This window comes from Peromyscus eremicus, chromosome 10, assembly GCF_949786415.1.
Source record: "Peromyscus eremicus chromosome 10, PerEre_H2_v1, whole genome shotgun sequence".
NCBI lineage: Eukaryota > Metazoa > Chordata > Mammalia > Rodentia > Cricetidae > Peromyscus > Peromyscus eremicus.
The window spans coordinates 77,168,615-77,312,793 of NC_081426.1; the positions used below are offsets into that span (position 1 = coordinate 77,168,615).

A 144,179-nucleotide genomic window follows, 5' to 3' on the forward strand; every position below is an offset into this window, starting at 1 on the left:
CAAAACCAACCAGCTAGAGCGCTTTACCTGCCTGACTTACAGGAATGGCAGTTCACAGAGTTTAATTTCGAACCCTGTGAAGGCAACAATCACTGTGTATATGATCATACTGGCCTTGCACATAAATAACTTCAAGATTTTCCTGGTGGTGTCACAGGGGAAATGTCATGCAATGTCCTATGTTTGTATCATCTTTAAGTATCTGTTCATTCAAAGTGACTACAGAAAACCATAAATGATGAAAATGCCAAACTTTATCTTACAGGTAGTACATAAAATTTAGAGATTGTGTAAAAGAGGAAATGCAAAGAAAACTGCCTACAAAGATATGCTGCAAAAAACAAAACATTGCTGAAATATGGAACACTTTTCTTATATTGAAAAATATGTTAACGTTAGCAAAATGGATTCTGATTATGGACACGTCTGATGTTAGAATGAAATTTCACTAATTCTATGGTCAATGAAGGACTGTATTAATCTAGGATTGGGTATAAAGAACAACAATTTGTAATCACTAGTTCAGAACAAAACTCATCCACCATCAGGCATTTAACAGCTTACAGAAACTTGGGAGGAATGATAAAACCGTGTATTGGGGGAAAGGGGAGTGGGGAACCATGCTCACAGACACAGTGTGGAATTAAGCCACTGTTTCTACAATCATGAAGCAAATTGAAAAATTAGGAACCTGATAATAATGTCAGTCTCTAGGAACATATAGGCAATGCAATCAGGAAGTCACCACAATTACAAAACTGCCACCTCACGGAAGCCTACACAAGTAGCACACCAGTGAACAGCAAGACTGCTTATTGCTTCTGAGTTCATGCCACATCACACCTGACATGATGCACAGCAGAACAACTGATGTCGCCTGGCTAAATTGTCAACGTCCACGAAACTAGAGATCACATGGTGGACCATCCCATCACATTACCATGGAAAAGTCGGATGCTTATATGTCATTCTTGCCTTTTCTTTGGTGAGAAAAACCAAAGACAGCATAAGAATTAATTCTGCTTCTCTTCTTCCTTGCCAATAATATTGATTCTTCCCAATCCTACTTGGAAAACTTTCTGAAAAATGCAGAGGGTTTTTTTTTAACCTTTTTTACTTCTCCAGTAAAGAATGGCCCTTTAGGAAGGGTTGAAATGGATGTGAAACATCAATCTGCTTTGCTTTCTCCAGCAATGCCAACTAAATGATCTTAAAAGAAAAATATAGACTCGAATTTTATATATATTGAGTTTGCAATGGTAGAATGAATTTTAAACAAATTGGACTAACAATATGATCATTACTCTATCCCCAAAGTATCTATTATTCTGAATTCCTAGTTTCTGTTAAAGCTAGCAGTAGCTTGTGATTGGCTTAATTTGGGAACTGGTGGTCTCTATATATTGGCCTCTGTTAGTGTGAGAAAACAACTTAATGGGGGAAGGGTTGACTTTGCTCCTGGTTTCAGAAGTCTCAGTCCACTATGACATGGGAGAGGGGATATGGCACAGCAGAACACATACCACAGAAGCCAGAGAGCAGAGAGAAAGCATGCCTAGCTCACTAGCCCTCCCCTTTCCCCCCTCTTATTCCTTCTGGGCCCCCGGTGTGTGGAATGGTACCACCTACTTTCAAAGGGAATCTTTCCTTCTCGTTAATCTTTTCTGTAAATGTTCTCAGACCTATCCAGAATTGTCCTTTGCTAATTTAGGTGCTCAACAATCAGTGTCAATCAAGATTTACAACTTCAGATGAATGTGGTGGTGTATACCTTTGGTCCCAGCAGAGGCGGGCAGATTTCTGTGAGTTCCAGGCCAATTAAGCTACACAGTGAGATACTGTCTTAAAAGGGGAGAGGGGAGAGGGAGATTGATAATCTCCCAAACTATTTCCATATATATGTATGTATGTATGTATGTATGTATATGTATATATGTGTGTATATGTATGTGTGTGTATATATATATATATAGTTACATTATAAAAATACTGTGAAAATATAACAGGAAAAGCTCTTACCAGCTAAAAGTAATTCTTTATACAGTACTGAAAATGCTAAGTCTAGCAAATTAAATTATTAAACAGTGCTTCTAGTATAACTTCAGTAGTAGTGGTTTTATACCATTCTTTTCTGACCCAAATACTTCTGGAAATCATGTTCTGAAAGGCTCATTATGTCAATAATTCTTGGGTAAAGGGGGAGGGAAGAAATCCCATATGAGTGCCTATGGATATTGGAGATTATATTACTAGAATTTTCATTTTCTCTACTGAAAACACTTTTATCCTACTAGCATCAATAAAAACTGATTGGAAATAAGACTGTGACTAATAACTCATTCATGTATTCCACCTTGTTATTAAATTTAAAGCTGTTTATTCCAGTTATGTGTTGTAAACATAGTATGTATGTACATGTACCTGGGGGGGGTGTTTCAAGACAAGGTTTCTCTGAGTAACTCTGGTTGTCCTGGAATTCATTTGCTGACCAAGCTGATCTGAACTCAGCAATTCGCCTGCTTCTGCCTCCTGAGTGCTGGATTTCAAGGCATGTGTCACCACGCCTGGCAACAGAATTATATTCAATGTCAATATCTTTTAAATCTATCAGAATGAATTGTGAGGCACATGGTAGTAAATTAATAAATAATAAAGGCCAGAAACTAAGAAGTGCTGGATGAGGACTGGATATTTCTATTCAGATTTGCTGGCTTAAGCAGTACTAATAAGTAGATAATAAAGTAAATATTCACAGTAACAGAAAGATTTCACCAGGCTGTTGACAGATGAGTAAGACATTACCAAATAGATAACAGAAAGGACATGTGAGCACACATTACAGGTAGCTGTGAGAAGAAAGACCAAAGGGCTTTGAGACATCTAGGAACAAGAGTAATGACTACCGCAGAAGGGACTTGTTTGTAAAAGGCTTTAGTTGGATATGTTGCTAGTGCCACAAATACTTAGGGTTCGATAAAAGTTGAAAGAAATCTCAAAAGCAGTGAGGATCTATTATACAAATGTTAAAGGTGGAAGTGACTTCACCCGTTTGTATTTCATGTGAGTGAGTAGAGAAAAATAATGGGGACTGGTCTGTACATTTGATCTATCTGTAATATAGGATTTCTACTTCAATAGTGCCAGGGCACAGTGGTGTTGGGATTGCTGACAGGCCTAACTGGCTGATTAATGTTTAAGACAAATTAAACATTCAGATAATGTTAAACTTTTGAGTTCTGTAACAGTTGGGGACGATGGTTGTAGGAGACATCATTGGTTCTTGGTACATTAAGGATTAATTTTAGTCCCAAATCAATAGACCAAAAGAACCTCATTGATTGATGAACTAGGTTTTATTTTGTGTTTGCCTTTTTAAAAGGTAAAAAAGACATAGGTAAGCAGATGTTTGCTTAACAGAAATATTTCTGTCTAGGCCAGCTGAGATGGCTCAGGGGGTTAAAGAACCTGCTGCCAAGTCTAAGGCCTTGAATTCATTCACTCCTTGAGCCCCTCATTGTAAAAGGGAGAACCAATTGCCCTCTGCTCTCCACACAAGCATCGTGGCATGTGCACACTTAAACCTGAGTGTGAGCTCACACACATGCGCACACACTAAGTAAATGTCAAAAAATAGTTCTTTCTGTATTTTTCTGGAGGCCTTCTTTTTCTCTCCTATAAAACTCTACAGCCATGACTAGGCATGGTAGCACAAACCTTCATCCCAGCACTTTGGGAGCAGAAGCAAGTGGATCTCTGTGAATTTGAGACCAGCCTGGTCTACAGAGTAAAATTTCAGACCAGCCATGGCTACAAAATGAGATCCTGTTTTAAAACAAAAAACAAAAACTCTCTATAGATCCTATAGATTTGAGATATATAGATATATATATATATATATCCGCTAGAATCAATACAAGAATATTCAATGAAGTATTTTTCAATGAATACAGTTTATTTAAGTCACATATTTTAGAAATAAAGACAGCAATAAACCATAATAAAAGCTGAGAAAGTCGAATGTGTCCTTGGTGTCTCTAAAGCCCACAATGCCTGCACCTGTTCCTTTCATCCTTAGGAGATGATAATCTGCTGTTTATTTTGCTACCACGAATCTAAGCACATGAAGCTTGAAACGAGGTTGCCTTTTAAAAGTTGGTCTGTGCCTAATCTTTCTTACTTCACTGAAAGCAAAGGGGAGAAAGTGTGTGTGTGTGTGTGTGTGTGTGTGTGTGTGTGTGTGTGTGTGTGTGTGTCCTGTTGGTGGAAGGGTTGGTGGTTAAAAGCAAGTTGGGACTTCCTCTTTGAACAGTTGCCTTTCCTCTCACAAAACGGAGATTTCATTTTGTCTGAGGCTGGATAGAATTGAAAGCGAACCAAACACCAAAGCCACGGGCATGATGGCTAAGAAGCCCCCAAAACCAGCGCCCCGCAGGATCTTCCAGGAGAGGTTAAAGATCACTGCTCTACCCCTGTACTTTGAAGGGTTTTTATTAGTCAAACGGTCTGATTACCAGGTAAGTCTGTAGATGAGAACTTTAAACCTGAAAGTTTTCACTTAACATAAAACTTACTTCTTAACATTGCAATGTGATGAGGCTTCCTTGTCTCTGTTTGGGTTATACCCTCTTCCTTGAGTGAGAAGAATGACTCTAATTTTGAATAGCTTAAATACAACGCACAGCATATATGTGTGTGTGTGTGTGTGTGTGTGTGTGTACATATATACATATATATGCATGTATAATAAGTTCTCTAATATTTATCCATAATAGGAAAACTCAATGAAATTTCCAAAGGATTCTTCCAAACATCACATAAGATTTTGGTTTTCAAGATAATTTTTTTTAATGATTTCTCAGCAATTAACTACTATGTTTCAGTGGTGATGAACTACATAAAGAGAAGATGACTTTAGGATGACTAATGACGCACTCCTACTCTCAGTCATACTGAAATGAATGGTAAACTTTGATAAAATTGTGAAAATTTGATATTTATTTCATATTGCTTCATTTCACATTCTGAAAATACTGTTCAGGATACTGGCTTTAAAAGAGAGGATTTAGGGTGGTATTATGAATAGTAAATACACTAACTTTGTTTTTTAAAATGTACCTTTACTCTAAGAAAACTCACAAAGTATTCTACATATTTTTAAATGTAAAATTTTAAATTATAGTTATCAAAAAGTATTGCTTTTAAAGTTGTAAGTGTGGACAACGTAAGATTAATTAGAGAAATGAACATGAAATTATGTTACTGAAAAGTAAAGAAGCCCTTGGTGTAGGTAAAATATTATGAAATGTTAATATTGGCTAAAGCTAGCAAAGTTTAAATGGTTACAGAAATAACAATAAGTGTTCAATTGATGATAAGTCAAGGCCTTAGAGAATTCATTAACATCCATGGAAAAATTATGAATGTGAAAATACTATAACAGTATATTCATATTGTGTATACACATGGTAAAGACATTTGCCATTTGATTGCAACTCTTGTAGGTGGTAAACATTTGTCAGTGAATTTGCAAGCTATTTTGGAATTTTTGCTATTGTTGGTGTTATTGATCATACACAGTTTAGCTACATGGTTTTACTTCACCAAAAATGGGGAACAGCTGAAAGTCAATTTCTAGTTGGTAATTTAAATTTGGCCATTCACTGACTGTCTTTCCAGAGTGTCTCTAATAATTGTGTCTGATACCAAGATCTTTCAGATGTTTAAACAAGGCATGTGTGGGTATGGTTAGCAGAAAAAAAATCCACAATTTTAGACTATCAGTAAACTTGATGGTTTTTCCACATAAAACTTGTAACCTTGTGAAAACTACTCCATCATCTCCCCTAGACTCAGTTTATTCAACTTCAAAGAAAAAAAAAGGATACTACTTGCCTAGCATAATATATTATTATTTGCATTGTATTCTTTATTATTTCTGGTATAAGTAAGTATGGTACTGAATCCATTTGTTTTTCAAGCAGCATTGTACACCTTTTATACAACAAACATGAGAAGAGGCTTAGCTTAGTAATAGTTATGATTTCTTATCTAACTCCTACTCTGGTTTTTCTTAGAAAGCATGCTTTAAAACAGAATGAACTATAATCAACTATTTCTCATAAGAGCTGGGGATATAGCTAAGTGGCAGGGCACTTATCTAAGATGTATCAGGCCCTGAGTTCAATTGGAGTACAGAAATATAAATAATTGTGAAGTGTATACATGAGAAAACTAATTTGTTTACCAGTTTGAATTTATAGCCAAGTTCCTTTCCCTTGTGTAGTAAGTGGAAGAGGAACTAGAGAATGGCAACAATGTCAACGTACATGGTGGTTTCAAAGATGAAAATGATAACTATATAGAACACCAACTTCACACTTAAGATTAGATTCATTTTCTTCTGATTTACTTATTTGTTGGCTAACATACTGAAGTCAGTTTGAGGTCTATAAATGAAATTGCTCAAAGGGACACCGTAATGCTCACAAACGTAAATATAGAAGCCATGAGAGGAACACTAAAGGAAATAAGTGGGATTTCCCCACAACTGGCAGCAAATGCCAGGGAGCATTGAGAAGCAAGCTGAGCAGAGAAGGTTACTGACCAGTCAGCTGTGGAGCTAGCTCATGGTGTAAATGACTTGGAGAGGCTATGCGGAACGCTGAGTCCCTGCTGAAAACAAATCCAGAAGACTAAACTAGAGAAAACTAGGTTTAAGAATAAGGTGTTCAATAAAGAAATTACAGGAAAAGAGGTTCTTATTACAAGGTTTTCATTTTAGTTTAGTTTTATTCTTCTCTCATACATTACATTCAACCCACAGTTTCCCCTCCCTTGTCTCTCCACCCCACCTCCCTGTTCCACCAGATCCACACCCCCTCTGTTTCCCCTCAGTAAAGAGCAGGCCTCCCACTGACCTCAAACAAACGCAGCATAACAAGCCTCAGAAAGACCAGGCACATACCATCACATCAAGGAGAAAAAGAGTACCACAAGCAGTTGTTGCAAGCTTTTTAACAGATCACTTTAAAAAGAAAGTAGACTGCCTCACCCCCAGGAATAATGCACCTATGCTTATTTTATTACAATTCTAGAAGGACCCGGAATTTCAGGTCAATAATCTATGAAAAGTATCTTTCAAGGGGAAAGGTATGGGAAGATTTACTTGAACTGTAGCATTAGGATTTTGGATTGACTAAGAAGACGTACTCAATAATTAAAACACAATCAAATACAAAATGCATCACACTTTTTATAAATCAGAACTGGAACTTTAAACATAAGAAAGTTCAGGTACTAGCCCAATGTTCTTTCCATCTGTGATGTACACAGCTTTAAAGAATGTAATATGTCCTCTTAGCCTGAACATGATGATGTGATCATCATAATGTATCAAAGTGTCACTTCTTTGATGGCCCTCACATTTATGAAGCTTTTAGTATTACTTCAATTGTGTCCTGAAATACATTTCTTTATACCAGAAAACTTCAAAATTTTATGATAACATGCCCCTTCCAGAAAAACATTTGGAACATAGATATTCTCTATGACAATATGAACATATGTACCCCCTTTACAAATATTCTATGTAAATTGTTGAATATATGCAAAAGGAATTAAGAAGAAATACATTAATATAAGTAGATATTTGTGGCATGAATCTTAAAAGTTCTTATTAATAAAATCAAACCCGGGGCCAGTTGTTGGGGTGAAATGCTGGATGGTCAGAGAGACAGAACAAGCCACAGCTATCTCACCTTGCCAATTCCTCAGCTGGTCCTGTTTCCTCAGACTGGAAGCCTCTGAGTCCTCATCCAGAATGGGTCTCAGCTGAACTGTGTTGCTCCAAAGCCTGAAAGCTTAACCAGCCAAATGCTTAACCAGCCAAATGCTTAACCAGCCAAATGCTTTTAGTTTCTGGTCCTCACGCCTTATAAACCTTTCTGCTTTCTACCACCACTCCCTGGGATTAAAGGCTGCTTTCTGGGATTAAAGGTGTGAGTCATCATGCCTGGCTGTTTACAATGCAGCCTTGAACTCACAGAGATCCAGAGGGATTTCTGTCTCTGGAATGCTAGGATTAAAAGCGTGTGCTAACATTTTCTAGCCTAAGTATCTTGTGGCTTTTCTGTTCTCTGACCCTAGATAAGTTTATTAGGGTACACAATATTTTGGGGAACACAATACCACCACAGATATTCTCTAAGTTTCCCAATGGATACTCTTGCACGTTTTGGGTATGTGCACCTCATTTTGGAGAAGCATTATATAACATCTTCAGCTATCCAAATGCCTTGTTGTTAGGAAAAAGAGGAGCATTTTGTTGGGGGAGAAGGATAGAGAGAAACTTAAATGGAAATTCCAATGGATTGTATTATAACCTATCTTGTTTAGTTACATTACCGAGAAAAAATTCTGTGGAGACAAGAGATTGGTCAACGTTTATAAAGTGTACAATTCTTTTAAGTGTAATCTGTCTCCTCCTTCGTAAAATGGATGATTAATCTTTTGTAAATGAATTTGTGGAACAAATGGAGGATATGACAGTGGATATATTTTATTGAGGTTTGACTGTGGAGGATATTATGCAAGGGTCTTAATGTCTTGTCACTCCAGTTGTTAAAACAGCTCTTTTGGATAGAAAGTTTGTGCATCTCACAGATAGATATCTGTGGCTCATGGAAGTTTTGTTGACAATTCCTCATCAGCTAAAAAGTATGGATTTTATTGTGAGGCATGTGACAAAATGTTGCCTCTCAAACTCAAGTTCTAATTCCATTTGACAGTAGCTTCCAGATATTACAGATGCCGTTTTAGGTAGACATTTCATCATGAACTCAACAATAAGCTTAGCAGACTTTCACAATCTTTGAGTATAATGAGACAATGACCTTAAATTCTAACTACAAAGTAATCGGTGGTTACGAAGCAAGGGATAAATTAGAAATCTCACTTCAGCACCTCTAGTCCAGAGATTTAATACAGATTAAAATGCAAGAAACTATGTGCTAAATGCATTCCATCCAGAGATATGGCCATCAAAAGTAATTTTGAAAATATTCAAACATCTATACAAATAAAAATACATATCTAGAAAGAGACTAATTGTTTAGTATTAGTCAAGTTATACTGAGATCCGTGTGGTCTTACCAGAAACTAATTCGGGTTTCTGACTTTCTCTCTACATACTAAACAGAAGCTACCTCTGTCTTTGGGTTTGTGACTGTGGCTGAAGCTCATGGGTCGTACTGCTATTTCCAACCTTATTTTTCCTCCAACAACATTTGTACTCAAGTCAGTGCCTTTATATTTGGTTCGTATTCTATCCAATAACTTCTCCTTAATTGTGTCTATCAATTTATAGGATTGCTCACCCTTTAACTCCTGTTTATGCCCTGGCGAATTCTACCCAATTAATACCATTCTGTGGTGTTGGGCCATCTCTGTAATTTTTCTCAGGAGCACAAATAGACACTCACAAGTGCATACTGAGGAATCTTGATAATCTTTGTCTTTTTAAAATGATGCTAGCCTTTTTTTTTTCTTCTGAAGGCCAGTTAGGAAAATGAACAGAGTGATAGAGCGACTTCTAGTGTTTTCTCCAAGACTATCTTGGGTTAGACTTGATTTTAGAGGCTCCTTATCTGTTAAGCATCACTAATGGTTATGTTCCCTAAACGATGCACCTACATTTCAACTGCTTGTATAGCACTCTCTCTCATTGCTGTCCTAGGTCCAAAACACAGAATAGCTTTGACCTATTCCCTTCATTACAGAGGCTTACTGAAAACTCCCCCCAGCGCCCCCAAAAAGAGTATGGTAAACCAAATAAGCCAGATCCTCAGACATAACTCTTTTTGATAATTCATTGCAGGTCAAGTCTGTGTTAGTTCAGTCTTTTTCAACAGTGTCAAAGACTACTCAGTACCAACAGTTTTACATAACTCCCAACTGATTGAGGGGCCAGTCTATATTAACAACTCCTGAAGTGAAATTTCTCCCTGAAGTTTCTAAAACATCTACCAATGTAAGAAAGTAACTTATGGACCCAAGAGATGGCTCAGTGGCAAAGGGCACTTGCCATCAAGACTGCTTAACCTAGTTTGAGTCAAAAACCCACATGGTAGGAGGGAATGGACTCCATCCACCAAGTTGTCCTCTGACCCCAACACAAGCTCTATGGTATATACGTGCATACACACACACACACACACACACACACACACACACACACACACACTAAAGAAAGAAAGAAGGAAGGAGATGTTTTATAATTAAAAAGGGTACGTTCAGGAGTGATTTTGTACAGGAATGACAATTTATTTGATTATTCTGTTCTTTAAGATAACCTGTCCTTCTCATCCACAGTTTCATTGGAATATACCTACTTAGGCATATCTTTAAACCATATCATCATTCTCTCAGATGACAATATAAATCACTAAATTTAAAAAAAAAAAAAAAAAAAAAAGCATTACTGGCTGGAGAGATGGCTCGGTGGTTAAGAGCGCCCCTCACTGGACCCACATGGCTCATAACTGTTACTCCAGTTCTGGGGATCTGATGTTCTCTTCTGGCATTGAAGCACCAAACACATAGGAGGTACAAAGACACACATGTGGGCAAAACACCCATACATATACTATTTGTTTATTTTGGTTTTTATTTGATTGTTAGTTTGTTTTTGTGACAAGATCTCTTTGTGTAGCCCTGATTGTCCTGGAACTCACTCAGTAGACCATGCAGGCCTGAAATTCAGAGATCCACCTGCCTCTGCCTCCAGAATGCTGCCATTAAAGACATGCAACACCACCACTTGGCAACATATATACAATTTTCAAAAGCTTTACACGGGTAATGAAAAATGCAAAGTATCTGTCCACACTGTGAATATCAAAGCAATGTGTTGTTTTGTTGTTGTTCAAGTGGTGAAGACTTGGTAACATTTGCTACATTCCAGCTCCTATGTCCTTTTATGCGTTATTATCACACCAAATCTTCAACAGCTCTATGAAGTAAGAGTAACTATCTACTTCTATGCTCTATCTCCAAACAGTGAAATGTCACACAGCATACACAATGATAACTGTTAGTTGGTGGTTCTAAAAATATTCACAAACACCGGGTGGTCGTGGAGCACACCTTTAATCCCAGCACTCAGGAGGCAGAAGCAGGTAGCTCTCTATGAGTTCAAAGCCAGCCTGATCACCAGAGTGAGTTCCAAGCCAGCCAGGACTACATAGAGAAACCCTGTCTTGAAAAGCAAAAAACAAAACCAAACAAAATTCACAAACCAATATGTCATCACTGCTATCTATCTCCAAAATAAACAAATCACTATGTGTGGAGCCAGACCAACCCAAGACTTTCTTGGAGGTTCTGATTCAAGAAAAAAAAAGAACTTTAATTCTGTGTCCTTGTCTAGGAATGGACTTGGCAAAATTGGTCTAGGGCTGGAGTCCATGCCTCAGAGGAGTCAACGTTGTAGTTTCTGGGGACACGACTCTTCCCTGTTGGCTGTGGTTATCAGTGTTTAGGCATCTGTGTCTAAGGTATCCCATAGTCTCTTTGCCAACATTGTCTAATTTAGCTCTCTGCTGGCCTTGGCCATTTTCCCTGTACAAATAATATATAAGATGCCATAGTTTTTAATAAACTTGCTTGGCATACGTCATCAGCTCATGCATGACCTCCTGGTTCCAGCTACTGCTTTTGTCTCCTTTACTTCTTATCTGCTCCATTTCTCATCCCCCGTCTTCCCTCTTTACACCTTGCCATGTAGGACCCTTATTTCTGCTGGTTTGCATCATCCCTGTATGAAGTTCCACGAGCGGCCATCCCACTCTCTTCCCCCAACTTTAAATGTTTATGATCTTCCTCTGTGATTTTTCTTCTCCTAAGTTTAAAACCAGACAGGCCCAGGAATTACATAACTAAGGATCTTACTTACTTTTATTACTGATAAAGTCTACCAATGTGTGGGTTTGGTAGTAGGCCTAGGGAGCTAACAATCCATTCTAGAGTGAGCTACCTTGAGTCACTGACTCAGCCTGAAAACCTAAGCCTACACTTCTTTTTTTTTTAATTTTATAATTTTATTTTATTTTACAATATAATTTAATTCTACATATCAGCCACGGATTCCCTTGTTCTCCCCCCTCCCGCCCGCCTCCCCTTACCCCCAGCCCAGCCCCTATTCCCATCTCCTCCAGGGCAAAGACTCCCCCGAGGACAGAGATCAACCAGGTAGACTCAGTCCAGGCAGGTCCAGTCCCCTCCTCCCAGGCTGAGCCAAGCGACCCTGCATAAGCCCCAGGTTTCAAACAGCCAACTTAAGCACTGAGCACACTTCTTAAAGCGCCTTTGCTACCTGGCAGGAAATGGAGCAGAACACCCACTATCTCCAAGGAGCCAAGGCTGAGAGAGGACCGGAAGGGGTGAGCTAAGCATCCTGCCTCCCAACCTCACCCGTTTGATATTCAGTCCTACTCAGTCCAGAGATCAGTCATTCTGGAAGCGTTCATTAGTGAAGACTAAATGGAGGAGCATAAAAAAGTGGCAAGGCCAAAAAATGGCTATTGTCATGACAAGAAACATGGTGTCCTCTATGAACAGGAGGAAAGACATTTCTGATGGGGTCAGAATTAAGGTTTGTTTGCTTACTAATCTACTTGACTCTAAGATGCGTCAGCCATTGGCACACATGGGGCCTTTAGATTTCAGGAACCTCTCCCTCTGTTTTGTAATCACCTTTTTGGAAGGATCTTTTGACTGACCCCTTAGTTGCATCCATAGGCCGATTACAGGTTGTAGTCAGCTCTCAGTTGTGGGTTCACTGGAGTGGAAAGATCACCTACCGTGGGCAAAGTACCTCATCCCAAGTTCCAACTCTATGATTGGGGTAGATTGCTGTAGTAATACTATCATTTTATTTAAACTTGACCATATGTACATACCACTGAGATATAACTTTTATCTTTTTTCCCCACAAATAAGGTGAATCTATTTCTCTACCTTTTGAATTTTGACCATGTCATGTAATGTGCCTAGGTAAATATGACAAATGCAGAAATTATATTAATAATATGCTTGTTAAGGATAGAGAGGTGGCTCAGTGGTTAAGAGGATTTACTACTCTTGCAGAGGAACTGGAATCGGTTCCTAGCATCCACATGGTAGCTCACAACCACCTTTCACTCCAGATCCAGGAGATCAGACCCTCTTCTGGCCTCTGTGGACTCCTGAACACATGACATAAACTCATTAGGTGTGATTTCAAGCGCATGCACAGAGAGAGAGAGAGAGAGAGAGAGAGAGAGAGAGAGAGAGAGAGAGAGAGAGAGAGAGAAAGAGAATTTAAAAATGAACAAGTATGTTTGCACATTGGGCCTTACTCTCTCTTATAGAAAATGCTTTGGATGTTTTGTTTTTGCAATTTAATTTTAATTATGTGTATGTGTGGGTATGCTCAACATGAATCCTGGAAACTGAGTCATGTCTTCTAGAAGAACAATAGCATTTTTTGTTGTTGTTGTTGTTGTTTTCTAGATAGGGTTTCTCATGTAGCCATGGCTGTCCTGGAACTCACTCTGTAGACCAGGCTGGCCTCAAACTCAGAGATCTGCTTACCTCTGTCTCTGGAGTGCTGGGATTAAAAGCATGTGCCATCATCCAGCCAGTAAGCATTCTTACCCACTGTACTTCTCTCAAGCCCATTTTCTTAATGTTTATGAAAATATTTGAATGAAGTTTGGGCATGGTATAGTTGGGAGACAGAGGCAGGTAGATCTCTGTGAGTGCAAGACCAGCCTGCAGCATGGTCTGTGTAGTGAGTCCCAGGACAGCAGTAGCTACATAGTAGGCCTTGTCTCAAAAAAAAAAAAAAAAAAAATGAATGAAGCCTCGGCTAACTGAAATGGGACTCTGACTAGGTTATTCAAATTTTTTTACATTTAGAACGTTATGTGTATAGAACTCATGGTAATGTGAATGTGTTAATAATTAAATATTCACTTCATGGATGAAATTCTGTCTTCAAACTTCAACTATGATGCATTAAATCTTTTTTATCATCAATTTTTTATATTACTTGATCTATGTAAAAAATAAATACTGCTCCACAAGCCCACACTGAAAGTCACACTCTCTGCTAAGTGCTTTAACTGTTTTTACTCACTCATGCAGTCCTTTCATCTGTTCTAGAAGGCAGGTGCGTCCATGGCCTAAGGTAACCTCTTAAGTGACCCTGTCACTCATTTGAACTTCCGCTAGAATTGAATAAAAAGTCTTAAGTTAATGATAAGAATTGCACAAGTCAAACATTATACTAAAATAAACTTGAAAAGGATTTAATCAAGAATTAACTGCAGGGCTGAAGAAATGACTCAGTGGTTAAGCACACTAGCTGTTTTTCCAGAGGACTTGGTTCAATTCCCAGAACCCAAATGGTATGGTTCACAACTGTCTATAAGACAACTTCCAGGGGGTTAAGGATGCCAGACACACATATGATGCTAATAAAATACATGCAGGGGTGAAAATGCTCATACATATAAAATAAAATAAATATATCTAATTTTTTTTTATTTTTTTGGTTTTTTGAGACAGGGTTTCTCTGTGTAGCTTTGCTCCTTTCCTGGAACTCACTCTGTAGCCCAGGCTGGCCTTGAACTCACAGAGATCCACCTGGCTCTGCCTCCTGAGTGCTGGGATTAAAGGCATATATCTAATTTTTTTTTTAAAGTATCAACTGCAAAATAAAGCATTAAAATGTGGATGAACTTTGTTTAAGAATGCCATATCATGATAACATGTATGGTAATGTAAAAGAATTGAGGGTCAAAAGATTCGGTGGATAGCCAGGTGCGATGGTGCACACCTTTAATCCCAAAACTCGGGAGGCAGAGGCGGGCAGACCTCTGTGAGTTCAACGCCAACATGGTCTCCATAACAAGTTCCAGTCCAGCCAGAGATTTTTAGTAAGACCTTGCCTTAGAAAAAAGAAAGAAAAGAAAAGAAAGGAAAGGAAGAAAGGGTATGTGTGTCTGTGTGTCTGTGTGTGTGTGTGTGTCTGTGTGTCTGTGTGTGTGTGTAAGTGGGTCAGTGGTTAAGAGTACTTCCTGCTCTTCCAAAGGACCTGGGTTCAGTACCAAGCGCCCATATCAGGCAGTTTACAACCTCCTATAACTCTAGTTCCCATGGATTCATCATCCTCTTCTGGCCTCCTTTGTCTCTGCTCACAAGTGCTCTCAGGAGCACACACACACACACACACACACACACACACACACACACACCAAGTAAATAAATAACTTTTAATATTAGGCAAAATGTGAAGGATAAAGAATAACTATATAGTATACAATTACAAAAGATAAAACAGAAAATTAAAAAGTTGAATATGCACTTACAAAATGATGTTTGTGATTTCTTTCCCACAGGAGTACAAACACTATTGGACAGAGTTGAGAGGAACCACACTCTTCTTTTATACCGACAAAAAAAGTACAATAGTGAGTAGCTTGACATGTTTACCTGGTTCAGCTTTTCAATGGACCATTGGTGTGTAATCTATTATCCATTTTTTCCTATCACCCCAAAATAAAGGTGTTAAAAAAATGTAACTCTGAGGGGTCTACCAATTACGATGGGATCGGGGTGACAATTCCCTAAACAACTCAGAAGGTATTAACTCATATTTTTAACTTTTTGTTCTTATTTTCCTGACCTAGATAATAAAAAGTTACCTTAAAAGTAGAAATTTTAGATTCTTGGGCATAAACTGCTTAATGCAAATGATAACTCCCATTTCTTGTAATCTTAGCACACTAGGGAATGCATCCATTATCTGAAAGGAACAAGATGATTCCCATAGCATCAGAAAATATGATGTAGCAATTTAATTTTCCTAGACAAAACATACCCTCTAATAGCAGACTCCTAAGAGCTATAGTGTGAGAAAAATGATAAAGTGATTCTTCAATTAATTCTTTGCAGACTAAGCTTTTTAGTGTATATTCCAACTTTCTAGTGGCACCAGGAAAGCAAAACCCCTGGCCTAAACGTGTGTGATTTACAGTAACCAAGTTCACTTATTACTTCAAGAGGCAGTGCAACGTGGTGATTGAGATCCTGGTATGCCCAGAAAGATTGCCTAGTTTTTTAATGCTGGCCCTGTCCTTGTTAACTGGGATCTTGAGATAATTACCTAACCTCTCTGTGACTCCTTGCATAAAAAGGGACATGGTAGAAAAACAGATGACATCTCAAATTGGGCAGTTCAAAGAATGTTTAATTAAGTTCTTATAAATATTCAAAGCAGTGGGCAGAATAGAAAGAAGTCACAAACAGTGCTCTGAAGCTAAAAATAGAGCTGTATCACCACATGAAAGGAAAGAGTGGGAGGGTTTGTACTTAAGGGAAGCATGACGTTTGATTGAGGGAGCAGCTAGACAGGGTGATAAACATTATCCTCACTCTGACCTCCTGCTGAAGGTCCCCAATGGTCCAACTCAACATGAAGTCAAACAGTATGGCAAACTCTGATGTCATTTACATCCTCCTGGTGCAGGGTTGGGAGGACAAAGATACAACTGAATCTGTGGGAGCAAATAACAAAGAAGCACACAGGACCTCTCCAATACTCCCATTTTTCAAATCTCTGTATTTAGGATGAAATTCATAGTCATCTATCTCATAAGGCTATAAAAATAATCAAATGAGATGGGACATAAAAGGACTTCAGTCAGTAGACTGCACACAGTAAGCACTCAGATTGTTTACATATATGTATATTTGCTTTCTGGTTTTTATCATTATGTCTGGTTTTTGATCAAGGCCTTCTGTGAAGGCTGTCCGCTTAACTCATGATCCTCCTGCCTCAGTCTCCTGAGTGCTGAGATTGCAAGCATGCACACCACTGGCCACCACTTCATCCCTATTTATAAATGGAAACTGTCAAGTTTAAGGATTAAGAAATTGTGCACAATCATACTTACCTGGCAGGGTTGATACCATCATCAAGAAGGTGGTTTTCCAAGGGGAAGCCTTCTCCATTTTTTTCGAGATTTGCTAATCCCTGAAATTTCCCCAAATGTGCCAAATGTGGGGAATTGACTGCGTAATGTGTTAGTAGAATACTGAGTTCACATTTTCCCCTAAAATAATTTGATACACACACACACACACACACACACACACACACACACACACTTATGAAATGATACAAGATTATACAGCTAGTAAAGGGGGGTAACCCAGGTGTGGCTTGTGAGCTGGTGGTCTTTTTTAGGGCACTGTGTCACAAAGAGGTCACAACAAAAGACTGTCAAGTTGTCCACCTACCAATTTTGTTAAAAGAGGATGAAAACTTTTGAGGAAGTTTTTTTGGGGATACTCTCAGTAGAAACAGTGGGAGGACCAGCTGAGAACTTCAGGCATTTGTATGGCCCACAGCATGGAACAACTTAAAGCTGCTTTTACATATCTTAAAAAAAAAAAAAAAAAAAAAAGGGTAAGAGGAAGCCACATCAATAGGTCACTGAATTTGTTTAGTGCTTTTCTGGAGAAAAGAGTTCAGGACCAATGGACAGGAAATACCTAGAAAAAAAATGGGACTCAGTACAAGGAACACTTAGCAAGGCTGTTTCAGAAGTGTGAGTTCACTGTTTTTACAGATGCTCAACTGAGGCTTGAGCATAACACAGGGAGCAGACCCAAACATCTGGGCTAGACAGATGACCTTTAAGGCTCTTTACAGCCTACAATCAAAACTAGAAGATATGACTTCCCTTTCTGTAATTGGTGTATCGGTTAAAGCAGAACTCACTGAGTCTGATCCACCTGAGTCCACCATACACAGATGTGTTTAATTTCTGGTTTTGTACCCTTATGTTTATCCTTCTATTTTAAATTTTTCTTTGTTCTTTGAAAATAAATAGGAAAAACGAAGCTTAGCCTCAACCTCATCAATATGGAAATTGCTCTGGAAAACTATTTGTCTGTTTTTATGCCCTACATTATCCAGGAAAGTTAAAAGAGATGCATAAGATATTATACTAGCACAGCTGAGAAAAACTAAAGGGAGAAAAAAAGAAGTGAAGAATGGGCTAATTTGTCAAAAAAAAAAAAAAACAACTAAAAAACAAACCATAAAACCCCTATCACATGAGGTCTTTCTAATAGTAGAGGACAATGTTGGCCTGTTGTATACAGAGCAATTGCTCAAAATGTTTTTGTTGCACCTGAAAATCAGAAATTTCTTAATAGTTACTTATAGCCTGTGGTGTTTGATGAATGTGATGAAGGGTGACTTTCTAAAATAAAGTTTACATATAAAAATAGGTATATAAACTCATAAACATAACTTGTGTAAAGATGTACAGCACTCATTTGAGAAAATATTTAATATTGTTTACTATAACTTTTTTATATAACAATAATTCTTTTTTTGTATAGACATTTGATTCGATATGTATGAGTACAATGCTTTACTTGATTTTTGTTAAACAGTTCCTTTGATGAATTAGACATTTTGTTTTGAAAAAGTATTTTGCAACAACCATCACCCATGGACAAGGAAGCAACTTTAGATATAATGGACTAATGAAATTTCATCTGGGTTATTAACATTTTTTTCTATTATTTTCTATAGTTTAGACAGAAGGCCAGAAAGTCAGTAGACCTTGAGGTAAATTTGACCTATGACTTGATTTTATATGTTACCTGAACAAATCATTTTATCTTTATTTTTTTTTTTACATTTTCAAAAATCTATAAAGAGAAAGCAAAAACAGAAAAATATGTAATGGAGAATTATACACACCCAGGGTATTTATTATTAGAAGGGCTGCCTTTGGGAAAAGCAACAAGCCAATAACATACACATTCATTTTTAAATGGTTTACTAATTTCCATAGTGTAAACACTCCTGTCATGACTGATCCAGCCTATCAAGGTTGAATGATAGCCTGGAGTATGAAGAAATGCAGAGCAGCACTGTTGCATGGTATTTATGCCACACAGAATAAAGACGTAAATAATGTTGAGGGCGTAGACAGTAAAATATTGCAATATAATTAGAAAATAATGAAACTTGAATTTTGACTATATTATAAATTTTATTTTAATGTAATAGTTTATTTACTGGTATGTTAATATAATTAAGTTTTAGTAATAATTATGTTAACCAAATGCAAAATTCTCAAAAATTTAAAATTGTCTTTGCAGATTTGTATGGGTCAAGTCCAGCACACCACCACAAAACACATTTTCACATACTTTTTGGGGAAACCAGGTTATCATGCAAAGTGCAAATATGTTTAAAGACTATTATTTCCCTTCATGCTAGAACAAATTTATCTTACCCAGGAAGTAACTTAACTTAACTATGCTTTCCTTTATCTTTGCAGTATGTTGGCAAGTTAGACATAATAGACCTTGTATGCCTTACTGACCAAAATTCACCTGAAAAGAGTTGTGCAAAATTCACTCTTGTTTTGCCTAAAGAGGAAGTGCAACTGAAGGTGAGTGAAAAGTGGCAATTTGTAGAGTGTAAAGCTTATAATAGCCTTTACCTTTTAACATCCTGTGGTTGGAATGAAGAGGAATTAGGGGGGGGAGGCAAGTCTTAATACTACGCTAGTATTGCCTGCCCTTTGCCAAGGACTACCGTGTTCTGAGTTACATTTTAGAAGAGCACATTCACTTGTTTAGTATCTAAGCACAATGAAACCTTAGACATCTGTCCTCTGACGACGTCAAGCATCCCACCTGGTGTTTGTCAAGGTTGTCCCTGAATCAGCCTAGAGAGCTAAGAAAAATTGCCTAACAATGACACTCATAACACAGAGAACAACTTGGAGTTGGTAAAGACAATATTGGAGAGGTTCCTAGGAAGTTGCTGGTTGACATTGAGCATCGCGGTGTTTAGAACGAATCTGCATTTAAGCAAGCTCTCTGTAGAGCTCTTGGACACAGAGGTGAAGACTAAGTCGGCAGAGTGAGGAGGCAGGCAGAGTGAGGAGGCAGGCAGAGTGAGGAGTAAGATATCTGCTGAGGCAGACATTCGCTACGTTATGCACTAGCTGTGTATCACAGGCCAGTCACTTAACCTCTTTTGTTTCTTGAATTATAATAAGTAAGTCTTTGCTCAAATGTAAACCTCTCACTGTGGCCCACCTGGAACATGTCATCAAAATTGTAACCTTGTCTACCTAGCCTGTTGTGGTCCAATTGAGGATGACTCCATGGGCTCCTGTTTGAATGCTTGGTCCCTAGTTGGTGAACTTCCTGAAAAGGATAGAACAATTAGGAGATGTGGCCTGGTTGGAGGAGGTGTGTCACTGAGGGTGGGCCTTGATTTCAAAAGTCCACACCAGGGCCAGGCCCAATCCTCCCCACCACCCCCTGTCTGTCTGCTTCCCGCTGTGATGGTCATAATCCCTCTTAACCTGTAAGTGAATCCCCAGTTAAATGCTTTCTCTTTTATAAAAGTTGCCCTGGTCATGATGTCTCTACAATAACAGAACAGTAACTAAGACAGCTGCCCTTTCAGCCCATTATCAGTTTGTCTTACTTCTACACTTTATTTTTTCTGTTTGTTTCCTTCCAACAATATCAAATGCACTATTACTTATTTATTCTTCCATGCTGTATTTCTTTCTTTTCTCTTTCTTTCTTTCTTTCTTTCTTTCTTTCTTTCTTTCTTTCTTTCTTTCTTTCCTTTCTTTCTTTCTTTCTTTCTTTCTTTCTTTCTTTCTTTCTTTCTTTCTTCCTTCTCCCTTCCTTCCTTTCTTTCTTTCTTTCTTTCTTTCTTTCTTTTTTTTTTTTCTGAGACAGGATTTCTCTGTGTAACAGCCCTGGCTGTCCTGGAACTCACATGTAGACCAGGTTGACCTCGAACTCAGAGATCTTCCTGTCTCTGTCTCCCTAGTGCGGGGATTAAAGGCATGCACCAACATTGCCCAGCCCTTGCTATATTTCAAACTCCACAAGAACAAGGATCTTCATTTTGTTCCCAATACCTACACTTAACAATACACAACTTTTATCTTTTAATTGAACTGATGCATAAAATGACATTAAAATTATATTTTGCTGAATTACCTTAAAGGTTGTCAAAGGACAAAAACCACTTCATATAAAGGTCTTAAATTAGTTTTATAGTCTACTCAAGAACCGAGTGTGTTTTATTCTATAGAATAAAATATTACAGTTGGCTGAAAAGAAGAAATTTATTTCATAGACAGAGAACGCTAAAACAAATTTAAAACCAGTAATAAAAGTAATTGCTCATTTCAAACGTTTCCATGGTAGGCAGAAATAGAAGGACAAATGATAGAAAAATAACTAATTGATTGTCAACAGGTTACTTCAGGTTACTTTTTTTTTGGAAATAAAGGGGACAAATTGAAACTGGTCTCTATGGGAAATGTGGCTGTTATGTTTCTTTCCTGATTTCTCAAGAAGGCCAGATAACAATTTAGTTTTGCTTTAGTGGTGTGGAACATTAGCACAAGTGGCTCCATTTTTATTTCTAGTGTGGACCGTGCAGGACCTCAGTGCAGAAACCTAGAAACAATAGCCACCTATACTATTTCTTAGACACAATTGAGCAGGTAATACCTGTGAAGCGCTTAGCACAGCAGCTAGCACTGTAAGTGCGCAAAAGAAATTGGCTGGTATTATTATTATTAGCAATCAAAGCAGTAGCCTTTGAAGATAAGAACTGGATTTTTTTTACATTGGTTTCCCCAAATTTCAAGCAAGCCAATGGAGAGAGTAGGCATTAAGTCACATATTGTAGAAGTAAATTCACTAACATTTCATTTTTTAAGTTAAGCATAAATTTGTACAATTGTACTTGTTTAGTAAGCAAATAATTTAAAGGTATATATTTCAGTTTTGTTTAAAAAGTTTTCTACATGTGCATATGGTTTTTGTGTGTAAATGCATGTACATGTGTGCCATAGTGCATGTGTTGCACAGTGAGTGTGTGGAGGCTCAAGGACAGTCTTGAGTCCTCATCTTCTGCCTTATTTGTGACCGGGTCTCTTTGTTGTCCAATGTTGGGCAATGCCAGGTTAGCTGGAGAGAGCTTCTAGAGATTCTCCTCTTCCTACCTCCTATCTTGCCATAGGCACACTTCCATTATGTGTCTCACTGTGCCCAACTTTATGTGACTTCCGGGGATTTGAACTCAGGTCTCAACACTTGGGTAGCAAGTGCTTTAATTCATTGAGCCACCCCACCCCCAATCATTTCTACTTCTGTTTAATTAAAAAAAGGTGGGACTGAAAGATTTCATGATAAACATGTTAATAATTCTAAGCAAAAGGAAAGTGAATTATTATTTCTCCTTGCAGCTGATTTTATGTAGATTAAACTTTTCAAATGTTCTTATTTAACAAAGTGCCCGAACAGAAGAATATGCATTTTTTGCCAGTCTTACTAGTTTTTTTCTCTTTTTTGCATCTATATGTGTGTGGTATATGTGCATGTGTGCACGTTTATTTGGATGTGCGTGGGTATACATGTGTGTGTAGGTGCACATGCATATGTGTATACGGGGTAGCCAGAAGTTAACAGCATGTATTTTCTCATTCACTTCCATCTTACACACTGAGACAACACCTCTCACATGGACCTGTAGCATCCCAATTTGGCTAACCCAGCTAGCCAGCTTGCTCTAGAGATCCTCTGACTTTACCTCTCTGGCACAGAGATTACAGTTGGGCTGCCATGCCCACTTGTCATTTTACTTGGGTTCCAGAGGTCCAAACTCTGGTCTTCACACTTGGGTGACATACGCTTCCCCCAAAGAGCCATCTCCTTCGCCTGCAACCTTGTGAGCTTTTCATGGTGCACCTACCTTGTCCTATCATCATGTGAAGTTCTTGTTACTTAAAGTTAGTACAGATCAGTCACTAATTATGTATTTTCTGCTTTGCTTTTGTTTCCATCTTTAGACAGAAAACACAGAAAGTGGGGAAGAATGGAGGGGCTTCATTCTTACAGTAACAGAGGTAAGAAGGTCATCCCTTTCTTTTGTTGAACAAGGTCTCAATAGCCCAAGCTGGCCTCAAACTTATGATATGCCTGTCTCAACCTCCCGAGAGATGAGATTACCACGGTGAGTCACCATTCCCAGCAGAAGATCATTTCAACCTGTTGATTCATTTATTTACTAAATAGTTGCTATCATCACTACCATTACGGACATTAAAGTGTCTGAGTATATAGGAACTAGAAAAGGCAGGTAGAAATCCATGCTTTTGATTCTGAACATTACATTTTTATCAGGTGGGTTGAGAAGCTAAAGACACCGAATAAACACACAAGTCCATTTCATCTTGAGATAACCGTTCTGAAGTGATGCAGGTGAGCAGGGATGAGGAAGAACTACTGTTGTCATTTTATCTTTTTGGCTGTAAGCCTTAGGCTTCACGGCTAAGCCCTACCATCTTACCTTTTTAACATGGAGGTGCTTTGTATATACTGACATTTGTCATTTTCATAGTTTTATTATAAAATAATCTCCAACAATTTTCTCTTAAATTTATAAAATGCTGTGCTGCACTGGTTTTGTGAATGAAATAGACAACATGAAAGAAAGAACCCATCCAAATGAAAATTCACCTTTAAACACTTACTGCGTTCGTCTTAAAACAAAAGGATGCTTATCTGCTCAATGGCAGCATCTTACCAGAGGCAAATAGTCAGACCCATTGCTTAGAGTCAACTACTGGGGCAAGATAAAGTACCATTAATTTGAATAAAGCCACAGCAGGAACTGTCTTCAAAACATGAGATGCTTTGATAACCAGCACCTTGTTCTTTAAAACTTTTCGAGAAAATGAAAAGTTTCCAGGTTGGGCTCAAATGCCTGTTCCACCCAAGTGAGTTTCTGAATAAAGTCTTTGCAGTCATAAAAATAAGCTGGACTCTTTACCAAGACATTGGGTGCTGATTCTTCATATCACCCTTTTACAGGTAAAATGGGTGCAGGGTCAACAGCCAGATAGGGTGACCCTCTGAGGCTTGAAAGGAGACTTTTAAACAGGTGAAGGACATACTCGTGGGGTTGGAGAAGAGACTGTTAGAATTGTGCTTCTTTCTACCTCTGTTACAGAAAGGTCCCACAGGCTGCCACTGAGTGTCTATAAGTACTCCAAGGGCATGTGGCTGGCATAACACTGAACCCACTGGAAAAGTCTTGGCACCCTTTTGTGATGGCACCCCTTTGTGATACATGAATACTACTTGAAGTTTTGGCCATTTCATTTATATTTTTCCGTGATTAAAGACAGAAAGCAATGATTTTTAATTCAAACATTGGCATAGGATATAAAATGCATTTCATAGGAATTTTCAAATTAAGATACTTGGTCTATTATTTTATACTCTATAAACATTTGGGACACAGTATCCAATCACTGCATGTGAATAAATCATTTGTAAAAATATTCCACTGTATGGACTATTCCTCCAAGAACATAATGAGGCACTAGACTGGGGTATGCAAACAATTCAGTAGGACATATTTGGGGGACTCAATCAAAAACACACTTCTAGAAAAGGTAGTCCCAACAAAACTAACTACCGTGTAATATTTTTAGACCTTTATTAGAAGTGTACAAGTATCAGAGACTTCAGGAGACAGAGAGGTGACCTCATTCCTGAATCACAATAGCCTGACTAGTAATGGTGCTCTGGACTTTCATCTTTCTGAGCATATTTTCAGTTTTGTTATTGTTGTTTTTGTTATAAAGTGCAAATAACAATATCTGCCTTGTAGGATTGTTGTACTTTTGATAACATTTCTATAGTGATTGAGATGCATACAATTGAAAATTCATGAGAAATAGCTAAAAAAGAAATATTAAAATAAAATAAGGGGTAATTATTTTACTAGTTCCTCCTCATTGTTTTATTTATTTTGCTTTGGTTATTTGTTAGAATAATGGGATATGAACCTTTTTGGTTGTGCATCCCTATCAGTGAATCATCTAAATTTCATGCGTACAGATACACACAAATACAAACAACAACATGAATTAATGAAATATTAGCTAAGCATGAGACTGGGGTGAAGCTTTACTGGGTAAACTCCTTGCTTGCAACCATAAGAACCTAAGTGGGGATCCCCAGCGCTCACATAAAAGCCAGCATCTGTAACTCCAGTGATGAGCAGGAAAACATAGGTGGATCCCTGGGGTTGCTGGACAGTTAATCTAGTCACACTATACAAGTAATACTACTACTAATGTGGAGTACAATAGAGAAAGACATCTGATGCTGACCCAGGCCTTCTCATATGTGTTTATGAGCAAGCCCACTTCCCTACACATGCATACACATGCACACAAAACACACACACACACACACACACACACACACACACACAGAGAGAGAGAGAGAGAGACAGAGAGAGCTAAGTGTCCTTGTTTTCTTCCCACACTCTCATGGATTCTCTTGTTTATCTCCTGATGAGTACACACTCTCCTCTGGTGGTCGAATTATAACCCAACATGGCTGCCCCAAATACAGTCCAGCTAATGTCACATTTAGAAAAATACTGCATCATACTTCCCCAGAAAGCACAGGTTGTTCCCAACTAAATTTGAGATGTGAATATGACTACATATGGATAATTAAATTCAAAACTCATTTCTAGAAAAGGTAAACAACAAAACTAATATGTAGAGAAGTATCAAAATGCTAAAATAGGGGGCCCCCAGGTGGGGGATTGGGATCCATCACTGGTACATGGGCGGGCTTATTGGAGCCCAATGCCTAGGCTGTGACACCTTGCACTGCCTTGGTGCAGGGGGGAGGGGCTTGGACCTGCCTCAGCTGACCCTGGGGCAGGCTCTGCTGACTCCCCATGGGAGACCTTGACTTGGGAAATGTGGGGATGAGGGGTGGGTTGGGGGGAGAGTGGGGGTAGGAAGAGGGTAGAGGGGGCAGATCTGTGGTTGGTATGTGAAGTGAACAGAAAATTTTTTAATAGAAAAAAAGACAACAATGTAAACCTGCTGATCCTATGCTCATTTCAAACCCATGTTGATAACAATATATCTCCCTGGAGCTCCTAAGCATTTTGGGCATTGCTAATCTAGTGAGTTAGAATAAGAAATGAAAGATTGGTTGCTACTTAGCTATCAGTAAAAAGCATATGTATTTTGCCATGAGACCAAATCAAAACAGAAGACTTCAGCCAGTCATGGTGGTGGTGCACATCTTTAATCCCAGCACCTGGGAAGCAGAGGCAGCTAGATCTCTGTAAGTTTGAGATCAAACTGGTGTACAGAGTGAGTTCTAGGACAGTCAGGGCTACACAGAGAGACCCTACCACAACAAACAAGAAACAAACAAGAAACAAAACAGAAGACTTCTTAGAAGAAGGCTCTACACTGCCTGCCGGTTCTAGTTGATAGAGGGGCAGTTCTAGGATGTCGACATTAGATTGAAATCTTCTATCTACTCTTCTCTCCATTAATTTCTGACAAGTCACTAAAACTCCTTAGGGCCAACAAGCTCGTCTTTACTGAAGCCAGAAGGCTACTTAGCTGTGGTTGTAGTTTGTCTGCTGTTCCGATTTCAGTTGTCGGTTCCTCAACACGTGTCGCTTCTACCTGGGCAAGTGATTAGACTACACGAAGTCTTAGAGAGAGAGAAGAAAAGAAGGCTTGAGACAGAACAGCTGCCAATTATACCTGCAGAGAAAGAGAAGGAGTCAGTACAAGACGATGTGGATGCACCGAACCCTATGCCAGCGTAAGTGCATGATTACCTCATTTATTCATTTAGTTAAGACGGATTTCTAATTAGCAGGTAGCATGACCCGCTTGAACTTGCTACACAAGGGATACCAAATATCTTGGGGATAAATCGTATGTCTCTGAGCACCTAACACATTTCCTCTTCTATGTCAAGATCAGCATCACGCACCTTTGAACTAACCCTTACCACAGAGGAAATCCCCTTCTACCCACACATCTAGACTAAATATATATCTTTCCGAAGCTCAAACCTGAATTTAAACTGCTATGAAAAAGGAAGGAAAAGGTGTGTGTGTGTGTGTGTGTGTGTGTGTGTGTGTGTGTGTGTGTCCATAATTGGATTATTTATCATCATTAATACCAAATCTTTTAAAAATCTTAGAATATTGTACTCAGTTGTTTGATCAGTGAGCATTGAACTTGACCTCTGAGGAAAGCCTTGTGTAAAGTGTTCAAAATAGTAATGATACAGCATCTGGATTCTGAAGCATCCCACATGTGTCTTCTTCATTGTTGAAAATATGATAGGCCTTTTCCTCTGGAAATCTTGGTGCTCTTGTCATTAAAGCGTGTCCTGACTCCATCTCTGACATTAGGTTCTGATGTACAATTTATCTGTCCTAAAGCCACCGGGACCTGCTAATCAATGCTGCTAGCTCAAACTTGACAAGTGATCAATTCATAGAATAAAAATCACATAGACTGCTTTTTTTTTCTTTTTTCCCAATACAAGAAGCAATGTGTTTATTACAGACAAATAAAGAGAAGATTAAAACTAAGTCTTGTCACAACACTTGATGATATTTACCACTAACATTTTGGATGTATCATATACTCCATGAAGTTTGTACATGGCTATTATATTTCACTAAATATAACATGTATTATAAAAACAGGAAGTGCTTAATTTCTTAATTTTGTGTCTAAAAATACTACTGGTGCCATTGTAACACAAATTATAACCCAAGAGTGGTGGGAAGCCTTTAATTCTGGTGCTCAAGAGGCAAGTGCTGGTGGGTCTCTGAGTTCGAGGCTAGCCTGGTCTACAGAGCGAGTTCCAGAATATCTGGGTCTATAAGGCTATACAGAGAAACCCTGTCTCAAAATACCAAATGAACAAACAAACGAATAAAACCCCACAAACTACAAAATATACCAGATGTAGTCAGTTCAGCTATAGTCTTAATGTCAGTGGTTTAAAGCAGAGCCCCACTAACTAGATGTGGTACCTCACACCTTTAATCCCAGCACTGGGAGAAAAAGGCAGGTGGATTTCTGAGGTTAAGGCTAACATAGTTTGTTTATATGGTGAGTTTCAGGCCATCCAGGGCTACAAATCGAGGGCCTATCTCAAAACAAATAAACAGATTAATAACAAAAATAGACCCTCAGTCTTGGGACATTTTGGAGTCCTGAAAGAAAAGCATTGGAACACGAATTGCTAAATGGTCTTATTAATAAAAAAAAGAAAGAAAGAAAAGAAAAGAAAAAACAACAACAACAACAACTCGGAGCCAGATATTGGGGTGAAAGCTGAAAGATCAGAGAAGCAGAACAAGCCAGCCGTGTTCTTGCCTCTACAAAATCCTCAGCCAGAGAGAGACTTCCTGTTTACTCACGCCTTATATACCTTTCTGTGCTCTGCCACCTTCCTTCCTTCCTAATGCTGAGATTAAAGGCATGTGTGCCACCACGCCTGGCTCTGTTCCCAGTGTGGCCTTGCACTCACAGAGATCCGGATGGATCTCTGCTTCCCGAATGCTAGGATTAAAGGCGTGTGCTACCACTGCCTGACCTCTATGTTTAATATAGTGGCTGGCTTTGTCCTCTGATCCCCAGGCAAGCTTTATTGTGGTACACAACATACCACCACAAAGCACCAACAAATTAATCTTAGCCCCTGTTGTGAATTAAGACTGGGGATATGCTATTAGTTGTCATAGGTTTTCAACAGTGATCATGGTTATGCATGGATTAGTAGATTGCTTTTCATGTTCTCTTTGTTTAAAAGATAACTCTGTATCTCTCAAGGTGTTTAGGTAGCATTATTTTCAAGTAATGATATTCATCAGTTTAAAAAAGAACTTTTTTTTAATCTCACATCTGTAGATGTTTTTATGCAGTTTCCCGGAAAGAAGCAACTGAGATGCTGGAGAAGAATCCTTCTTTGGGAAATATGATCCTGAGACCTGGCAGTGACAGTAAAAACTTCTCCATCACTATCCGGCAGGAGATAGAGTATGTTCAATTAATCTGGCTATCATACTATTAAGAGCATGGTATTCCAGTCAGTACCTGTTATGCTGTCTGTTAGAGCTTCAAATATAAACATAAGCATGAGAAGCAGTGTGACATAAGCAAGTCTCTCTCCTTAGTGGTAATAAAGAGAACAGGTCTGGGATTGCTATTGTTTAATCTACAGTGTTCACAAAGGCAACTCAGTTAACTGATGTTTAAGCAGAGACTCAGAGGGAGTGAGAAACCAAACCATGTCAGCATGTGGGGAAGAGCATTCCAGGCAGCAAGTGTCCGTGCCCAGAAGCAGAACACCTCTCTTGTTCAGGAAACAGAAAGTGCCTGCATACTTTACCTATAAAAAGGCCTACTGAGGAGCCTCCTGCTAAAGTTTATACATATTTGTAAAATGGTTTATGTTTGATAAAGCCAGTAATACTTAGATGTAAGTGTCAGGGCAGAAGAGCTAGCTCCTCAGGGGAGTGCTTACTTTGCAAGTGTGAGAACCAGAGTTCAATCTCCAGAATATATGGGGGGGGGGAGGGAAGAAAGAAGGAAGGAAGGAAGGAAGGAAGGAAGGAAGGAAGGAAAATGATGACATATGCTTGTAATTCCAGCAGTGGGAGGTGGAGACAGGTAGATGCTTGGGGCTCACTAACCTACTTGGCAAGCTGCAGGCCAGTTAGAAACCTTGTCTGAAAAAGAAGGTTGAGGGTACATCTAAGGTTGACCTCAGGAGTCCACAAGTAAGTGCACACATGTACATGGGTAGTCACACACAAATATACACACAAAATAATTTCATACATAATTAGAGTTGCTGGACCTTCTAAGGCCATTCCAACTTTCAGAGTCTATAAAAATCTCTGCATTTTTAACAGAGATTCTGGTTTAGGTAACACTGTCACAACTGACAATATAATTTAAAATACAGAAGCTTCTGTCCTACATTTAAATACTCAATAAGTGACTATGTCCTATCGAAAACATAAATGGAACACTGATTTTTCTGAATCTACTATTCTTTGTTAGGATCATATTCTATTTATTCACCATAATGTATCTACCAATAAATATACCAATTTATTTCATAAATAGCTGCCATTCTAAATAGATTGAATATGAAGACATTAACAGTGGATAAACAGGTAGAAAGTAAATATATTTTAGAGAAAAAATTAAAACCATGGCAGTATGGCTCAATTACTATTATAAGCCATGGCCCCAAAGCTTCATTTGCTTGCCAGTTAATATAAATAAACCCTTGTCTTCCTAGAGTGGCCATAAACCGGTAACAAGAATGTTAGGTGAGAAATTAGATCCTGGTGCTCCCAAATATGCATTGGTATCTCTGTGTATTTTTTATATTTTTCCACTGTGAATAATTGTCAATCTTCTTGTGGATTCCTTATGTTTCCTACTTATTATATACTAGCATTTATTTAGCTTATAGCATATGCTATAATGACATATGCTTTTACAAGCTAAACAGCAGCAACACATTTTCAACTCCATTGGAATATAATAAAATATTATATATTTTTAATTTACAATTTATTTGATTAATAATTTAATCAGGGGTCTCAAAAGAAGTACAGGTTATAGCTGCCAGTGAATATATTTTTTGGCCAACACAGGTCTTTTTTTTTTTGAGATTATAAATAATCACAACATTCTCCCTTACCTTTTATCCCTCCAAATCCTCCCATATAATCTTCTCTATTCTCCTTCAAATTCAAAGCCTCTTTTTTCACTAATTGTTATTGCATGCATATAAATATATATGTTCCTAAAGATAACATATAAGTATAACATAGATGTTTCTAATTGTTATTGCATGCATATACAATATATTCCTAAATATAATCTGCTCAATCTGTATAATGTTACTTGCATGTATGTTTTCAAGGTTGACCATTTGGCACAGGACAACCAAATGGTGTGCTCTTCCCTTGGGGAGACCACTTCTCCCACTCAAAGATTTCCTCAGGTGCCTATAACTCTCTGTGGTTGAGGCCTACTGGGTTTATCCCCTGATACACTTTGGAATGTTCATTGGTGTTGTCCTTTTTCAGCTCAAGCTTGGACAGTCCTGAACCCTGGAAAAGCACTCACTCCAGATACAAAGCAGAAAATTCCACCCTGCTCTCAGGGTTTAACATCTTCTAGTTAATATGTCACTTGATTTTTAAAGATAACTATCTGCAAGAGGATTAGAATTGTGCCTTGCTAATAGAGTAGAGCTTAGTGTAAAGTTTTTGGCAGGAATCTGGACTATTAAGAAACACCTGTGTTTCCCACAAAACAAGCTCATATTCTTTCAGGGAGGTTTCAGGAGAAATGCTCAGCCATGCAAGTTGATGAGTGAGTCCGGTAAACACAAACTGGGAAGGACAAACTGGTTTACAAAGCAGAACTTGAAAGTGATTTTCCCCCATGTGCTTACAGATCAGCTGTAGGAAGGAAGGCTGCCCTTGGGAGTAAACAGAGCTTGCCTGTGCCAAATCATCAGGTGATTCCTCTCAGAGCAGAGCATCATCTATCTTTAATCAGCTCAGTGGCACATGAACTCATAAGACAGAAAGCTATTTTTACAACAAACCTCACACTTTTTTAAAAAATTTTTCCTTGAAGTAGTTCTGACAACTAGGTGCCATGCTGGCATTATAGTCAAGTAAGTCATTATTAGCTAAGGAGGAAGTAGAAAACTTTTATCCCAAATTCATCCTTTTTTAAAACTTGAGATCAGGAACTAAGAAAACATATTTAGAACCTCATTTCAACTCATGCTTTTCTTTTCCTTTAAAGACTAGCTTCTCTTTTTCTGTCTTAGTTTAGGTTGACTTGTAATTCTCCTGGCTCAGCTTCTGAACTGCTGGTATCACAGGTGTGAGCCACCACATCTCATTTTACGTACTCTATTTTTGATATCACAACCAAAAATGCTTTAAACAGCTAATTTTATCCATTTTGTCTTTTACTTTGCAAAGCAAAACAAAACAAAAATTGGAAGAAAAGTACTGTCTACAAGGAGAGACAAAGCCTATGAGACTTCAGGGCCATTGTTTTTCTGCATCACCTTTGACTTCAAAACTTAGTCCCATTACCCAAAAGTCCTAAGGGCTTCTACTGACCTCTGTCTGCCTTTATCTCACACTTTCCCCATGAATTGAGTATATGAAGTGACGGCTACTACCAACAAATGTTGTCCCATTATATGATACCCTTTGTATACCTTGTGTTGAGTGCTACAGACATTTCCTACAGGCACAAAGAATAATTGAGACAAATAGTATTTCCATGCTTTATAAACTAGATTGGCAGAAAACAATACTATCTACATAATAAATGTAGATAAAATAAGTATAATTCAGTGAGTGCTTAAATATGTCAAGGACTGTACTAAGGGCTTTGAGAGTATTGGCCCACAATAGCCCTAAGAGGTAAACCTTTACCATCTCCATTATGTAGACTGAAAACACACACACGCACTCTCTCTCTCTCTCTCTCTCTCTCTCTCTCTCTCTCTCTCTCTCTCTCTCTCTCTCACACACACACACACACACACACACACACACACACACGGTGGGAGGGATGTTTCACACACACTCACACACATGGTGGGGGGATATTTAGAGATCACATATGACAGAAACAGAATTTAAGCCAACGGTCCTAGCAATCTCCCAAAGTCATTTAATATCAGGATACAGGAATTCTAATTGAAAGTGAAGAGCATTTTCAACAGTAACTTTCTGGTTACAAAGATCTTTTCCTGGTTGGGTAACAATACGGCCAGAGCCAACCATTTTAAACAGGCACATGTAAAACATGTTCTGTCCAGAGACTCTTTCCCTGCCAGTCTGTAACTAATTCATGACATTTTATTGTTAAGGAATATTTCTTATGAAGGGAGAAGCTTGGCAAAGGTTTATCCCCTATTTTGAAAGTAGGCCATTGCGATTAAAGATTTGCTTTCCAATGTGGTAACCAGTAGAGTGGAGATTTGGATGTAATGACAGATGAGGAGAATCACCAAATAGGACACTGTCATACAGTTTAGCCCTCATGGAATATGAACTAGAAGTGGGAAAGTTGTGGTTCTAAAAGGAAGGTGAAAAGGCCTTGTAGACAAGTTAAACCTGATGAATACTTTTCCTTAGCTTCTAAATATGAGGCTAATATTGAATTAGTTTGCCATTCTGATAAATGACACCATAATACATGTTGTTAACTTGTCACCATTAGAAAAAGTTTGAGTTAAACACCATTGCCATGTGAACCAAATGAGTTCAAGACAATCATGCTACTATCCAAAAGTAACTGCCATGGACATTGACTTCTGTCCTCATCGCAGGTTCTTAGCTCACAGCAGATAGCATTAGGAGATGAACTCCGAATATTGTTAAATCTGGCTTTATAAATAAGTGCTGTGTTTATAATGTTGGAATACAGTGATGGAATACAATGTGATTTCTTGTTCTGAAGCAGTTCATAACAAAATCTTACCACTTGGGGTGGTAACAATTTAGTGTGTTATCTATCTAAAGAGGAAGGCCTGAAGATGCCCCTGCCCTATTTGCATTCCCATCCACTCACCTGTTACAGAGCACCCAACATCTTTCCTGCCTTTAAGACATCCACAATGTTAGCAGCAATGTTGGATAGCATCTGAACTAACACAGTGACAGCTGTAAGGGCTATTTGGTGGTATTAGTGATGAGTGGAGTATAAAGCTGTTTGCTTTCAATAATTCTTTTTACTTTTCTTTTACTAGAGAGGGTACATCATTTAACTTATAAATCCCCACAGAAGATTTCTTTTATTCCTTTTAGTTTGGGTTTATTTTATTTTATTTCAGTTTTAGGGAGTGGACATTACACATGTTAGAGAAGTGCTGAACCACTGAGCTACCGTCCTACCCTTTCATAATATTTTGTAGGTCTACTTTATAGGTTACTGACTGAGAGAGTTTTAGTTTTTATTTTTATCTATTCTTTTCTCATTTATCAGTGTGGTGACTCAGATTTCATATGCCTCTCATTTTTTTCCATTTGCCTCGAAGAGATATAGTAATCCCAATGGAAAAAAAAATCAGGATGCTCTACCCTAAACTATAGTTGTAGATGTACAGGTTTACTACACAGGGCACATTCTATACTCATTAAGTTTGCAATAACTCAACTATATAATTAAAGTGAGGTCAACCCTGTATTTCATTTTAGAATGCCAAGAATCAAGCACTACAAAGTGATGAGCACTGGAAAAAACTACACCATCGAACTGGAAAAGCCCGTACGTAGCCATCTCTTTGTTGTTGATAAACTTTTTTCCTGTTGCCTTTCAAATCTACCTTTATAGAATCCAGAGAAAAGTGGGAAAACAGAAGTCTTCTTCAGGAAGAGACACAGTGATTGATTGTAAAAGGGAGATAGGCAACTCTAGGTAAGACAGGAAGGGTGAGAGCCTTGAAAGAACAGGCAGGTGAGATTGACTGGAAGATAACCTTCATCTAAAAGTGGTTTTCCCTTTACTTTCTCTGCAAATGATTACTCAGTATGATTGTTTCAGAGAAAGAAAAATGTTTTTATGAAGTGTCTGTATAATATCCTCTATTTACAAATATTCAAATGAACCTTTATCTGAAGGGAAGCAATCTAGTGTCTTGTCCTCTAATATCTACCATACCGAAGTCCAACAATGCCCTCTTAAGACCAGTGTACTAGAAGGCCTGGTTTCTTGTCTTCAACCCCTCCTCAAGCTCAGTTATTATATCATGGAGCCAATGATAAGCAATGTCATCCTCCAGCACAATGTCTGGCACACAGCTAGGTAATTTACATATGCAATTTAATCTTTTCTATTTTCATGAGGTAAATATTGTTATGCCTATTATACAGGGGAGTAAAGTGGCATTTATACTCGTCTCAGCCATTGAAAATGTGGTGATGTGGCCTGTATTTCTTTAAAATTAGCTTCTCATTCCTTTGCCTCTCCAGGCACATTGTATAGCAATGTCTAGGTAGAATTTCTCATGCTTTGACTATAAGTCTCAGAGAGACACTGATTCATACAGCTCACTTCAGTCAAGGATGTCTCCAGAACTTCTCAGATCCACGTCTATGGATCCAGCTATGTATCTCAGCCAATTGGAAACTCCAGATCTTCTTGCCTCTGTCTCCCAAGTGCTGGGGCAATAGGTATGCACTAACCAGGCCTGGCTCCAACTGAACTTTGTAAGCAAAGTTCTACTGAAGGAAGCACAGGACTAGGTTTCTGAAGGAGTATCCATAAAACTAAATGGCCAGAAGTGGTTCCAGTGAGGCACAATGTAACTAGTGCACCTTTGTAAGTGGAGACCTGGACTCCTTGTGGTTAGCCTCTACACTCCACAGTAGAAGGAAAATGGACAACCTGGATAGTTCTGTCAACTTTCAAACTCCTCTGTTACCCAGCCCTTCAACCAGATTGCATAATTTATAACCAGACATGTCTAATTGCTTCTGTGGGATTTTCCTATTCTCATTTACTTCCTCCATACCCAAATCCCTAGTTCTAGCACCATCTGTGGGAGGTCAGCTTCCACCTTTTAAAGGGTTCTTATGAGGAGGAGAGAGGAATAAGAAATGTTTTAGATAGAAAGATAACGGAGAGAAGACAGACAGAAACACTAGATAGCTTCAGGAGGACCTGGATCAAGATCCACTGGCCCCTCCTGTCTCTTCAAAAGGGCTTTTCATAAAAATGCCAAAGGATGGGGCAAAAGACCTCCCCTTGCTAGATCAAAGCATACTGCACAGCCAAGTGTAGACCCTTCCAAACACCTGGTGACCATGCCCATGATCAAATCATCCTCTTATGCAGCCCTGCTGGGTAAAGCAAGCTCAGACTCTTAGACCTTGAGTAAGTTCTCAATAGGAAACCTCTCTGGGTCTCTACAGCTCCCCTTTCTTAATATAATAAAGGGCCTCTCAGACCCCTCAGACAGTGTCTTGCCTTAGGTCATTTTTCTTCCATAGTCAACCTTACCTGTCCTTGTGATACACTTTCCATCAAGCATACTCTATCTTAGGTTGGAAGCTAGCAAGAAGAATATTGCCCATTCCTGACTATCAGCCTCTGGCAGCGGGAAATACAGAGCTTAACTCAGCTCTGACTCAGGTACCTGCTAAGAGCTTGCAAATAATTGAAACAACCACAGCAGTCCCTAGGACTGCCACACTCCCCAGTAAAGGAGTAAAGGATGGTAAAGATAGAATGTCTTTTTTAAAAATATTTTTTATTTAAAAATTTTTCTTTCCTTTTACACATCAATCCCTGTTTCTCCTCCCTCCCCTTCTCCTGATCCCCCCACCTACCCGCATCCCATTCCCATCCCCTCCTCATAGAAGGTAAGGCCTCCCTTAGATAGTCAACACAGACTGTCATACCAAATTGGGGGTGGACCTAGCCTCTCCCCCGTGCATCAAGGCTGAGTAAGGCATTGCATCATTTTGAATGGATCTAAGATAGCTATAACAGCCTTAGCTGTGCCAAGCCCTTTTAAAAATCAATAAACTCCGGCTGGAGAGATGGCTCAGAGGTTAAGAGCACTGCTTGCTCTTCCAAAGGTCCTGAGTTCAATTCCCAGCAACCCCATGGTGGCTCACAACCATCTGTAATGAGATCTGGTGCCCTCTTCTGGCCTGCAGGGATATGTGCAGACAGAACACTGTATACATAATAAATAAATAAAATCTTTTAAAAAAATCAATAAACTCTTGATGCAAACATCAAATAAATCAATTAATTCCTGATGCAACTGCATCAAACTCAAAGACTCTTTTAGCTTCATCAAACCATGATTCATTAATATCAACAGATTAACATAATTCTAGTATGTATGTAAATACATATTTACAACTAGCATGAATATTTCTATACATATTTACATTTCTTACAAACTTATATTCAAAAGCAAACTCTCTATAGGACCACTTTGCAAACTTTAGCAAACATCTAAACGAGATCTCTTAACAGAACTATTTACATTTTCTTCCAACAAGACAGAGGGTACATGAATCATGAGTCACCACAGTTAAAATTGTAGGTGAACTCAAAACTGCTTCATTTCTGAAGTTTGCAAAAGCTCAGAAAAGTCAGTTCTAATTACTGTCTTAAAGTTCTCCCGCAAGTTTGAAATTCGAGCCTAATTTATCAGTGGTCAGTGGCTATAGAGTCTTTGTATCCAGCTGCCTTGAGCCCGGGATTTGGTGAGTGCTGCCGCTAGGGGACTGGAACACTCAGGATGAAAATGCCCCCCCCCAGCCACCTTCCCTACCAGGCCCTCCCAGCCATTCTGGAACCAGTGGGAGTGCTCTCAGCAGCAGAGAGTCACCAGCCACGGGGCAGTCCCTTTACCCAAATTCATTGCAGTTCCCCTGATTGCAACAATTCAACTAAGTTCAAACAAATGGCTCTGAAGTTTCACTCTCAGCCACAGAGGCACTTTCAGTTAGCTTTCCCTAGGCAAAACCTGCTGCAGGGCAAAAGCTGCCAGCTAGCTGGGGAAGAGTCCTTTCAAAAGAGACTTTCTTACAGACAGCAAACAGAAACTGCATGGCTTTAGCTGATAGCTCTGTTCAGGCTTTTACAATCCCAGTCCTTAGGCCCAAGTGCTCTCAACTGCCTCTCACCCCAGGGGCTCAAGTTTCCTCCCACTGCTATGAGTCGGGGCTCTGAAGCAGCCCTGGCTCTGGGAGGAAACCTAGCCACTATGAGCTGTGGCTTCACTCACACTATATTACCGTGGGCATCTGGCCGTTCAATTATGGGGAGCATTTGAAAGCCTTATACCTCTTTCCCTCTGCTAGATGCCTCCTGAATGCTGGCTTGGAGAGGAGACACAGCACTAGCAGCAAGGGTTTGCCACGTTCAGGGAGGTTTTTGTGCCAGGGCAATTATGGGCAGCTTTTTCATTCTGATAGATGACCCCCCCTCAGTTGAGTCATTTCTGCCCCTACAGAAGGAAGAGAGACTTGGGAAGGAGAGACCTGAAGAGCTTCCAGTTGTTGAGAAAGAGAAATTATTAAGTTTTTCAAGCCCTTTAGTTCCTTCCTTGTCTCATCCCAAGATTTCTGTTCCTTAAACTTGGCTTCATGGCTAAGAGAGAACTAACCCCGATTGAACAATGTTGTACAAGTGTTCTCATCTAGTGGCAGTTCTAGTGGAGTGGAGAGTTTTATTCCCCCCATGTCCACCTCAGGGAATACCCCCCCCCCCCCCCGCCGCCACTCAGGGCTTAGCTCTAAGCCATCTCAAATTAATGCCCACAGGCCAAAAGCTTTCACTGGAATTTTTTCCAGTCCATGTTCCACATAATATTTTTGCATTTCAATTCCAATTCTCCCCCAGGAGTCTGCACCTAGAGTCCCATGGTCAGAGAAATAAGGACACAGTTCCTCTACAAACTCCAAGAACCTCTGTACTTGTTGCTGTTCTACCTTTCTACAAGTGAATATTCAAACATCTGCTTACTATTTCCTACTCTAAGTTTTTTCCTACACAATGTTCCTATAACTAAGCCTTATATTTTTTTCCTAACTTAATAGATAGAAATTAAGAGAGAAAGAAAGAAACCCAGGCAGAGAGAGATACTTGCTGAAGCCTAATTTTTCTATAGAGAGATTTTGCTCTCAAAGAATAAAATACCACCACCTAACCTTTTCATAATTCATAACCAGACATGTCCAGCTGCTTCTGTGGTACTCCTCTCCCCACTTACTTCCTCTGCACTTAAGTCCTTAGTTCTGGAACCATCTGTGGGAGGCCAGCTTCCACCTTTTAAAGGGTTCCTATGAGGAGGAGAGAGGAATAAGAAATATTTTAGATAGAAAGATAGCAGAGAAGAGACAGACAGAAGCACAGGATAACTTCAGGAGGACCTGGATCAAAATCCACTGGCCTCTTCTGTCTCTTCAAAGGGGCTTTTTCTAACAATGCCAAAGGGAGGGGCAAAAGATCTCCCCCTTGCAAGATCAAAGCACAACACACAGTCAAGTGTAGATTCTTCCAAACACCAGGTAACCACACTCATGGTCAAATCATCCCCTTATGCAGCCCTGCTGGGTAAAGCAAGCTTAGATTCTTGGACCCTGAGTAAGTTCTTACTAGGAAATCTCTGTGGGTTTCTACATTATAGAAGGTTCTTATAATAAACATTTTGAAGGCTAGCAAATCTTAGGAAGGAGGAAACATTTAGTTATGGAGCTGCCACTTTTTCTTGTTTGCCTATTGCAGTTCCAATTTCAGGAAGGGATAAATTAGCCTAAATTGAGTCATTTTTCTGTTTTAATTGTGGGGAGGTAAAGTACCTAAATATTGTTCTTCAGACTGTACCCAATGCTAAGGGGGCACTTCCTCGCCAAAGAATGGCCACATAGTCCTTAAAAGGGAGAAAAAAAAAAAACAGGCATGGCTAAGAAAATCATGGCTGTTCAGCAAGTTATTAAAGTATGATGCCTACCTGACCTGAGTTTCTGGAGGTCAGGAAATACACAACAATCCCCACTAAACTGCATCTCTTGTTTATTTTTAGTCAGGCACTGAACCATCTCTCACTTTCCTTTACACAGGTAACACTGCCAAACCTTTTCAGCGTCATTGATTATTTTGTGAAGGAGACTCGAGGGAATTTGAGACCATTTATATATTCAACTGATGACAATCTTGGTATGTCCTTCACTTTACTGCTACATCAAACAAAACAAAACACCACACATGCCAAGGTACAAACTAAACTTTTAAAATTTAAAGCTCCTCACTTGGCAATCATCTTTGTCAGAGTCTGGGGGGTGGGGCAGGGGAGAGAAGCATCTCCTTCCAGATAGTCTATGAGGTATGCATTGTGATTATTAACATCATTCCATCATTCTATTTGACTTTATCAAACAAGTTCAGGGACAATAGAAAAGCAAAACAATATAGACTCATAGGTAGCAAATAGGAAATGTAACCGGATGAGCCCACAACAGTATCAGATGCTTGAGGCTGGATAGAATGCATGAGAGTAAGCAAAGGCTGTGGGGATTAGCCCCTTGGTATGTAGCTAGAGTTTTCCTGGTCCTGTCTGGCCCACGGTCAGGACAAATCTCTCTCACCCACCAGTCCCGCAGCCACTCAGACCCAACCAAGTAAACACACAGAGACTTATATATTATTTACAAACTGTATGGCCATGGCAGGCTTCTTGCTAACTGTTCTTATATCTTAAATCAACCAATTTCTATTAATCTATAAGTTGCCACTTGGCTTGTGGCTTACCGGTATCTTTACATGTTTCTTGTCATGGCAGCGGCTGGCAGCGTCTCCTCACTCAGCCTTCCTGTTCCCAGAATTCTCTTCTCTGCTTGTCCTGCCTATACTTCCAGCCTGGCTACTGGCCAATCAGCATTTTATTTATTCAGAGCAATATCCACAGCAGTAAATGGCCTTGATATAGTGCTATTCTGCTCTGAAGGTAAAGAAATCATATGGCAAGGTCATAGGAGTGAGGAGGTGATGAGGAGCTACTGACAAAAACTGTAGTTGGGTCCAGCTTCAAAATTGGTGTGCTCCTTTTCCATAAATGAAGAACTTTGAAACAGTGGTAGGTAGTAGTCCATTAACCTGAGCAATGGGACCTGTGTCAACAGTATAGTTCACATGTTCATTAAATTGACTCCATTTGCATTCTAGTTTCTGCAGGCTAGCCTCGATCATCTTGCCCTGTTCTATCCAACAGTCTACATGTGGTCACTGGGTCTCCAGCTAGTTTGGGTTTCATTCAGAACAGTTTCTTTTCCTATATGTTATAAAGGAAAACTACTTTGTCTACCTGCACCAGGGGCATATCTGCAAAGTCTCACTAATTGAAACAACAGCAGGTTTAAAAGTCTAAGTTCTTAAAATATAACTGTTTGTCTTTGGATGCTACATTACAATACAAAAAAAAAATACAAGAGCTCAGAGTCTGCAGGAGCTTTAGGAAGTGATCAAATGCAATCTTGGTCTCTGTAGGGTTCTCTGTGCACTCAGCAGAGAAAGTGTCTCTAAGATGTGGTCACACAGATTGCTTGGCAAGTTCTGTTATAATGTTCACTGACTCTTGAAGCAGCACAGTTCACTGGGTTCTTGTTCTAAAAAATTCTTCCCTGAGTCTGAAACATCACTTCATATGAATCTAATTTCAGGCTTTGAAATACCGTTAAAATTACCACATCATTTCCTCTTAGTGTTTCTACCTGCTCTTTGACTTACTGGTTCCTGCAACCCTCTTTCCTCTTATCTCTAACCTTCTCTGTGTGTTGTCTAGCTTCTGAAAACTTCTCATAACCCATGACCCAAAGCATAGGCATGTAACTGCACACATTACTTTGCCTGGTGTGTATGCAGGAAAACATACCTACTAGGGTCCGTGAGAGAAAGAGTTCTTAAAATAACATCTCTCCAAACTCTTAGGATTTCTTAAAATAAAATCTGGAGTGTGTAGAAATCCGTTGTAACTCTCCTCATCCCTGGATATAATTCTATCAGTTATTTATTCAACCCTGTATAATAAACCACCTCCACAGTGGTTAAATCAACAACTATTTTATTGGTTCGTTGTCCTATGAGTCAGAAAATTGTATTGGATTCAGTTGGGCAGTTTTTCTAGTATCACTTTGTCACTCACATAGGCTCCAGCGTGATGGAAAACTGAGGCTGATCTTGTCGTCCCCTCCTAGGTGCTTGTGTTACAGGATTGTACCACCACACCTGGCTTCTTGGGACTTTTCTATAGGATTCGTGGTATGACAGACAGTGTTAACTTTAATTCATGTTTCCCAATATGCATACACTGTATTTTTTCCTTACTGTATTGGCTGGAGTATCCAAAACCTCCTTTCTTTGCTCCCAGCTTTTTGGAAAAAGTTTCCTCTTTCACTCCTAAGTATGAGAGTACATTTATTCATTTTTTGTCTAATTCAGAATGAAGGAAGTTTCCTTAACAATTACTACTTGTTTATTCAGATATTGTAGGTAGAAATTTGTGACTTGTTTTTCTGTTATATATGTTCACATATATAGTTTTTCCTTAGTTGGTTCATATGATGAATTACACAGAGTTTTAAATGTTACATTAAACCTACTTGATTATTATATATTTTTTTAAGTGTTAGATTTGCCTAATATGCCAAAATGTACTTGCTTACAAGAAATACTTTGTTTTTGTTGAGTGACTTTACTTCTAATATTTTACTGTCTAAGCTTCAGTATGGTTTTCATTCCATCTTAGATTCAGGAGCTTTGTTTAGGCTGGAGAATATAGCTCAGAGGAAGACCCTGCATGTGACCTCTAGTGCTCTCCCCCAAGTTAAAAACAAATGTAGCTGCTTTAAAGTCCATGTGATAATTCCATTTGGTTGCTTCCTTATTGGCATGTTATTTTTTTTCTGGAGAATTAGAGGACTGGCTACATTTCTCTAGCTTCTTGTGTATCAAAAAATTTCCAACTGTCTTTCTTTTCTTTCTTTCTCCCTCTCTTTCTTTCTCTTGGGTTTTTGAGACAGGGTTTCTCTATGTAATAGCCCTGGCTGTCCTTGAACTCACTTTGTAGACCTAGCTAGCCTTGAACTTAATATCTACCTTCCCCTGCCTCCCGAGTGCTGGAATTAAAGGCATGCACCACCATACCCGGATCAATTTTCTCACTTTTTACCAAGTAATTTGGGGTTCCATTTGGGCATTTTGAGTGTTATTGCCATGGGTCTTTGGGTCTTTCTCCAGCCTCTGCAGCACTTGTTTCAAGCAGGCAATCATTCTGTCTAGGGTGAAGCAGCTCTCCCAACTGCTGTGGGAATAAACTCCAAGTCAGTTACGTTTGTTTGAATGCTTTGGGTTTATACACCTCAAGATCTTGTCCTAGGACAATGGCCCATACTGCAGCTTAGTTCTTAGAGCTTTTGATGCATCGCATTGTCAGCTACCATTCATCAGCTGAAAGACATTTAGTTTGTTTCCTAGCTATAGTGATCAGAGCAACAATGACATGGCTAAGCAACTATCTGTGGAATGGGATAGCCGGGTCATGTGGTAGATTTAGTTTTAGCTTTTTGAGTAATCCAAATACACTGATTTCCAGAGTGGTGGAACTAATTTGTAATCTCACCAATAGTGAATGAGGGATCCCCTTACCTTACAATCCTCCCCAGCAATTACTATCAATTGTCGATCTTAGCCATCTGACTGGGAGAAGATAAAATTTCAAAGTAGTTATAATTTGCAACTCTAATTGCTAAGGGTATTGAAAACCCTTTGAGATAATTCTTAACCATTTTTTTTTCCTTTGGAGGACTTTCTGTTCAGACCCATGGACCATTTTTCAATCGGGTCATTTGTCTTCTTGACTTTTAAGTTCTTTATGTATTCTGCATGTTAATCCTCTCTCCGATGTATATATAGCTGGCAAAGGTTCTCTCCCACTCTGTGGGCTTCCTTTTCATGGCTGTCCTTTTGCCATACAGAAACCGTTTAGTTTTAAGAGGTTCCATTTGTCAGTTGTTGGCCTTGTTTTTCCTGAGTGAATGGAATACTATTCACAAAGTCCTTTCCTGCACCTGTATTGTGTAGGGTATCAAGGTATCATCTGTATCCTTGTAGCAGTTTCAGTGTTTCAGGTTTTACTTTGAGGTCTTTGGTCCATTTGAGTGGACTTTTGGTCAGGGTGGTAGATACATGTCTAAGTTCATTCTTGTACACATGGGGACGCAGTTTCCCCAGCACCATCTATTGAAGATGCCGTCTTCTCACCCGAGTTTTTGGCATTGTTGTCAAGTATCAATCAGGTGGCTCCTGTTATGCACACTCATGCTTGCGTCTTCTGTTTTGTCCCATTAGTCTACACATTTTTGTACCATTACCATGCTTGTATCAGTATAGCTCTGAAATGAAGAGCTACAGAAGGTCAATGACTACCAACAGAGGGAGAATTGGTGTCCTCCAGGGAGAAGCTTTCACATGTGTTGTCCAATCCCAAGTGTTCAACCCTGGACATATGTACATACATACTAGCAAAGGTAAATGAACTCAGTAAGTTATGTATCAGTAAATACACACATGTACATTTAACAATATTAAAGAAAAAAATCATGAATTAGGGAGAGGCACACAGAGTTGGAGAGACTTTCTAAAGAAAACCCAACAAAAACCTAAAATTAAATAATTTCTTTCTCCCATGTAAAAAAAGCCTATCTGGAGCCTGGCCTCCTACTTTAACTGATACAATGCAGACTCAAAAGTATGCTTCTGCCTTTGCTACTTACATTTAGCTGCATCTTTTATTTCAATGTTACCTAAATCTTTATAAAACTTTGGTGTCAAATAAAGATTTCTATCTGGAACAACAGAAGTTGCCTCTGGGATCTTTGGAAAGAGGAGCTCTTCAGTTAGCCTGGAATCTGTGCCATCCATAGCCAATACAACACTAGGTGGTGCTCTTTCCCTGTTCTTATCGCTAGGATGGCTCTGACTAGCCTAAGGACCACTGTTCATTCTTTCTAGGTAAAACAAGTGGCTTGAGAGCTTAAGCAGTGCTGTCCTGGGAGCTAGGGGCTGTGTCTCTTCAAACAAATTAAAGAAAAAGGCATGCAAAAGCAATTCCCACTCTCTCAGTTCTCTGAGACAATTTGCTTGGTTTCTATGGACAGAAAGAAAGAAGAAAAACAGACAATAGAAAAAAAAAAACTGAAAATGGGCTGCGGACTTAAACAAACAACCAGATTATTATCGCTATGTGACTGAACTGGTTTGTTTTGCTTTGTGACCAAGAGTATTACTCAACAGCCTTGCTTCTGACTCCTTTATTATTGGGGTTCTTGACTGGCAGGGAGAACAAGAGGCCCAGGGAGCCTTTTCAAACCAGAAGAGCTTCTGCAGAGCAGGATATTTTTACTTTCAAAAGCAGTAAGAGAAGGAAAACAGGACTTCCCAAGAAAAGCGATGGCCAAATCCCTAAATGCTGCATTTTAAGAAAACTTTGTGGAACTTGGTGATTATTTCTGGGACATCGACTTGCTTATTGGGGCACAGTGTGAATGCTAGAACACTTAGTTTTAATTTGCCTTGAGCTAGAAATTGGAGTTGTAGAGTACTTAATGGTTCAGAGATCTGGAAATGTGGAACTGGTCAATGTGTTTACTAATGAAAAGAACCCAGAATTTTCTTTGATCCTTGTTAACCTGTGTTAGCGCCCAGCTTTCTCTGTGATACCAAGAGGTAAGAACAGCAATAGAAATATAATAGTCAAGTGATATTCTCTCAATTTATTTTTCCCAATGTCAGAAATTAACAGTTTAAAAGTCATTTCAAAATATAGCACGGAAGGTATACAGAACATTAAGCTAAAGCATAAGAAAATACATGACATTTTAGGTCCAGGATATAAAAATATTAGAAGAAATCTGGATATTCCACATCTAATAACGTAAAAATTATTAACATACCATCAGTGTTTGGGGAACAGGCAAGAAATCAACTCCTGCTGAGAGTGGAGAAGAACTTGGTCTCATAGTATCACTTCACTAACTAATCAAGACTTTCCACCCATAATTTCCAGGTCAAGAGCCCAACATAGAAGAAAGAAGTGAGAAGCTTAAGAAAAATCCACACAAGGCATGAAATAATGTGGAAACTGCCTCCTTGATATTTATTGTTTTCAAAAGGAAGATTTTTCCCTTCTAAAGACCATTATCTCTATTTCCTTGACCCTAGTCACTTGTTTGGGCACAAGAATAAAACAATGTACCATATAATTTCATTGTTTGATCAGTAGGAGACCAATTTACTGGTTACCACCAGCTGTCTGTAGAGTAACTTGATTCATGCATTTCTCTATATTAAGTGGAAAAAAATTTGTTTTCTAAAGCCAGGTTTTTGCTCCTCCTTGGCTTCAATGAAATACATTTCACATATACAATTTGCATTGCAGATTATCTAGTTCCCCTAAATCCTACTTATTTTCTAAACCTTAACTAGGTTTTTGGTAAAATCTGATTGGACCAGTTAATCAAATGTAAGTTATTTAATTGATCTAGTTGGCGGTCACAGACATGAAATGAGCTAGGAAATGCCCATCTGGTAGAAATACCCTATGGTCGCATATTATGTTCATGGAATTAATGCAACTCATTTTTATGTTCTTCCTTGCCGATATCTTTCTACTAGTTCAAAGCACACCCATAGCTCATTACAGGATGACAAAATAAACACCACTGTTGCAAATTTAATACTATGATTACAGTGATTCATTTCTTTAAAAATACAGAACCTTCATCCAGACTAGGTATCATACTATTTTTTTTTTTTTGAGACAGTTTCTCTGTGTAGCCTTGGTTGTCCTGGAACTTGCTCCATAGACCAGGCTAGCCTCAAACTCACAGAGACTTTATGGTCACAAAATTCAAGAATAATGTAATTCAGAATGAAATGGTATGGTTTATATCTTATTCGTGGTTCAAATTATTTGGGTATTTAGTTTGTTTTTCTCACCTTAAAAAACAAAAATGCAAGCAGGCTAGAATGGATTAAGATTCTCTTAGTTCCAACATATTGTAAAGACGTTAAGGAGAAATTAGGACACAGAGCAAAGACTGTATGAGACCCAGGGTGAAGATGGACATTTATGTTGGCAAAAAGGATCCCTTGGGGGAAAACAGAGCAACCAGACATTTAAAGGCTTCCAGCCTCAACACTATGAGAAAATATTTTTTTGTGCCTTAAGCCGTGTATTTGCTATGGAACTCTGGTAAACTAATTTAATGAGCGATCTTCTAAGTCTCCCTTCCAGAATTTCTGAGGTTTGCCTTTTTAGTATATGCTACATGGAATTACTACACACAATAAAGTTTGAGATTATCTTAAATTTCTGTGTAGGAATATATGCAAAATCAAGTAAAGCTATCTTTTAAATGGAGAGTTAGTGTTAATGGGAATTCTTAGATCTGGGACATAAAGTGAGTAATATTTATAGAAATCTAATAATGAACACATAGCATTGTTAGCTCAGGCACCAAATGAGGCTAAGAGACTGATAGCTTTAACTTAACATCTGAAACTGTTAAGTCAATTATTCCTTTAAGAAAATACAGTGCTTAAAATTGAAAAACTATACTTTATAAAAAGATTTTATTTATTTTAATGTGCATTGGTGTTTTGTCTGCATGTATGTCTGTGTGAGGGTGCCAGGTCCCCTAGAACTGGAGTCATAGACAATTGTGAGCTGCCATATAGGTGCTGGGAATTGAACTTGGGTTCTCTGGAAGAGCAGCCCATGCTCTTAACTGCTGAGCCATCTCTCCAGCCCAGAACAAATACTTTTAATGTGCTGATATGAAAAAGATCAAAGAATGTTATATAGGTATATAAAAACACAAGCATTGACTATTATAGAATTCAGACACTAAACAGAACTAAATACAACAGAACTAAAATATGTAAAAGAAATGTGTGATGAAATATAAGTTGGAGAAACAAAGTTGATCCCTGTATGATAAAGAACTCTAAAATTCACCACTGTATGTTCATGCATTTGGCAGATAAAGGAAAGAATGACTAGTCCAGGGTCGGTGAACTCTAGGCCTAGAATCATTTTAAAAGCTTGTTTACTCACATGTCAGATACCCGAGGCTGTTGATAGCCTCATTGTTCACGTGGGCTACTCTGGTTTTCTTTACAAACTGGATTCTGAGAGTGTGTTTCACAAGGGAAACAATATGCAACAGAATGAGAGCAACCCAGGAAGGGTGCTTTGCCCCAACCATGGTAGTCTTAAACAGGGCTGGGAGAGGCAACCTTCTACATGAGTATTTGCTTCTGGAAATATTGCTGTTTGGGAAATATATAGTCTGCCAAAAGGTAATGATTAAGGTTAGTTTTATCTTGTGCAAATATACAGAATTTAATATAGTAAAAAACACTAGTCAAGACAAAACAAGGCATACCTTTAAGAAGACAGAAACCATGATTTATTTTAATGAAGAATTTAACATAAAAATCAGTAAACACATTTTGGGAGAAATGGAAATGTCCACATAAAACACTACTATAAGAAGGAAGGTGTGAGCATTATAGAGCTGGGGAAGAGATGCTCTGTGGGAGGGCAGAGAAAAACTACAGCCTGCCAAACACAGCTGCTGGAAGAGCAATTGTCAGGGCAAGATCAGTCAATGCCTCCTGACCACCAAATCCTAGCAACTGTAGTATATACTAACAAACATCTAAAATTTAGAACACATAAGGGTTCAAAGTAGGTGGACAGAAGAAATTATTCCATGAGATTACTGACCAAAAAGAAACTGGAGATGGCCAAAGATAAAAGACTTTAAGGCACAAAGAGATAATTCACATTGATAAAATACAATTGAGCAGGAAAATATAACAAACTAGATTTACAGCCTCAGTCACTGTTCTATTGCTGTGAATAGACACCATGATCAAAGCAACTTTTATGAAAGGAAGCATTTTATTAGGGGCTTGCTTACAGTTTCAGAAGTTTAGTCTGTTATCATCAGGTGAGAAGAATGGGGGCAGGCACAGCACTGGATAAGTAGTTAAGAGCTACATCCTGATCTGAAGGTACACACAGAGGGAAACTTCAACGCCCACCCCTAGTGCCACACTTCCTCCAACAAGGCCAATCCTTCTAATCCTTTCAAATAGTTCCACTCCCTGATGAGTAAGCATTCAAAAAATGGCCTGTGGGTGCCATTCTTACTTAAATCACCACATATGAATTTACTAATATTGCCTCAAGATATATAAAACAGAAACACACCCTGGGAGAAAGAAAGCAAGTAAATAGGTGATTTTTAATATAACTCTTTCGGTAATTCACATTATAGTTTATTAAAAACACGATATAGAAAATAATATTAAAAGATTGGATATTATTGACATGTACAGCACATAGCCCCTAATGACTACAGAATGTATCAGTTCCAAATTGATAAAAAACTATCATATTCTGGGCCACCAAGTGAGTCTCTAATGAACTTACGGACTAAAAAGAAATCTTTTAAATTTTCTTTAGATTTTTTAATGTTAAAAGAGTAAAAATTTATTTTGCTCATGGGTATGGATATTGGAAGCCTAAATGTACAGCACTGAAAATTGTGTAGGACCCCTTCCTGGGTCTCAACCTGGCCGGGAAAACCATTTCCAAGTCAGGTTCACTTCCACCTTTGAAACCACTGGTGCTATGGCTGATCTCCTCTAACCTAATCACCTTTCCAAGTCTCACCTAAAAATAACAATAGCGAGACTATGTTCCAAACACGCCTGCTCTTTAGGGACCCACTGAAATAACACCAAAAAGTTGTGAGACAAATGTGGGTTAGGTTGCAATGATCTTGGCTCATTAGGATTTTTTTTTTATGAGTTTTTAAATCATCAGTACTTTCCAAACATATGGCTCTTATAATAATTTTTATATTCTGAGTTTTAGTTTAGCTGGACCTTGGTTAAGAAAAAAAATGACCTAATTTTTAGGGCTAGTCAAGAGGTGAGGACCCTGGTAACTTCAAATCACATTTGGAAATTTAAAGAGATGAACTTTAAGGGTAAGGGCAGACAATAAGAGAATAGGAGAATAGTAGTCTGAAATTCTACTTTGAATCACATTAGAAGGGCTAGAAAATCTGAGTGGCTGAAATTCCATCAAAGTGATTTTAGGTTACTAGTCCCAGGCAGAAGCAAAAACAAGTCTTTGAAGAATGAAAATATTTATTCTATTAAATAATTTATGCATGATTTCAAGTAAAATATTGGCAAGTATTAAAAGGATACTGGCCGGGCGGTGGTGGCGCACGCCTTTAGTCCCAGCATTTGGGAGGCAGAGGCAGGCGGATCTCAGTGAGTTCGAGGCCAGCCTGGTCTCCAAAGCGAGTTCCAGGAAAAGCGCAAAACTACACAGAGAAACCCTGTCTCAAAAAAACAAACAAACAAACAACAACAACAACAAAAAAAGATACTGGATATAGGAAAGAACAGAAGAAATGCATCAGATAACAGACTCAGAGGAAGGCATTAGATTCTGAAATTAGGCAGACTATGCTGTTTGGTTAGAGATGGTTCAGTGGGTAAGGGTACTTGCTGCTCTTGAGAGGAACAGGGTATGGTCCACAGCATCCATTCTTGGGCAACTCACAAATGCCTGTAACTCCAGATCTAGGGGATCTGATGCCTTCTGGCCTCTACAGGCACCTGCATACACATGGTATGCATATCATATACCCATGATATGCACAAACACAGAAAGGTGTGCACCATGTGTAGAAACACACACTACACATAAATGAGAAATTAAGATTCTTTTGGCAAGAAAAGTGAAAACTGCCGGAGTGACCAGTTTGCAAGTTTACAAAGAAATCTGAGAATGGAAAATAGAAGGGCTAAGAATAGCCAAGCCATATTAACAGAAAACAAACAAACAAACAAACAACTAAGTTTGAAAGATGAATTTTGTCAAACATAAAAATATTATCAGCTACAGTGATGGAGACAGTAATTACCATTAGGGCAGAAAAGGAAGGGAACAAAAGGCTCATTAGGAGACACACACATTTTCTAATGCTACCTTGGCAGAACCAGGGAAAAAAGAAAAACACTTTACCTAAGTACTACTGGTATAGTACTAGCCATCATGTTCAAAATTAACTCCCTATGAATTACAACTCAAGCCTGAAAGGCCAAACTAAAGTGCTTAGAAGACAACAGGAGGATCTCAGATCCCCCAGGATGGCGATGAGGTTTAATTATGAAACAAAAGACTGGTCCTACTAGGTATCTCACCTTTAGCTACAGAACAGAAGATATTTAAAACTATACAGACAATAAAGAACATGATTTATAAAGATCTTTCATGTACCAGGTGAGGAAAAGCACTGCCAACACAAAAGGAAGATATGTATCAGATCTGACAAGACACTTTTCAAAAAAGAAAGTGGAAATGGCTATGTGAAAAAGGTGCCTATTCCCTCCCCACCCCTGGTAATAAGAGAATAGAGGAAACAGTCAATGAAATACAACTGCATATCCACCACGCTGTCAAAATACAAACCAAAAACCATCCAAACTGATCTCCATATGGAGAAAACGGACGTCAGAGCAAGGGGATGGTGCATGGGAAGGGTTGGAAGGAGGAAATGGAAGGGGGAAATGATGTAATTATATTTTGATATTTTAATTTCAAAACTAAAATATTAAAAAATATCTACAACCAGGCAATTTTGATCCTAGACATCTTCTACCATTTGCAACTGAGGAGAAACAAAATAACATTTATTACAGAACTATAATTACCTCGAACTAAATACATCTTTATCATTCACAGTCAGTACAACGTAAAGTGGTATATTAATGCAAAGGTAAACTATTACAGCAATGGTAAATAAAATATGGCTACAACATGGATAAATCACAGTGAATGAAAGACATAAATGAATGCAGAATGATTCTTTACATACAGTTCCAAAGCAGGCAGAACTAAACTGTTGTTTAGATTTACACACAGAGGGGGTAACACCACAAGAACAAGGTAACAGTTAGCATAAAAAAAAAAAAAAGGACAAAAGTAATTACCAGGGGCTTAAGATATCTGTGACTGGGGAGGGATTAGGAAGGTTTCTGATATCAATGATGTATTAACTTCAATACTGGTTATATAAGCAAACATTTTAAAACTATTCCTTAAGCTGTATATTCACATTTTATATATTTTCAGCATGCATGTCTCAATTAAAACAGGAAGCTTCTGGGGCTGGAGTGATGGCTCAGTGGTTAAAATAACTGGCTGCCCTTCCAGAGAACCTGGCCGGTCACAACTGTCTGTAACTCGTCTCAGGGGATCCGACGCCCTCTCCTGGCTTCAAGAGCACTGTACACAAGTGGTGCATAGACATACATCATCCACACCCACAAAACAGACAGACAAGCTTTCCAGATACGGCAAGAGAAAAGCAAACACAAATTACCTGCTGATTCTTCATCTGACTCCCTAGAGCCAACCTTTCTGATTTCTGTTTTTGAGTTGGGACTCAAACCCAGAGTCTCGTGTTTGCTAGCGAGTACTCTACTGTAGAGTTCCATACAGCCCCAATTATGGCTCTATTTTTGCACTCTGACACTGTCCTAACAATGTGTGTGCCATGAAAGATAAACTGTAAATACATTTTTTAATCAAGTTCTACTTTTGGAACAATGTGTAAGGAACTTAAGACATAATAATATAATTGCTTCAGATTCTATAAGGAATTGACTTTTGAAACCCCAAACTAGGTTTCTCATGGAGTGACTATTTCTGCCTGGTTTTCTCATTTCTTTTTGCTCTTGGGGATTAAAGTTAGGGCTCAGAGCTTATTAAGCACATTCTGTCCCTTTGACTATATGCCAAAACTAGTCTGCTTACAAAGCATAGAAATGAGGAAACACGGACATGGTACTATCCACAGAGTAAGAGGTATAATTAAATTCTCTGCAATGAACCACCGAACATAGTTTATGACAATATTCTAAAATTTCTTGGACTGATTTTTAGGATGGATGGATATATGTATATATGTATCACTGAATGGAGTAACACCAAATTGGTTTTCTTTCTCTTTTTAGCTATATTTCAGTAACAATAATCTTAAGGTACAAAATAAAACAATGGAAAAAGTTGTCATTAACTTCATTGTGGCTTTCTAGCTTAGTAATATTTAGGACGATAGTAATAATCATCACCTACAGAAAAACAAAATGAAAAAACAAATGGCAAAATGGTTGGTTTAATTGTAAAAGAAGCCTAATCCCAGTTGATTTTATTTACTGATGCACTCTACAAAGCACGGTTCTCATTTACTTCCAAAGAGATCCAGAGACTTAGGTAAACAAACCCAAGCTACTGGTTCATGTTTGAGGATTGCTGAATGGTTACCTAGAAAACACATTACTACCAAAGAACAGAAGACAAAGTAAAAACTGGGAAAGGCGGCTTTTTTTTTTTTTAAACAAAACTCCTTTTATTATTTCTACCCTCATTAAGTTCTAAGCCACAGAGCCTTTGATGTTCCTGTATTCAATTTACGCAACATTAATTTTGAACATTATACTAGGAATAGGCAAAATGGAAGAGGGTAGGATATGACAAAAACAATAGTTTATTTCTTTAAAATGGATCCTGCCACTTTTCTCCATCTCTCAATGAACAGAATATTGTATTACAGAAACTCACCCATTTCCCAACTGGATACTTCATAAGAGGAGGAAACCAAAAGCTGATCAACGTAGATTTAAATTATTTGTTAATGGAAAGAAAGTACAGAAAATAAAGAGATACCGTTGGAGTAATACTGATGTAATCTAAATTTTAATTCATCAAAGTAGCTACTAATGGTCTGAATAAGCGTATGAGCTCAAGGCAGGCGACTTTCAGAGGCTGTAAGCACTCGCTGTTTAGAGTGCATAACCCTGTAAAAGAGTCACGTGCTGTTTTCACTGATTTTACAGCCAATACTTTTTATACCTTTTAATGGACCCAATTATATCATTAATTGCAACTGTTCATATCAGGAAACAGAGTATTTCTCTCAATAAAGAAAAACTTAAAAAAATATAATTTTTCTATCTCTGTCAATTCCCATTTTGGGAATGAAGAATAAAATGACAAGCTTCCTTTAAAAAAAAAATACTGTTTTTTTTTCTCTATTACATTGTTGGAAGGAAAAAAAAGACAATTCTACAAGTATTAATTTTAAATTTTCATCTATTTCTAAGGATATTCCTTTTATAAAACATTTCAGTCTTATATACTATGACTAATTTAGAGTTCCAGATAAATAAAATAAAGGCATATTAACAATCAAATGATTAGCCACATTTACTTGCTCACATTCATGGATTTTTCTGAGAGTCATCAGAGTGCATATAATACTGTTAACATTTAGTCCAAGTTAACATGTCATCACCTCATGGTTTACAACACTGATCATATCGCAAAACTCTTGATTTAGGGGAGGAAGTAATATAACAAACTCTGTTAGCAGAGCTAACAGGACACTAACTGTAGCTACCCAATTTTAAATCTCTACTCTTCATCTACCACTACCATCCCTCTGTCTCTCAGTGCTATGAAAATTTCAAAGCTTAATTATGTCAGAGGTACAGCATCACACTATTTATACTGAAATACAGGTCTCAAATACCAAATAAAAAAGAAAACCTTAAAACAGGATTTAGCTTTTTGAATAGCCAGGATTCACTATTTTCTATTTCTTCATCTTTATTTCTTCTGGTCATAAATAAATTCTTTCTTTGTTCCTTCTTTTCATCCACAGGGCTTAATATACAAACTTGTAAGCATTAGAAAATGGTATTCCAGTTCAAAGTTGCTGTGATCATAGCTGTATGAAGCAACAGATGTGTACTATGCTCCAAAATGTTTTCTAATTATTCAGTGTAGTTGAGTTTCCTACTGATGTTTCCCTTAAATTAAGGCAAAAAGAAATCCACAGTATTATGAGCTGATTAATTTAGCTTCTGAATTAAGTACACTTTCCAAAATAAAGTAGTCCTGGAGTAACTCTATGGCAACTATTCATCAGTGTCTTGACTGAAGTAGTATCGTACTGGAGGTCCTGGCAAATCTTCATCTCCATCAGTGTCTGGGGCAAATGACACAGTAAGATCCACATATTTCTTCTCAGTCGAAGGTTTCACAAGTTTGTGCATTCTAAGAAAAATAAGCAAGGGTAAATACTTTGGTAATTGGGTAAAATGAAAGACTTTGCTAATTAGTACTATTCAGAGACTATGGACTTGTATTTTATACTTTAAAATATAATAATAATCTGCCTATGCTCTATTAATCTTTCCTTACTACTCCAAATTGAAAATACTTATCTAATACGATCCTTGCTGTAATGATAAAAAGGAAAGAAAAAATCCCAAAGAGTAATGCAGTGATTCTGAAAAACTGACTTTCTTCCTACATTTCTTAAATTTTAGAGACATCAGGAATCCCCTAGCATTCTTTTAAAGAAAAAAAGTAAGCCTCATTAAAATCTTAAAATACAAGCTGCCCCCAATCTATCCTTTCTTTTATTATTTGGTTGTCAGAATTCTCCTAAAATGTAAGTTGAAGACCTACTTCATGCCAGACTCTGAATTATGTTACTAATGTTACTATTTAATCCCCCACATAGCTCTTTCCATTTGAAAAGGATACTTTGTCCCATACATAACCTTCATCCTTTCTACCACTCATATCCATATCATCTGACTTTCCAGAGATCATCAAGTGTACTTTTTATTAATCAAGCTAAATGTGTATGCACAAGCTGTTTGCTTTTGCATATAATAATCCTCCCTCAAATCTTCACATGAAATCCAACCCCAAATTGAGGTTTGAGTTAGGAAAGTCCATGGTGCAATGTCAACATCTCCATTATAATGATTTTAGTTACATTTTAATTAATAATCAATGTACCAGTTTCTCTAATATACTGTATTCGACATCAGGGCTATTTGTATAATAACAAAATAGTAACAGAACTAGCAATTCTGGAATACTATTCCTGTACCATTACATTTCTAGGGTTTACTATTACTTTAACACTCAATAGCTATGGGAACAAACATGGAAGAGAATCTATGTTTCAAAGTTATTCAAGAACACAAAACAAGTATTGATAAATAACCACTCAAGCATGTGAACATGTCTTTATAAAGTCAAGCTCATGCTCTTAGGCATGCTCTCATTGAATGATCTAGAGTGTCCAGCCACTTAAATAATAAATAAATACTGGCTAAATTAAAAATGTAGAATGTAAGACAAATCACTCATAAAGCATCTCATGCTGCAGGGATCACACACTGACCAACTCTCAAAACACGTTCTTTTTTGCAGCAAATCTTAAATTACACTAATTCATGATCATGCATTTCACTGACATCTAGGTGGCAGACATTAAAAGAACTCTAAATAGAGCCCTCAAGTTCTCTCAATACTACTCCTGAGTCCTAACAAAAGCAACTGCAAAACAAAATTAATGCTGACCTAATATAACCATTTTTATAGTAAAGCTAATTAAGATAATTATAATGTACAAGTGATTAACTTCAACTGATAATCCAAAGTTGACGGTCATGTTAAAGAAAACCATCACATATAGAGATCCACCTATTTAAACAAGTTCTTACAGATGGCTATTTTGTGCCAGGTACTGGTCTAACTGCTTGAGATACAGCAATCAAGAGATCAAATAAAGACTTATACCCTGGGAAACTTAACATTCTAGTGTGAGGGAAGGGGATAATGACAGAAATAACAATACAGGCAAAATGTGTTGTAGCTATGACACAACAGTAAGTGTTATGACAAGGAGAAAAAAGAGAGGCTGAGGAAGACAATGTTTGCTGGGCAAGCATGAAGATCTGAGTTTGGTCCCTAGAAGCCAAACAAAAAAGCTAAAAGTGGCAGCATTCGTAGTCTCAGTACTGGGGAAGTGGGGACTGGGTTTATGGGACCGCTGGCCAGCCAGCTTACCCAAGCCAGCAAGCTCTAGGTTAAGTGAGAGACTTTGCCCACAACACTGACATTAAGCTCTGATCTTTACACACACTCATACATGCACCCACACACACCAGAACACACACCACACACCTTCATTTGCACACACAGACACACATGCACATGAAGCAAGTCGGTTTTCTGAAATGATAAACACAGTTGGCATACTCTTAGTTAAACTAACTAAAAGAAAGGGAGAAAAGGCCCAAATTAATAAAATTAGGGACGAAAGGGAAACATTACAACAGATAGGAAGTTCATAAAATCATAATGACATACCTTAAAAACTTAAATTCTACTATGTTGGGAAATGCAAAAGAAATGGAAGAATTTCTAGACGCATGTGACCTATCAAAGTTAAACTAAAATGGATAGAGTTTAAACAGATCTATAATGAACACCAAGACTAAAGTGGTCCACTGCAGAAATCTACCAGGCTTTAAAGAATAACTAATTTCAATCCTCAAATGATTCAATGAAATAGAAAATAAAAGGAATGTTTTCAAAGCCACTTTGAAAAGCCAATATTTCCATTACCAAAGCAGATGAAGACACACACAGATCAATCTTCTTGATGAACATAGATGAAAAAGTTCTCAATAAAGTACTAGCAAACTACATTCAAGAACACATCAAAAAGATCATTTGTCATGACCAAGTCTGCTTCATTCTAGAGATGCAAGGATGAACACATACAAATCAATAAATATAATATAGCACATAAATAGACTCATGACCAGGAGTTATGTGGTCATGTTTCAATAGATACAGTAAAGAATATTTCACAAGAAAAACCCCAAAGAGACTAGGAACAAAGGGACAACATCTCAGCATAATAAACACTAAATGTAACAAATCTACAGTGGGAAATGAAGAAAAACTTAAAGCATCCCACTAAGATCAGGAACAAGACACCTCTGTTTAATATAGTGTTTCAAGTCTTAACTAGAGCAGTAAGATATGACAAGAAACAAAAGGGATACAGAAAGTAAAAAAATATCCTGATTTGCAGAAGACTTAATTCTTTACTTAAGAGACCCTAAATACTCCACCACAGAATACACAGAGCTGATAAACATTTTCAGCAAAGTGGCAGGATAAACATTAACACGTAAAAACCATCAGCCTTCAAATGATAAACATACTGAAAAGCAAACAAAGGGCACACTTCCATTTCACAAAACTACAGAATACCCTAGAATAAACAAAATCAAGGAAGTGAACGATCTTTATAATGAAAACTTTAAAAAGCAGAAAAAGGAAATGGGAGAAGATACTTTGAGAAGATGGAAAACCTCCCATGTTCAAGAATCAACTCTGAGCAAATGGCCATCCTGCCAAAAGTAATCTACAGGTTTGGCAATCCCCACTAATATTCCAAGACCATTCTTCAGAGAAAAAGAAAAACAAACAAACAAAACAAAAATATCAAAAACCTTAAAATTCATATGGAAACATAAAGAACCTGAATAAGCACAGTAATCTTGGTCAGTAAAAGTAATAGTAGAGGTATCATGAAACCTGATTTGAAGTTACATCACAGAGCCATCATGATAAAAACAGCATGGAAACAGACATATAGATCCACAGAACAGAACAGAGGAGCCAGATATATAGCCACATGATTTTTGACAAAGATGTCAACAACACATATTGGAGAAAAGATAATTTCTTCACAACAAACAGTGCTGGGGGAAATGGATGAAGAATGGAATTAGATTCTCTTTCTCTTCTTACACAAAACTACCAATTCAAACTGGAACAAAGATCTTAAGGTAACACCTGAAACTTTCAAACTGCTAGAGGAAAAAGTAGGGGAAGCACTTCAGGTTAGAGGCATAGGTAACGACGTAATGGATAGGCATCACTAGCTCAGGAAATAAGAACATCAATTGACAAATGGGACCTCATGAAAATAAAAAGGTTCTGTATAAGAGATGAAACTGTTAATCCACTAAAGAGGCAACTTACCCATAGAAAAGGAGAAAATATTCACTGGTTAGACATGTGACAAAGGATCAACATCTAGAATACACAAAGAACTAAAAAACTCAACAATAGGCAAACAACCGAATTTAAAAAAAAAAAAAAAGGGTCATAGAACCGAACAGAGTTTTCAAGGAAATACAAATGGCTAAAAAAGCGTTCAACATTCTTAACAATCAGGGAAATGCAATTGTAAAAGATTTTGAGATTCCTTCTTATCCCAGTCAGAATGGCTATCAGTAAGATTATAAATGAGGACCAATGTTGGTGAGATCATAGGGAAAGGGGAACATTTCTTCACTGTTGGCTGGAAAATAAGCCAGTGTGGCCACTATGGAAATCAGTGTGGAGATTTCTCAAAAAGCTACAAACAGAGAACCATACCTCTTAGCTCTACTGCTCCTGGACTAAGACAATAGACTTCATGTCCTCCTACAGAGACACTTGCACGGCATGTTCACTGCCACTCTGGAGTCAGCCTAACTGTTCATTAAGTGATAGATTATGAAAATGTACATTCATACACTGGTACTTTAGTCTTCTGTCAAGAAAAATGGACTCAGGAAATTTAGAGAAGAATGGATGGAACTGGAAAGTATACTAAGTGAGGTAACCCAGACCCAGAAAGACAAGTGTTGCATATTCAGATATTCTTTCATATTCAGATCCTAACTTCAAATATTTAGATTTGTGTTTAACATGTGGTGCCTGTAGGGGCCAAGAAACCAGAAGAGGTAGAAGGATGGAGGATGGAAGGAGGAGAGACAGAACATGGGATAGAAAAGTAAAGGGAAAAATGTTAGGAATGTAAAGGTTTAAGTGGGCATGTAATAAAGAGATGGGTGTGGGGTTAACTGAAACTAAAGATACATGAAATACCCATATGGACACATAGTATTTTGTAAACTAATTTAAAAAAATCGTAAGAGTTTAAAGGGAAATACATAAGTGGATAACGTTGTTTCCAAAAGCCATAAGGTATTTAAAAATTTATTATTTTGTGTACCCATTTACATATGTGCTGTGCATGTACGTGGAAGTTTCTGCCAAGGTATATGTGTGTGAAAGTCAGAGGGTAACTATGGAATGTCTTCTTCTACCTTTATGCAGGCTCTGAGGATTGAACTCAGGTTACAAGGATTGTGTGGCAATCTTTTATCCTTTGAGCCAACTCCTTAGCCCATGTCATAGTTTATTAAACAAAAATCCTAGCTTTTCTTTAAATTTTCTTATGAGTTGTTGCTCAGGGAGTCTTCACAGGCCTCTAAAACAATGCCATTTCTCTTGGTCGTCCATGTGAGCTAGATATGATATGATCCTCCTGCTGAAGACACCACCTTCTTTGGCTGAAGGATGGAGAGAAATGAAGACAGAACTGAGCTGGAAGGATCCACTCTGCTGGCTAGACTGTACACTGCGGGAAGGTGGTATGCAGACTACTGGGGTTTAGCTGTGAAAACTGTGCTATAATACCAACTTGCCAGGCAAGATGTACCCAGTGCCCAATGGTACAAGAGTGGTATGTCTGTTGCGGGGACAGCCAACTGTATTCTGACGGATTTCAGGCCCCACTACACAGGAAGAATTCTGCTTTGAGCTTTAAACCTGGTTCAAAGTTCAAGGCTAGGGAGGTTGTAGGCCCTGGATGCATCTGCTTCTGTGTGAAACAGGACCTACTACTGTTGCTTCAATATCTGGACAAAGTATTAAACCACCTCCTAAGTATTTGTTTCTACTCCCAGACAGTTCTGCTTTCAGTTTGGTCAGAGAAGCTTCTATCTGCAGTGAGCAACAGCGGGGAAACCCCATGTGCTGAGAAGGACTGAGCAGGCAGCCCTATTGGGACCCTGCAGAGCCCTCTCTCAAAGCTCAGGTACTATGCAGAAGAGGGGTGGAAAGAATACGAGAGGATGGGAAAGAACACTGTGCGATGTTATCTCCTGGACACGGCTGTTGTACCCACGAAAGCACAGTAACAGTGGCTGCACAAAACCAGCCCATCAATGTTCCACAATTAATGAGGAAGGACTCCTGAGGTAGCTATGGTTACTGGAGAAAAAGGAGTCATATTCCTCAGTGGGGTAGCCACTGCTTAGTTTCTCAAAGCTCACAATAACTAAGCCCCACATATGCTAATGCAAGTAACTGTAATTAAAAGGGAGTGGGGGCAATGAGGTGGCTCAGTGGGTGAAGGAGTCATAATATTCTGCAACCCTGACAATTCCCAGAACCCACTATAAAGGTAGAAAGAAAAACATTCTACAAAGTTGTTCTCCAGCCCTGACATGAGTGCTCTCATGTGTGGTATGTATACAATTAAAAATAAAAGGATCTGGGGGAAAAAGGATAACAAAATAGGAGGGGGGAATGTTAGGAAAAGATTGCGTTTAATGGCAGGAAGAATGGGGATAAGAGGATAATGGATAAAGGGAGGAATATGCTCAAAGTCTATTACACATTATGAACTTTTGAAAGAATATATATATATAAATTTTTTTTTTAAAAAAAAAAAGGAGAGCAAAACAGGGCAAGCATACCCAGCTATAACTGGAGAGAGTCTGCAGTGCTAAATAGAATTCAGAAAGTGTTGTGGAATATTATTTTAAGATGTGTTACACTGGTTTATGCTGTGGAACATTTATTTAATGATGCAAAGATGTGTTGCATTCTTTTATGTTGCATTTGTTTAACTCTGTGAAGCTGTGTTACTGTGCCTGTCTAAAACACCTGATTGATCTAATAACGAGCTGAACGGCCAATAGCAAGGCAGGAGAAAGGCTAGGCGGGGCTGGCAGGCAGACAGAATAAACAGGAGGAGAAATCTGGGAGGAGAAGATCAAGGAGCAAAAGGAGAAGGAGAGGAGGACTCCAGGGGCAGCCACCCAGCTACATAGCAAGCCACAGAGTAAGAAGTAAAGAAAGAAATACAGAAATAGAGAAAGATAAAAGCCCAGAGGCAAAAGGTAGACAGGATCATTTAAGTTAAGAAAAGCTGGCTAGAAATAATCCAAGACAAGGCTGGGCATTCATAAGAAAGAATAAGCGGCCGGGCGGTGGTGGCGCACGCCTTTAATCCCAGCACTCGGGAGGCAGAGCCAGGCGGATCTCTGTGAGTTCGAGGCCAGCCTGGACTACCAAGTGAGTTCCAGGAAAGGCGCAAAGCTACACAGAGAAACCCTGTCTCGAAAAACCAAAAAAAAAAAAAAAAAAAAAAAAAGAAAGAATAAGCGTGTATTTATTTGGGAACTGGGTGGGAGGGCCCCCAAAGAGAAAAACAGCAAAGAATAAAATAAAAAAAAAAAGAAAGAAAAAAAAACCCACAAAAATACAAGAAAGGGCTTTTTAGAAAGTGTAAAAACCAAGAATGAGAATTAATTAGCCCACTCTCCCGTCTTCAAGCAGAGGAAATAACTAGATCAAAGCCCTCCCTAGAGAATGACTGTAGTGCTACAGAAATAGAGAGACCGGTGTAGAGGGAGGAGACAAAGAACATACAAGGATACTAGTTCAGCCAGTGCCTTGAAAGCAACTATAAAGATTTGGTTTTCTTTGGTACTTTTCTTCCTCTAAAATGTAACACCGGCAGGTAAGAATCTAACATTCAGAGGGAATATCTAAATCATTAAACATAGAACTCAACCCTCCTCCTCCTCCCTGTATTTCTTCCTCTTTTAATTCTTTACTTTCTCTACAGTATCTACCACTACCTCACTGTATGCAGTTTTTACTCAAACTCAAGTAGGAAAGATTTTTGTTCATAACTGTATCCCCAATGCTTAAAACAAAGCTGGACACATAGCAGGCATCTTTGGCAAAAATTCTCCAAATATAAACAATGTTTGGTGCTCTTGTTTTGTATCTCAATTTCACAAACATAGTTTTCTATGTTTACATGTAAGGCATGGGTTTACTTTTACTTAATAGTATACTGATCAAATTTCTAAGCCTATTAGCTGAAAAATATTTGATTGGTCTAAATAAGTTTACAAAGGTATAATCCTGAGTCTCATTTGAGAGCTGGACTGTTGGCTTTCCCCTGCCAGATTCAGTCTTTACTAATAGCATCAGGCAAGAGTAATGCTTTTTATATAAATTCCAATAACTTCTTTAACTTTCCAGTGCGTATCCATCTTACGTTTTAATTTTTGTGACCCTTCTGCACATAATGTTAAATACTTACGTTAACTTTAACCTTTTTGCATGACCCGGCATTACAGGAACATAAAGCATTTTGACTCCCTGCACCACCATTGTCGGTTCAATTCCGTATTTCTCCTAAAGGTAAACATCCCAAAGGAAACAATCAAAGCTTCATTCAAACACGGAAGTACACGGGTAAAAATATTTTATATGCACCCAAAGGAGGGCAGGCTTATATAAAATACAATTTATACTGTCCCATAAATTTAAAGATTAAAAACTATAGTTGTAATCTGTGGTTTTACTTTTCTCAGTTAACCATATGCTGAAAATATTAAGTGGAAAATCTCAGAACAAAGGTAGATACAGGTAGCTTATGTTCATCCCCAGTATTGGAGACTGATCCCAGGGCTGGATGCATGTCTGCTAAGTGCTCTCCCACTAAGTCACAGCCTCAGCAATTAGAAGTAAGTGTGCTAGTTTGAACTGTATGCCAGCTCAGGCAGTGTGAGGTCTGAAGCTGTCCAAATGTGACTCATTTGTCGGTACAGGATATCCACGCTGTCTACCTACCTATTATTGTTTAAGTGTCTGTCTTTGAGATTAGAATGACTTACTTCTCTAGTGCTATTGTTCAAGCAAGGCCTGTTTCAAAATACAGCAGTTTTCAACCTGTGGTTGTGACTGCTTTGGGAGTCATATGTCCCTTTCTCAGGGGTTGCCTAAGACCATCAAAAAACACAGATATTTACATTACAATTCATAACAGTAGCAAAAATTTAGTTATGAAGTAGCAATGAAAATAATTTTATGGTTGGGGGTCACCACAACATGAGGAACTGTATTAAAGGGTGGTGACATTAGGAGGACTGAGAACCACTGGTTTAACAGAAGTCACAAAGTGCAAAAAAGTGAGGCTAGTAATTCAGCCTCGCCCAAAGGAAACCAAGAGTGCCTCCCTTCAAAGTGGAGAGCTCTCAATGTCATAGAGAAAGAGAAAAATCAAAGATCTACTGTAAAATAAGCTAAGCAGTCTCGAGAGAAATATGGTCGAGTATGGGTTCTAATATAATACTTCTGTTATTCTTAGGATGTCTTATTTGTAAACTACATATACACACACACACACACACACACACACACACACACACACACACACACCCAGGAATGAACCAAGTAAAGAATTTAGTACTATCATAATTACAAGGACCTACTGGAATTCCTATGAATCAGGAGGCACGACATTACAGAAACCAGACTTCAAGGTACAAATTCAATCAAAGAAGCAAAAATATCCTACTTTGACAGCATTTATGAAATCCGAGAGTGTGAAATCTTCATTTCCATGTACAGCCCATCTATCCCAAATTGTAAATGAAATTCCATTTCTGTTATAGAAAAATATTAAGAACATAAGCATTAAAATTCTTTCTACTAGTAGTACTAAAAAATTCTAGGCAGTTCATTATTTGTAATATGCTTAGGAATTAATGTGTGTGTGGGGGGAGATAAAATATTCAATAAATAATATATAACCACTTTTATCTGTATTTGTATATTTTTTCAGTCTCATTTTAAATGTCTTACAAAGTGTCCCTCTCTTTCTAAAACTTCTTTATTTCACACACAAAGTAATGAGTTCACGACACCTTCATGTTTGTGCAGCACTGCTCCTTACTCATACACAGCACCTGCCTGTCCCCTCCTGAGCTCCTTCCATTCAGTCTCCCTTTTGCTTTAATATCTTACATATTACATAGATATACATCTATGTTATGTGACATTTTTCTCTCTCCGCATGTACTTACATATTACATAGATATACATCTATGTTATGTGACGTTTTTCTCTCTCCGCGTGTACGTGTCTATGAATGTACATGCATGCATCCCTTATTTTTAAATAGCTGTAGAGGTTTCATGGTGCAGATGTTCTGGTCATCAGTAACTGAACATTTGGATTGTTCAAATCATTGGCTGTCATAAATATGCTAGAATGATCACCTTGGCATATATGTAATTTGGCATGTGCATAAATGTATTTAGAAGTGGAAAACATAGCACCTTATTTCACTGGTATGGATTACAGTATTTTGTGCTCTCATAAGTAATGTATGAGGATGATAAGAAGATTAGCTCTTCCTGATAAGACTCACATTTCTGGCTCTGTCCAACCTGAAATGTGAAAAACAGAAACTCAAGGAATTGTTTTCTGTTGTCATAAATGTGTGGAATTAGATTCTAAGTTTCACAGTCTATAGTCAGACAAGAATGCCTCTGAAACTGTCCAACTTAGGAACCCTAAAGTATAATGCTGAATGGTGTGACAAAACAACCGTTGTTAGAATTCTTTGGCTAGTCTACTTGGAAATAATTCACCAAGATCCTCAGGTTTGACTGGGTCCTGAAATAGTAGGAAGAATTAACAAGAAATAGAGATGAAAACCAGTAGGTTTCCTTGCTAAGGGTAGAATATTTTATTTATTTCTCATTATAGAAGCAAAACAGATTTTTATACATACCTGATTTCAGTTCTTCTTACTTCAGATGTCTCTGTAAACACTATTATTGGAATGGCTAAATTAAGGAAACAGTTTTTGTAAGCTTCGAAGGGATAGCCACCAGCTACTTTGATCATCTCCAAGGCAACCTAGACAAGAGAAGGTGATCTGATTACCTGAGGAACCTAAATCTAAAGCTACTTGGGATTTTAATCAGTCTTGTTCTTTGCCAAGGTTCAAGCATTTCTCTGTAAATAGTAAGAACAGCTATGTGATTATAGTAATATACACTTCTTATTTAACTGACTTGTATATTTTTAGTGCATTTTATTTTAATATTCGGCCTATTCCATATATAGTGAACAAGGTTATTTCACCATTTAATCATTTTATTTTCAAAGCAGACACCATAACTAAAAGCTAAAGCAATTTAACCAACCAATATAGGAGCAAATAACTATCTCTAACTTTAGAGTACCAATACAGTACAGTAAAATAAATTGTCATAATAATGATTCTTAAGTGTAGTTGAAAGTTTTCCTGTGTCCCACCCAGTCCCCACGTCCTCATGGTCCCACAGCCACTCAGACCCAAGTAAACACATAGAGGCTTATATTAATTAAAACTGCTCAGCTATTAGCTCAGGCCTACCACTGACTATGTCTTACATTTAAACTCAGACCATTTTTGTTAATCCATATGTTGCCACATTTTCTGTGGCTTTACCTGTGTGCCATTACATGCTGCTCCCTGGACAGACGGCTGGCATCTTCTAACTCAGCCTTTCTTTTCCCAGAATTCTCCTTGTCTGCTTATCCTGCCTAAACTTCCTGCCTCGCTACTGGCCAATCAACATTTTATCAACTAATCAGAGCAACACATATTCACAGCATACAGAACATCCCACAGCACCTCCCATTTTCTGTTTAATTAAAAAGGAAAGTTTTAACTTTAACATAGTAAAATTATATATAACAAAACAGTTATCAAGCAAGAATTATAGTTACAATATCTAGTCTATTTATATTTGGCAATTTTAAAGGAAATATTTTATTTATCCTATATTTGTGAGTCCAAGGTTTCATATCTACCTTATCTCTTATCATAAGCAAAGAAAACCATAATTGTAACTATCTAGTCTTCAACTACATCAAAGACCTCAGAAGGATATAACATTACCTAAGTAAACAGGAAGTGCATTATAAGCAACTTTCAAAAATCTAGAATGACAGAGACAGCTGCCTGCCTGAACAGTCACCCAAAGTTCTTCTGCAATGTTGGGCATCCATCTTCAACCCATGGGCCTAGAATCTCTCAGTCACTTCTCTCTGTGTCCTGTAGAATGTCTGACTGTTTCTTCTGCAAAGCAGGAACCTGAAGGACCATTTTGCCTTGCAAAGTTCAGTGGTCACCTTCCTATGGGTCCTGCATGTCCAGTCGATACAACATTTTGTCAAGCAGTCCAGGCAAGAACAGTCTCTTGCCCAAATGGTTATTTTTGCCAAGAAGAAGATAAATTCCATATGGAGTGCCTTCGATGCTCATCTTTCTTTTTGAAGTAAATTGGTGCTGCCAGGAGCAGATGTTTCTCACTGTCCAGAAAGTCTAAGTTTTTAAAACATTTTAAATGCCATATTCTGTAGGTCTTTGAAGTATGTGAAGATTACCTACCTAACTGAAATATATCTATGTATACCTAGAAAACTAACATGACTATAAATTTGATTATCATAGATGACTAATTATTAATCTGTTTCCCAGTCACTTAAGTACTTACATATTAAGAATATCTACTTGATATGGAGGCTAACATGATTTCTATGGTAGGTGGAGGGAAAAGTGACATGGTGGCCAGGTGATCCTCTGTTGCTCTTGGCCCTGTGCTCTGGGAGGATGGGATACCATGTCTTTCCTCTCTGAGCCTGTCTGGCTATCTCTCCCTGGATGCTCATAATCAAGTACTCCTCAGATTCCAGAACTCCCTCTGCGACTCCAAGCTTCCTGGATGCTGAACTCAGAATCCAGGGGGTCCTAGAGTGTCCCCTGGGTTCCAGAACTTGCTCCTCAGCTAGCTGCTGGGTTTGATCCTTTCTTTCCACTGCCCCAAACCCAGGAGGGAAGAAAAAAGTCATTGAGATCACCATCTCTAAGAACAACTATACTCTATGTTAAGCTTATTTTTTAATGTTAAAATATTTTTATACACAGGACCTACAGATATACCTTATTGTATTTTCATAAATATCTTGAAAATTTAAATTATAGGATCCACTTTTTTCTATCCCTTCATCTCTAAAATCTGAGTGGCCAGCTAAGGTTGGGATGATGTAGGGAAGATAGAAGTGTTTTTTGAAGAATAAGCTTACCAAGCCAGAAACTGCAGCAGTAGATGTTGCTATAGCAGGGATAATTTTACCAGCTATGCGCTTAGTTTTAAGCCTGTCAGCTGGTTCAATGCTATACATTTTGGCTCGAAGGTTGGATGCAGCTGTGATGAAATCGATGTGTCCATTATTATCATCATCTTTTTCAAATGAAAGGACTGCCATCTGAAGGTCACCTGACCAGGGTAACAAGAAGAAAGTTCTCTAGTTAGTGGTAAAGGTTTTATGAGATAAAAAGCAATGTACAAATTGTGCATGCATAAGATTTTCAAAGAACAAGATTTCTAATAAAGAAATATACAAATTACCAAGCTGAAGGATCCACTGAAAGCATTGATCAATTAATAAAGACATTCATCATAATAATTTTTTATGTTACTAATCAAATTAAAATGTATAAAAATGTAGGCAACTGAAGATGTAAAAGAACATGAGAACAATGGCTTTAATACCACCAAACTAAAGAACTTAATGTATAAAAAATAGTAAATAGTGAAATAAAAAGTCATTTGTGACATTAGCTGCTCCCCAGTGGATTATAAAAGTAAATCTTTGGTACTACTCAAAATTTACCCCATAAATATTACTTTGAAACATTTTCTCTCTGACAACTAACAAAGTCATTTAGGTATCCTTTTGAATATTTCTAGATAAGTGATTTCCAATGTCACTTTAAAGACTATTTACATGAAATTTTACTGGTTCACACATGAAATCACAGAACTTTGAGAAATAATGATTTATCTAACAAAAGATGGTAAGCATGCCTAAGTAGATGAACAACTAACTCTGCTTTAAAGAATTAAAAGTTCAGCTTTAGTAAAGCTGTTAGTAGAGTTGGTTTGTATCCTAGTCAGTACCTGAGAACAGTAAGAGTAGGGAAAGAGCTAATTACATAGCATGAGGACCAGAGATCGAGGCTCCAGAATCTACACAAAAGGTGGACACACACAGTGAGAATCTGTAATCACAGTGCTTCTACAGAGATAGGAGGCAGACACTGGAGCATCCCTGGAAGCTTGTAGGCCAACTAGCCTGGTGTATGCATCAGGAGAACAGGCAAAGGAGGCAGGACCAGCATCCAAGCTTAACCTCTGACCTCCATGTATGTGCCATGGCATGTACACGCCCACATGTTCACCTATATTCTCTCTCTCTTTCACACAGACACCAACTCCTCCCTCCCTCCTTTCCTTCCTCTCTCTCTGAGACTTTTGGTAATTCTTTCCCCTAAAGTGGTATGTGTAAAAGTATGAAAGTCTGAACAGGTTAATAACCTGATTTTTTAATTTGAGATAGGGTCTCACTATGTAGCTTAAGATGACTGTGACTTCCTGAGCCCGCTGATCCAGTATGCCCAGCTAATCTGAACCTTCTGCTCCTTAAAAGCAAGCTATTTGCTTGTGTTTTAAGACCTGTTCAACATCTGAAGCATAAAACACAGTAAGAATTACAACACAGCACTTAATGTAATTTGGAGAGTTAGATTTTAAAACTTGATATCAAGGACATGAGAATAAAAACGATGAATTTAGTCACAGTTAAAGGACAGAAACTTTTATATGATGATATAATTAGCTATTATGTTTTTTTTGTTTTGTTTTTTGTTTTTTTTTTTGGTTTTTCGAGACAGGGTTTCTCTGTGTAGCTTTGCGCCTCTCCTGGAACTCACTTGGTAGCCCAGGCTGGCCTCGAACTCACAGAGATCCGCCTGGCTCTGCCTCCCGAGTGCTGGGATTAAAGGCGTGCGCCACCACCGCCCGGCTAATTAGCTATTATGACTAAGAATTATTCCCCTCAATTTGTCAATATGGCTCTTTGGGAAAGTAAGTCTATCTAGTCCAATGTATTTGAAAGAGGTCCCCTTACTTTTGGTAGCTTTGTTAGATGAAATAGCCTTTTCTAGTTGGAAAACAGCATTCCTCTCATCTTCACTGGAGATAGGAACATGGTCTGGTTTCCTTGCAGTTTCATCTGTTTGAACAACCTTTAAAAATATGTACATATGTTTATTACTATTATCAGATTTTACATCCAGGTTTGACTATTATTTATGTTTAATCAGATCATAATATGATTTTTTCTGTGTTTGTTTACTACCTATCCTCATATGCTGGCAGGTCTATGCTATAACCAGGCTCTTTCACCTTGGTCCCTGAGAGACCTCCAGCATATCTCAAGCAATTTATTTTTCTTATTGGACCTTGAATTTTTTTTTTTTTAACTGAAGAGCTTATATAGATAGATAATCTTAAAATTCCACACTTAAATGAAGTTGAGATTCAAATAGTTTTGACTTGGACAAATCTACATTTGACTAAAATTGCATAGTTCAAACTAGCTGATTCATGTAGGAAAAAATGGAAATATTTACAAAATATATAATATGGGCTTTAAGTACTTGCTGATTACTAAGTATTCTTTTTATAAAGAATACATCTTTCTTCATATACTAAGTACAGCATCATTAATGCAGCATATACCACAACAGATTTATCTTTAAGGAGTTACCTAATAGAGAACACACAGAATCAGATGTTTTCAAACAAAAGAATGTCTCCCTCTATTTACTATTTACTTTAAAAATTCACCAAATTATGTTCTGAGACATTAAACATCACAAACATTTAAGATGTATTAAGAAATCAATAAAACAAAAACTCCTGTCTGCATCATGTCTAGTTAATATTCTGGCTGTCACATCTGTATCTATAAGGGCATGTTGATCTTTTAGCTTCAGTGTGAGCTATTTTAAGAAGTTGTGAAACAGACCATAACTCATATTAAAACCTTCAACTGCTCAGGGAAACCTATTAGGCCTGAACTGTTATACCCGTGGAAGCAATATAAGCCAGAAAACATACTGAAGCGTGTTTCCTGGGTGTTAGTCTAGTTTTACCAATGCGAAATATGGGTTGGAAACTTTTTTCTTATAAATGTCCTTAATTTACTACTATATTATTATTTATAAGTTACATGTCATGAATATTTTATTCAGAAAACTCATTCACTTATGCAAAAACTCCACTGCCTACAAAGATCCCTTTCTACAAAATAAAAATATAAGATGGCTGTACATATCATGTCCTTGAGGAAGGTTGCTTTGTGGCTAATTTTTAGAGTATATAAAAGAAAGGCATATAGTAAGCCTGTAAAAAAATACTTTATATATGCATAAGCATATTTACGTATTTTTTTCTTAAAATTTTCCTATTTCATTGCCAACTTCTCAGGTTCTGATGCTTTCTAAGATATTTTCTGGGCATAATTATCAGACCAAATTTCCATCTATTTAACAGCACAAACAAGTGCCACAATGGTAAATGTGCTTGAATGTAATGGCAAACTATATTAGAATACATCACACTAGCGTTACATGAATCCTTAGTGCTGTCTTGCAAGTCTACATCATTCAACTGAGTTTTCTACTCTGCTCTCAATTACTGTATACTCTATCTTCATCTTTCTAGCTTCATCCTGAACTGTTAAAGTTACTTCTTATTCCACCTAAAAAACTAGCTGTCTTTTTTGGAACTCAAGAGCCTATGCTGAGACACTTTGCTCAGCCTTGGTGTAGGGAGGAGGGGACTGGACCTGCCTCAACTGAATCTACCAGGCTGGGCTGACTCCCCAGGGGAGACCTTGCCTTGGAGGAGGTGGGAATGGGGGGTAGGTTGGGGGGGTGAAGGCTGGGGAGTGGGAGGAGGGAGGACAGGGAAATCCACGGCTGATATGTAAAATTAAATTAATTATAAAATAAAAATATTAAACAAACAAAACCTAGCCATCTTTCTCAAGCTCCGTCCAATCTCCCTGAGAAATTCTGTCAGGACCTCAGCGACATGTACAGAGAACCCAGTTCTGTCTCATCTGTCTTATTAGCTACTACCGCTTCATTAAAGCCTGCATTCTTACAATCACTGACAGCGTTTCCTGCTTCTGCCTGTATTTACCACCATTCACTGTAAGGACAGGTTTCTCTGACTAAGGCTAGGAGCTGCTTCTGTCTGTTCAACACCAGCCCAAGCGGCAGGTCAGCTAGGCAGCCTCTGGGTGCATTTCTGTTTATAGCCCATCTCCTCTTTGGAATAAAATGTCCTTAAGGACAAAGACTGTTCATTACGGTATTATCCAGGCTAAGAGTGAGATTTGCTATAAGCTGCAGCTTAATAACCACTAGCTAGCTGAATGAAGGGACTTCTATCTTACCTTGTTGGAAGGTTTGAATTCCTGAATTTTAACTTCTGAAACAATATCCATGAGGGTATCCATTGATAAGTCCTGATTTATTAAAAAAAAAAAAAAAGTTAATTTTATCAACACATTTCTTTGAACTCTGAATCTGAGATTAAAAACTATTAAAAAAGGTCCTTTTATCACATTAACTATTTAGCAACTTAATTAAGCAATATATCACTCATGTATTTATAACCATTTGAAACATTTACCTCCACTGTGTCAGAATTATCAGCCATAAAGGCTATTGGGGGAAAGGAGGCTTGGAGTAAAAATGTACTTATTAGTTAACAAGCTTTAAATTTTTGTTCTTTCTGCAAATTTTAAAAAAGGGACCATATTCCTATATCCTCAGTGTCTAAGGTTTACCTTTCCCGAGTTATGTTCTAATGTATAATCAAATTCATACACTGAGAAGCAAAACAATAATGGTTCAAGTTGAACTAGATGAACCTGCATCTACATTTACTACTAGAAAGCACCTATGAAAAACAGACTGCTTTTGAGGCTAGTTAGGACTTGTAACACAAGACTGAATACCATTACTTATTCCTAGACCTTTATGTGGTAGTTATCAGAAAGATTCATCTAAAATAGGCATATTAAATGTTAAATACAGATCCAGATTCGGTAGCATACATCTGTAATTTCAACAGCTAAAAGGCTGAAGATCCGGAAATTGAAGCTAGTCTTGGAGAGTTTGTGTAGTTACTAATAAAACCCTATTTTAAACAGGATAATGACAAAAACTAAGACCTTTTTCTACTTCTCTAATCAGTTTACTTGAAGGCAGAATTTACATAACTCTAACATGTATTTAAAGAGAAAGCTAACTTATGCACATGTGCTGTCTCACAAAACTCTAACGAACCTGTTGGATAGGACTCAAAAAAGACGATGTCTAAGAGAGTGAGTATGATTCTAAGGTACGAAAATCAAAATAAGAGAACTCTTAGATTTCTGAAAATGTATGAAAACTAACACTAAAAGAGACAAAGAGAAAAGAAGAGAATCTAGCTCTAAGAAGCATTTTTAAATGCTATGTAATGGCTCATGATTTCTAGTTCAGAGCAACTTAGGATAACAGAAATAGGTAAGCAGGTAATAAATACTTTTATTACTTAAGTATGATTGTTTTTCCTAAATATTATTTCAGCATTTAAATTCAGAAAGAAAAATTAATATTTTCTATTTACCAGTACTGCAATCAGTAGCCAGCTTTTGCAAGTTAGAACGGACAATAACACAATAAAATAAAACGTTTTCTCTTTCAATGCAAAAGAATGATTCTAGCTGGGCATGAAGGTACATGCCTATAATCCAAGCACTTAGGAGGTGAAGCAGGAAGATGTGGAGCTCAGGGCGAGTTCTAGCTACACAGTGGATTCTGGACAAGCCTCAGCTAGGTGAGCTCACGTATGAACCAAACAAACAAAAGAATGACTCTTGAGATCTAAAAACACATTTCGATGCTACCAACCAATTCAACCTGGGTTTTGAATCACTTGCTAGGGCGTGAACAGTACCTTACCTTTTCTGAAAATGGAATGCAATATACTGTAGCGTATAATTTTGCAGCACTCTGAAGAAAACTGAGATGCCTTTTGAAATGAAAACAAAAAAAGCAGTTTGAATGGCAGTTTTAAAGAAGATATTTAAGTCAACAGGAAATACAACCTTTGTATTAACACTTAAGAGTTACATTTAAAGAACTTTTATTTCATAATAATTTTTACCATTTTTAAAGTTAAGACAATGAAATTCTTGTCTAGACTAAAACAATATAGAAGAAAATACCAAATTTTCTTTTGATACAAAAATGTTTATCAAAAACATTCATAATATTCAAGTAGTAACTAGCAATACTATGAAGAGAAAAGTGAGTAAAAACTATTAGAATACTTGGAGAAAAGTCCTTTTAATTTATGAGAAAACATGTATCAGGTATGAATGAGAATACACTAGGTTTGAACCAAGCAAAATAATTTACTTAAAAACAAAAACGGGTATGTCGTATCAGAAAGGCAATTTATGATAATGTAACTCAAGTTCTGAACCAAGCAATCGACAGGAAAATTAAGCAAAGTGCCATTTGTAGAAGACAAGATTAGTGAAGGTAAGCTAAGTGTCTGATGAGAATATACACAATTAAGTGTGAATCTGAAAGCAGTGTACACATACAGGCATCCACACAGAGACAAGCTAAAACAGTACCTGGATTAATTTAGGCAGCTAGTATTAATTGAATTTTCCACCTTAAGTAAAGCATCTTTAGCTTTAGTTAGTGTAAGAACATTTATTATCATTTTATTTTCTTATGGGCAAAGGTAGGGGTGACTTGGTTTTTTTTATGGAGTAGATATTACAAAGAATAGTTATTTACCATGTAAATGAATGGATGCACATTTGTGTGGAAAGATGTGGCGGGCTCTTTTGACCAGAATGATTTGTTAACTTTGGAATTAAGAGTTTCAATCATTTAACACTGAAGACCCTGTAGTGTCCAGCTAAGAAATTTACAGTGAAAATATACACATATACTTACAAAGTTTCATTTAAATCAAATTTTATTGGAGAAGGCGGCCTTTTTGGTGACTGCCAAAACAAACCTGGTAAAAAGATAAAATATTGTTTTCAATAAATATTGGTCATATCCAGTATGTTACATTATAATTTCTTCTCAATACTTATACTCACTGCCATCTTTTAATCGTGTGTCAAGAGGGAAACAGTGAAGAAGTTGTAGAGCCTAAAAAAGGAAAAGGAAGAATGAAAAAAAAATTCCCTGCTCTTTGTTGCTATCTGAAGAAAAAACCCTGAAGTTAAAAAATATAAGCTTTGCTCATATTTGCTCAGGATTCATAAATCAAACAAAACAAACTGAAAAGATAACACAGTGAGGTCTTGTAGCCACGCACAAATCAGTTTATGTTTTCTCCTGTCCTGCTGTTTTAGCTTTCTTATAACAAACATGAATGAATATTGACTACTTCATTCCTATTGTACAAATGGCATATTTTAGTCATAATTCTGCTTTATTCTAAGAGCTAACTCTTAGAATAAATATAAAAACAAATTGCATTCAGCATTTCAAAATTATATACTTAAGATGTGATTGGAAGAGGGTGAGATATGATACAGATCTGTAAACTAATGCTTAAATCTAGGTAAAAGGTAAATAATGATTACTATGGACATTATACTCTTTTATTTCCATGGTTCATTTTTTTAATAATAATAATAATGATGATGATGATAATAAAACAGGGTTGATGCTCAGCAGGTAAAGCTACTTACTGCCAAGCATAATAACCTGAATTTGATCCCTAGAACCCATATGGTGGATGGAAATGATTCCTGTAATTTGCCTTTTAACTTCCACATGAGTATTGTGACATGAGCAATACTTCTACAAAACAAGTAATTAAAAATGTAATAATAAAAATAAAATCCCAACCAAACAAAAACACAATCACAAAAGATATAAACTAAAAAGAGCAAAGAGAAACAAAAGGCCACTGATAATTATGATAAAAACAGGTGGAATATGAAGGAAAGAAGTCCTATCTCCTGGTGAGATGTGAGCTTAGACCATTTCTCTAAAAAGCAAATCATGCAGGAAGAAAACACACGTGTACTCAAAGACTGTTTTTTTTTTTTAAAGATTTATTTATTTATTATGTGTACAGTGTTCTGTTTGTATGTATGTCTGCACACCAGAAGAGGGCACTAAATCTCATTATAGATGGTTGTGAGCCACCATGTGGTTGCTGGGAATTGAACTCGGGACCTCTGGAAGAACAGTCAGTGCTCTTAACCTCTGAGCCATCTCTCCAGCCCTCAAAGATTGTTTTTAAAAGATGAACGTATAAGGTAAGGGCCTGAGGGAGGGATTAACAAAGTACAGTCTGTTAGCTATGTGACTGCAATCAAGAATAACAGGTATTATTACTGAATACATGCCTTGGCCTATCCTAAATGCTTTATATGGATTAGCTTATTTGATGACTACCACTACACTGTGCAATGCACTTTTTTTTTTTTTTTTTCAGAGCTGAGGACCGAACCCAGGGCCTACCACTGAGCTAAATCTCCCCCAACCCTGCAATGTACTTCTTAATCGTTTAGATTTTCAGACAAAGAAAACACATAAGATGTGTTTATGAGTTATGTTTGGAAAAGGCAAAATTCGAACAAAATTTCCATCTGAATTATTAGTCTCTTGTTTCTATTCTGAATAAGCTTCTTAATGAATGCATTCTTATTACCTAGAGAAAAAATTTATCTGTCTAAAACCCAACTTTGTAGCTAGGGTCAGCTGACAATCAAGCCAGTAAGTAAAGCTAAATGTTTTAATTAGTAACATTCAAAGAGAAACTAGTCAATGCCTAGCCTTTACACTCAGCTAACTATTTACTTGTGAAAGGCTGGGTGTAAGAAAACAACAGATACTTTAAGACAGGGACATTAGTAATAAATAAATAGGCCAAGGACAGATCTTTGCTTAATGTCTTAGAATGTATACCTACCTTATGGTTAAAATATTTTTCAAACTTTAGTCTTGCTAATTCTACACACTGGGACCAATTTCTGGGTCTTCTGCTAAGTAGCTTAATAACTTGAAAACAGCCTTCTAAACTCTGTCCATTTTGTATCTTCTAGAATAAAAGGAAAACAAAGAAAAATTAAACACTTTCAATTACAAGCATATACACATTCCAAAAGTATGAGTCAAAGCCTGAAAGATGGACTCACAGGCTTAGTATTTTCACTTTTTTTTTTTTTTTTTTTTGTGCCACAAGCCCTTATCTTTCATTCTTTTGGTGTTTTTTTTTTTCTTCATTTTTTTTTTTCATTTTGAATGAAGAATAGGAGGGGATAGCAAATGAAATTTCAGATTTTAAGTTTCTTAATTCATGACATACCTTCATGTTTTCCTAAGTACAAAAGAGGTCCTTAGTATATGAGGACCTATTATCTATTATAGGATAATAGTTAATATAAAATTTACCTTTTCAGTTGTATATGATCAAAAAATGCAAGGCAGTATCTTTGAAGTTGACCTTATTATGAGAGCAATGAGATTACTGTCCAGAAATGATTATTTTCACTTGAATTAATCTGAACTTTTTCCCCAAGAGTTTACCAAACCCTTTGATTACCTATTGCTCTCACTGGGTTGAACAACAAAAACTAACATTTTAAGGTAAAACAGTGACAATGGCATACAATTCAATTTAATTTTTTTAAAAAAGGCTGTCAGTGACCTAATTTCAGGATTCCCAGTAACATTTCACTGTGATCAATTGGACCACTCTTATTTCTGCAGGAAGGTTTTCACATTTTTAGGTAACTAGAAACAAGGTTATAAGGACATAAAGGATTAAGTCTGTAGTAAAAGGCATTAACCTTTACCTGTAAGACGTCTTCTGCAGAAGGATAAGCTTGCCAAAATTTGTTAAACAATGAAGGCTTATGGGAAAAGGAACTTTCAAACTGTAAAGGAAAAACAGAGTTACAGGTATATTTAGAAGTTATAATATGGCCTTTTCTAATTCAGAGAGGATGAAGTCATTAAGAACTTTCACCTTGTCTCTTGCCCACTGGATAGTATGTTCAATAGCAGCTGGAAAGGACTTCAGAGTACAAAATGGTATTTCCTCCTCTGGGGGGTCCCGCTATTGAAAAATAAAAATCTCAGTATTATTTACTGCTGGGTACTGGTGTGGCGTGGCAGAAAGTCCTAATGGCAGATCACCACACACTATTCATTGTTTTCTTCTCTAAAGTTCAGGTGACATGTAAAATTTTATAACATTACTTTTTACTTTGGAAAGTGATTCAAGAATCCTTATTATAAGTTCTTAGCATATTCCAGGTCTCTACATGAAGAAAAACATTTGAGAATAAGACTCTTTGTAGTTGTAGTTTCCTAGAGAAAATAGATATTAAATAAATGGAGAATGAGTAAGGTGTCTCACTAGAGAAGCACCACTCAAGATCTCCTTGTCTATTAGAGGCTGTGTTTACAGCCTAGGCTTACTGGTTTATTCAGTCAAAAATGACTCAATTTATGCCCTTTTAACTTAGAGATATCTACTTTAATTTGCTGATTTATGAGCTACCAGTAACTATTTAAATTCAAAGAGGAACACTATTAAGAATATTAAATTGTTTTACAAGAATTTGAAATAAAAAACTAGGAGAAATTTTAGCAAATGTAAGAATTCCCTACTGTGTAAATCTTCCCATGAAATTTTGCATATCATCATTTCCCTCCCGTTTAATACACTAATTAAACAGTTTAATCTATTACATTATCATCATTAAATGTATCAATGTATTTCATAAAAGAAAATGGGTAAACAGTGAACCCTAAGAATTAAAAAACTTACTAACTGAAACATACTCTTCAAATCAAGGGACAATGATACTTATAAAAACCATATACCTTGAATTATTTTACTTGAATTGTCCATTTTAAAATAATAAAGGATACAATTATTTCCTAGACTAACAGTCTCAACTTTAGCAATATTGTAAAATCATTTATGGGGGTCAAAATTTTACATTTTATCATCTATTTAAAATTCATTCTCTCTCTCTCTCTCTGTCTCTCTCTCTGTCTCTGTCTCTCTCTCTCTCTGTCTCTCTCTCTCTCAAGAATCTTTTTCAGGTAGATTCTTGGTAAATTACCAAGTTTATTTACCAGGTTTCACATATATTTCTAATAATGCATGCTGGGTCATAAATTCTTAATGAAGATAAATATTAGAAATGAGTACACAGCTATTAGACTTGTAATCTTCATTCTTTATATGCCAGCTAATTATCTTACACAATAAAACCAAAAGATCAGCAAATGGATTATGATTCCAAGTCTTTGGTGACAGCTCTGTTTTCAGTACAAAAGTTTAATTGCTCCTAAAAGCGTTTTGAACTCTAGGGGTGTTAGAAAACTTAAAAGTTCTAAAAAACAGTAAAGACTACTCCAGGAAAGACAAAATTTTTTTTGATGATTTCTAAAAATTGTATGTAGGGACCAAAGAAATGGCTCAGTTCGTAGACTGTTAGCTGGGTAAGCCTGAGGACCTACATCTGCTCTCAAGCACCATGTAAAAGCGTGTGTGGAGGTATGTGCTTGTAATCCAGCACAGGAGAGGCAGAGGTGGAGGGTTGGGGGTCGGGGGCATCCCTGGCATTTGCTGGCCAGTACCTTGTCTCAAAAGTAAGAGTCCAACAGAGGAGGATACCTGACATTGAACCCTGGCCTTCACACAGGTGTGCCCCTTGCACCCTGAACACACACTGAAATCCTGTGTCAACATACTTAAAAACGCAGATGCACATAGATAGTGAAAACCAAAATTAATAAAGTGAAGCAAATTTACTGATTCCTCAATGGAGACAAAAATTATGACATAAAAAGACAGACATTTTTTTAATATACCGACTTACGTGACTGTTATAAGATTCAGTCAACTGAGGTACAATAATTTCAGTGTGTCCCTTTGTGCCCATTGTTCCAGAATCTAGGAGAGGCCGGAGGTTTGCTAAGCAACGGCTGTTTGGAGACAAAATATGTGAAAAAAAACAAACAAACCACAAAAGTGAGCAATAAAAGGTAAACGGAGGACAGCTACTTCTGTATTTAATATTCCACATGCTGATAATTTCTGAACGCAGTGTTGTAGGAAACAGAACATGACCCACGTAACAGTCCTACTTCCTAGCCCTATGACATATGTAAAATCTATTGTCCAACCTAAAACTTTGTTTCTTTCCACTTACTACCCCCAAATCCTGGGGTTTTTTCACCTTAATTATTAACTATGTTATTCTTTCTTCACTTTCTTTCTATTTATTATTTGGTTATTTTCTGACTCACTATAAGTTCTACCACACTATATTTTCTCAATCAGCCTTTATTCCAAGCAGTAGTAACTACTTTCATTAGTCATGTTTTTCTTAAATTTTTTGTACACAGCCCCTCTAACACAAAAACACCCAACAATAAATGCAATTATTATTTTTTTCTTTCTTCTGCTCAAAATTTGTCTTCTTTCTCATTTCTCAACTGGTAAATCTTCTCTGACAAATGCTCTAGTATATTAACATTGTAGTCATATAATGATTCATTCAATGACTGATTTCATAAATCACATTGAATGAAATCAGATGATTGGCACTGAAGATATAGTGGTGGAAAACAAATGGTCTCTGGATGAAAGATTTAGTAAAGAAACAAACATTAAGTAAACACATATGTAAAAAAAAATAAGTGCCACAATGAAAAAGTATTAAGAAAGGCAGATAACATCTGTTTGAAGAAAGACACTTAGGATGAAACTGAAAGATGAGGGAATGGCTTAAAGGAAAGAACAGGCAGGTATATTTGGGGAGAAGAATTTTGGAGGGATAGAAGTACAATTTCCTGAGGCCAAAAACCAATTTCGTTCCTCAGGTAAAAAGGTCTCTGAAGAACCTAAAGAAGGCATCGACAGCTAGAATAAGGAGAGCCAGGGAAGACTGTGCACATTTAAAGTGGGAGCAATGGCCAGGCGGTACGTATTGCATGAAAAACATTCATGCTGTTTTATCAATATTTAATTTTTCTCAGTATAATAGGAAATCATCAGCATGCTTGAATTTGAGTAGTACTATTAGAGTGACATAAAAAAATAATCAGAAAATTTGGTAGTTTTTCAAAAAGTGAGGGTGAAAAACAAAAATAAAAATGAAAGTAGTTCTTTATGCACTGGAATTTCAAGAACATACCTGTCTACATATCTCCTGGCTTCCACATTATCTAGTGCTGTAATAATGATATCTTGCTTAGTATAAAATTCATCACTGTATATACTCTCAGTGGCTGGACAAACTTTGTTCAGATGTGCATCTATTTTTAATTGAGGATTTATTTTCAGAGTTGCTTCAGCAGCAGTATAGCTTTTAGGTTTCTAAACAAGTAACAAATAAAAACAGAAGGAATAAATGTTAAACAGAAAAGATGAACTATGACTGAATTTACATATACTAACCATTTGGAAGATCTATGAGGTGATAGCAAGGTAATGAAACTAGCTCAAACAGTTTACATATTAACAATCTAAACAACCTTCATTGTGTAGCAAAGTGCTTTTGAGATTTTAAAATATTAAAAAATACTAGTTAAGACTTAAAAATAATTCTTTTTTTTTTAATTAAAGGTTAAGCCATCACTGAATTATTTTGTCATTTCAGGTGCTCTAAAGGTTCATTTTGAATACTGGCTCTGAATCTACATCCTTTAGCATCCTCCAAATTTGTGCATCTGATTTAATGGTCTTTCTGTCTCTCCTAGCTCAATTATAACATGTTTTATTTCTTACTCTAAGAACAAAGTCAGAAACTCTTAGAACTCAGGAAATTTATAGATAGGTCTTCATTGTTCATCTAGAGATAACACACAAAATGAACTGTTTTAATAGGATATTTTACTTCACAAGAGGCTCCAATGTCATGTCCTCTGTGTTTATATAAGAGGCTATCAGGTTAACTAAGACACCTGATGTAGTCTCTTCTTGTTCATAACATGCCTAAACTTCATGTCCTACGGCTGACAATGAGTTGACAATACAAGGGAAAAATTGAAACCTAAAGCACATGCTTTTGATGAACATATTTCTTTCTTTTCCGCACTGTTTTCTGATACAGGGTTTCACCATGGAACTATCGCCAGCCCATTACTCACTTGTAGACCAGGCTGGCTTGGAACTCAAGAGATCTACCTGCCTCTGCCCTTGAGTACACTGATTAAAGGAATAGGCTACCATGCACTGCTTGTTTCTTTTTCTGATTTAAACATTTTGATCTTTGAGAAAACTAAGTAGTCTTTTACAATAAAAGGGGATGTTAAATAAAAATAGTACGGCAATTTTAAACACTAAACCTGGCCTGCTCTAAAACAAAAAGCAGAGTTAAAGTGTGTGCTTTGTTAAAACCTCCAATTAAAGAACTTGTTCATGGAAACATACTTTGGTGATGACAAAATGAAAAGTACTATTCATGTTTTGCAACTCAAATATTAATATCCAAAAATCAATGCAAAAACCAACTTTATTATGTATAAAAGATAACTTCTGATTTTCTCCAATTTTGTTCTTCCCAAAGAACACTTCGTTCTTTCTCTTAAGAGTCTAACAAAGGGCGGAAGCCCTCAGCAACCATTACCTATTTAGAAGAAGAAAACAATGACAAACCTGGATGTGATGAGGTCGAAACAGGAACTGTCTGTTTAGGTTGGATTTTTCTATCAAGTCAGGATCTGTAACTGTAACCTTGTATCAGAGGAGAACAAAACAAATAAATCTGCTTTGCATTTTTCACTATGACTGAAACAGTACCCTCAAATTATTTTTTCTAGTAAAAGTCATTACAAAAATAAAATTCTGAATGATTGCCAATAATGTGCTATCACTGTTAGATTTAATTCCAATTAATGTTTAGTCAACAAGCATAGTCCAACTAAGGCAGGATCTTTAAACTACAAAGTAGTTGAGTATTTTTTAAAATAATTTTTATGTCTGTGGCTGTTTGCATGTTCTCAGGGCAGAGTCAACTAGCTGTAACATTTGACCTATAGGCCTAAAGTATTTGCAATTTAGCCCCTTAAGAAAGCTTAGACTCTTAATTCTATAAAATGAAAGAAAACAAAAAGAGCCAAACTAATGTGCAGAGTATTGAATATGTATGTGCTACTCAACTAGACTGAAGAAGACTGGCCTAAGTACAGTACTGCTCAGCACGGGTTCCAGTTCCAGGTGTTGGTTAGTGTTCACACATTGGTTTTCGTTTAGTAATTTTTCTGAGGTATGCGCCTACCTTTTTTGCAGAAATTTTTTTTTTTTTTTTTTTTTTTTTGTCCGAGACAGGGTTTCTCTGTGTAGCTTTGCGCCTTTTCTGGGACTCACTTGGTAGCCCAGGCTGGCCTCGAACTCACAGAGATCCGCCTGCCTCTGCCTCCCGAGTGCTGGGATTAAAGGCGTGCGCCACCACCACTCGGCTTTTTTGTGGAATTTTATGTTAGAGGGTATCTCTTTCAATTTAACAACTACAAATAGCAGGGTTGGGACACAATGTCTGCAAAAAGGTTCACTGTGTCTTTGATTCTGAGCTTCCATGAGGTGGGAAGCTTTAGGATATTCCCCCCACGATGCTTGCTTCACTGTAAGCCTACAGTGATAGAGTCAAGAGGTTGGGGACAGAAACCTCTAAAACCATGACCAGAACACATCTTCCTTCATCTGAATGTTTCTCTCAGGTGCTTGTTAGTGACGAAGACCAACACAAAGCTAAACAGACGCTGTCTTATGAAAGTTCACAATACCTCCTCACTAATCACTGTGATTAATGTTTTGCCCTTTTGTTTCCTGAAATCCTGCCTTTTTATTCTTTCCACTTTGTCTTCTACTAGACCGACCAAGTTTTCATGGTAGGTTTGTAAGTTAAACATTTTTATGTAGTTCCAACTTTTGGAACATATCACTTCTCTTCTAGAAATCTCAGCTTCTGTGGAGAATGAGGCAGAAGGATTTTTATTACCAGGCCTGCCTAAACTACAAAGTAAATTTAAGGGCAGCCTCGGCAACTCAGGAAGGCACTATCTCAAAGGAAAAAAATGGGGAGGGGAGTTAGCTTTGTGGGATTTGAACAGCATGCTCAAGGACCGAGGTTTAATTCCCCATACAGAAAAACAATTCTAAAATTAGTTTTAATTAAGTTATCTAAATTTTCCATGTTCTAACTAAACACTTTAGTAAGATTTTTAAAAATAATTTTCCCAATTTTAAATCAGTAATTATTCAGAGATTTTTAAAAATAAATCATTTCACATACTTGAATCTAAGTTGAATGTCCACAAATTTCATGGCTTATCCTTCATTTACAGGTCACAAACCTGTACGTTGCCCTTCTTGAAAGACAATTAAATGCAGAAATGCAGGCTGACAGTCGTTTTCCCTCTCATTATAAAACTAACCTCCATCACTGTCTTGTCCTGCCTGTTACTCAGATGTCTCTTCTGGAACCTCTTCCTGTACCCCGACAACTTCACTATCATCACATCTGGTTGTTAAGTCTACTAATTGTTCAGAATATATTTTGGAAAAGTTGTCAATGCCCTTTTTTTCTTGTGTTCTTACTTCTTTGTATCTTTGTCTTTACATTTAAAGATTTTTTTCATATGTAAATTTTTCTATTACCTAAAGTATTCCTTTTTTATATGTCTCAGGGGGCTTCATTCCTTTGTGATGGCTGATTCTTCTATGAAGTGGTTCTCTACTGCCGTTAATTTTTTTTTTTAATTACACATATTTGTTATTTATTTGTGTGAGCACATGCACAAGCCACACTAGGGCATACATGTGAGGTGCATCTGTGTGTGTATGTGTACGTTCATGTTGTATGGACATGTATATGCCGGGGTGGTATGTGGAGGCGAAAAGATAACTTGTGGGAGTCAGTTCTCTCCTTCTACTATGTGGGTCCTTAGGATGAAAATCAGGTTGTCAGACTTGGCGGCAAGTATCTTTACTTCATAAGTCACCTCACAGATCAGAGTTCCATCTTTTAAAATGTGAATCATCAATGGATAATGTTTGTTCTGCATAGTCTATGTGCTCTGGACAGCTATGGCTGAATTTTACACCTGTTTAAAGAGCTTTGGTGGTTTCAACGGGCCTAAATTTTCTATAATATATCTGCTTGAAATTTTACCCAATATAACATTGGATCCATACACGAGCATAGAGTATGGTCTAAGAGTCTTATCTTCTGGTGAGTGATTTCCTTTTCTACTTAAAACTTTTAGACATCAAAGAGAGAAAAAAAATGTCTCTTGTGTTTAATTAAAGGTTTCATTTCTCCCTTGATTCTAGGTACCTGGGGATTTTCTTTCCATCTTGGCTGTATCTATGAACACTTACAGTTTTGTTACAAAAACATCTGTGTTGAGACTGACAGCAACCTGTCCACATTACATGCTTTATTTTGCTGTCTGTTGTCAATAGGTTTCTTCATTACAGCTCTTGTCCAGACCTTTATCTACTAAAAGCACTGTGACCATCCATACAGTTAAAACATTCAGGTGACCCACAAGTTTACAGTAAAGAAGGGAATTTTATTTTTTAAATCAAATAACTTTTAAGCCACTAGACCCATGGTTTATGGAGCACAGTGTAGTAATGCTAAGCATGGATACTGTAATATGTACCTACCTATAGCTGTGACAATAATGAATCCTTTTTAAAACTAGAACAATAAGCCAAAATGTAGATTCTCATATACTCTTTAGTTACTTGTGTAGTGTCATTGTTAGTTACCAAGATAAATATATGAAGTCAGTAATGGAAATTTTTATCCTGAAAGGTAAAATACCACTAATGAAACTATTTTAAATATGACATTATTTTGCAATGAACTCAGTCGGAAGAATTTCAACTGTATACCAAAGTATGTATTATTCCCACTGTTGGAAACTCACCATCTAAACTGTATTAGTACCCTGCAGCTTCCTAATGTCATCTCATGTTCATGTTAATTAGCAATAGTCTCACAAAATAATAACATGGTTTTCAGTTTGCAAAGCTATGACAACAAAGGTTCCTTTTAATTTTGATCTTGATGGTAACTACAAAAAGAAACAAAGTCCATTTCAGTTTTGGAGAATTTCAGAAAGTTAAGAACCGAGAAGCAGAGAATTTGTCACTTAAAAAGTGACCAGAAAACAATTAAAATCCTCCAGTTCTCAGCTTAACGATCTACCTGACACACAGGCTGGTACAGTCAAACACAGCTCAAAAAAGGGCAACAACAGAAATATAAACATTGACTCTCAAAAGCTTGTATCTTACCATTCCCTTCTCTCTGCTTGTACCAACACCCAGTAATGCAAAGTTCTTTAACATTTCACAGCCTATGGCGCCACATCCTACCTATTTAAGAGAACAGGAGTATAAATGTCAGACAATAAAACTATAATCTACTTAACAAAGAATTTTCACTCAATTTTCTTTAAATGCTATTACAACAAATACTATTTTAAAAAATGACCATTTGTGATTCACTTGTGGTCGATTTTACTTTTACAGGTTTTATAACACCTTATAAGTGTCTCAATTAAAGAAAGCACAAAACAAATAAGGAAAATAGACTATTTATAATTTCTTTAAACAGAAAACATTTGAAGACTCCTAGCAAAAGCTGAACACAGAGCTCCCTTTTTACGGCGGCTAGAAAACAATGGCAGAAACAAAACAAGCCAAACCACCGAAGCGCAGAGCTGGGGAACAGGACAAATCTTTACTCTAGACATTTGTCAGCTCATCTGAAAGGCAAAGTCTGTTTAATGCAGTTCTAAGAATTTTAAGTAAAATAGATTATTTGAAACTTAATATTTCTAAGAGGTTCCATCTACATGCAAAATCTCAACAGTAATTGTTAATCTTTAAAATATTACTTTATACAAAAAAATGATTATTAAAACCAAGTATTATTTGTAAGACTGGCCAAGAGTATTTTATGCTCTTGAGAAAAATTTCTCTCAAAATATACTAAGACATTTAAAAAAGAGAATACATTTACTCATTATTAATTTAGTGAGAAAAAAATCTCCATGTTTTTAAAGTACTTCTAGAGAACTGTTTAGTGTTGAAAGCTATTATATTCATGCTTTATTTTAAAATGCATAAATTCTTTAGATCATGAATTGGTAAACTTTTATGTAGAGAGCCAGACAGTAAAATTTTAAGCTCTGGAGGTTATATGATTTGTCAGTCACTCATTTAGATCCAGTTGACTTTAAAAAATTAACTTGACAATCAACATCAGTTTGAACAACTACTTATTCCCATCCTTATTCATACTTACTAGGAAGACATTCAGATTGTGTAGCTTCTGACACAATGTATTTCCAATGCAGGCTCGTAAGGCATCATATCTATCTCCTCTGAAGAAACATTTACCAACACAAGAGAAAGATACAAGAAATACATTTTATTATTGTTAATAACAATTCAGTATTGTGTTTTAAAACAGAATATACTGTTTTAAGGGTTTTCTCCATCCCTTCTCACCCCTAAACAAAGAACTAAAGGGCCAGGCAGTGGTGCCACATGCCTTTAATCCCAGCACTCGGGAGACAGAACCAGGCAGATCTCTGTGAGTTCAAGGTCAGCCTGGTCTACAGCAAGATATCCAGGACAGGTGCCAAAACTACACAGAGAAACCCTGTCTCGAACCCCCTCCTACCCCCCCCAAAAAAAAACCCCACAAACAAAGAACTAGAGGTAATTAATGACTGCTAACAGGGGAATAAGCTTCCAGGGATGAGGCCCCTCATTGGTTATCTAATACAAAGTAGACAACACTGAATTCAAACACACACACTGCCACACTAAGTGAGCAGACTGTATTTATATATTTATGCATATATATAAAGAAAATTATACAAGAGAGGACATCAATTTGAGAGGGAATAAGGAGCATGGGAAGAGTTAGAGAAAGGACAAGGAAGAGGGAATTGATTTGACTGTATTTTATTTCAACTTTTTCAATATAAAAAAGTTTTCCTCAAATCATGAGAAGAGCTACCTTCCTTGAAAGAGAAAAGATCCTACCAATATCCAAATGACTTAAGTGAAGACGACTTTTTAGTTTAGAATACTCAGGGGATCCATTCTAAGATCATCAGTGGATGCCTTAAACTTTGGATTATACTGATCGCTAAGTATACTAAATTTTATACTGTACATACGTGTATAAACGTATGACACCACACACCATGGTAATAACTTCTTTAGGCTGAATACCAAAGGAAAATTAACAAATTTCTTTCCCCTTCTTTGCAATTTTATGATTAGATTATTTCTTCTTTTTGAAATTTATTATTTTTTGGTTTTGGGAGACAGGGTTTCTCTTCGTAGCCCTGGCTGTCCTGGAACTCACTCTGTAGACCAGGCTGGCCTCAAACTCACAGAGATCCACCTGCCTCTGCCTCCTGAGTACTGGGATTAAAGGTGGGTGCCACAACTGCCCAGCTAAAATTTATTTTTTATTTGGTTTTGGCTTAGCTGTTTTTTGTTGTGCTGAGCAGGGTCTTGCTTACGCTGCCCAGGCTTGTCCTGAACTTCTTCCTGCACTTCCTACTTTACTATGGCATTGGCCACCATGCATGGCGATTACCAAATGTTTTCAACCTCGGCGTACAACTGTTTTGTTTCCTTAGATAAAAACATTCACTTTCTTTATATAAAGACGGCATTTTTCTTTCTTCTCCTTGGTATAGTATCACTGCCAGCATCACTACTAACTCATTTGAAGCACACTGTATACTTCAACCACCAAGTTTACTGTGAACATAAGAAACTTTGATATTAACAGAGATAACTTCTAAAGGATTAATGGACAGACAGAAGGATAATTCATGCCTTGAAAGGAAACTGCAATGTCATCACTTATATTGTTGGATATAATGACCAAATGTGTGTATGTATGTATGTATGTATGTATATATATATATATATACATACATACATACAACTATATGCAGTTTAAATTTATCAATAGTTATTTCTGTACTTTTTTATTTTCTAATTTTTGTATTTTGCAGGTAAGTAAAATCTCAGGAAGTTAAACTACAGATAAAGATGGACTACTGCATTCAAGAAAAACAACTGCTAAGATAATTTTGTTTTAAAGTTCTTAGTAGAATCTATGGGAGGTATTTGGAATTATTAACTCATTTAAACTGAAGGCAGAACTCTAGGTTATGTGGTTTTCTAGGATAATGAAATCTCTATAAAGTTTTAACTGGTTTTGAAAAAGATTTATGGCCTCAAATGGAAGGTGATTTATACATAAAAAAAATCACATATAGCAAGCAATCTTTTCCACTATTTTTTTCCACTAATGACATTTGAATGTGTTAATCATTCTCATGGCATACAATCTAAAACTCCCTATCACTATGTCAGATGTGGTAACAAGACATGGTACTACTGTAATATTTAACCACTAGGCAGGGAAGAAACAAGCCAAGAGTAAAATGTCAGGAGAGACATCTAAGACAGATACTGGCTTACACAAAGGTGCTCAATCTCTCATTCCTCTAGAGATACTAAGAAAAAATAAGACAGATTTCAGCATTACCGTGGGAGGAACTCTTCGCGACCAGGACTGCCCAGGGACTCGACAATATCTGCTGCTTCAAGATACAGCTTAGAGAGAAGATAAAAATGTAACTATGCATTAAACTTAAATCACACACACACAAAAAAAATCCCCACTTTTCTTATAGTTATTTAATAATCATGGGAATAGAAAAATAAACGTTTCTAATATATATTCTTAAAACAACCATGAAAACCCAAAAGAACTGTTGCAAGGTAATTCATGTCAGTTATCCATACTAAGGATAATTTTTTTTAATCTTCAGAGGAAATTTACCTCAAAATCTGTTTTCCTAACTACAGAAAAACTCTGGAAGTCTCATTCAATTCTAGTTACATGTGAATAAGCAGTACGATTAGCTTGAGAACAAAGCACCTACTCTGCACTTACTTTCCAACTAGATATATTTTATGTCATCTTTAACCACAAACATAACGATAGAAGAAAAGATCTAGGAAGACAGTTTCAACATTTTTAGAACAAAGAAGAATTCAATTCAATAACGATTAAAAGAACACAGCCTTACTCATATGTTCATTTAAGTAAAGTTTTGAATTTGCACATAACCAAATGTTTACCTCTGTAAAATAACTACATTAATAACATAATTTATATTTCATATGATGTTAAGAGTTGTAACTAAGCAGATTTCCACTAATCAATTTGTTATCTATTTAAAATAAGTTAGCAGAAAAATGGTATTGTGTAGGTGCAATGTTATATTCAAAATAAACTCAAAAAGAAAGGACAGGAGGACTGTGTATAGACTTTTTGCCAATCAGTTTCCTTCTGGTAACAGACTGAGTGTTTTTAGTTCTGGTAACATTTTTATTGTATACAGCTCTTAAATTTACATCATTCCTATATTCTCCATCTTCAGGCGATATCAAGAAGGAAACCTGAAGATTCGTGATGGCAAAATTTCTACAGAAAAAGTTCAAGAGCCCCGGGAGCCCCAAAATGCTAAGTGAATGGTACTAGAGAAAAACTATAGCATAGGAAATTCAGTATTGTTATTTCACGTGATAGGAATACATCTGAGAAAACAACTGGGTTATAACCTAACAGACAAAATATACTCACCTGTTAGTTTCCATTAAAGAATTAAGATCTTGAATTTCAATTATGGAATTATGTCACTTGCCTTTTCTAATATATTTACACAACGTTATAATTAACAACATATTCATATTATAGATGGAACCCTCAACTTAAAATGTAAGGAAATAGGGAAAAACTGAACTCACCCATTGGCACAGAGGAGAAAACTTCCCTGTCACGGCTTTTAATACTTCTTGGCTGGCAACCCCACCGACTGCTGCAGCAAGTGGGGGTAAACAGCCTTGAGCAGTCCACGAGAGCCAGCGCACAATGTCAGGGTTCACTTCAGGCTGCAACACAAAGCACAGACCACGGTGATACTAACAGTGTAACAGTGTTCACACAGTACCTGTGACTTCAATGACCAATATTATTAGAACGTAATTTCAAACGAACAAACAAAAACCTCAAAACTACTCAATTTCCTTCCTAAATAAAAATACCTTAATCTCATGATAAAAACACCAATTTTCATGTTGCCTCAAGAAGCTTTTTTATATGCTAGTCTCTATTCGCTTTTGCTTTTCTGACTGTAGTCTAGACTACCATTTAGAATCAAAACAAGTATCTATACAATTTATAGCTTTTGCTGAAAGAACAATCCTACAATGCCAGTTACATAATAAGTGGAATTTAAAAAGTTTATAAAACTACAGAAAAAACCTTAACCCAGAAAAGAATAACAATAACAACAAAAAAAAAATGACAGAACAAAAATGATTTTAAAAAGTTCTTTTTCTTTTCTTTCTTTTCTTTTTTTTTTTTTGGTGTGTATATAGTCTTCTACAGATACTTAAACAACATCAGGTGTATGTGTAGAAAGCAGAACTGTAGATTTGTGATGAAACAATGGATTCGTACTTTGAACACCATGCAGAACAGTAGGAAGGGAAACTCTCTCAGGAGGGTTTAAGGGAACGAGAAAAGGAAAGCTTATATGAACACAGACACACAATCTGGCATTGCAGAATTACAGTTTATGACTACAGATCTGTGACCCATGCAGCGTGTAGCACAGAAGGGCTCCTTGTGTTCCGAGCTTGCTCCCTTCTGCAAAGGCTGGGAACCATCTTCAGAGGTTTCATTGTTTTAAATTTTTTTTCCCAAGGAGAACAGAAGTCTCTGCTTTTGTTGTTATTGTTTTGTTTTTAAATCTCTAAGCCCAAAGGTCTCCCCCTCTACACTGGTTAAGCAACCACCCTGAGAATCAGTATGATCCAGGTCTGTGGGCTGGGAGGTCCAGCCTGTGCTGCACAAGGAAGCAGGTGGCACAGCTGGAAGCTGGGCATGAAGGATTTCTCTGTGCAAGCATTTCACCAGCCCCGAAAGCTTCTGTCTGACTGCTTTCTACCCAAATCTCAGAGCCCTAGACACTCTGTAGAAACAGCCTCTATTTGGGCATTTCTCATGCCTGGGCCTGTAGTGGGAGATCAGCTCCGATGTTAGAGAGCTTCCAACCAGAAGGTCCTCAGCCTCAGCTGACAGAAACAGCATGAGAGTTGTGGCTCCAGCCGTTGATGTAGTACTCAGTATGAGCACTCAGTGACAGGAATTCACTCCAGCAGTAGTCAGAGAAGCATTTGGCTTTGTGAGAACACCAGGTCAGGATTGAGCTGAAAACAGCCAGTGCCAGTCTAATCTATCCAGAGTTCACAGGAAAAACAACTGAATACTCTCTCTTTTTTTTCCCCTCAGTTTTTCCAGACAGGGTTTCTCTGTGTAGTTTTGGCGTGTGTCCTGGATCTCTTTCTGTAGAGCAGGCTGGCCTCGAACTCACAGAGATCCACCTGGTTCTGCCTCCCGAGTGCTGGGATTAAAGGCATGCGCCACCACCACCCGGCCTGAATACTCTCTTGTCCCCCACACATCAAGTAAACTGCAAAATGACAAGCCTGAAGGAAGAAAAATGAAGCAATTCCCACTGCTAACTCTTCAGCAAGGAAGAAACCCCAACCAGCCTTTCTGTTGTTTTTTTTCTTAGCCATTATCTGCTATACTAATACCTCCTACTTTCCTGTCATTTCTTGCTTTCTTTCTCTATCATCTCTTCTTACGTAATTTTTAATACTTTCACATCTTTACTCACTTACCCTAATTCCTAGCGTACTTCTTGTCTCCTATTATTAGGGGTGTAACTAATATTTATAATTGATCTTTTTTTAAACTTTAGGTATCTGGTTTGCTCTTGAACTGTTACTGCCATTACTATGGTCAACTCTCTTGAAGAGCACTGAGGAGTAAGAGTTCAAGAGGATTCCCAAAGACCACCATTCAAAGCCAGAAAAGGATGTATCTCCCAACAGACGCACAAGTGATAGTGTATACACAGAAAAACAAACAGCAAGACAACCCAATCACTGAACTCAAAGGAAATGAAGTGGTATTAGAAGTAATGCAGACTAGAAATTAACTAAGTAGAAACCAAAATTATGAAACTATGAGTTGATTCTGCAGAAGGATGAAAAGTTGACATACTGCCAAAATACCCAAAAGGAAGGAGCGGGGAGGAAACCCGGAGGAAACCCAAATCACTAAAACTAGAGATGAAAATGGGGTTTACACAGATAAACTGAAACGCAGGGGAATAGGGAATACTTATAGAAAATACACTGATAATTTAGGAAATCTAGAAAAAAAATGAATACATTTCTAGACATCTATGACCTATTAAAATGGAACCAAGTGGATACAAAAGCAACTAAGTGGATATACAATGAGCAGACGGATTGAATCAGAAGTAATGAGTGTCCCAACAAAGCAAAACCCGGGGCAGTTGTCCTGATGAGTTCTACCAGATTTGTAAGGAAACTATAACCCTGCCAAATTATAAAGCTTTTAGAAAAGCACAGAAGAACTTTGTAATTTTGATTAAAATATGGTAATGCCACAGAATCAGTAAGCAGCATAGGGGAGATCTGAATTAGGGAAATTAATACATAGAACATTTATGTTATAAACAAATACTCTGTTGACCATAATTTTTTAAGTATTTACCTTCTCTTCCAAGGTTTCACTTATACACACTGTTAATTTCAACAGTTCATCTGAATCTTGCTGACATCTACAATTTGAAACAAAATATCACAATTTCAATTTTTTGAACTGCTGCCAAGGTCATATTCATCATAAGATACATATATATAAATAAGAATGGGAAAATCTGCTAGTATATAGTACAATGTGTTTTAAGCTAACTTCAAAAACTGTCTTATGAATATATTACTTCAAAATCATGGTCATCTAAGACAGCACATGAGATTCAGATTTAAACATATAAGGCAAGAAATTTTTTGTAATTTCTGACATAAGCTAGAAAACATTATCACAGATAAACAATTCAACAATTAGCAGGTTTTGGTTTTAAAACCTACAGATTTTAAAGTCTTCAAATATGAAAAACTCCCATGCAGTATGATTCCATTCTTACAAACTGATTTTTCTACTTCCAACAACAAATCACCCTAACTAACATGTTTATGCAGTTTGTCATATTTATTAGTAATGTAATTACAAGGCTTAGTTATATTTTTTTAAACTATAATTTCTGAGACATAGTTTTCATAAAAAAAAAGAGAACAGTTATTTTAAGCAAAAAGCATTACCTGATATTTGGCTTACGACTGTAGTTTTCCTGAAAATGGTCCAAGGCAAGCATGGCTGCATGAATCTGTAAAGGTTCCTATTTGAAACATAAAAAATTGGACAATATTTGTCAATTGCTGTGGACTAGGCTAAATGTTTTTCAACTATTAATTTCATTCTCACAATAGAAAGTATAGTATGATGAATGCCTTAGAAAAGTTAAATGATTTGACTTCAAGACCACAACGTATTTTAAGAAATATTTCCAAATGACTAGTGTTTACTGGGTTATTCATATGAAGCATCAGTTGAACAACAGTTACAAAACATTTGTACAGCCAGGTGTGGTGACAGACACCTTTAATTCCGCTTTAACAAAAGTGGATCTCTTTAGCCTGGTAAGCATAGTGAGTTCCAGGGCAGCCATGGCTAAGTAGAGAACCTGTCTAAAAAACAAAACCATCCCCAAAAGCATTTATACAAGAACAGCTAATCTTTTTTTATTAGAGTTTATTAATTTGGAAACTGTTTATTTCTTATATATTTACTGTTAAAAAATCAGATGTAGTGACATAAAGTAGAATGGAACACATGCTTAAGGTTGTTTCTTCTTGTACTATATAAAACTCTGTGACCAGTGAAACGGCCTACCCCCAAGCCTGACGACCTAAGCTCAGCCTCTAACCAGGTGCTATGGCATCCCCTGGCTGCCTACCTCCCATCTCCCTTGCACACAAAATAAATAAATATCTAAAAACAGCATGGTTAAGAAAATCTTGTATTAATGCCCCACCTACTACTAAAATTGCTTTTTAACTATCAAAGCTGGAAAATCACTGAAGTGCAACTTCATTTTATTTCAACATTTTTGTGATAGGAATTTGTATTTTTAAATCCTTCAATGTCGACTTTAAATACTGACATATGAATAGAACCTTTATAAGAAATGATTAATTCATTTTAAGGTTTGATTCATTTACCAAATCCCATCACCACTCTACTGCCTCTTTTAAACCAGCAAAGTAAATATTTACCTCAGGTTTGCTAAAATCGGCAATAAGGCACTTTGGATGTTTTATCTGCCTCTCCAGGGTTTCCTAAGAGGAAAAAAAAGTATCATTTTACAGCACACTGGGTGATTACTTCACAAAACACATCAACACAGTTAAAGTAAGGGATCTTTCTCCAAGGCTGAAAATGAGTGTGGATGGACTAACATGTTGTTAATCGAACTGTTCACTAATATCTTATTACTGTACCAAAACCCAGCTGCTCTACGTAATGACTGTGGAAGAAATGGTAAAAATAACTTTATAATTCCATGTATTCTGATATCATTAAGCAACTGAGATTAGTTATGCCTGGTAAGTTATAATCTGAGTTAAAATATTTATGAGTGTAAGGTAAGAATACACAGGCAAAGAAAAGAAAAATTTGAAAAGTAACAATTCCCCAAACATCACCACATATGAAATTATTTGATACACAAAATTATTTAATTAAAAATTAAGGATAGAGCAAGAGAAAGTATACAGAAGCAGATCTGACTAGCCGCCCCTATTTTAAATGGCTTAACTCTGATTTGAGTAAAGTCTTGAAGAAAAACAAACAAAAAAACCAAAGAAATTAAAACTTTAAGAAAATGAAAAAAACTCCCTAAAGCCTTTATAACATAATCACCATCAAAAGCCCAGCAACTACAGACATGCTACCCATGTCACTGAGAAAGGAGCAGCCTGCCAATTTGCATGTCTAGTTAGCAGTTAATGTTTTTCTTGCACTAAGAATTGCCAACGGGAATTAGACTACATTTCAAACATAATACAGTTATAATACAGGTTAAAATTGTAATAACATGAATTAACAAACAGTTGAGGAATAAAGAATAACAACTTGAAAATATTTTATCTTTTTCTTAGGCAGTAAATAATAAGTATGATAAACTTTCATTATTGAGGGTATAGCTCCTTTGAGATATAATCACATACCTCAATCTTATACACAAGTTATTCTAGTTATAAGCCTGTATGTATCTGCCAATTTTTTGCAGTACAGAGGACTGCACATACTAAGGAAGTTTGTGAGCTACAGTCCTTTGTATGCTATTTTTATTTTTATAAAATTTGTTCTTAAGCTGATTATATTTTCTTCAAGTTGGTTATAAATCTAAAAAAATAGTAGTACAGTTTATTTTTTAAGCTACCCTGAATTAAGTGAACATTTTATTCTTTCGGTTTATTCTTTTTTATAATAAAAAAAAACTTTTGAAGAAAAAAAAATACTTACAAAGCAAAATGTTTTAGGAGTCTTAACTTGTACAGCTATGCCTCCATGTAAATACGGATCCAGTTCTGTAGTGTCACCAATGCTGAAGGAAAACGGCGACACCACTGGGGGACAACAAACAAATGAACATTAAACACAGGTAATAAAACGTCAAGACGATTATCACAAAGACAGCAGTCTCCATTACAAAAGTAAGATTCGAAAACAGATCTTTTTTCTTGTTTCATAGGGCTGGGGTTCTGTTAGGAGCCATACCAAGTATTTCTTCCAATCTGAGCTCTGGGACTTAAAAATAATTGAGGAAAACCAGAGAGTAAGGAAGTGCGGGGTACCTACTATAAAATACTAAGATATATGAAAAACCTCTAGATCATGCTAATACAAACTGTATTGGTACGTGAATATACAAAAGGAGTAAACTGAGGACCTGAGAAATACAGTCACGCTCTAGCCTTAGCATCTACCCTTTCCTTTGAGCAATAATCTGCAAGTCCTACAAAAAGAAAAGGGACAAAGGGGAAAAAAACAAAGACCCCAAGCTTGCCTGCTCATAGAACCGCTTTGACTCAAGCCACTGAACACAACATGTTTCTGACAACCATCTCCACCTGACTGCCACCTCATCCTCCAGAACCTACACGGCTTCACACACTCCTAAAGCAGGAGGCTCAAGCAGGAATCTTTACTCACCTAGCACTTTTCATAACTGTCTTTAAACGTGTTAGTATTTAATTTCAATTGTACTGTCTCAGAGTGCATTTTTTTACTTTCTTCCTTTTAACATTAACACTGTTTAGCATGTCTTCCCGTATACAATGATTCAAGGCTAAAAGGTATGAATCAGGTCCAAGGCAATGTGTTCTAACACTGAATAAAGTATATGATTATAAATATGAATAACGAAAAAGCAATTAACATACATAACTTACCAGTTATCTGCTGTATAGATCCATTTAAACCTGTCATTCCATTAATTTCTCGAAATGTTAGGAACTGTCCTGTCTCAAGATTGTGAGGATGATTTTCAAGGCATGTAACAATGCCTGGATTAGCCTAAAAACCAGAGTACTCCATTGAAAACCAAGTTTGTATATTCTATTATTATTTGCAAGTTTTTAAAAATAAGTCTATAAATATTAAAAAACCAACATTCTTATACTCTTAACAATTTTATTAAAATTAATTACTATAACCATACTTGTGTTATGTTTGAAATGAAAATTTCCTTTGGTTCTTCTCCTGTTGTATCTGAAACTTCAAATTCGTCACCAAAATCACAAAACAACCTGGACCAAATTCCATGTACATCTGCACTAATAAACTGAAAAGAGAAAAATAAATTTATGTGAATTGGAAAAAGAAAAACCACCTCAATTACCTTACGTCATTTATGATAACTTTATTTAGAATTAAGTACGTTCTCTGAAATGTAACATTAACATGAGTCATTGATAAGAAATGCACACCTTTAATCCCAGTACTCAGGAGGCAGAGGCAGGCAGATCTCTGTGAGTTCGAGGCCAGCCTGGTCTACAGAGTGAGTTCCAGAAAAGGTGCCAAAGCTACACAGAGAAACTTTGTCTCAAAAAAACAAAACAAACAAACAAAACAAATGTGGTATTTGGTGGGTGAGTTCCTGACACAATAAAATTAGATACATGATACCCTCCATGTATCACCATTGCATACTGTATGTTGTTTCAATAACAAAAATTCTGGCTTGGTCATAAATTTCAAGTTCAATACATAAGAAACAGTTATCTTGGTTTAATGGTCTAGGAATGAATTATTATTTTACAGAAACAGAAATGAGTGTACACCCACCAAAAGCACTAGTTAGTGGAAACAAGGAGAGGGCATTTAGTTGGGAGTAGTCTACAGAAAAAGGCCACAGAGGTCACAGTGCAAACCACACCATGAGGTTCTTGAACACAATTACAAATGCTTTATGAAAAGTAATTTTTATAATAACAGCACTGTCTCCATCCCAAAAAACTGTAAAGAAATTATTTTTTGTACTTCAAGCTCTTTCTGCAGCTGTTACAAATCTATTTAGCTCTAAAACATGTAGTCACAAAATTTGAATGACAATGGATGGACTTAAAATGTATAACATTAAGAAAGGTCACACATTCTCAGAAGAAAACTCTGCACATTCTGCATCATATACGGAATCTAGGCAATAATATATGCACATATGTAAATAAATGTGTCAGCGAGATAGTGTAAAATGTAGAAAAGAGACCATGAAAGTATAAAATATTAGAGAATGAGGTAGGACTGAATGGACAAACTTATGAAAGAGAAAATCAAGGTAATTGTGCCAATTCTAACTGTCATGATATTTTGTTCTTGGACACATTCCACAGTCAAAGTGTGAAATCCAACATGGATCTCACCAGCTTTAGAACAGCTACTTTTTGTAGAATTTCCTGAGATTTACATACCTGGGTTTTGTTAATTTTGGGGTGTGTGTATGTGTTTAAGTTTTTTCTTTGTTGCATTTTTGTAGACAGGGTCTCACTACCTAGTTTGTAACTTGATATGTAGACCAGGCTCACCTTGGTACTTACAGGTATCTACCTGCTTGCTTCTGCCTCCTTAGTGCTGGAGCTAAAGGCTTGCACCAACATGCTTGGCTACTTACAAAGTTTTAAAAGTATAAAGTTTATTTAAAAACAATTTTTACTATGACGGTACACATATAAAGCTTTTTGTTTAACAGTGAAAACCTCTAAATTTTAATATTGAAAATGTTCTTCCTTTAGTTAACTGCATGTCATTACTAAATTCTATTACCTTAATCGGAGGGCACTGAGAATGGCAAAAGTCATTGATCTTCTTTTGTAAGGTCAGTTTCACTTCAGTCAATACTACGCACTGTTGAGAATAAATTAAAGATCAGAAAGTACACAATTACTTTTATAAAATACAACTTCTCAATTAGAAGCACATCAATTCAAATTTTGCCCAAGAATTATAGTTAGTTATCCTCACAAGAAAGTTACTATTCTATATTGTTTTCTGTTCTAAGATTAATAATTATAGAAGTACAAAATAAAAAACCAAAATAAAAACATATAGACAACATATGCTGACATTATATAAATTCCTTTATTATACAGGACTCCCAACTGTAAGCAGCTCTTAGCACCATACACTGTTTGTAGTCTCCCCAGAGGTTTGGAGAGTCCCTATCACTGTCCTGCAGTCACTAACACAGCCACCAAACATTACTTTCAGACAAGCTCAAAGAGGAACAACTGCAATTTAAAAGATATCAGTCATAACTCTCTAATTTCTGCATTCAACAGATTCACAAAATAAACTTTTTTTGCTTTACATTAGTGTTAGTATTATTTCTAATATAGTATACTAATAATTTAATGTTACATTATGCAATATTATTTAAGATAGCAAATAATTTCCAATGCTTAATTTTTTAGCACTGTGATACAAGGTGTGAAAACAAGATTTTAATATAATTACTTTATACTTATAGAGGTCAAATACTTTCTTGAAAGCCATTTGCCTATCAAACATCAAAAGACTGCAAAAACATCAGAGAGAGATTCTCAGTTCTATCCTCTTGTCAGTGCTTACACACAGGAGTTGAAATAGTTTCCTACAACATTTTCAGGTGTGGGTTAAAAACACAGTATCCTTCCTATAGTGAGACACTCCTCCAAGATCTCTCATTCTGTACTCTTACTAAGTGCCATGAATGTAAGGTCCTGACCACTCTTCACTTAGAGCCATTCTATTTTCTCAGATTTTTATTTTCCTTTTTAAAAACTTTAGGCAAGAGGTAACATCTCCTTCAGGATAAAAGGCTTACAACTTCCTGCAGAACACAGGTGCCTTAGCTCAATGCTGCCCTTTAAAGCAGGTGTCTACTGAGAACTCCGCACTGTATTGGCGGTGAGGGAAGGGCAGAGTTGGTGGTGATAAAAAGTAATGTAGTATGATGCTCACATCCTAAAACTTTCACATGTTGGATTAGCATATAAGTTGCATATATTAGAAGGCTGTGTTACAGACCACTATGTATGTACTGATGAAATCCATCCTTTCTTTTACACCTTTCCCCACACCTACATGTGTGTAAGTGTGAAGACAGACAGACACAAACACATACTCACAAACCAAATTTTATCTAAGTATACACTGAAGGAAGGTCATTTATTTATGTTTGATTACATATATTCAAGCTGAACAGAGCTGCAATGAGCATGGCCTTGCAGCTCTTGGTAAGCTGATTTCATTTAGGTTGGTTAAAAACCCCAGAAGTGGGACAACTACATCATACAGATTATTAATTTCTTAATTTAAAAATTATGTGTATGGTTATTTTTCCTGCTCCCATATCTGTGTACCACTTGTATGCCTGGAGGTGGAGGCCAGAAGAGGGCCTGTGATTCTCTGGGCTGGAGTTACAGAAGGTTGTGCTGTGTCCACGTAGGTGCTGGGACTTGATTACCCAGGTTCTCTGCAAGAGTGCACTTAACTACTGAGCCAATTATAGGACACAAGATTATTAATTTTGAGGACCATTCTTCCCAAAATTGTTTTACTTATACTTCTGCCAATATGGTATGAGAATTCCTTTTTTATGTAGATTCTTGCAGCAGGTCATCATTTTTTTTTTTTTAAATAATAGTTTTCTAAAAGGGAAGGGCGAGATTTTTGAAGTTTATTTTGTTATTTTTCCTTTTTTTTAACATAGTGGTCAAAGAAGACACAGTATTTCTTTCTCCTTTCATACAAGGTCTCATGAAGTCCAGTATAGCCTTGAATTTGGCATGTGTTAAAAATGACACTCATCTTCTGATTCTCTTGCCTCCTTTAGAGTGGCAGGACTACAGACATGTCTTACATGTAATTTTATCTGATGCTGGCAATGAAACTCAGAGTTTTGTGAATATTTAGGAAGCAATCTAGCAACTAAGCTACATGCCTAGTCTCTACTACTGCAATTTTTGTGAATGTCTCAAGATTTGTTCTTATGTCCTAATATGTAAAGTTCTTTAAGGTAAGGACTGTTTCATATGCTGAGGATGTATATTCTACACTTGTTGGATAAAATGTTCTGGATGTATCTGCTGCTCAGTACATTACCTAGAGTACTTCAACACTGAATTTTTCTGTGGGGGAATTGAGAAAGGGTATCGTTACTATGTAGAACTGGCTGGCCTTTTACTCACTATTTAACCCAGCATTTCTTTAAGCTTACGTCAATCTTCCTTTCTTTGCCTCTCAAATAATAGGACTGGTGGTATGTGTCACCACAACCAGCTTGCTGTTTGTTGATTCTGTATCTGATGATCTGTCCACTGATGAAACTGCAGTGCTCTAACACTGTACTGGATCCTGCTGGGTAGAAAGTACTGAACTGATCCCTCAATTAAATGACTATTTTCATCTTACAGTTACTCTGTGTAAGAATATCTACTCCTGCTCACTTTGGGTTTACATGTGTGCGTGCGCATGTCTGAAAGCCGGAGAATGACCCTGGGGTTCTCTATTGTAAGAGCACTGCCATATTGCTGAGTCATGGTCTCTCACAGGCAGAGCTCACTGATTCAGCTAAGATGGCTCGGACGCTAGGACAGCTCTCAGAATCCCCGTCTTACTCCCACCCTAATGCTGGCAAAGCCACGCCCTGCTTTTTACCTGAGTGTTAGGGATATGAACTCAGCTCCTCATGCTTGTAGAGAAAGCACTCCTACTCATGCTGTCTTCCCAGGCCTGCAACCTTTCCCCATCTTTCCCCTTTCAGTGTCTGTGTTTACTACCAAAGTGAGTTTCTGATAGACTACTGGTATGCTGTCGAATCTTGCTTTTGATTCACTCAATTTGTGTCATCTAACAGGGGAATACAGTCCATTTACACTTAAAATTAATACAATGTAAGGATTTATGTTTTTCTTATTTGTTTTAAATATCACTCATTTAAGTCTGCCTTTCTTCATGGGAATAAAAATTGTCATTCCACTCCCTCTGGGTCAGGTAAGATTTTTGTTGACTAACGGTTTACTGGCTACTGAGTGAGGCTATCTTTAGATGTGACTTGTTCACCATTGTGGCTTGGCTCTTTTCATTTTTCTTTTCTGTGTCTTCTTTTATAAATGGGATTCATCTTTCATATACTTTCATCTGTATTCACAATTCTAGCTATGATTTTCTGGTTATGGATGGGAATTCCCTTGAGCATCTTTTGGAAGCCTGGTCTGGCAGTAATAAATTCCTTCAAGTTTTGTTTTAAATCTTGAGATGATTTTTTTCATCTTAGAAAGATAGTCTTCCCAAGTATAGTAAAGCTAGTTGAATTACTTTTTTTCTTATTTCTTGGGTTCCTATGCATGTTAAAATTTATGTTTCTGATTGATCATTTTGATGGGTTATACCCTAGTGTTTTCTGTCAGTATTTATGAAACATTACAGTCTAATATAATAGGGTGTAAATCACATAAAATCTAGTTCAGGCTCCAGCCCATCTTTAATCTAAGGACTTGTTGTGTTCATCAGGTGCCAAAACTTTTTGACATTAATGTTTCTTTTCTTATGTGCAGCATATGTATATGTATATGTAAGCCGTCTTAAATGTGTTTGAGTAAGTCAGAGGTGATATCTAGTATCTTCCTTTATCACTTTTCACTGCATTTTTCTGAGACAGTTTCTCCCTGAACCTGGAGCTCATCCATTAGCTAGGTTGGATGACCAGTAAACAATGGGGGTCAGCATGGGTATTGGGGATCTGAACTCAGTTCTTTTGCTTACTGTTAAAAACCACTGAATTTCAATTGTACTACTGTCAAATACCCAGCTTACATTCAGGAGTTACTAGGGCTCTTTCTCAAAAGGATCATTTAATAGGTATTGTTTTAACTTGATTTTTTCCATTCTGCTCATCAATATATTAGGTTATACTAGTTATATCATATAACTTCCTTGGAATCTATCAATAACACTCAATACGAAATACTAACCTGGTATTTTTTTAAGAAGGAGAGTTCTGTGGTTTCATCAAAAGGGGCAGAGGATGATGAGACATGAACATATGGATTCAGTTCTGCAATATGATGAAGTACAGCTTCAGCCCTAGAAAATAATTATATTTACTAATCTCTCATTTATTCTACTCAGTCTCAATATTAGATACTTGATTAACATGAGAAGGACCCAGCACATGAAATTTTAAGGAAAACTAAATAAAATGTAGATAAACAGAGATTTATTCATTTTTCTAAACAGCTCCCCAATCTTAAGACATACTCTCACATTCTGTAGCAAGCCTACCACTCTTTACATATATCCTTTGACTTCTAATCTCCAAGCTTAAGTCTCCTAATGACAGCAGACTTCTTTAGTCGTGAAAATAGAGGAACTATCAGAGGGAACCAAGAGTATATAGGCATGGATGGACAAGGCAGGCAACAGAAAAAGGTCACAGAATACAGATGTCATGAAAGCAGGAGGAGGGCCAATCCAAATGAAAGAAGAGAAGGTGAGGAAGGTCAGTGGGGGCAAAGGGGTAAAAGCAAACTCTAATGGTAGATATGTATAAAAAGGTCACAATAAACCCACTGTTAAGTAATTAAAAATAAAAAACTTCCTTTAATGATGTCAAATTCATTTCAAAACCTTGACAAAGGAAATAAATATATGCCAGTACTTATTTATCTAGGGCAGTGCAAATTCACCTTGACAAAGTAAACAGCTGTGACTAAACTGGCATTCTCAATATAGAAAACATTCTAAATATTCTTTTTAAAAAAAATCTCATCTACCTCTCTGTCGCTGGGGGATCCCTATGTCCCTCCTAGGGTCCTCCTTACCAGGTAGTCTCCCTGGAGTTGTGAGTTGCAGTCTGGCTATCCTTTGCTTTAACTGGACCAGGCCCTCTGGATAAGTGAGACAGCTGATTGGCTTGAACTGTTTAGGAGGCCCCCGGGCAGTGGGACCAGAACCTGTCCTTAGTGCAAGAGCTGGCTATTTGGAACCTAGGGCCTATGCTGAGACACTTTGCTCAGTCTTGGTGCAGGGAGGAGGGGACTGGACCTGCCTCAACTGAATCTACCAGGCTGGACTGACTCCCCAGGGGAGACCTTGCCTTGGAGGAGGTGGGGATGGGAGGTGAATTGGGGGGGGGGGGGGGAAGGCTGGGGGATGGGAGGAGGGAGGACAGGGGAATCTGTGGCTGATATGTAAAATTAAATTAATTATAAAATAAAAATATTTATTTAAAAAAAATCTCATGACACTGTATCAAAATATCTTTACCTGTTTCTCTCATTAACAACATCGTCTTCACACAGAAAGAAATTGGTCCCTAGATCCCATGCTTGGCATATTTTCGTATCATGAATTGTCAGTGCCTTCAAAAAAAAAAAAAAAAAACAAAAAAACAAAGGAAAATATCTGTTAAGTCCAAAATAGAACCAGGAGCATACTACCTTTAAGGCTACTTACAATGTACTGAAAATACTATGTATACATGAGTAATGAAAAGAAGTTAGTGTTGTAAGAATTGAAAAGGATATACAATTACATCTTTATTCAGAAGACAGGACTATAAACACTTGAAAAACCCAACAACCTGATACAGAAACTACATAGTGAAAAGGTTTAAATTTTATGAAAGTGGCATGTTTTAAAAAAAAAATAAAGAAAACATTCAGAAAAATTTATATAAAAACACTTCAAAATATCTCATGCCCCCAGATGATAAGGGTAATGGGTAAACTAGGAAAAAATGTTAATTTTATCATGCCACACCTCAAAGAAAACAATTAATTTGCAAGGAACATGCTGGAATATACATATTTTATTGCTCTTGAATATGAAATGCTGAATATGTAGCACCTTCCTAATTCATTAGACTGGTCAACAAGTTCAACAAGTTGACAACATGTTCTATCAGAGGATGATGGGAATCAATAACTCTCATGCCTTATGATGGCACTATTGGTGCCTCAACCTCAATGGAAAGGATTTTAGTATAACCTGTCAAGATGTACATTTCCCCTTTAACAGAGAAATCTTATTTTTAGGAATCTGTCCCAAAGACATCCTTGAAAAGATTCAAAAGCACTTACAGCCAAGGTTATTAAATGTATTACTACTAAAAACACTAGAAACAAAATGTACATAAATATGGGAAAATTGGAATAATGTAATATATCCACACAATGTATCTTCTAGTAACTATATAAGAAAATAGAATCAAAAACATTTATAAGAAAATAGAATCAAAAACATTTATCACTATGAAATAATCTTAGGGACATGCTGTAGAGTAATAAAAAGCAAGAAACTTTAAGACACAGAGAGAGACAGAAGTATAGACTTGAATGGGATGTCTATGTATGCATGTATTTGCTTTTATTTAAATACAAATGATGAGTAAATCAAGTTTAAAAGTGAGTATCTAAGGGAAAACAGAGTAGACAGAAACCAGACTAACCTGAAAATACCTTAGTTTATGCTTAATTTTGAATTAAATAAATACCCTGTAGTAGTAATATTGAATTTAAAAAGCGATACCTGAGAATTCAACCAGAAATAAACTAAACTATTTCTGAGTTGTTTGCATGGTTAACTGGAAGAGTTATTGAATATGATTTTCTTTTAAAAAGCTGTCAAACAAAAACTAAGGGGTTTTAGAAAAAGATAAAAGATACTAATTTTCAATAATTCGTTAGTAATATTGAAATTGTTATTCTGAAACTCTGTCGTACAAGTTAAATACAATACAGGACAAGTAAGTGGACTGTCATTAAAAACCATGAATCTTACCTAAGAGAAAATACAACAACAGAAAGTAAAAGAAGCAATCCATCATTCCTAAGTAAATCAGAAAGTTTCATAGTAACTGATAATATTAAACTTGAATACGCGCCAGTGCTCCCTGAAGATTAATGTTTTATCTCCATCCCTCAACCAGACTTAAGTGACAAGGACTATGGGGGCCATGTCAAAAGAATTCATCCCACTAATGAAAGATGAACCAATTAGTGCTAATAAAAACAGAATGTACAATGAATAAAAACATTCCAGCAGTACATTTAAATATACAAGTTTGTCATGGTTTAGGTAAGTTCATTAGGCTCAGCTGAGAGATGGTCAGCATGACTTTTGGAAGGTGGCAAATGGAGGAAAATCCAGTATACTCCTTTGTACATTCATCCTGCCTTTGTACATGCAGTCTATACTTTAGAGAAATTAAATCATCAATGAAGAGAAAATCCTTTCTAAATATTATTATAGCTAATAAATGAGGAAGGAATGACAACTGTTAACTCTTAAAAAAGTAATGAATATAGACAATGATGATTAATAGATAAAATAATAATGAAGAGATTAGAATATTATCACCTCCTGGCAGAGCACAGTATTTCCTACAAAATAGTCTTGTCAAAGGAATCAAATCTCAGTTTGAATCTGGAGATGACTACCAGTTTGTGGGAAAATACAGGACACAAGTATATACAACAAACACTTTTTTCACTCTTTCCATTTCGTAGGAGACAGGTCTCGCTATGGAGCCCTGGCAGGCCTGGAACTCACTATGTAGACCAGGACCAGGCTTGGTGTTCAGCCTCTGAAGGGCTGTAATTAGACATGTGCCACTGTATGTGCCATGTGCCATTTTTCTTCGAGAAATGAATTTTATTAAGGTGAAAAACAATCAAATCAGGGAAAGAAAACCTACAAATTAAAAGAAAGAAAGTCACAGGGCACAGATTCTCTTGGTTCCTGATTAGAACAAAAGAGAATAAACTTTAAAAAGATTTCTCACGAAAACAAAGCCGAACTCTCAACTGGGCATTTTGTTTCTGTCTGCAGCTTTCAGGGTGACACCAACAATCCACACTTCTTGGTATCTAGGCTGTCGGGTAATCCCTTCTCTTGACTATGAGCTAGACTTACTCTGAACTAAAGTGCCAAAGGACATCCTCTGTCTTGTTGAGTATAGTCCCTCTTGTTTAGTGCCTCAGGAAGCCAGCTGCTATACTGTCAGCAGCACTGTGGAGACAGGCACATGGCTAGAAATGGAGAGTGACCTCTGGTCTACAGCCAGTAAGGAACTAAGGTCTGCAGTCCTAAAACCCACAAAGAAAGCAAGCTGGAAATAACCAAATGTGAGCTTTGCAAACAAATTCTTTAACAAACCACCCCTAAGATGGCTGTGTAGCTCCTATGAATACTGTTGGCAGCCTTGTGAGAGACCCTAACAGAAGAACAAGCTAAAATCTTTGCCCATGCAAACTGGACATAATGCATGATGCTGTTAAATTTTGAAATAAATGATTTTATAGAAATAAAAAACAACAATTTTAAGAAATTATTAGATTTTTAAGGTGTTAAAATGTTACTAAGTTAGCCGGGCGGTGGTGGCGCACGCCTTTAATCCCAGCACTCGGGAGGCAGAGGCAGGTGGATCTTTGTGAGTTTGAGGCCAGCCTGGTCTCCAAAGCAAGATCCAGGAAAAGGCGCAAAGCTACACAGAGAAACCCTGTCTCCAAAAAAAAAAAAAAAAAAAAAAAGTTACTAAGTTGTGGTTATATTAAAAATATATATGAAAATATTTAAGAACAATAAAATAACTGAAGTTTTATTTAAAGAATTTAACAGTTGCAGCCAGCAGGTAATGAGGAAGCAAATATATGAAACATACATGGTCATTGTGTTGGTAAGTGAAGCTGTGTGATAGGTAATTAAGAATGTGTTAAGTGACTCTTTTTATGTTTAGATTTACAATAAATTTAAAAAAGAACCACATAGCATTAGTGATTCTGTTACGTAAAAAGAAGAAACAATAAGACAAAGTACTTATCACTACACATCTGTAAGAACGAAATAGTTCATAACAAAGCACTTTTCATACTACAGGTATATACTCACCTTAATCCCTGCGAGAACAAGATTCTTTGCTATAAAGGAAAGAGAAAAGGAATGACTTAGCATTGCAAATTCATACAAAATACAACTTCATGAAGCTTCATCACAGTTCTGAATAATTATACCTTTTCATTTTTTACTTAAGAAAGTTAGAAAATCCAGGTGGAAAAAAAATTGATAAATTTTACATAATCATATTATTTAAAGATATCTATTCATTTCTCAGTGTTTTTATGAATATACTATGCAACCATAATGAATTACGAATGATCGTTTAGCCAGGTATGGTGGCACATGCCTTTAACCCCAGCACTAAGGAGGCAAAGACAGATAGATCTTTGTGAATTCAAAGCCAGTGTGTTCTACATAGTGAGTTCCAGACAGCCAGGGTTACACAGTAAGACCCTGTCTAGACAAAACAAAATGAATGATAATTTAATTAATAGCTATTAAGCTATTAAGATTACCACATAAGGGGTGTTTTTGTTTTTCTGTGGAAGACAAAATATTTTGTGTTTTGTCAAAAAAAATCTGATCAACACTTTGACTCTACTTTCTTCTAAAGAAAGTAAGAGTTATATTCTTTATCTTATGCAACTCAAAAGTATCACCAAAATTATAGGAAAAAAATATTGCTTACCAATTTCTACTCCAAGACCACCCACACCACTTAAGAAGACATGGGACTTGGCCATCTTCTGCATTGCTGTGTCACCAAGAACATACCTCTGTCGACTGTATGTAAAACACAACGAAAATTAAGTTATTATTTCATCAAAATAAAATATGCCTTAAAGTTTCGCAAACTAACAGCCGTGACACTCGATTCTGTCTAGAGTTTTAGATGATTTGTACAGCATTTAAAAGCTAAACAACTGAATTCCTAACTATATTAGACACTTTAACAATGAATGTAGTCTGGCACTACAATCCACATTCCAACAAGGCACAGCTGAGTAGGAACTGTCCTCTTTATGGAATTATGTGAGGTAGACTTGCCACTGTTCCATTCCTTCCTGGTTCACTCATTTCATCATTTCGCCATCACTTTAGGCATCTGATTCTGCTATCTTTGTTTTAAAACTGACTACAAACAGGACTTTGGAGGGAAAAATTCAGTTCTCTTAGGAACTTGGTCCTGCCTCAACTTGCTGTGCTATGCTTTGTTCACTCTCATGGGAGACCCGCCCCTTTCTGAATGGAGATGGAGGAGGAGTGGATTGGGGAGGGGTATAAGGCAGGTGGGGGGAGGGAATGGAAGGAGAGGAGGGAGGGGAACCTGTGGTCTGTATGTAATTAATGAAAAACATCCATTAAAAAAAAAAGCTTAAAGTCACAAAAGGACTAAGTAAGTTATACAAGGCTTGTGGAGGATGAAACTTAAGGATGATAGATGTTTGAGAATTAAGATTTATACTATACATCCCTAAGGTTATAATGACCTACTTATTCACGGTAATAAGAACTAACTTAAAAAATGTTAAAAAGAGAGAGAGCACGAGAGAGAGAGAGAGAGAGAGAGAGAGAGAGAGAGAGAGAGAGAGAGAGAGAGAAACTGGTCAGGCAATTCTTGAGTATTACTTTGTACTGAAGACCTGGAAAAGTACAGTTTGGATCCTGTTAAGTTATGCATCCTAAGAACAGGGAGGATCAGGTCAAGGTTTAAAAAAAAAATATGTATGTTCTGGAAATCAAAAAAAAGGTCTGCTCTATTGACAAGTCAGTAGCAACAGTTTATCTGAATTAATAGAAAACAATACCAGTCCTCATAGATAATACAAATTCCAAAAAATCCTTACGAGAATTCAATATAAAAATGTTTGGTGTAAGCAATAAATAGTTTTAGTAACTCTTTAGTTATAAATATTTAGTTCTCAAGTTATAATACTGACACACTTAATGTATATTAAAAATAATTTGCATATTTTAATATCTCAAAAGCCTGGAAGTGTTGGCTCGTTAGAGGAAAACTGTAACTTTACCATTTCCTTCCTTGTTCTCTAAAAAACAGAATAAAACCAGAACTTTTGGCACGTAGGCAAGTTTATTTACGTGGGGTCAGTGCTGGGGACTGGCCTCAGAGAAGGCAAGCAATCTACTAACTGAGCTATATTCCCAGCCTACAGCTTAAAACTTTATATTTTTCAATCAGTATTTACAACTTTCGTTTTAGAAGTAAAAACTATTCATTTACTCCTTACTGAATATCTGTTAGTGTGTGTTTGGCCTGTTTTCAACTTTATGTAAATTACACTATTTTAAACCGGTGTCTTGTTTTGTGTCTTTGAATGAAAACTACATAGGAGATTCTCCTCTGAGACTATGGTTTTTTTTACTTTAATTTTTTTTTTAATTAAAATGTTATTACATCATTTTTCCCTTCCAATCTCTTCCTTTTAGCCCAGTCTCTCCCCATACTTTGCTCTCTCACAAATTCATGGCCTCTGGAATCTTTTTAACTGTTGTTCACACACACATGCATATGAATATATATTCCAAAGTATACGAACACAATCTCCTCAGTCTGTATAATGTTGCTCATACGTATATAGTTTCAGGTCTGACCACTTGGTATTAGATAACCACCAGGGGACTCTCTTCTGGTAAGATTCTTTTCTCCCACTCTTGGCATTCCTTAGTTGCCTACAGTTTTGTTAGGGTTGGAACCCCTTGAGATTTCCCTCTCTGAAGTTAACATAATTTATTTATATGTACATGTGGGATCTGTGTGTAAGGGTGCCCACAGGGGTCAGTACCAGATACTCTGGAACTGGAGTTACATGAGTTACAGTTCATGAGCTGTCTGATATAGGAGCTGGGAACTGAGCTCCAGTTTTCTGTAAGAGCAGTATGTGCTTTTAACCACTGAGCCATCTCACTAGCCACATTTGTGAGATGTACTCATCTTGATTAATGTAAATGGTCAATGATTTTCATTTTTTCTGATCTATATTATACTGGTGACACTATTAAGTGGGCATGCCACACAGTAGTGAATATGACCGGTAAAAAGAAATCACTAAGGTAGTTTACTTTGAGAAAGTCCTAGCTACTAAAAATTTCTCTCTTTGCTGAAGGAACACTATGTTCTCGTATTTTAACACAGTGACCCTAATTTTACTTCCTTGAAGCCAAAGAGAACTCATCTAATCCCTCTCCGAAGATCTGCAGATTGTATTTACAATTTAGTATTTTCTCCCTAGCATCTCCAATTCTGTAATTCTTAAAACAAAATGATTTCCAGTCCCTCTTAGTAGTCTAAACATTTTCTTCTGGATGTACTTCAATGATCCTTATTATGTGTCTGTGTTATCTATTAAAACAATATTCCAGGAGGGTGGAGATATCCTCAATGGTTAAGAGCATTTGTTACTCGAACAGATGACCTGGATTTGGTCCTGGGCACCCCATGCGGTGCTTCACAACATCCATAACTCCAATTCCAGGGGGTTCTGATGCCCTCTTCTAACCTGCACAGGCTCCAGCCATGTGTGTGGTGCACACACACACACACAGGTAAAACACTTCATACACCAAAAAACAAAAATATCTAATGCTTTAAACAGAAAGGCACTGGATAGATTCATTGTACAGAGAAAATAACAGAATGAACTTCATAAAGGTACTATTAAGGGTCACATAGTCAAAAGATAAAAAATATAAAATACTCAGCAAAATGTCTATGACATGCCCCTGTGAGATAGATAATCAAACCACTGTATAAGGTAATATACAGAAGTACCAGAAACTATGGGAAATCAGCAATACAGAAGATTATTTGTATTTAGGTTAGGGATGGAGTGATTTCAAAATGAGGTTCATTTAGGTTGACTTCTAAAGAATCAGTAGTAGTTCAAAAGTTCATCAAGATAGGAAAAGCATAGGAATGTGACTTGGAACAATGATTGCCTAGCATGCACAATGCCCTAGGTTCAATCCTCAGCACTGTGTAACTAGGGTAAGTGTTGCATGCCTCTTCCAGCACCTGAGAGGCAGAGGCTGGGGGGATCAGGAACTCAAGGTCATACTCAGCTACCTAAGTTTATGGCCAGCCTTGGTTACCTGAGACTTCTACCTTGGGCCAATGTGAAATAATAGGAATCAGATTTATTCTCCTGTTTTAAATAACTGAAAAACTGATAAAATATAAACAAAACAGTATTTCAAACACTAAATACCAAATAACTTAAGATGGCAATCTCTGGTAGAAAACAAACTGAGTCTCATTGTCTCTGTCTCTGTCTCTCTCTCTCTGAGATGAGGTCTCACTATGTGGCTCTGCAAACCGGACTGGTCTTAAACTCACAGTGATTCTCCTGCCTCTGCCTCCTGAGCACTTCAATTAAATGAGAGCGCCATCACATTCATGGCCTTAATTTAGATGTAAGCTGAAGGATTTCTAGGTTGCAGCAGAGGGAGGGAAATGCAACTGGAATCTGGTGGTCTCCCCAAACTGATGAGCTGTAGTAAAGAGGCTAGAGTTTGGCCAGAGGATGGCTCAGCAGTTAAAGGCACCTGTCACCAAGCCTGATGACCTGAGTTCAATCCCTGAGACCAATAAGGTAGAAGAGAAACTATCTCCAACAGTTTCTCTGACCCTCCACACACATGCAAGTGAGTGCACATGGAAACACATACATAAATATTAAAAAACAATTTAATGAGATAAGAGAAAGTTAGGGTTTTAAAGTAGAGGACCAGAAATTAGCAGAAGGGTCTCCAACTTAAATTTAGTATAGACTGGTGAACAGTCGGAAAAATCTAAAGCTGGAAAAATTACCTTAAAGGACAAGGGAGCAATTACTACTATTAAAATAGAGCCCACAAAACTTTGTGTTTTGCTTTAGTTAAGCACAAAATATCTCACAATATAAAGGGCATTAGATACAGTATTAAGAATATTACATAAATAGTGAAGAAAATTTTGCTCCAAACTAACTGAAGACTCCTTTTGGTCTTAAGCTAGAAAGCAAGCCAGTAAAGGAACACACTGTTTTTAAATAATTTAACTGTGTTCCTAAATAAAGCTAAAGAATATTTTAGGAATCTAAAATTATCCAGCATCCAAAAACATAAAATCCACAAGGTTTGACATCCATAAAAAAGTTACCAGTATACAAGAAGTAGGGAAATACAACTGCTAATGAACTAAACATAACCAACAGATGTACCTTCAGGAATAACACAGACATTCCATCAATTATAAATACGATCCACATATTCAAGAAGGAAGAGGGAAACATAACCAAAAAACCTTTGGAGGATAGAAATATAAATCTTTATGGAACTAACGACCTGAAGTTCAGCACCAGCACTTCCTAACATGAAAACAGATACAGCCTGAGAAAGTTATGGTGCTTCTTTAGCCCAATATATATGAAATTGGAAGTCCTAAAACAGAATATGAAAAAGAGGGAACAAAGAAGGTATGAATGACTAGTAATCAATTTTTTCCCCCAGAAATACTAAACTCACATATTGCAATGTAAACTATTTCCAAACAAAAAATACAAAGAAAACTAACCACACCACAGTACATTACAAACCTAGGGAAGAAGATCAAATCCTCAAAGCGGTTGGAGGCAATGGGGCATTAGGAAAGGGGGAAAGGTGAGAGTATTCATCAGCTGTCTTTCTCAAAGTGGCTGGAGGCAATGGGGCGTTAGGAAAGGGGGAAAGGTGAGAGCACCCGTCAGCTGTCTTTCTCCCAGGGAATCAGAAACACTGTACTTTTAAAAGTATAGAAAGTTAAAAAAAAAAAAAAAAAAAGGCATCAAAACACAGTGACACACCCATCAAAAGTATTTCTCAAAATAAAAAAAGTAAAATAAAGACTTCAACAAGTATATAAAACCTAAAAAATTAGTTGCTGAAAGAAATGTCACTTTAGCAGGCAGTAAACAGTAAGAGATAAGAATCTGAATTTACCAAAAAGCAGAGAGAACATTAGAAATGATAAAAAGTATGGATAAATACATATTTTTTTTTTACCGTCACAATAATAATAGAGTGTGAATTTATAAAGCACGCAGAACTGAATGTCAGACAATAAGAGCACAAGTCTTCTAACAGGAGGAAAAGAAGCACTCTGCTGGATGATTTTATACTATACAGGAGAAGCGCTATCACCTAAATGTATGTTGTACAAACGCAAGGATGGTTATGCTCAATGAAGTAGAATGAAAAGCAGGTCTGGAGAGACGGCTGGGCAGGTAAAGTGTCAGGCACAAGCATGACAACTTGAGCTTGTCCCGGAACCCACGGCAGGAGGAGGAAACTCCCCAAACAGCACTACGAACTGAGAAATAAGCATTTACATGAGTGTGTGTGGACATCATTTCATTGGCAAACCAAAACGCTATGCCACATCCTCCACAGTCTAACAGTCCCAATATTAAAACAGTATCAGAAGTCCAAGTCCACAGCATATCCTGAGACTAAAGGCAAACACTTAGCTGTGAGCTGTAAAATAAAAAACAAAGTTACACACTTCTAAGGTAAATAGCGGAGTATTTCCACCCTGTTAGGGAAGAACAGGGATAGAGAAGGGAAGGAAAAGATCAATGAGGCCAACATTAGAACCCACAGTTCTCTGTCCAGCATCTGCCTCACACTATGGTCTCATCTTCTCCCAGCCCCGCCCTTACAGTCTTACTGGCCAGAACTACACGGACTCTCTCTTTTTGGCTCTGCACACTGCCCACAGCTTTCCTGAAGAGACATTTCATACACTGGCATCTCCATCAATCCAGGTCATTCACTGGAGCTTAAGCTTCATCCTCACAGCTCTGAGCATTGCCCTGTCAGAAGCTGCCTGCAGGATCCTGACCCTTCCACTCTAAGGTCTCACTGGAATTAAGTTCCCAGTCAAGCGACAGCATCACCCACTGTACTGTGTGGCATATGGAGACGTGACAGAGCTCTTCATGGATGGTGATGCTCCCTTCACGAACAACCATGTTTCTCAAAGTATTGGTAGACAAATCTCTGGATCTTCCCAACATAGAAGATAGGTTTTTACATAGAAAATCTATTCTAGAATTCAAGTTTCCCTAAGCTTTGTTACTAAAAATATTTCAGTGTGTGGATGCTTGAACTACTGCATGTGTGTAACAGTTTGTGTATAGCAGTCCAAGGACAACTTCTGGAGAGTCAGTGCTCTCCTTCCACCATGTGGGTATCGGGGATGAAACTTAGGTTGTGAGGCTTGGTAGCAAGTGCCTTTACTCACTGAACCATTTCTCCAGTCCTGAGAGATTGCTTATATACACCTGAAACTGAGAACTTAACATGACTTCATTCTTTTTCTTTGTTACTTGGTTCTAAAATGCAAGGAACAACTGAACATCACTACATCTCTTTTAATTTTCCAGAGGTACTCAAGCAGTCACTAAATTCTCTAACTCTCACAATTGCTAAGCTAGAAATATCAACGCATTTACTTTGCATAGCTCTTTAAACAGTTAATAGCACAGATTATCAGTACTATCAAGAGGAGAGTCTTTACCAACATTAAAATTAATCAAATTAGCAAAACAAACATAATTAAGAAAATTCATCCTGGAAATTCTGTTTCTCTAGAATCACTTCTGGTATGAAATTATGTACTGATTATTTTTCTCATTTCTGTGACCAAATACTGGATAGAAAAACCTAAAGGAAAAACAGATTTATTTGGTTCAGTTTCAAAGAGTTCATTTATGGTTGCTTAGTCTCATGCAAGTGGCAGATGCGTGTGTAGACCTCAGTAATAAATCAAAACACACAGCAGAGAGACAGACTGGAACAGATGGCCAGGTACAACCTTCAGAAATGATCTACTACATCAAGTGATCTACTCTGTCTAGGCCAAATCTCCTAAAGTTTGTACATTTCCCCCAAAAGTACTGCCAACTAGGGATCTTTAGATACACAAGTGTGTGGAAGCCTCTTCCTATTCAAGCCATATCACATTTAAAAAGAAATTCATTAAATTCCATTCAAATTATAACTCTCAGTCACATATTTCTCCATTTTCTATAGATTATAATTTCTTGATAGTGCACTGAAATAACCGTCCTCTAAAATTTGACCACATAACTAAGATAACTGAAGAAGCTCCCACACTGTAAGAACATTAGTGAAGCCTCTTGTCTAAACTCAAGACATTAACTTTCATATTGGACAATGAAATACTTCTTAGTTCTATCATTTACGTCTAAAGAAACTGGAGTTTATTTACATAATATTAAAATGTTCATACTACATATAACATAAGAAAACTCCATACAAATCCCAATTTCAATTTGAGAGGGACCTGTAGGATATCCATACAAAATTCTGCATGGGCATAGTCTTCAAACAGACTATGAGATTCTGAACTAACGATCAGGAAAGGTGAGTTTCAGTCTCAAGTTCTTACCTGTATAATCCATCATCGATTTCCACAGATTCTGTTGACATGGTAGGAAAATTTTTACTTGCACTAGGAGGAAGAAAATAAACCCAAACTTTTAAAGACCAAATACGGCTTTTGAATATTCATACTCTATAACGTGAAATTCAATTATGCATGAGACCAGATTCACAAGTTACTAAAGGCCCTTATATACCAAATGCATATTTTATTAGGGATCACCTTCCTTAAGATTTTTTTTTTAAATGTGTTGAAGTTAATTTCACTAATTGCTGCTCTGCACAGTTTTACTGTTGAGATTTTAGAGCATCCCGACAGTAACTGCACTCTAAGATATCCTCTAGCTAATAAAGTCAGCATATTCACATAACATACTATTCTGGCAATAAAGGTGTACACACACACACACACACACACACACACACACACTTGTAGTTTCCTATCATCTTGTTTCTACTACACTTTTACTTGCTGTCCTATTTTGGCCAAAATTAGTTTGGTGGATTAAATTTCTGAGTAAAAATGAGAACGGGTACATGTACACCCTGCGCTGCCACTTAATGGCTATACCTGGCACTAACTTTCCAAAAAGTTCTTTCTCACTGTTTCAAGAATATGTTCAGTTGGGTGGTGGTGGCACACACTTTTAATCTCAGCACTCAGGAGGTGGATCTCTGAGTTTGAGGTCAGCCTGGTCTACAGAGTGAGGTTCCAGGACAGACTCTAAAGCTACACAGAGAAACCTCGGCGGGAGGGGGCGGGGGGATGATGTTCAAAAAAAGCCATGCCTGATTGCACATACTTCTAATCTCAGAACTCCAGAGGAGGAGGGAAGTCAGGGGTTTTAAGCCACCCTGGGCTAACTAGGCTTGTAGCCAGCCTCAAAACCAATAATAACAATAATGATGATAATAAAACAATAATGATATCTATGAAACAAAAATGCTCCAATAAGAGGTGATTATTTGTATTAAGTAATATTTCTCAAGTCGATTTTAGCAGCATCTGCCTGGGCAGACAATCCAGTTACTTAAATCTAGTGCTTGAAGCATCCTTCCCAATATGCAATGTAAAACGCTAAAGGCTTATGTTAACTGGAAATAAAAAAACTCAACGCTTCTCTACTTGGTATAGAATTCTTAGCAGGATCCAAGTGTGGGGCTTGATTAATTCTAAGATGACTGAAAGAGAAACAACCCAAACACACAGGGGAGAGTATAGAAAAAAACGACAAGATCCTAAGTGGGAAATAATCATAAAAGCCTTGGGCTCCTCCCCGGGCCCCAGCACCCGCGTAGCCAACAGGGGGTTCTCGGGGTGTCCAAGCTGCAACTGATTCATGCAGACTTGTTCCTTCATGTAATAGTTTTTCCAAGTAGGACGGTTGCAGGATGGAGTAGAGAGTGGCGCTGCAGCTGCCTCTTCAAAGAAAGGTGCCAAGCAACAGGGGCCACAACCCACTCCTGACCAGGCCCGACAGAAGGAGTGACCCGCGGGGGAGGATGCCGGACCCCACCCGGAACCGGGCAGACTCGGGTGCAGCAAATCTCCCCGGCAAAGGCGAGCGGCGAGGCCGGCGCCCACGCCGCCACACCCACCGCCAGCTCGCTCGCTCCCTCGCTCGCTCTCTGGGGCTCGCCGCTGCCCCGTGGCCTCCGCGCGCACCGAGCCGCCCCAGCCCAAGACCGGAGCGGGCGCCCGCGATCCTCCGCTTCTTCTCGGCCAGCCCGCCCGGGGCCAGGCCGCTCACCTGCAAGCTCCCCAGGAGGAGCAGGACGCCTCTTCCCGGCGAAGAGCAGCCAACGGCTCAGACCTCTTCATCGCCTTCCGAAGACTCTGCAGCAGCCCCGGGGAAGGCGGGAGAGGGGGCGGGGCCGCCAGGGTCAAGGGGCGGGCGGCGACGTCAGCGGAGGCGGAGCCGGGGAAGAGCGCCCGGGACGGTGTTTCCCGTCAGCCCCAGGGACTCCTAACTTCCGGTTGGGGTGGGGCCACGGGGCCGCGCTTCCCTGCAGGTGAGGGGCGTGGCTAAGGGATGGAGACCGAGCGCCGAGGGGCAGACACGGAACCAAAACACGGAAAGGGTACGTCACCTCCGGCTGTGGGAGCTAAACGCGGGAGGGGTCGAGGTCCGCCGAGTGACGGAGTTCGTTTTGCAAATCCTAGGGTGCTGGAGCACCTGGAGGAGATCATTCTCCCAAACAAACAAACAAAAACCCGGAAGACATCGTGGCTGGGATTCCACTTGAAGATTCCATTTCAATAGTCTTGAGCATCTAGTGAGTGGGAGACACAGATTTCTGTAATCAAGTGACTTTTCAGAGATGTAGAATTTGCCACTTTAATTTTAGGGAAGAAAAAAAGGAACTTCCAGTTAAGGATCTGGTCAGAGACATGCAGCCAATAACCCAGATTGCCAGCTTGTGTCTTAAGGATTCGCATCTGATTCTCATTTCATTGACTCTCATTTTACCATTTTTTAGGGAAAAAAATTGTGTGGACACAATATGATTAAGAATCTTTCTAAATAGCTATGTATTTAAAGAAACATCATCAGCACAATTTCAAAAAATTGGCATTTACTTTGACTGTATATATAATACAATAGTCTGTAATATATGGTATTTTTAGTTCAACATTGTCTTATATTTTTAATTGAGCCTACGTTATCCTGTGTGTCCATCCATGCTGTCTCCAAAATTGAACATCTCAAAAAGCTTGGAATCCTGTGTTGGCTATCTGTTACATCCTGGCTTCATCTGTAGGATGGGGGGTTTGTTGTTGTTGTTAAAGGGAAAAATCGGTAGCCATCTTGACAGACGCTTGCCCCTCCCCTCCTCCAAAGGTTTTTGCTGACCAGCAGTTTTAGAAGTGATCAGAAATTGAACTTATGAGGCTGGGACAATAAATCTATGTATCCTGGACTTGGCAAAACAAGAGATGGGGAGTAATGGGCTCAACTGACCAGAAGTTGACCTTAGAGGAGTGTAAGACTGCAACAATAAATCTGAATGTGTCAACAAAAGCAGGACATAGGGAATAAAAAATTATATATCTATAGGTACCCTGAATCCTGTTAGCAATTAGTAACCTTATGCTTACTCACCCCTAGCCCTCCTCGTCCAATCCCAAGCTGCATGTAAACTTTTCTTATATAAACCCCTTAAAGTGAGTGCTCGGGCTGCTCTCCTCCACTTGCTGTGTTGGATGCTGGACACCGGACCAAGCTTGATTGTTTTGTTAATAAAAACCTCTGTGTGCTTGCATCAGATAATGGCTCTGTGGTGGTCTTGTATGGGGGGTCTTGCAACCTGGGCACAACAGTGTTTTTTTTTTTTTTTTCATCCAGTTGTGGACCTTTTTTACATTAACATTTAAATAAACTTGGGTCGTATCTTAGTCTTTCAAAGTTCTGCTCTAGCACTAAATATATCCCATCTTTTATTATCTAAAGGTTTTTTGGTTAGGACATGTGCATACATGCTGCTAGTTTTTTGTCTCCCTTCTTTTTATCTTCTTATATACTGAATATTCACTAGACATTAAGGTCTGGTGGCTAGACAATAATCAGACCATAGCGACAGCTCTTGCTGATTTTATCCATCTCATGGTGTACTGATTAACTTGGCACAAACCAGAGTCACCTGGAAAGAGTGAACCTCCTTTGAGGAACTGTCTCTATTAGGATGGCTTGTGGGCATGTTAGTGGGGCATTTTCTTGATTGTTAATAAAGTAACTAAATCTTTACTTGGGAATGGGTTCAATTCTGGTTAGCAAATCATAATCAATTGTTTGTGTTAGCTTTGTTTTCCTCCTACGACATTCTTGATTATTAATTCTCCCAAGTTCTTTCTTGCCATTTCTAAGTATGAGGCACCTCTTTCAGTAATGTTTTCATTGTCTGTGATGATATTAGTTTCCTTATTCCTTTTTTTCCTTTTCAACTTCATACTCTGTTGCTCATTTGTCTGCTAATTTCTTATCCCTGAGCCATTAGAACAGGACAGGAACCTGAGTTCAGTAAGTACAAACTCATTCCAAGGACCTGAGTTGCAAGAGGCAGTCCAAGCAGCCAATTTCAAGAAGGGAATGAACTTCCTAGAAGAACCATCCATTACCTTTCCAAACAAAGGATTTGCTGTAGGACTTTAGGGAAACATAAAGTTTAGGAGACATTAAAATGAAGTTGTAGCATGAATCTTAAAAGTTCTTATTAATAAAATCAAGCCTGAGGCCAGTTATTGGGGTGAATGCTGGAAAATCAGAGAGACAGAACAAGCCACAGCTACCTCACCTCGTCAATTCCTCCACTGATTCTGTTTCCTCAGATTGGAAGCTTCTGAGTCCTCATCCAAATGGATCTCAGCTGAACTGTGCTGCTCGAAAGTCTGAATGCTTAACCAGCCAAATGCTTCTAGTTTCTGGTCTTCACGCCTTATATATCTTTCTGCTTTCTGCCATCACTCCCTGGGATTAAAGGCTCACTTCTTGGGATTAAAGGCATGTGTCACCATGCCTGGCTGTATCCTTGAACACATGGATTTCTTCCTCTGGAATGCTAAGATTAAAGGCATGTGCTACCACTGCCTATCCTCTATGTTTAATATTGTGGCTGTTATGTTCTCTGACCCAAGATAAGTTTATTAGGGTGCACAATATTTCAGGGAACACAATACTACCACATGAAGTAGTATTCTGATAGGCTAAAAAACAAAGAAACAAAACCCTCCAAATCCTCTCTACATTAAAGGTCTACATTAGGTCTGTATTACAACATTGACCCAGGACATTGTTTTCTTGGAAACTACAAAATATAAATGTGAAATAAGTTTACAAATTTCTTAAGTATGGTTTTGCAGATTGTTGGAGGTGGAAGGTATTTCTCTTTTACAAAGTGATTTGGATCTACTAACAATGAATGATAGATTCATCTTTGTAGCTGAAAGTTTTCCTGTGTCCTGTCCAGTACACAGCCACTTAGATCCAAGTAAACACACAGAGGCTTATATTGATTAAAATTGCTTGACCATTAGCTCAGGCTAACTACTGACTAGCTCTTACACTTAAACTCAGCCCATTTCTGTTAATCTATATGTTGTCATGTCTTTCATGACTTCACCTGTGTGTCATTACATGCTGCTCCCTGTTCTAAACTTGCAATTGAAATACAATTTTCAAAGACATTCTTGATGAGTTTTAGGCCTCCTGAAGGTCTCTCTGCCGACACAGCAAACCGAATCAGATCGAATTGGAAAGCCCAGGTTTAATGGGTAAAGCACTTCCTAGCAATTCCCAGGCCCCACAGGGACATGAGACCAGAAGAACCATGTGTCTGTTTTTGGGGATTCAGCTTACATACCCTGTGGAAGTGGTCTTGAGCCCCTCTGGCAGAGGAGCTGTGTTTGGTAGGCTTTGAAGGGGCAAGTTTAGGGAAAGAGATAGGGAAGGGAGTTGAGGTGGATCTTCCAACAGACTCCTTCCAAACAATTTTAGAAAAGATTTGTTTTTATTTTATGTGTGTACTTTGTCTGTCTGTATGTATACTACATGTGTTTCTGGTGTATCAGACACCTTGAAACTGGAATTATAGATGTTTGTGAGCCCCTGTGTGGGTGCTGGAAACTAAACCCAGATCTTCTGAAAAAGTTTTACATGCTCTCAACCATTTAACCGTCTCTCTGGCCTATCCAGGACATTTTAATTATTTAAATAGCAACAGTAATTGTAGAGAAAATGTAGCAATTGTGCTCCTATAAATAACTTTTGACAAATAAGAACAGAAACCAGATGAAAAACTTAAAAATTCCTAATCAGGGCTTCAAATTCTCATGGTTTTCTAGGTAATATGCTATAAATTCATCTGGATCTGTTCTGACTGGGGACTGGAGAAAATTGACTGCCCTTATGAATCAACATTCAGAGCTCTATTTGAGAGATTCAGATTTTTAGTCACAGTCACTATTAACCAGTAGACTCAATTATAATTTAAGCTTGTACAGAAAATGTAGTTGTCATTGAGAGCAATGGAGGCTTCCTTGCCACAGGCAGTTGTTGCTCACAGAGCTATGCCCCTGGGAAAAAAACAAAACAAACAAACAAACAAACAAAAAACTCAATAACCACCATACTTACTCCAAACTAGAAGATTGAATTTTATAGGCAGCATGAATGTGAGTTTTGAAAGGAAGATCTAATTACAGGTGGGACCTCAAGAGAAAGAACAAAGGAGAGCTCCTGTGTCACAGGATTGGGTCCCAGTAAATGGACACCGCCAAGCTGCTAGACTTAGGGCTTTTATAGGACTTAGGGCAGAAACTGGGGGTAGGTGATGAGGAGGGGCAGTTAGTCCAGTCAGTCCCATGACATTTCCAGGTGCCTCTCAGTTTTGGTCATGTGTCACGTGTCTTTTCCATGCAGTGGAGCTCACTTGAGTTTTATAAAAAAAGAAGAAAGAAAATAGGAAATGAAATTAGGAACCATCGACTCAGCCAGAAGAGAATCAAGTACATTTCTGGCCCAGAATAAGAAGTGAGGTCCCTGTCCTGAAACTGGCTGAGTGGTTTCTCTCCTCTCCTCTCCTCTCCTCTCCTCTCCTCTCCTCTCCTCTCCTCTCCTCCCCTCCCCTCCCCAAATGTACACACACACACACACACACACACACACACACACACACACACACATATAAATATATAAATTAGAAAGGGTCTTGTGCATCCCAGGCTGGCCTGGAACTCTTTGTGTAACTGAGAATTGCTGTGGGAAGGTCTGTATGGCAAATGTGTTGCTGATTGGTCAATAAATAAAACACTGATTGGCCATTGGCTAGGCAGGAAGTATAGGTAAGACAAGGAGGAGAATAAAGCTGGGAAGTGGAAGGCTGAGTGAGAGAGACACTGCCAGCTACCACAATGACAAACAGCATGTGAAGATGCCAGTAAGCCACGAGCCACGTGGCAAGGTATAGATTTATAAAAATGGATTAATTTAAGATATAAGAACAGTTAACAAGAAGCCTGCCACGGCCATACAGTTTGTAACCAATATAAGTCTCTGTGTTTACTTGGTCGGGTCTGAGCGGCTGTGGGACTGACAGGTGTGAGAGATTTGCCTTGACCGTGGGCCAGGCAGGAAAACTCTAGCTACAAGTGGTGTCCAATGTGGTGGCAAGAGTTTCCACCTAAAAACTAAGAAAAAAGATTCTAAAATGGAGCTAAAAACAGTTCCTAATTGTCTCTCTCAAATGAGCAGCAGCTGCCGGTTTGAGCTACTGGTGGGTTCCCAGCGTGCGTGCGAGCTCGATCTGCAGTATGGCAGGAATGAGGCCTCTGCAAGTGGCACATTAAGCTGCATGGTGGATTTAGCCTTTGCTAGTACAAAAAAAAAAAAAAAAAAAGAGGTTTCTGGGCTACACACTGGTTGGATAAAAGCATAGACCCACGATAGCTCCCAGAGCTGGTGGTAAACGTACCGCCATGTTGGGAAGCTGAGGTTGGCCGAGCCAGCAGCCACAGCTGCTGCAGTTTAAAACAATAGATTCACAATAAGACAGATTCAGATGTAATAGTTTACAATGTGTGTAAAATATACCTATGTAGCTTGAGTTTTCTTGCCTGGCTCACGGTCAGGGCAAATCTCTCTCACCCGCCAGTCCCACGACCACTCAGACCCAACCAAGTAAACACAGAGACTTATATTGGTTACAAACTGTATGGCCGTGGCAGGCTTCTTGCTAACTGTTCTTACAGCTTAAATTAGTCCATTTCCATTAATCTATACCTTGCCACATGGCTCGTGGCTTACCGGGATCTTCACATGCGGCTTGTCATGGTGACGGCTGGCAGTGTCTCCCTCACCCAGCTTCCTGTTCTCTCAATTCTCCTCTCTGTTAGTCCCACCTATACTTCCTGCCTGGCCACTGGCCAATCAGTGATTTATTTATTGACCAATCAGCAAAACATTTGTCATACAGAACATCCCACAGCATACGTAGGCTTGAAAGAGACAAAAAAGGTGATATATACAGTTATAGAAACAAATACATAGTTTGAAAAAATAAAGTCTTTAAAGAGACAGTAAAATTAATATAAAAAATAAGCCATGTAAAGATGAATATTACACAGAGAATCTGGATTGTGTTGTCTTTGGGATTTTTAACTGCAGAAAAACATTTGATTGTAAAAGCTATTGAGTTATGCCAAAATGTATATTTTAAAGGTACCTTGACTTCAAAATTTGGATATAAGGATATGTTGCTTTGGAAAGGAGACTCTGCTTTTGTTCCCACAGAAAGCCAGCGGCTATGGATTTGTTCCAAATTAAGATACATCAGGTTTGACCAGCCAAGACCCCCTGAAAGGTCTCTGATGACACCATGGCCCAGATGATCCAACATCCAGAACGGTTTGAAGGCAACTGGCTCAGACGATATGCCCTCATGGACTATTCCATAATTCTAAAATTTTCTTTGTGTCCCCATAAGATACAGCCCCCCCTCCAACAGGAAGTAGTAAGAGAAGCTATGCCCAAATTCCCAATGATGACCCCCAATGCTAGTGCTGTGAAAATACACGAAAGCACTCAGTGTTATGTTAGCTATTTTGCTCTGCAGTGTTAATTAATTTGCGGAGCATTATCTCACTTCCTTGTTCTACGGGAGAGTTCAGGCTTTGCTATGAACTACCTTAGTTACTTAGGGTACACTTCATGTTACAGCTTTGAAAAAATAAACTTAGCTGTTTTTATAGAAGGTAAAGCCCAGGCTTTTCTCACACATTCCAGGTGTAGACATTTAAGCACTGTGTTGAAAAGATACAGTTTAACTGCTTGATTTTCAATGACTTACTTATCTGTGAGTAGGTGGCATAGAGGACAGGATCCCAAGGACAAGTCCGATATAGCAAAAACATTCCTCCTCTCATATGTATAAAGCCGATAAGACTGCTTTTCTGTTATAACAGCATCCAATATTCAGAGGCAAAGACATGCCCTCAGAAGCTGTGTTCTTTTCATTAAGTGGCTTTCCAAGCCAGGCCATTGGGTACAGGCTTATTATCTCAGCTATGCAGGGGGCTGAGGCAGGAGGATAGCAAGGTCAACCTTTACCTGGACTACATTCATTCATTACCCCCACTCAAGTCCAGGCTGTTCATGTAGATCTCTTCCATTTCTCTGTCATTGAGCAATCCCTGGTCTTTCTTTGGGTCCTGTTTTCCAGGTAGTGCCCTGGTGATGTGAGTAGCAGTCCAGTCATCCTTGTTCCACATCTAGTATCCTCCTATGAGTGAGTACATACCATGTTTGTCTTTCTGAGTCTGGGTTACCTCACTCAGGATGATTTTTTCTAGATCCATCCATTTGCCAGCAAACCTCATGATGTCATTGTTTTTCTCTGCTGAGTAGTATTCCATTGTGTATATGTACCACATTTTGTTTATCCATTCTTCAGTTGAAGGGCATCTGGGTTGTTTCCAGGTTCTGGCTATTACAAACAATGCTGATATGAACATAGCTGAACAAGTGCTCTTGTGGTGTGATTGAGCATTCCTTGGGTATATGTCCAAGAGTGGTATAGCTGGATCTTGGGGGAGATTGACTCCCAATTTTCTAAGAAAGCGCCATATTGATTTCCAAAGTGGTTGTACAAGCTTGCATTCCCACTAGCAGTGGAGGAGAGTTCCCCTAGCTCCACATCCTCTCCAGCATAAGGTGTCTCCAGTGTTTTTTATCTTAGCCATTCTGACAGGCGTACCAGCTGGATCAACAACAGAGAGGGAGAACAAGGAATAGGAGACCATGGTAAATGAAGACCACATAAGAATAGGAAGAAGCAAAGTGCTAGAGAGGCCCACAGAAATCCACAAAGATACCCCCACAACAGACTGCTGGCAATGGTCGAGATATAGCCCGAACTGACCTACTCTGGTGATGGGATGGCCAAATACCCTAATTGTCGTACTAGAGCCCCATCCAATGACTGAGGGATCTGGATGCAGAGATCCATGGCTAGGCCCCGGGTGAAGCTCTGGGAGTCCAATTAGCGAGAAAGAGGAGGGTTTATATGAGCGAGAATTGTTGAGACCAAGGTTGGATAAAGCACAGGGACAAATAGCCAAATGAACGGAAACACATGAACTATGAACCAATGGCTGAGGGGTCCCCAATTGGATCAGGCCCTCTGAATGGGTGAGACAGTTGATTGGCTTGATCTGTTTGGGAGACATCCAGGCAGTGGGACCTGGGACCTGGGGCCTATGCAGGGTTGCTTGGCTCGGCCTGGGAGGAGGGGACTGGACCTGCCTGGACTGAGTCTACCAGGTTGATCTCAGTCCTCGGGGGAGGCTTTGCCCTGGAGGAGATGGGAATGGGGGGTGCGCTGGGGGGAAGGTAAGGGAGGCGGGAGGGGGGAGAACAAGGGAATCCATGGCTGATATATAGAACGGAACTGTATTGCAAAATAAAAATAAGTAAATAAATAAATAAATAAAACTTTGCTGACATAATATGTATGTGCTGTACTTATCAAGCATATGTCAGATCTGTAATGAAGTATCTATTAGATGCATTATTAAGAAATGTATAATTGTGCTGAGTAGAAAAGCATTTAATACAACAACAAATATTTTAAAATTAAAAAAATGAAATCTCTGAAAAAATAGATAGGAATCCAGCTTAGAGGTAGGATGCTTGCCTAGGATATGTATAGCATATGCATGGCCTCAGGTTCAATCCCCAGTACTGCAAAATGAATGGATGGCTATGTGCATGTTTTCACTCTGTTTATTTTCTTTGCTTTGTTTCGGGTGACTTTTTAAAGAGATCTAACGGATTTTAAGTCATTTCTTCGTGTTTCAGTGTATTTGTTGTAAATGTGAGAATAGGATGATGTCAAGTAGCTGTAGTGCTTGGATTGTGTAAGGCCCAATGCATGGGGAACAAATGTGCTGTCAAGAATGGATTGTTCAAATATTGATCCTTGGAATGAGGAGAATCAGAACAGATCTGCCCATGTTGGTGGATAATGACTTAGGATTTTAGATTCATAAAAAATTGAGTCTAATTTCAATGTCCTTAGGGGAAAACAATTAACTTCTGATTAGTATAGTACTTTAGAAAAATGAATTAGTACTCACATTATAAACTTAGAGTGAAGCTTAGAAAGGAAATCTCCTTGAATACTCTTCCTAAAGGACAACGGTACCTGAAATAGGGTTTACAGTAGGATTGCCTTTGGCATGTACATGCCTATTAGGTCACTTAGACCCCCAGTTCTTGGAGAAAGGGCTCCAGGTCTTTATCGTGTCTGGATTCTAGCCTAGTACAGTATCAGCACATACCCCAGTTTCCCCCCATAACATCTGCAGATGCCCAAATCGGAGTTCATTTGAGATATTGTCAATTCAGATGACAAGGACACATTACAGATTTCCTAACTAAGAAACTTAGGTGTGTATCTGTAAACGATGACCTTGATAAATCAAGATGGACATCAAGGCCTATGGACTTTGTGTGGCATGCTCAATGACATGCTCATTACCTATTTTATGAATTTTGGGGGGCATTTTCCAAGTGTCATGTCCTCTAAAATAGGCAAATGAGGTACAATAACAATGAACTCTTTATTCAGACAGATATGACTTAAATAGGCTGCATCTACTTGTGTTATAGGATTGATGTAATTTTAAAAATATATTTATTTTTATGTATGTGCACGTGTACATGCATACATGTATGTGGGTGCCCACAGAGGCCAGAAGACGGCATCAGGTCCCCAGGAACAGGAGTTAAAGGAGGTTGTGAACCACCTGACATGGGTGCTAGAAACTGAACTCTGGCTCTCTGAAAGATCAGCAATGGTCTTAACTACTAAACCATTTCTTCAGCCCTAATTGATTGAATAGTAAGATGATGTGCGCAGAGGGTTTTGCAATGTGTTTGGAATATAGTAAGCTCTTAGTAAATGCTAGGCCTTTCCTCTTCAACAGTAAATTTCTAGGAAAACTTCCAAGTAAAGAAAATGAGGATGGGATTATGCATCACTCAGAATTTGGCGCAGAACCTTGATGGACTCAGTTTCGTAGGTGGCTGTTTTCAGTTCAGTTCATCTGGGGACACTCCTGCTCTTCTTTGTTCTAGATTGTCATCTGAGTGCCCTGACGTGGTCAGCTGACAACCGGTGGCCTCAGCCACACATGTGCAGTAGCATTGGTACAAGTGGGTCACGGTGGTGGTGAAGGGGTTCAGGGAGCAGTAAGAATGAGCACCCTGATCACACTTTCCAGACTTCTGCTGTGTCTTGTTTTCTACTGTTCCTTTAGCCAGACTGAGGCATGTGGCCACTGTAGAGAAAGATATTCATCAGGCAAAGAAAGAGTCACCTCTTGATGAACAGGGGTGGGAAGGACTTGTAGCCATGTTTGTGATCCACGTAGATGTCTCACTGTCTACTAGGCCTTAGGCTGGATCATTTGCATGCTCCTCAGTTAAGCTTCAGGACAACTTCCTGACATGTATGCATAGTCCAGTTTCAAAAAGGAAAAAGCTGATGACCAGAAAGGCAAAGAGACTTGCATACATTAAAGCCAAGGTTGTTACTCCAAGTTATGGAAAGGCCTGTGGGTGCTGTCTTTTCATGAGGAGGAAGGTGCATGCCTTAGCAAGAAGTTGGTTTAAAAGGAGTAGCCGTGATGAGCTGTACATCAGCAATTACCTGTGGAAAACACTAAGCCATGTATTTTTCTGGTATAGAAAACCGTACTGTCTTTTACAAGTCTACAGAGGCTTATGAGAAGTGTGTTTTTGTTTGCTAGATCACCTGCACTGCCTGGGTCTCCCTGCATCTTGGACATCACTGAGCTTCTTCAGTGGGCCAGACATCACTGGCATCCGCTGACGAGTGGGAGAACCCAGGATGAAGATGAGAGGCCATACAACTATTCCTCACTGCTCGTCTGTGGGGGCAAGTCCCCTCAGACCCCCAAGCCGGCAGGAAAGCACCGCGTGGTTATCCCTCACCTTCAGTGCTTCAGAGACGAGTATGAAAGGTTTTCTGGAACCTACGTGAACAACCGAATATGGACAACCAAGTACACACTTCTGAATTTTGTGCCAAGAAACTTATTCGAGCAGTTTCACAGGTACTGTGGTACTTTTAGAGAAAGTAAAACCTCAGACTGTTCCTCATTCTTCTATTGAAATGCCCACCAACCCACCCACTTTCATCATAGTCCTATGTGCTCCATAAGCTCATCCAAGGCAATTTAGATTCAAGTCTGGGCTGGAGTGAGGATGCCTAGGGTTCACACGGTTCTTAACAGTTGGAAGGATGTCTTCTGTTTATCAGAGAAGATGATGTTATCTGTTATCTTCAGATAGGAAATCATCTGTGGCTCAGCCAAGGCCACACCAGTAACAAGCCGCAGAGTGGATGCCATAGCCTTGGGCCTTCCCTGGCTTGCTTCAATGTCTTTTCTATTAAACCATGTTGTGTTTTAATTGCAGATTTTTATTACTTGATAACAGGAGAAATGAAGGGACTCTTAAGCAAATGTAATAAGATGGTATTAAGTGAGGCAGTGATGTAATTCAGTTGAACAGGCATTTATCGGAGCTTACTTGAGATCATGGCCAGGGAAGAGAATGCAGGTATAACTTGCTAGTTTCCCCATAGATTCTGTAGGTTATCTATGTATGTGTAGAAACAGTGAGAGGGCACAGTGGGTTTACAAAGTGCTGTCAATCAGAGTGGAAGCCTCAAGGGAAATCATACTAGTCCATGGAACACTAGAAGGGGATGTGACACTTAATGTGACTATGGAGGGTGGGGTGTCTTCTGCCCAGGAATGGGCAAAGCATATCTCATGGAGGGGAAGGAATATCAGTGAAAGCACAAAGACCTCAGCATAGAAGCCTCGCTTGAAGCCTGGGAGATGATACTGCCTGGGGAGGGGAGCAATAGGAAATAATGGAAAGATGGGTCTAGCCCACCAGAGGAGTATTGCTGTCAGAATAGAGAATTGAAACTCCATACAGTAGGCATGGTTCTGAAGAAGAGAAAACCATGCTTGTGACAGTATGGAGACAGTTGGGTGAGCAAAAGAAAGGCCTTAGAAATACACTGAAGAAAAAGTAACAGTTAGGATGCCGCTGCATATACCCTGGTGAGCTGTCAGGGAGACCCATGCTTATGATAGCATGGGAATGAAGGGAAGGATGGCCCATTACATGCATTATAATCTAGCCTTGGGAAAATAAGGGGAAGAGAAGAGTCTTAGATGGATATGTTGTGATGACTGGAAAACTTACCAGGAAAAGGAAAGGCAGGACCAAAAAGCAGCTGGGCTGTTCAATTCCTTGTTTTGGAAATGCCCAATGTGTGAGTCCAGAGATCCTCACAATTTGTACTTCATAGGTTCTATGTACATTTACTGAATAGTGGTTATGTTTAAAGTGCAGATGTGAGTTTGTGAGGTTAATGGCCTTGAGGGCTATGGATGTTTATGTCTGTAGACTGTAATCACTGTACATTTGATGAGTAAATTAACTTCAGAATTTACAGTGTTCTCTCTTGAGCTGTAGACTTGGATGGGACCCATATAGAAATAATTGAAGCCACAGAGCTAACAAAGACAGTTAAAAAAGAAAACTTCAAAACAGAATAAATTGGCGATGACAAAGGAGACATTTGGATAGATAATGCTTTTAAGGAGTTTCATGGTCGAAGGGAAAAGGAAAATTCCTGATAGTTATGCAGGACTGAGATTTCTTGTTTGTTTGTTTTTTTTTAACTGAATATATAAAATAGCAAAGTTTGGGGGAATAGAAGAATTCCCTGGGTACTATGGTTCTAAATAGTGTGAAAAGAAACAGAAACTCTCAAGAAGAGTAAATCTCAAGTGTCCCTGCTCACTTTGAGCCTTTAGGTTTGAGCCTTGTTTGAATCTAATGTGTTGACTCCGAATGCCTGGGTTTTTCTTTTTTAACTTTAAAAAAGAAAACAGTACTTCCTTTTTTCAACAAGTTACATAACTTGAGACTATCCTGTTCAAATGTTCACTGTTACATATTTAGTGAAAAAAATCTTATATTTATTCAAATATGATCCCAGCCAAATGTCCTGGATAGATATAAATACTTCATATTTGTTAGATTCTGCTAATTCCCTGTTCTGTGACCTATGAAACCATCTAATACTGACTTAAGCAAAAGAAAAAGAAACCCAAGTCTTGCCTCCTTTATTTTAGTTCTTGGAGTGTTTTGTGCAAACTTCCCTGGGTGTGCTTGGCTTACAGGGCTGCCAATTTGTACTTCCTGTTTCTTGTGGTCCTGAACTGGGTGCCTTTGGTAGAAGCCTTCCAGAAGGAAATCACGATGCTGCCACTGGTGGTGGTCCTCACAATTATTGCAATAAAAGATGGCTTGGAAGACTACCGGAAGTACAAAATCGACAAGCAGATCAACAATTTAATAACCAAAGTTTACAGTAGGTAAGTGAGATGCGTGTGTCCCTAAGGATATACTGTGTCATTTATAAGCATGTTAGTCTTTCTGCCCTTACGTATGATCGGGACCATTTTTGTGCTGCTGTTATTATTTTGTTTTTTGTTTTTTTTCCTCTCCTGGTACCAGTGATTGAACCTAGGATTTCATAATCTTTTCCGTATTAGTCAAGTGTTCTACCACTGAGCTACACCCCTAGTTGTTGTTATTGATTTTAATTAACCCTTCTTAAAATCCTTCAATTTATTTAATTGAAATCTTAGAGGGGAAACAAGAGCTACTGTCAATCATGGGCCTGAAAAAAAAATACAAAACAAAACTTCTGACTCAGACACTGGGAAACTGAACGGATTTGAACTGGATTGAGAGCTGAGTACAGTGACATACCCTTATAATCTCAGCACTTGGGAGACTGAGGCAAGATAGTTACCAGCCTGGGTATGAGAACCACGATGAGGATCAAGATAAAGAGAAAAACTTGAATAGATATAAAAAGTTGAATGGAATATGGGAAGTCAGTTATCTATGGAGGAAAGGGTTGTGAAAACAGAATAGAATTCTTTTTGTGCATAAAACCCAAGGCACCCTATTGCAGCCATTCCCGAGGCATCCACTGGAGAGGGTTTATTCAGGTAGATTCAGTTATTGCATAACTTCATTTGCAGTATGTAAAGAGAAAGTCCATGTATCCCAGAGGGAACTCAGGTAAAGTGAGTTTTGAACCGTGATCCTCCTGATATGAGCTCCTAAGTGCTTCTTTTTAGATGTAAGTGAACACTTAAAAAACAGCATGGCTCAGGGCAACTTGTGAGAATCAGAGAGATTCTCTTAAGAGAATCAAAGAGAAAAAGTTTAGGGCAAGTTTGTTTGAAGATGTGGCATTCAAGCTAAAGCCTGAAAGACTGTGAATTCTGTTCATAATTAGACTTCTCCAGTACCTTTCACAACGTTTATTTACAGACCTATTATAAAAAAAAACAAGGAAAGATTATTTTTTATCATTGTAAGATGATATGAGATTACTTGAACAGTGAAAAAATGCTTCTAATTTTTATGCTATTTATGAAGGAAACAAACAAAGGAACAAAAAGTCTTGATACATGCCACCAAATACTAAAATAGTTTTAGAGTAAAAGTTTCTGATTTGCAGTTGAAAGCCACAGAACATGAGTCATTCAGTAACCCTAGAGGACTTAGGAAATGCCAGAGACAGAGAGGTGGCATGCTAGACCATACTGACCTTTGGATACCAGCTGGAAGGTGATCATAGTGACAAAATCCAGATTTTGTGACACTAAATTTAGCAAAAGGGGAGGGCACTATATGTGTGCATACATATGTAATATATATATATATATACATATATACATACATATATGTGTGTGTGCGTGCATTTTGTGTATAGATTATTTTAAGTGTGAATGCTTGTTGACTTCTACCACTAGTTTACAGTTAATAATGTGTCTTTGGTTTCTGTATTTTCCTAAAAATGTTATCATTTTGATTTCCCCCCTTAGTAGCTCTGTAGCCTTGGACAGATTACATAAGCTAGCTAAAGGTCAAATTTATTTCATCATGAATATAACGATAACACAGCAAACACAGTGATGAGTGTATTTTAAGAGCTAAGTAAAGGTTAGACACTAGCATTATGATGGCAGATTAATGGCAGTTAGCAAGAGAGTTTCTTAGCACATGGGCAAGTCATTTAATTAGCATGGGAGACTTTGTAATAGCGCTTCTCTGTTTCCTAGATGTTAACTGCCCAATGGGAGACCTGGTAGAACCTTTTCTTTGGGGTCCTTTTAGATGATTTGCATATACATTTAGTGATGAAATGCATTATTCTAATCGTTTATACCCATTTTATCACTCCATGACTGCATTTTATAAGAGACCTGGGTAACTTGGTATCTTTTTATCTATATTTTAGGCAATTTATTTTTGCTCAGAGCTATGGAAGAAATAATGTTTTTTATGTTTTCTCCCCCAAATTATCTTTAGAACAATAAAGATAAAAAGAAATAAAAATAGGCTATGAAACCATACCATGTTGATTTACATATGCTGATTTAAATGCCCATGGAATATTAAAAAGATAATGGAAGACAAAATATTTTTCTGAATATTTAGGATGAAAACATGGAACTATTAAATGGAGCAAACTTTTAGAAGAAGAGTGTTGATATTTCCAGGCTGAAAATTTGGTTCATAATATCTGGCCTATCACAAAGTAGATATTCATAATATCTGGCCTATCACAAAGTAGTCCATTTCTGTGGGTAAATATCATATAAAAATAACAAACACTACTGTAGAAATTAAACATTTAAGCCCTGTCTTAGCCAAATTAAGTTAGAATGAACTAATACAGAAGACATGAATTTCTTTAGATTGTCTTTAAGATAGAAGTTATTCATAAGTTTTCACGACATTAGAGTTGTCATAAGACCCAGTCATTAAACAAACTTGAGTGTCTTCTATGTGATTAACATGGAAAGATTTAGAGACTGGTTGGGCTTGTGTTATAATAAAATGCCTGATAGAATCATCTTAAAATGATGGAGGGTTCTTCTGACTTACAATTTGGGAAGTTTCTGTCCGTGGTCTGCTCTCATTGTTTTTGGACCCATGGTGATGCAGCTTGTCATGTCAGGTTCATGTGACAGAGAAAACTGCTCACCTTATGACAGCCAGGAAGCAGAGAGAGAGAGAGAGAGAGAGAGAGAGAGAGAGAGAGAGAGAGAGAGAGAGAGAGAGGACCAGAGTCCCTTCAAGTGCACACTCCAAATGACATACCTTCTTCCCACAAGGACCCAGCTCTTAAATGCTAAACCATTTCTCAATAGTACCATGAACTGGGGGGCACCTTCAATCCCTGGGCTTTGGACCATTTACCCACACAATAGGAGGGTTTAAACAAATCATGGATACAATACACATGCCCTCAGTGGTCAAGTATATTTTCTGACCTGTGAATGTCACCAATAGTTCCTCCTTCATTCTCTCTCTCAACAGAGTTCATGTGATCACCCTTCTTGGAGGTCATCAGACCTCCTGATGAGCTAATGCCATAGGTGTGCTGGTCCCTATTAAAACAGGGTCCCTCTGTAGAGTTGGACTAATAATACTCCCTCTTTGAAAGTTTCTTCTCCTTTGGTTTTTATGACATCACTTCCTTTTGGATACCCTTTCACTTCCCTGTCTTCTTAAAGACTTTTCACCCAAGGATGCTTGTATCCTTCCTTGCCTGTTGCCACTTGCCCTTTATGGACTGCAGGCTTCCACATCCATGTCTTTACTCACAACATCTGGATAAGAATCTTATACCAGCTGTACACATCAACTACCTAATTCATGTCACATAAAAACTTCTGAAGATGAATTTGCTCTCCTCATTTGCTCTCCTTTGCTAACTCATTATATGCCTTCTCCCCCCCTTAACTGAAATGATCTACAGATCATCTTTCTTTTCTTCAGCTTCTTTTCTACTTGGTTTGATAGCCCGATCCTCCAGCCCAGAGGCCGTCAAATACCAAGAAGCCTCCTTACCTCCTTGTTAAAAGACACTTGCTGGATCTCAGTCTAGTGTTTCTTCTTAAGTATGAGGCTAAGAGATTGGCTCTCTAACAGTGTTCCCTGGTTCTATATGTGGGGCTATAGGATAGGACCAATCTTGTGCTGTCTAACCTGCTTCCTCTGTTTCATCGTTTGACTATCTCTTGTGTCTAAGTAGGACTCCTTACTGAATTCTGGTCTTTGCTGATTTGTAACAGGCTTTGGTTTTTTATCATGACGTGTCTGTGTGTGTAGTTCTGTTGCTCTGGCTCTGACCTGTGGCTTCATTCTCTGAATTCTGTCTTGAATCTTGCTTGAGTAGTGACATCTCTTTCCAGTTTCAGTTTTCTTCTTGATAAATTTCCCTTGTTGCTTGCACTGGTTTAATGCGTCTGTAACTCATGTAGGCTATACTTCATAACTGTGCAATTCATAGGGTGTTTTGTATGTTCTAGGGAGAGAGTAAGTAGTATTGACCAAGAGTGGTGTAAACTACACAGAAAAGGTACACACACACACACACACACACACACACACACAACACACACACACACACAGAGGGAGAGAGAGAGAGAGAGAGAGAGAGAGAGAGAGAGAGAGAGAGAGAGAGAGAGAGAGAGAGAGACTATAATTTTAAAAAGTAACTAAACAGATAACTGGTGATTTATGTTGCAGACAACTAGTAACCAGACATGGCAAAGGAGGGAGTGGACAGCTGTACTTCTCTTTTTGTTCTCTCTTATTGTTTGTTTGCTGGGTTGCTTGTATATCTAGTTATCATTTTCCCCAAACTTTTGAATCCACTATGATCTCTTTATACTCTTACTAGGGTACGTGTCAACTAAAGTTCCCAGAAAATAAGATTCCCTTCTCTTAAAGATTCTAGAAGGATGATTGACTGGTTAGAATTTGTGTGAATGTGGAGAGTTCAGTGTTGAGGTTTAGAGCCAAATATCTTGGGCTAGCTTTATCCCTCTTCCTAGCTGTTCACTCTTTACCCCTGTGTTTCACCTAACATTCTTGTAACCATCAGATGAAACGTTTTGGAATGCACTCCTGGACTCCTAGCTTCAACTAAGGCAAAAGGCAAGAGAGCAGATAGCATCTGAGGCTCATAGCAGAGACTTCCCTCCTTTGCTGTAACTTACCTCCTTGCTGTTCCTACCAAGATAATTTTAAAGCGCTTTCATTTATGACTTTTTTGTTCTATAACTATAAAAATTTCATCAGAACTGTTAACACATTGGATCTTGCTTTTAAATGTTACTTAAATACATAGTCTTAGGGCATGGTCATTTATAGTTGTCTCTTTGAGGGGAGAGTTATTTTTTTTGACAAATGTATAATTCAAATACTCCCCTTTCTGTCTCCTTATCTGTATACACAAAGAACAGATGCCCTCTTGGAATGACAAACTTGGGGTCTAGACATGCCCAAGCTTCAGCTTTGCCTGCATTGTTGCTCAGGGAGAACACACCTCCTTTGCTTTGGCAGCCTATTCTAGAAGATCAGAGTGAGGCTTATAAAAATGGTGACCCTAAAGTCAGGGAGGCACTGATCTAAACTAAAATAAACAACAGCAGTGTAGCTATCCTATATGTGAAAAGCATTATTCTAATACCATAGGCAGAAAGCCATACAGTTATCTTCAGAAAGGTCACATCTCACCATCTAGTTGACTTTTTCAGCTTAGTAATCTCTGCTACAGAAAATGTTTGTGATAGGTTTTTCAAGCAGTAAAAACTGATGTTCTGAGAAGGAGAGATACAGAGATAGAGAAGACGTTTGCATGGGTTTGTCACATACAGACATTCAAGAGACTAAAGTCTGAGAGAAATAGTAAATATGACTGATAATGTGGTTAAGTAATCATGTATTAGATGCTGAATATCAAGGTTTGTCCGTGAATATAAAAACAGCCACACTTTCTAATAGAGGGAGAGAGCTCCAGGGTAGAAGGAGATAAAAACCTCAGCCAATGCTCAGGAAGTTAATGGAGACTCTAGTGAACATTGATTCTGCCAACTGGCAAGCAAAACAACTTATTTTTACCATCCCCAGCTGAAGTTCAAGAAGGCCAAAAGAGCTGCTCTTAAGTCAGCTAATTTCTTTTTTTATTTAAATAATTAATTAATTTATATTTTATAATTTGATTTAATTTTACATATCAACTACGGATTCCCCTGTCCTCCCTCCTCCCGAGGCCCCCCCTCCCTCCAGCCCACCCCCCATTCTCATCTCCTCCAGGGCAAGGACTCCCCTGGGGATTCAGCTCAACTTGGAAGATTCAGTCCAGGCAGGTCCAGTCCCCTCCTCCCAGGCTGAGCCAAGTGTCCCTGCATAGGCCCCAGGTTCCAAACAGCCAGCTCATGCACTAAGGATAGCTAATTTCTAAGCCTTATTCAGTGTGAGGTCACTGCTGATAAGTAGGGGGGAAGCCAAAAGGAAGTAGTTTCACAGAGCTGAGGAGTATGTCTCAGGAAGGAAAACAGTTGCTGTAGGATTTTTATCTCAGTCTGTTTCCACTCAAATATTCATGTTTGGCTTTGCCTGCTAACCTATTCTAGTTTGCTTTCTGTTTCTCTTATAAAACACCGACCCAAAGCAAGTTGGGTAGGAAAGAGTTTATTTGCCTTACAGGTTCCAGTCCATCATTTAGGGCAATCGAAGTCGGAACTCAAGCAGGAACTTGGAGCAGAAATCACAGAGGAAAAACAATGCTTTTCGCTTACTTTCTCTCAACTCAGCCACCTTTTTTATACAGCCCAGGCCCATGTGCCCAGAAATGGTGCTGCTCACCATGGACTGGGCCCTCCTACATCAATTAGGAATCAATAAAATGCCCTCAAATGCTCGCCCAAATGTGAATCTGGTTCCTCAGTCGAGATTCCCTCTTTCCCAGTATATCTAGGTTTGTCTCATGCTGGTGACGCCTAACCAGCACACTGCTCTTCCTTGTTGAGAGCTTCCCCTACAGTTTTTCATGTGAAGAGAGTTACTACTATACTGATGAAAAGAAAAATTACATACAAGTATCATTGAGACGAGAACTCAACAACTCAGTACGGTTTTGAGGCAATGACCGTTTCCGTGAATGATCAATAGATGATGGGCAGATGTCTAAAAAGGAGAGGACTTCATTTGATAGGACTAAAACCAAGGCTCTGGGGAAGGGTGATGTGATTTATTTACTGTTTTTTGTTTTTTGGGTTTTTTGTTTGTTTTTTTTGTTTGTTTGTTTGTTTTGAGACAGGGTTTCTCTGTGTAGCTTTGGAGCCTGTCTTGGAACTCGCTTTGTAGACCAGGCTGGCCTCAAACTCACAGAGATCTGCCTGGCTCTGCCTCCCAAGTGCTGGGATTAAAGGAGTGCACCACCACTGCCCGGCTTTGATTTATTTACTGATCATGGATCATGGCTGTCTGACTCTGTTAGGGTTAGTGTTTGTGCATGCTGTTCGTATGTTGGCCAAGAACCCCCAACTGGATGGTATAAGGTAGCATTTTTATGTTGAGTAGACTCAGATAAGGTCCTGAAAGGATCCTTATGATGGGACTGTTCCTGTGCCCTTATAAGGCAAGAAGTTACTCTCTGTCTGCTTTGTTAAGATATAACGTAAGATGACCACTGAAAACCAGGAATTGAGCCTTGGAAAGAATGCAGCCATGCTGGAACACTGATTTGATTTTCTTTAATTTCTTGGTTTCCAGATGGTGAGAAATGGATTTCTGTATGCTGTGAATATATGTTGTTCCATTGGTTAATAAATAAGCTGCTCTGGCCTATGGCAAGGCAGCTTAGAGGCAGGTGGGATATCCAAGCAGAGATACAGAGAGAAGGGCAGAGTTGTAAGAGACACCAGCCCACCGCTGAAGGAGCAGCAAGATGCCAGCAGAACGGTAATGCCATGGCCACGTGGCAACATGTAGATTAATAGGAATGGGTTAATTTAAAATGAAAGAGCTAGCTAGCAAGAAGCTGAAGCCATTGGCCATACAGTTTGTAATTAATAAAGCCTCTGTATGAGCCGGGCGGTGGTGGGCCACACCTTTAATCCCAGCCAGGTGGATCCCTGTGAGTTCGAGGCCAGCCTGGTCTACAGAGTGAGATCCAGGACAGGCACCAAAACTACACAGAGAAACCCTGTCTCAAAAAACTCAAAATAAATAAATAAATAAATAAATAAATAAATAAATAAATAAATAAATAAATAAAATAAAGCCTCTGTGTAATTATTTTATAAATGGATGCAGACTGCTGGTGGGAGAGATTCAACCCAACTGCAGGTGGGCTGGGTAGGACACAGAGAAACTTCCCTCTACTGTCTTTTGTTTAAACCATGGAGTTGATGCCATAAGGTTATTGTAGCCCGTGCTAAGACACCAGCTGTGCTTTTTTGGGTTGTTGCTTATTTTGTTTTTTGTTTGTTTGTTTGTTTTTACATCCCATCCAAAGTTCCCCTCCCTCCCTTCTTGCCTGTCCCTCCCCTCCCAGTTGTGCTTTCCTGTAGTTCTGCAGTGATCTGTGACTTTCTACAGACATTCTTGCCCAATGGTCACCTTCAAATTAGATCCTCTTGTTTCTTCGCCCACCGCATTTCAGTGCAACTGGAGTTCTAGAGCATTCACCAAGAGAGAGCCCAGGACCGCTCTACCTGAGTTCTTTTCAGAGAGGATGGATGGTCATTTGAATATTAATGAGCATTACAATAAGTCAAACTATTAGTTGTAATATTCAGATAATAATATTAATAAGAACAGGATTAACTTATTAGGCTTTGAGGTTTGAAGGAATAGTTACCAGGTGCAGACAACTCTTGAAGTTATTGGCAACAGGAGAATAGAGAAATGGATGGTAGGAGATGAAGGTGAGATATTGTTCAATGTTGCTATTTTAGTCAATTTTGCCATGTTAACATGTAGCCCTAGCTAGCCTAGAACTTGCTAGCTGGCCTTGAACTAACAGAGATCTCCCTGTCTCTGCCCCCTGAATGCCAGGTGGTTTATGCCACCAACCCTGGCTAAAGATTGTATTAAAATTTTAATTATGTGTATGTATGTGTGTGTGTCTTTGGGAGGCTGTGTGCATGTGAATGCAGTGCCCTTAGAGGTCAGAAGATTGCATGAGATCTGCTGGAGGTAGAGTTTCAAGAAGTTCTGATGTTGGTGATAGGAACTGAGATCTGAAGCACGAACCTAATTAATCTTATCAGTAAAAACCAGCATTCAAATATCGGGGTAATCACCTGAAAGATCAGAGAAGCAGAGGAGCAGCCACCAGTGACTTTTTAACCTCTCCAGATCCTTCCATCCAAAGGGCCAAGATCCTTTGCCCTGCCCTGCCTTATCACTTCCTCTCTCCTAGTGCCACCACTACCCTCTATGGTTAACTAGTAGCTAGGTCTACTCTCTCATCTCCAGGCAAGTTTTATTTGTCGGAACACAAGAAAAGTAAGCACTCTTAACTGTGGGGTCATTTCTCAGCCTTTCTTAAAAGCTATGTATGTTATGCAACTAGTATGTAAAAGTGCAGCATTTAGTCTTTATGCTGTATTTTTAATTCTGTGCTATTTAAATTTGTAATATTTACACTTTCAATTTTGTTTTGAAAAGTTAATCAATGATAACCCACCCCTTTTTTAGAGATTTTTGGCTTGGGGTGATCATGTTACAGTTTGATACGGAATAAAATTCTGAGGTCCTGGTAAAGGGAGTTCCCAAATGAGAAGCTGCCTTTTAAGACTTAAAATGGTTACAGCCAACTTCTAGTCAGGACAAAAAAAAGTCCAGTGTAAGCAAAGAATCTGACTCAAAGTTCTTGGTGAATGAATTTTGTATGCCTACTTTTGGACATGTTCTGAAATGAGATGGGACTATGCCATTTCTGGTTTTTCCTTTTTCTCATTTTTTCTTTTCTCTTCTTTCTCTCCTTCCTCCTTTCCTTCCTCCCTCCCTTCCCTCTCTTCCCTCCCTCCTCCCTTTTTTTCTTTTTGAGACAGGCTCTCACAGTGTAGCCCAGGCTGGTCTCAACTTGTGGTAAGTCCTCCTGCATTTGCTTCCTGAGTTCTCTCTTCTGTCTGCTTTGATATTTCCATTCCTTACAGTAGAGCACATCGTAGTACAAAGGGTAATGCATAAAATAAAAGTTGTTCACATGTACAAAATATATTATGTTTTCTTCCTATTATAAAAGCAGTATTAAGTTTATTTGGGGATTTTGGAACTATAGGCATCCACAAGGAAGAAAAATTAAATCATGTCACAATAACTATGTAAAATGTTCACATATACCTGTTATTTCTAAGTATGCATTTTGTTATCAACATCTAAAATGAGACTATTTTTTACTTGATTTTTTTCAGTTAATTATAAGAAAGATATTAAGTTGGCTTTTATTTTATTTCTTTTCTTTTTCTTTGTAAGCAATTAAATCTGTAAGCACTGAGACAGTGTTTAGGCCACAGATGGACTGGGAGATAGCTCAGTGGCTAAGAATACTTGTTGCTCTTGCAGAGGGCCCAGGTTTGATTCTCAGTACTCACAAGGCAGCTGACAACTGTCAGTAACTCTAGTTCCTGAGGATTCAGTGTCCTCCACAGGCACCAGGCACACACACGGTACACAGATAAACATGCAGGCAAAACATTAATATACATAAAATAAAAATAAATAAATCACTAAAAAATTCAGGCCATGGATAAAATAAATGAATTCTAAAAATACCTTATATGTCAAAAACGTAATTTCTTTGGGATAACCATGTAAGTTCTGAGATGGACTCACTACGGGAATCCCTAACTCAGTCCTGTTATTTATATTTCTTGAGATAGAGTGTTTAGGATTCTTACTACTTGATCCTACAAGGTATTATTCTCTCTAACAGTCTGAAAATGAATTGATACAAGATTTGTTCAATTAACTATTTAGTCTGATTAACTTCTTCAAGAAACTGAATTACTTCAAGAAATGCAATTTTTGACAAGTTCAATAGGCTAAGTAAAATAAAAGAACCAAGATAGTTCCTTAATTATCTGACATATTGGATTTACTCGGCATAACATTTACTTTCTACTAATAATCTTCATCTCTTGTAGTAGTACAGTACATGAATGTAATATCAGATTTGAAATACTCTGTTGAGCGATATAACTTTCATTTAAAGGACATATTTAAAATGGACACTGTGAACTTTCATTTAAATCCATATCTATATGTATGAACCACAATATTGACATAGAATTCTTCTTGTAAATTTTCCCAAACATATTGAACATTAAACAAATTTAGTTTTGTCATTTAAGAATGACTAAACATACTGAAGTGATACAGATTCAATATTACCATTTACGTGCATGTATATGAACATATATTTGAATAAACAAATATAGTTTGATACATTTTATTATAGTAATTTCCATATATATAATCAAGCTGGGAGTATTAAACTTTTTTTTGTACCTTTTTTGGCAGTCTGGCTTAGTTGGTAAATTCTTTCTTTGGATAGTAATAGTAAATGTCTAAAATAATACAAACAGAACTAAAACAAAAATACATTGACATATAATTCTATTCATGGGCTACATAAGTTAAAGATCACTGTATCTAGATAGCCATATAGAAAATATATCTTTAAAATGCCCAAGGCAATACCTGACTAGAAAAGTTTCTTGAACACATAAGAAACCAGCTGAGAGACATGCATTTTAAACAGAGATGTAATAAAGCCCTTAGGTTTACCTTGTACATATCTATCATTTTTGCTTTAAATCCAGAAGTAAGATTTATCATCATTTTAGAAGTAAGTATGTTATGAAGATACTTGGGGTACATTGGTATTGTTGTGACTTAGCTATGTCCTGTGTCATCTACACAGTCTTGGTATGAGTACACATGTAAACTTTGAGCATTTCTTTCAGCACATGGAAAACTTTGAGTCCCACGCAGTTGAACTATAGAACTCTACCAGTGATTTCTACCAGTTATTTTTTTTTAAGAGAAAGTGTGATTAACACAGAAGATTAAAAAAGAGAGAGAATATTGGATAAATAAAGTGGGATCTGAAAAAATATCCTACAGTCCTGTAGAACCCCAAACATAAAATAAGAAAGGGAAGGGGAGAAGGGGTTTGCCATGGGTCAGTAGTCTGCTTTCTGTACCCGCACACAGCCTTGTGTAGCATTACCCCGGTTCACATCGATATCTATTAGACAGTTGGTGACTTTGAGTTCTCACACCTTCCCACCAAGTGGGTAGTGTACCACTTTTATTTTCACCTCCTCCCATTTTTCATGAAAATGGTGGACCTGGCCTCAGCTGAATGAAGCTCACGGTACTCTGCAGACATAAATGGGAACTGTATTTTTTTTTTTTTTAGCAGTAGGCATTGGTTTCACACTTATAGTTTTATTTTTCCCTTTTTCCTCTAATATTCTCTGCTGTTGTCCTTGATGTGTACAGGGAGAAATCGTATGGTTTCCTACCTTGAGTTCCTTTTATTTATCAAACCTCCTCTTTTTGTTTGTATATTTCCTTGATGTCTTTCTTTTATTGCCTTTCCTCATTTATTTGTGGGAAATGATTCAGTAGGATAAGGAGATAGACAAAAATCTCACCATATTATTAAAAATGGATTGTATGTTATGCTTACAAGGTAATTAGTATGTGCATTTTGTTAATTGTACTAAATCAGGATTCATGGCAGTCAGTTAACATAAACCCCATATATTGTACAGTCTATAGAATATTCTCATAGCCCATGAAAGAATCTATCCCCTTTAAAGACCTTGTTGT

The 144,179-nt window shown here is 37.8% G+C and overlaps 2 protein-coding genes across 2 annotated transcripts; one reads left to right on the top strand and one right to left on the bottom strand.

Moving 5' to 3' along the window:
- Positions 1-4,239: 4,239 nt before the first annotated feature.
- Stap1 (signal transducing adaptor family member 1) lies at positions 4,240-46,300 on the top strand. Its single transcript, XM_059274603.1, has 9 exons — positions 4,240-4,514; positions 15,441-15,512; positions 19,410-19,523; positions 22,968-23,024; positions 26,606-26,778; positions 28,893-29,021; positions 34,244-34,313; positions 39,632-39,728; positions 45,631-46,300. Exons 1-9 carry the CDS (start codon positions 4,395-4,397, stop codon positions 45,690-45,692), a joined length of 894 nt encoding a protein of 297 aa, XP_059130586.1. The 5' UTR covers positions 4,240-4,394; the 3' UTR covers positions 45,693-46,300.
- Positions 46,301-53,796: 7,496 nt separating this feature from the next.
- On the bottom strand, positions 53,797-118,198 carry Uba6 (ubiquitin like modifier activating enzyme 6). The gene is made up of 33 exons (XM_059274604.1): positions 118,092-118,198; positions 116,348-116,410; positions 108,587-108,681; positions 107,950-107,978; positions 104,326-104,420; positions 103,032-103,143; positions 98,842-98,922; positions 97,241-97,363; positions 96,972-97,095; positions 96,043-96,146; positions 94,791-94,853; positions 93,777-93,853; positions 93,169-93,235; positions 90,321-90,464; positions 89,053-89,120; positions 86,773-86,851; positions 85,758-85,838; positions 82,107-82,184; positions 80,644-80,825; positions 79,324-79,429; positions 77,454-77,543; positions 77,281-77,361; positions 76,395-76,523; positions 74,563-74,614; positions 74,411-74,474; positions 73,397-73,466; positions 71,839-71,910; positions 69,499-69,616; positions 67,612-67,805; positions 65,267-65,394; positions 64,046-64,133; positions 62,786-62,880; positions 53,797-54,780 (listed from the first exon to the last, which is right to left on the bottom strand). Exons 1-33 carry the CDS (start codon positions 118,160-118,162, stop codon positions 54,642-54,644), a joined length of 3,162 nt encoding a protein of 1,053 aa, XP_059130587.1. The 5' UTR covers positions 118,163-118,198; the 3' UTR covers positions 53,797-54,641.
- Positions 118,199-144,179: the final 25,981 nt, after the last annotated feature.

What these genes read in the sequence shown, in the direction of transcription:
- Stap1 (XM_059274603.1), top strand. Translation starts at nt 4,395, where the DNA reads ATGATGGCTAAGAAGCCCCCAAAACCAGCGCCCCGCAGGATCTTCCAG. An exon ending in CCGACAAAAAAAGTACAATA is followed by an intron (nt 15,513 to 19,409) that starts GTGAGTAGCTTG and finishes TTATCTTTGCAG; the next exon opens with TATGTTGGCAAGTTAGACAT. An exon ending in AAGAGGAAGTGCAACTGAAG is followed by an intron (nt 19,524 to 22,967) that starts GTGAGTGAAAAG and finishes TTCCATCTTTAG; the next exon opens with ACAGAAAACACAGAAAGTGG.
- Uba6 (XM_059274604.1), bottom strand. Translation starts at nt 118,162, where the DNA reads ATGAAGAGGTCTGAGCCGTTGGCTGCTCTTCGCCGGGAAGAGGCGTCC. An exon ending in TCATTTCAAACATAACACAA is followed by an intron (nt 97,096 to 97,240) that starts GTATGGTTATAG and finishes TCTGGTTTTTAG; the next exon opens with GCTAATCCAGGCATTGTTAC. An exon ending in TTTGATTTAAATGAAACTTT is followed by an intron (nt 73,467 to 74,410) that starts GTAAGTATATGT and finishes TCATTTCAAAAG; the next exon opens with GCATCTCAGTTTTCTTCAGA.